This window comes from Tasmannia lanceolata, unplaced genomic scaffold, assembly GCF_043159265.1.
Source record: "Tasmannia lanceolata isolate RefF3 unplaced genomic scaffold, GAP_Taslan_0.1 ptg000007l, whole genome shotgun sequence".
Taxonomy (NCBI): domain Eukaryota; kingdom Viridiplantae; phylum Streptophyta; class Magnoliopsida; order Canellales; family Winteraceae; genus Tasmannia; species Tasmannia lanceolata.
In genome coordinates, this window is record NW_027518684.1 from 5,577,194 (window position 1) to 5,708,051 (window position 130,858).

General features: G+C 37.6%; 6 protein-coding genes across 24 annotated transcripts; 2 read left to right on the top strand and 4 right to left on the bottom strand.

Moving 5' to 3' along the window:
- The first annotated feature begins 4,100 nt into the window (after nucleotides 1–4,100).
- Nucleotides 4,101–18,087, top strand: LOC143881584 (protein STRUBBELIG-RECEPTOR FAMILY 6-like). 2 transcript variants are annotated; one of them, XM_077384744.1, is made up of 16 exons: nucleotides 4,101–4,330; nucleotides 5,107–5,239; nucleotides 5,333–5,404; nucleotides 5,503–5,568; nucleotides 5,642–5,713; nucleotides 5,800–5,871; nucleotides 10,995–11,066; nucleotides 11,154–11,219; nucleotides 11,357–11,422; nucleotides 11,494–11,792; nucleotides 13,210–13,490; nucleotides 13,634–13,905; nucleotides 14,564–14,699; nucleotides 15,646–15,782; nucleotides 16,446–16,641; nucleotides 17,656–18,087. In XM_077384744.1, the coding sequence occupies exons 1-16, from the start codon at nucleotides 4,249–4,251 to the stop codon at nucleotides 17,800–17,802; spliced, it is 2,169 nt and encodes a 722-aa protein (XP_077240859.1). In that variant the 5' UTR covers nucleotides 4,101–4,248; the 3' UTR covers nucleotides 17,803–18,087. The 2 variants fall into 2 exon arrangements, with proteins under 2 accessions (XP_077240859.1, XP_077240860.1); XM_077384745.1 differs by lacking the exon at nucleotides 4,101–4,330 and having other exon boundaries at nucleotides 16,485–16,641.
- A 1,480-nt stretch (nucleotides 18,088–19,567) lies between these two features.
- On the bottom strand, nucleotides 19,568–43,493 carry LOC143881585 (RNA helicase family protein). Of its 5 annotated transcripts, none has more exons than XM_077384749.1 (13): nucleotides 42,991–43,493; nucleotides 42,759–42,798; nucleotides 41,235–41,305; nucleotides 38,448–38,664; nucleotides 37,100–37,514; nucleotides 36,452–36,655; nucleotides 33,330–33,490; nucleotides 29,788–29,973; nucleotides 28,939–29,170; nucleotides 28,015–28,217; nucleotides 26,626–26,760; nucleotides 25,046–25,261; nucleotides 19,568–20,279 (listed from the first exon to the last, which is right to left on the bottom strand). In XM_077384749.1, exons 1-12 carry the CDS (start codon nucleotides 43,013–43,015, stop codon nucleotides 25,078–25,080), a joined length of 2,073 nt encoding a protein of 690 aa, XP_077240864.1. In that variant the 5' UTR covers nucleotides 43,016–43,493; the 3' UTR covers nucleotides 19,568–20,279; nucleotides 25,046–25,077. The 5 variants fall into 5 exon arrangements, with proteins under 5 accessions (XP_077240864.1, XP_077240865.1, XP_077240861.1 ...); XM_077384750.1 differs by having other exon boundaries at nucleotides 41,235–41,315; nucleotides 42,991–43,490; XM_077384746.1 differs by having other exon boundaries at nucleotides 41,235–41,315; nucleotides 42,759–42,805; nucleotides 42,991–43,487.
- A 7,269-nt stretch (nucleotides 43,494–50,762) lies between these two features.
- LOC143880852 (RING-H2 finger protein ATL3-like) lies at nucleotides 50,763–52,336 on the top strand. The gene has a single exon (XM_077383827.1). The coding sequence runs from the start codon at nucleotides 51,051–51,053 to the stop codon at nucleotides 51,903–51,905; it is 855 nt and encodes a 284-aa protein (XP_077239942.1). The 5' UTR covers nucleotides 50,763–51,050; the 3' UTR covers nucleotides 51,906–52,336.
- A 3,629-nt stretch (nucleotides 52,337–55,965) lies between these two features.
- Nucleotides 55,966–59,547, bottom strand: LOC143880853 (uncharacterized). The gene is made up of 3 exons (XM_077383828.1): nucleotides 59,436–59,547; nucleotides 58,208–58,297; nucleotides 55,966–56,412 (listed from the first exon to the last, which is right to left on the bottom strand). The coding sequence occupies exons 1-3, from the start codon at nucleotides 59,529–59,531 to the stop codon at nucleotides 55,990–55,992; spliced, it is 609 nt and encodes a 202-aa protein (XP_077239943.1). The 5' UTR covers nucleotides 59,532–59,547; the 3' UTR covers nucleotides 55,966–55,989.
- A 1,564-nt stretch (nucleotides 59,548–61,111) lies between these two features.
- On the bottom strand, nucleotides 61,112–98,877 carry LOC143881587 (lysine-ketoglutarate reductase/saccharopine dehydrogenase bifunctional enzyme). Of its 12 annotated transcripts, none has more exons than XM_077384752.1 (27): nucleotides 95,080–95,237; nucleotides 94,557–94,713; nucleotides 94,355–94,459; nucleotides 93,091–93,351; nucleotides 92,892–92,978; nucleotides 92,662–92,791; nucleotides 91,972–92,145; nucleotides 87,298–87,380; nucleotides 85,512–85,631; nucleotides 84,894–84,969; nucleotides 82,654–82,825; nucleotides 79,437–79,533; nucleotides 79,160–79,326; nucleotides 77,304–77,361; nucleotides 76,959–77,099; nucleotides 75,190–75,540; nucleotides 74,822–74,902; nucleotides 73,465–73,530; nucleotides 72,658–72,775; nucleotides 71,553–71,682; nucleotides 65,201–65,280; nucleotides 62,955–63,113; nucleotides 62,611–62,872; nucleotides 61,924–62,032; nucleotides 61,634–61,795; nucleotides 61,477–61,546; nucleotides 61,112–61,380 (listed from the first exon to the last, which is right to left on the bottom strand). In XM_077384752.1, exons 1-27 carry the CDS (start codon nucleotides 95,220–95,222, stop codon nucleotides 61,322–61,324), a joined length of 3,618 nt encoding a protein of 1,205 aa, XP_077240867.1. In that variant the 5' UTR covers nucleotides 95,223–95,237; the 3' UTR covers nucleotides 61,112–61,321. The 12 variants fall into 12 exon arrangements, with proteins under 12 accessions (XP_077240867.1, XP_077240869.1, XP_077240868.1 ...); XM_077384754.1 differs by lacking the exon at nucleotides 95,080–95,237 and adding an exon at nucleotides 94,898–95,068; XM_077384753.1 differs by lacking the exon at nucleotides 95,080–95,237 and adding an exon at nucleotides 94,895–95,068.
- On the bottom strand, nucleotides 98,447–116,015 carry LOC143881590 (ubiquitin-conjugating enzyme E2 34-like). 3 transcript variants are annotated; one of them, XM_077384766.1, is made up of 11 exons: nucleotides 115,724–116,015; nucleotides 114,915–115,024; nucleotides 111,933–111,987; nucleotides 101,149–101,187; nucleotides 100,432–100,495; nucleotides 100,244–100,305; nucleotides 100,119–100,158; nucleotides 99,979–100,006; nucleotides 99,352–99,443; nucleotides 98,759–99,079; nucleotides 98,447–98,666 (listed from the first exon to the last, which is right to left on the bottom strand). In XM_077384766.1, the coding sequence occupies exons 2-10, from the start codon at nucleotides 114,969–114,971 to the stop codon at nucleotides 98,794–98,796; spliced, it is 723 nt and encodes a 240-aa protein (XP_077240881.1). In that variant the 5' UTR covers nucleotides 114,972–115,024; nucleotides 115,724–116,015; the 3' UTR covers nucleotides 98,447–98,666; nucleotides 98,759–98,793. The 3 variants fall into 3 exon arrangements, with proteins under 3 accessions (XP_077240881.1, XP_077240879.1, XP_077240880.1); XM_077384764.1 differs by having other exon boundaries at nucleotides 98,447–99,079; nucleotides 115,724–116,014; XM_077384765.1 differs by having other exon boundaries at nucleotides 98,447–99,079; nucleotides 114,915–115,056; nucleotides 115,724–116,014.
- Between the last annotated feature and the right edge of the window lie 14,843 nt (nucleotides 116,016–130,858).

The following is a 130,858-nucleotide window of genomic DNA, read 5'->3' on the forward strand; positions in this document are numbered from 1 at the left end:
ATCAGATCCATAGGATCATCCCAACCCTACGATTTGTGGAGGTAAAATGGATGTCTTTAAACCTTCACAAATTAATCCATTTTTTGCCTCCACAGTTCGAATGGTTAGGATGATCCTATGGATCTGATTTTTTGTAAACACCCTATCTATGTGAGGGCTTTAAAAATGAATGGTTTGGATCACCCAAATAATGTGGCCCCCACTATATTTTAAGCTAGTGTGTAGATAACTTATCTACATATATGTGTAGGAACCGTTTTCTCTCTCTCTCTCTCTCTCTCTCTCTCTATATATATATATATATATATATATATATATATATATATATATATATATATATACATGTGTAGATAAGTTATCTACACACTAGCTTAAAATACAGTGGGGGCCACATTATTTGGGTGATCCAAACCATTCATTTTTAAGGCCCTCACATAGATAGGGTGTCCACAAAAAATCAGATCCATAGGATCATCCTAACCATTCGAACTGTGGAGGCAAAAAATAGACTACTTTGTGAAGGTTTAAAGACATCCCTTTTACCTCCACAAATCGTAGGGTTGGGATGATCCTATGGATCTGATTTTTTGTAGACACCCTATCTATGTGAGGGCCTTTAAAATGGATGGCTTGGATCACCCAAACAATATGGGCCCCCACTGTATTTTAAGCTAGTGTGTAGAGAACTCTCTACACATATGTGTAGGAACCGTTCTCTATATATATACTCACATAGATAGGGTGTCTACAAAAAATCAGATCCATAGGATCATCCCAACCCTACAATTTGTGGAGGTAAAATGGATGTCTTTAAACCTTCACAAATTAGTCCATTTTTTGCCTCCACAGTTCGAATGGTTAGAATGATCCTACGGATCTGATTTTTTGTGGACACCCTATCTATGTGAGGGCCTTAAAAATGAATGGTTTGGATCACTCAAATAATATGGCCCCTACTGTATTTTAAGCTAGTGTGTAGATAACTTATCTACACATGTGTGTAGGAACCGTTTTCTCTCTCTCTCTCTCTCTCTCTATATATATATATATATATATATATATATATATATATATATATATATATATATAGAGGAAACTGTTGGTGAGCTTAAGCTCACCAAACTTATGGTGAGCTAGCTTGCCCAATCACATGGGGGCCCACTTTGTTAGGATGATCCAAACCATTCATTTGAAAGTCCCTTACATAGATGGGGGGTGTACCAAAAATCAGCTCCATAGGATCATCCTAACCCCTCCATTTGTGGAGGACAAAAATGGACAGACACAAATTTGCCCCATTTTTGTCCTCCACAAATGGAGGGGTTAGGATGATCCTATGGAGCTGATTTTTGGTACACCCCCTATCTATGATAAGGCCTTGCAAATGAATGGTTTGGATCACTCCCCAAAATGTGGGACCCATGTGATTGGGCAAGCTAGCTCACCATAAGTTTGGTGAGCTTAAGCTCACCAACAGTTTCCTCATATATATATATTCAGTAAAATAGGAACAACACCGACATGGCGACATGGAGAGGTTTGATATGCTTAACAGCCTGTAAGTGAAAGGTGGCACGCTCTACCCACCACCCACTCGCTTTCTATATGTGCTTGGATTCACGTTTATTGTATTGCCTGACAGTGGTTATAGATAAGCTCTTTCATTTATTCTTATATATTATTCTTTATGTCTCTCTCTTACTTTTAAATTAATAAATAGGAAAAATGGTTACTTGACGGCGAGGTTTTAAATTTCAACCGAAATCCGAAATTTCTGGTTTCGGTCGATACCGAAATCGAAGTTGGGTATACTCGAAACATTACTTTATTTCGACTGAAGTTTCTTGCGAAATTTAATTTCAGTCCGAAATTTTAGGGAAGATCACGTTAAATCTGACCTTTATGTAAAGATCTGTGGAATTGCAAAACGAACATGGCTTTCTTGATGTTTCTTTAGTTCCTCTATCGATTTTATTTTACTTATTAATTATTGTGTATTTTGGGAGTAGCAGAATTTGGGTGTTCAGCAAGTGTATAGGCAATGAGTTTGGGACCAGATACAAGTTTGTCTTGTAATTTTTTTTTGGTTCTCTCATGTAATTTTTTTGCTTGTATTTTATTTCCTTGCTCATTTCCTCTCTCTGTTTTTATCTAGATTGTGCTTGTGTTTAAGGAGCTCTCTCTCTCTCTCTCATGTCACCAGCAGATTCTATGTGGTTGAACTTTGCCATGTTTTTACGGGATTAGGGTTTTGAGTTTTGCTATTTTCGCCCCTAAAAGGGGGGAAAAGAGAAGAGATAGGTGACTGGGTAACTTATTAAGTGGGTTTTCCTCTCTTTTAATCTAAGCCGTAGAAATAATCTCACGGTTCTAGAATAAGCGAAGAAGCAAACGACCTCATCTTTTATTCATTATTTAATATTTTCCTGAAATTTCGGCCGTCCAAAATTTTAGGCTGGATAAAATATTGCTTTTCTTGATTTCGAAACCGAAGTTTAAAACCTTGCTTGACTGTAATAAACGGCAAATGTGAATAAACAATTATGGGGGCGAGGGATGCAGTGAAGTGAGGGGATACGTGTCCTAAATCAAGAAGGTCATTATGGTCATTTTCTTTGTTTAAATGCTTCAGGAATTTTGAAGTGGTAGGCCGATTTGAGGAGAAGATGAGAGAACACCGCTTGAGATGGTTTTGGCATATCCAACGTAGGCCTCCATTGAGAAAAAGTGACTCGTGCCAAGTAGATGAAGTAAAAAGAGGTAGGGGTAGACTGAATACAACTTGGGTAGAAACAATAAGGAAATACTTGAGGACTAACAACATAACAAAGAACATAACCTTAGACAGGAGAGAAAAGAAGAAAATGATTCATGTAGAGGAACTCAACTAGTGTCAAGAACAAACTTAGTCAATTTGAGCCAGGTAGATCCTTTTACGCTCTTCATGAAAATTTTCTAAAGTATTGATCAGCTGACCTCAACTAGTTTGGGACAAATGCTTAGTTGAGTTGAGGTCTTGAAAGCCGATGTTTCAGCAAATCTGTCTTACTCCAAAACTAGTAGAAATTCCGCCGAAAATTGGATTTGGAAAAACCCAATTTTGTGACAGGATAACTGATATTTTAAGCCAAGATATATTGAGTTCAAGGTAAAATACTGTGGAATCTGAGCCGAAAAATGGATTTTACTACAAGCTTTTTGTGTTTTTTGTTTGAAATTGTAGACTTCAAGTAAAAAACGTCATATCTTGCTAAGAGTGCTAGCTGGATACCAAAAACCATAAAAAATTACGTGTGGGGACCTCATACATAAAAGTAGACCTGGCAAAAAGTGACCCGTACCCGCGAGCCCGCTCCATAATTTGCGGGTGCGGGTCACAGATTAATGACCGTTGTTTTTCCTGACCCGGCCCGCACGGGTCATAGAAAACCCGACCCTTCCGGGTCGAGCCGCGGGTACCCACGGTTGCCGTAATAACAGGGAAATGATATTTTCCCCTCCTTAATGGTTAAAATTCCCCGTTCACTGAATATTCTTAAGTTTTTTAACGTTAAAGGGAGTGATTTTATCCTCAAGCAGTTGAAATATCTCATGAAAAACGTGAAATATCACTCCCCGAACATATAATATAATGGTTGAAAATGAACAATGAAAAAGGCAAAAATAATAATTTTAAAAGTTTTTTAAAAAAAAAAAAATTAAATATAACTTTGCCGAGTTACCCGCGTGTTTACCCAACCCGCCCGGGTGGGGTCCGGGTACACTAAAAAGATACCCCAGGTCATACCCGTACCCGGCACGGGTTACCCGTTTGCCGGGTCTACATAAAAGGTGAGATTTCCACAAGATGGAGAGGGGATTTCATACCAAATCCGTGAAATCTTAGCCCCAAAACAAAGGTAAGCTGAAACAGAGATTAAATGAGATATCCGATCGGGTACGAGTAGGACAAATAACCAGTAAAGAATAGCCCAGATTTCACCACCTGTAGGATTATGCGCCCACTCTTAACTTTTCAAGGACCGATCCAAAACTACAGTCGCTTAAAAAGTTTTAAAATTTGGTCATAAATAACGTAAAAACCGCGTTGTTTGTTTTTATTATTTAATACTAATTATTTTGTAGTCATACGCTGGTTTTGGGTTCTTCTCGAATTGCGTGTCAATTTTTCTTTTTCTTTTTCTTTTCCTTTTAAATTAGCCTGGAAATAACCCTTGGATTCCCTCTCGGATGAACTTTTGAGAGAGAATGCTGCAGATTTTAGTTCTCCTCCTCTGCATTTTGGTTTGGAATTTTAATCCTGTCAATGGCTCTACAAATCAAGCTGATGGTAAACATTTTTGCATCTTTTTGCTGTGTTTGGAATTTTCCTCCCACCCCTTTTGGCATTCGGTCTTCAATCGATGCAAAAAAAAAAAAGAAGCTTTTTTTCTTCTTTTTTTCATAACCTTTGAAACATCTACATTTATGTTTTTTTTTTTCTGTGTGCGGGCAACATGAACATTTCTTACTAATTGAATTTGTTTTGGTTGGAGATTTTCTGTGTTGATTTTTTTTTTTTTTGCAGGGTTTGTTCCATTTTATGTATTTTTATGATTTTGGGTGACTATATTGTAAGAGTATGAAAATGGATTTTAGCTTTTGGAGTATTTTGTTGTAGATTGATCTTAGACTTCTTTGATCAGATAAAATTTTCCCAAGCTAAGCTTCTTTTCTTTTTCTTTTTTTATGAGTTACTTTTACTGTATGTTCCTGCTCCTTTTTGGTCACTTGAATTTGTTTTTGGTTGAGGATTTTTTTAAGATAGCTGTAGTTTCTCCAGGGTTGTGGAGTATTTTGTTGCAATTTTTGCACTTCACTGGTTTTGGCAAGTGTTCTACAGGTTGCATGTTTTTTTTATGAAGTGTTATTTTGTTTTATTGTGATCTTTTAAGTGCCTTCATTTTGTTTTCGTCCCGGATCTGGGAACGGATTTGAATAAATCTGATAGCCTAGTTATCAGTCAATCCAAGAAACACCCATCTGATCATGTTGATGAAAAATTTGGCTTTGAACTTTTTCATTATTGGTTATATTGACCCTGTTTTTTCTCTGTTGTTCAAACAGCATCTGCTCTCAGGGTCATGTACAGCAGCCTGAATTCACCGTCTCAGCTTACTGGTTGGAGCTCAACCGGTGATGATCCATGTGGACAGTCTTGGAAAGGTGTAACATGCTCCGGTTCGGCAGTTACAGAAATGTGAGTCTATTTCTGTCCCACTCATCGTTGGTATGCTTAAGCATACATGTGGCTTTTCTGATTCACATTGTGCTTTTTCTGATATTTGCTCAGCAAGTTATCGGGTATGGGACTTACGGGATCTCTGGGTTACCAGCTATCAAGTCTGACTTCGTTAACGAGCCTGTGAGTCCTTTGTTGTTTTCTCAATGAAGTGAGTATTATATCTTCACTGAGTACTGAGTTAGGTCTGACTTCTTTATGTTCTGTTGAAATTCTTACAGGGATGTTAGCAATAATAATCTCGGAAACCAAATACCTTACCAACTTCCTCCGAATGTACAGCAAATGTAAATTAGGAAAATGCTACTCTTTTATTTCATTTCAACATTTGGTGGCAATAGTCTGATATATAATCTGCAGGAATCTAGCTGGGAATTCTTTCAACAGAGGCGTCCCTTACTCAATTTCTCAAATGAGCTCTCTTAGATACCTGTGAGTCAGACACCTCTTTTGTGTATTCTTGTGCTCTATTTTGTCTAGAAAGAGTGAACTTATGATGGTTTTGTTGACCAATGTAGAAACGTGAGTCACAATCAACTTCAGGACCAATTGCAGGACATGTTTGGACAACTTTCTAGTCTCACCTCATTGTGAGATAATCCTTTCTCACTTCTCTTCTTATGAAGACAGTCATGATTACCACACATAGTTGCATATATTCTATAGTATCATTTAAAACTCTTATTATGGTTTTAACTTTTTCAATGACACAATTTGCTTGTATTTTCCATTATATACTTGTGATTTGTTATTTTCTTCTTTTACTTATCAAGTGAATAACATCCATATAAAACATATGAAGCATACATTGCAAACAAAAACATCCTGATGCAGTTGCAATAGAGGTAACGCGGATGACTTATAGTGAGGTAGAGAAGAACTTCAAAATTGCCAATAGTACAGTGATTTCAATGATGTGCTAAAATTCATTTTGGACCAAATTTCATTTTTCAATTTTCATGTTTCAATTAATGATTGTGTTGCCCCAGACAAGGTCTGTTCTGTCTTTTATTCACTAAATAACTGAAACAACTTTTACCATAGTAGTAGTTGCTTGCCGTTTTTCAATAGTTAGTCCTTTGGCTTCATCCAGCTTGATTCCTTCACTTGACACTTCATAGCCTAAGAATATAACCTTTTTAAGCTGCCAAGATGTACTTCTTAAGGTTGGCCATTAGCCTTTCCATCCCCAATGTCTTCATAATTTTTCATAGATGTTGGAGATGTGTAGCCATATGTGAACTATGAATGAGTACGCTTTCAAAGTAAACCACGACTAACCTACTAATGAAGGTTCTCAACACCTCAATCATCACCTGTATAAATATGCTCGGATCATTTTTTATTTTTTTTTGAAATGTGATTTTTTTCACTGGAATCCATGTAACATATAACTGTAAAATTCTATGGACACTGATCGTAAAAGGCATTCAAGGAATACACTGGAAGTATGTTGTCAAAGTAGACCACGGCTAACCTACTAATGAAGGTTCTCAACACCTCAATCATCACCTGTACAAATATGCTCGGCTCATATTTTTATTTTTTTTGAAATGTAATTTTTTTCACTGGAATCCATGTAACATATAACTATAAAATTCTATGGACACTGATCGTAAAAGGCATTCAAGGAATACACTGGAATCCCCTTACAATTGTATAACTATAGACATGTGAAGGAGTTCTTACTATACAACAGGCACAATTCTCTCGCTCTTTCTTCCATCTCCATCAGTTTAACAGCAATCCACACTGAAAATCTGATTTAATTTGTTTGTCCCCATATTTAGACAGATGGAGAACTGATTTTGTTGCTAGGTTTTCAAGAAAATGAAAGTCATTTTCCATTCATCCCCAGGCCGATATTGAATTTGTCGATAACCACTATTAAGATATCTTAGAGGAGAACGCCGATGCTCTGCTAACTTGATCCAACATATCGTCCAATCTAGGAATAGGAAAACGATATCTGATTGCAGTCTTTAGTTCTGTCATTGTTACACATGTTTTTCTTTGAAACTATGAGGGTTGAAACCGCAAATGGACTAGTTAGCCCAAATGCATAGCCATCCACTCATGCCTAGAAAGACATGCTATCCTCTAACCTTTTTCGTAATTTCAATCGCCTCGGAAGGCATCAAGGTGAACTTCTCACCATTCATGTAGAAAGTGTAGGTGTTCTTTCTACCATCATATATGACACTCCTATTGCCATGAAAGAAAAAAAAAAAACACCCCTATCAAATTGCCAAGGTTTCTTAAGCAAATTGTGACATGCATCCATAGTTACTATAGCACAGCACACAGGCACATACTATCTTTATGTTTATGATTCATGACAGGGGGAGAGAAAGAGGATAAGAGAAGAAGAGAACAAGAAGAATAAGAGAAGAAGAAGAAGAAGAGAGGAAGAAAAGGAAAGAGGGAAGAAGAAGAATGAAGAGAGAAAAAAGAAGTCCTATTGGGCAAATATGCCACTTATTGGGCCTCATGTGCCTACGATCCTCGTCAGCTTGTCTCCTATAGAAACTGGAATCAAGCATTGTTGAGAGATACTTACGTCATTAGAGCTATTCAACCATGCTAACTTGTATGGTTGAGGGTGTGCTTCTATCGTCAATTTGAATTTATTCACCGCTTTTTGGTTAATCACTTTTTTGCAACTAGACTTAATGATGAGTTTGACTCTTTATGATTGTTAGACTGCCACAACAAGATCTTCATCTTTCTCTCTTTCCTTGTAAGTCAAAAACTAACCCAAAAGCGTCGTTTCACCCCTCTTCCCTCTAAGACAGGGATTGACACTTTCCTTCGTTCCACTCATCCAGATTAGAGACATTGACTATATTTATAAGTAGTACTAACAGCTTAACCAAAAGACTGAAATCCCCCTAACCCAGGCTTCTTTACAGCCCCCTATGCCGCCCTTATTAGTATCTTTTCTAGCCCTATTGGGAAAGGCGCAAGCATCGGGCATTCTTTTGAAGTTGGGTGGAGATTTGATCTCTTTTTATTATTCACATTCTTGCAAGTAGACTTAATGATGAGTTTGACTCTATGTCCTTTAATACAACACATGATAGAAATTATATTATGTCTCAACCAATGTCCTTCTTGCTTAGGAGTATAGAAAAATCTCATACGTACCAAGCAAGGGCATAAGAGTCTTCATAAAGAATATTACCCTCTTCTTCCATAACATCTCCACTTTTTTCATCAAATTATTCCTGATAGCCTTTTTCTCCCATGTCTTTCTCTGTTTCTTCTTGTACTTGGAGTTGTTGTCGAGCTAGGGACATTCAGATTAAATGTGTCCTATCTTTCCACACCGAAACCACTTCACATTGGCTCTATTAACGATTGTTTTGGATGAAGTTGCTTGTGAAGCAATGGAAGTGTTAGTGTAGGATTTAGAGGCCTGAAACTTACCTTGATTCAGACCTTGTTAGCTCATATTTGAGTCTGGCAAGAAAAGTCTATTGCTTCTCGAAAATGGAAAAGGTCTAAATGACACCCTCTTTTGGATTTCTTCGATAGCTTGAGCCTTTACTTGAGGCTCGGAAATAGTTCCAAACTTGTGGATGCAAAAAGCGTAATGGGTGGACGGGTTCTACCTGTCAAGGACCTTGTTCACATTGGCTCTATTAAGGATTGTTTTGGATGAAGTTGCTTGTGAAGCAATGGAAGTGTTAGTGTAGGATTTAGAGGCCTGAAACTTACCTTGATTCAGACCTTGTTAGCTCATATTTGACGCCGCAAGAAAGGTCTATTGCTTCCCGAAAATGGAAAAGGTCTAAATGACACCCTGTTTTGGATTTCTTCGATAGCTTGAGCCTTTAATTGAGTCTTGGAAATAGTTCCAAACTTGTGGATGCAAAAAGCGTCATGGATGGATGGGTTCTACCTTCTAAGGACCTTGTGATTAGTTGCTCTTGGGTGTCTCCCAGTCCAACCGATTTCTACAAGTAACTTGTAGAACTCTTTCGTGTATTGAGCAACCATTTTGGTACCTTGAGTAAGTTTATAGATTAATTCCTATAATGTTTGCCAATAACTAAAAGGTTCGAACTTATCTCCCATCAATCTTTTCATCTCATCCCAAGTAGTAATTGCCTATTGGAACAATTGAGCTTTTTGAATTCTCACTAATTACCAAAGTATAGCTCGTTGGTTGTAGCAATTATGCCAAAAAGCATTTTCGAATAGATCACTTCCTTTCTTTGGGCCTTGGAAAAGGCTTGAGTTTGCCTAAACTCGCAACTCTCTCTCTCTCTCTCTCTCTCTCTCTCTCTCTCTTTCTCTCTCCTCAATATTCTTGTTTTCTTGTATATCTTCACTAGAATTAGGACTAGAAGCCTTATCAGGAGGCATCTTAGCTCTGTTACCAATTTATGATGCAATTTTGGCAAGATAATGTCTAAACGTTAATGGGTAGCTTTTGGATACAAATTTCATACAATATAGTCAAATATGAAGTTATTTCAAAATAAATTACTGCTAAGATTACAACGACTTACCTTTACTTAAGTACTAATCCAAAACAAATTGTGATTGAAGCCAAAAGGATCAGATCAGGTTGATTACAACCATAGATCAATGCTCTAGAGAACCTTGCAGAAATTTGCAGCAAAGCCTCTCAAAGTGGGAATCTTTCTTCAAGAAAGAAAATCCACAAACAGAAAAAAAGAAAGAAAGAAAAAAAAACCATGCAGAAATTTTCTGCGAGCAGAAAATAACCTGCAGAAATTTTCTGCGCAAAAATAAACTCTGTCCAACCCAGAAAATGGACACACATATTCTCACATATGTATATAACTATATATCCCTACATACTCGTGCGTGTGTGTCAGTGTGTGTGTGTGTAAGCCCTTAAAGTAGTCTACATAAAATCCAAATTGGATTAGACGTACTAAAAGAAAGATCCACTGACATTAAAGAAAAACCGAAGACTTTCTAAACTAACTAAGCATAAAAGCAGAAAAAAAAAATATAGAACTCATATCTGCGTCACATTGAAATGGGTCTCATCTGCATCCGACGGTCATGTAGAGAAGTGGGCTCTATCTACATTAGAACTAAGGCTCACAAACATATTCTACTCATCTTTCGCTGGTGCCTTTGCTCCTATTCTGGGTCACAAACAATTTCAGTATTTCCACACCTTGCTTTGGTATTTACAATCTTTGGGTGTACTAAACTACTAATCGTTGTACGTGCTGTTCCACTTCGTCTTCAACCTTGTTAACTTACCAACTTCTCCAAAAGCTTAAGCTGTTGGAGAAAGGCGTTATTTATCTTTTATAGTTTAACACTCCCCCGCACGTGTGGCCCACTTGGCAAACACGTGGCACATGTGGTCCCACTTTGGGCCGACCATCGCATGTGAATTTTTGCTATCCAGGAGGTTTGAACTCGGGACCTTTGGCTCTGATACCATGTTAACTTACCAATTTCTCCAAAAGCTTAAGCTGTTGGAGAAAGGCGTTATTTATCTTTTATAGTTTAACAAACCTCAACATGGGGTTGTACTACATCAATGACTCTCTCATTTATCAAATGTTAAAAACTTATTATTGGACTAATATACTGTGCTTTTTAATAGAGGATTACTTTTCTTGTTGAGCTAATGTACTGATTTTCATGTACTTCCTCTCTTCAGGCTTTGTAGTTATGGTTTCTGAGGTTTTAAATATTTTTTCCGTTGTTGCTCCAGGGATCTCTCCTTCAATGTGCTGCCGGGTGACCTTCCTGAGAGTTTTAGCTCACTTTCAAGTGTGATCACCATGTAAGGAAAATGAGAGATTGACGATTGATTTGTTACTATTTGATCCAAATATCTGTTCCTTTCGTCATCTTATTTATAATGCTGCAGGAATTTGCAAAACAACCAATTTACAGGCCACATTGATGTTCTTGCCAGTCTCCCCCTTCAAAATTTGTGAGCAATATGAATGTGATTTGGAAAGCATAATTCTAAATTGTTTTTTATACTGAAACATCTTTTTAATACCATATAATAATTCATTTTTATCAAATAGAATACCATGTAATAATTCTTACCTGCCATGCTATCAGAAATGTTGCGAATAACCATTTCAGTGGTTGGATTCCTCTGCAGCTGAAAAGCATAAATAATCTCCAGTGAGTATTGTATGGCTCTGTGAATGAAACCTTCTTCCACAAATCTCGGTTATCTGAATTTGTTTTTACAGGACTGAAGGTAACTCGTGGACCTCAGGGCCTGCACCTCCGCCACCACCATTTACACCTCCTCCTAGCAGAAAGCCCATCCCAGGTTCAAGATCTGGTAATAGCCCGTCTGATACTGGTGGAGGTGGGAAGAAATCAGGTATAGGTGGCGGAGGCATAGCTGGAATAGTACTATCAATTTTGGTTGTTGGCGCAATACTGGCATTCTTCTTGGTAAAGAGGAAATCCAAAAGTACCTTAAAGAGGGAAAAGATTGGCCTTGATCGGCCTTTCACTCCTCTTGTTTCAATTGAAGTTAAAGGTAATTTCATTTCCCATGCTAAAAAATTTCATTTATCTATATTTCCAGTTTTCCAGTTTTACATATGGTGTCAAATTAGCTTTTGCTGCATCTTGAGCTTGGTTCCAATGAATTTATTATTTATTTTTGTGTTTCTAAAAAAAGTTAGGAACGCCGTTAGGCAGGGTACTCATGTCAGTCGTAGTTGTAAAAGAGTAAAAGAAACTCGAATAAGACAAAGTGACACAGTGGAAAATGCCTAAATTTATACATACATGTGTATACATTTAGATACAGGACATTCCATCATCAGGCAGCTCTCATGGTGCTGCATGATGTTGCTCTTTTTACCTTTATTCTTTATAACTGAATAAATGTCAAGAAGCACTGGAGTTTTTTGTATCTTGCCATTCATTCAGAATAACGATTTTCTTTTTGTAATTTTTTCCTTTTTGTGTGAACGATGAATTCTGTGTGATGGTTGCAGTTTCAACTATAATAACGATTTTATTTCTGTAATTTTTTCCTTTTTGTCTGTGCGGTGAATTCAGAATAATGATGGTCGAACTCTGTGTGATGGTTGCGGTTTCAACTATTCCTTCCTGATTACAGGATGTCAATTGAAAGGGACTTAAGGGATTCAGTAGAGATATGTCTTTTGTTGCAATTTTGATTATTTTCTACTCACCCTAGCCAAAATATGATTTAATGCAGTCATAAAAAAGAACAGCTGTGAATTTTTCTAGGTATTGGTGAAATGCCTTGTGATGCCCTTCCAGCTCAAATCGGTGCATCTAATTACATGATTTAAACCCATGCCTTATTTATTTGGATACGTGTTTTTATGCATCTATTAGGCTATATTGTATTAGATTATGTTTCCGACCACCAGGTGGATCAGAAATATTGGGTGCAAACTGTATTTAAAATAGTATACTCAAACTCTCCTCTTTGTAGAGGATCCTGTTACAATTCCAGCTCAAACCGGTGCATCTCACTGAAGATAAATTACTGCTTTAGACCCAGCCCTTATTTGTTTGGATATCTCTACTTGGACATGTTTTTATGTATCTATTACGCTATATTGTATTAGATTATGTTTGCGACCACCAAGTGGATCAGAAATATTGGGCAGGCTGTATCTAACATAGTATGCTCAAACTTTGCTCTTTGTCAAGGATACTGTTACAAACTGTGTATTTCTTTATGACATTTAAGTGACAGAAGAAACTCATCGTGAATCTGTATTCTCAAAGTTAACTCTTTGGAGCCGATCTAAATGCAAACTATGTATTTCATGGTTCATAGTCAAGCATGACAGTTTTGTTGCTATTGGAGAATGGTACCAAGTGCTCCATTGCCACTATCTTTGCAATTTGAGATATTTTGATTCATATTTGAGTGGATAGTTTGCTTATTATTGCTTTCTTTACTGCAGAAATGAAGTCTATCCAAACTTCATCTTCAATTAACCCAATGACACTGCAAACATCTGCTTCAATGAATCTTAAACCACCTCCTGTTGATCGGCACAAATCATTTGATGAAGATGATTTTTCATACAAGGCTCCTTCCAAAAAAACTAGTACAGCTCCCATAAGTGCTACTGTGTATTCAATAGCAGACTTGCAGATGGCTACAGGAAGCTTTAGTGTAGACAACCTTATTGGTGAGGGGTCCATCGGACGTGTTTATAGGGCACAATTTGATGATGGGAAGGTATGTTCTCTCCTTTGATTGATGTATCTTTTCATCCTTCCAATGGTTCAGATGGTTTTTCAGTTTTGGGCTGAAATTTTAAATTTCAATTGGTAATTCAACTTTTGGAATATCAAATTAATTTTCTGATGGTACTTAAATAGGTTATGGCCGTGAAGAAAATATATTTGTCTGCCATACCCAATCAAGAACAAGAATCTTTCTTGGAAGTGGTTTCGAGCATCTCTATTTTACATCATCCAAATGTCACTGAGCTGGTGGGTTACTGTTCAGAGCATGGGCAGCACTTATTGGTTTATGAGTTTCTCAGGAATGGCTCGCTTCATGACTTCCTTCACCACTCAGATGAATACAGCAAACCGTTGACATGGAGCACACGTGTCAAGATTGCTATGGGCACGGCACGAGCACTAGAGTAAGTTGTGCTTGTGTTAATGGAAAATACTTATTTTATTATCTTTTGGTAGAACCTGGTCAGGATTGGTCAGGTATAAATAGTATTGCTATGGCTTTAGCGTCACTGTGTTCCAATCAGTTCTGGAAGAATTGAATAATATTAGTGGCATCCATATGTTTATTAAGAAGGCGTATGCTTCTTACGGTTTTAGTGAGTAGACCTTAAGTTCAATAAACTACCAAGATGTATACTTATTTCAAAAATGATAACACCATACTTCGACCAGCAATGCTAAAAATAGAAAGATTTATAGTATGCTCGTAAAAGGATATTCTTGTCTTTTGGAATTTTATAGTAATCAAACTTATGGGGTATGTCTATTACATTAAACCAAAAACCAATGGTCCTTATTTTGAGGGAGGTGTCATCCAGTGTTTAGATCAGTTAAGTTGGTTGGTCCTTTGTCTTCCATGTTCGGTTAGGCCTGGTCAATGAAAACTTGTTGTTTTATGAAATTGAAGCTTCGGCATGGTATGTCATATCTGACCACCTGACTAACCCATGTTCGAAGTCCATCAAACAAGTTTTTTAGCATTTACGTTGCCCATTGGTACAAAAACATGAGTTAATAATTTGTCCAGGTAATCTGTTTCTTACAAATGGGTTTTATTTTCAGGTATTTGCATGAAGTTTGCTCACCTTCTGTAATTCATAAGAATTTCAAGTCTGCCAATATTTTGCTTGACATGGAGCTCAATCCTCACCTCTCGGATTGTGGGTTGTCTCTCTTTGTTCCAAATGCAGAGAATCAGGTAATTTCTTAGCACCACAAATTTCTATTGCAAGTGCACTACAGAGAGTCAGTATAAGAAGAAATGTGAATCATCAGTGGATCAAATATGGTGAAAGAACCTTAGACTATTATTTATCATTAATCTTTTTCTTCCTCAACCCTAAAATAGTATCTACACATTACGAAAGTCCAGCCCATTGAGTCATTTTGTTTAAATTCTAGGTGATTTGGGGCTAGCCTTCAAAATATTTATCATTGATCTTCTTCTTCCTCAACCAAAAATAGTATCTACGTATTACCAAAGTCCAGCCCATTGAGTCATTTTGTTGAAATTCTAGTTGATTTGGGGTTAGCCTTCAAAATATTTGTCACTTCTTCCTCAACCCAAAAATAGTATCTACGTATTACCAAAGTCCAGCCCATTGAGTATTTTTGTTGACATTCTAGAAAATTTGGAGTCAGCCTTCATAACTTGATCCATTACCTCTGTCTATTACTATGTCTTTTGTTTCTGTACCAATTGTAGAAACCTTATTATGCTGGACCAAATGATAAAGCAACCCAAATAGAGGAGTTCACATGAACAAAATACCCTTAGATGGGTGTTAAGATGTACTTATTTTGGTAAAGTTCAATGCCTTTTTTGTCATTCCATGGCATCCCTGTAACTTAAGTGGCTATTATCAGTTCCATGTAATGCGGAGGTTGAGATTGGGTTACATGTATACGTCACGACACCAGAAGATGGGGATCATCTAAGCTATTGGACAGGACAGATCATTGCTATGATTTATGACAGAACTTTCTGGCTCCTTGTTCCAAATCTTGATGCGGTTTTTCCTTAGCCTAATTTAGATCAATGGTGCAGTAAAACTATTATTTTTTTTATTTTTTTTTGAAAGATAACTATTGAAAATTTTATTTATTCAATGAAGTGAGAAACTGTCCTGAGTTGTCATTTGCAGGCCTTAAATCATAACATGGCATATGGATACAGTGCTCCTGAGGTTGCAATGTCTGGTCAGTATACTCTGAAAAGCGATGTGTACAGCTTTGGAGTGGTCATGTTGGAGCTTCTAACTGGTCGGAAACCATTTGACAGGTAAGTTAGAAACATCTTAATGTACCAAAACTCATAGTTGTTGCCTTGGAATTTCAAAATTAAACTTCGCCAATTTAATAAGAGCGTAGAGAATCTGCTCTTTTGGAGCCTGATCAAACAGAGTCAACTTGTTTTGGCTCCAAGTTTATGGCAGGGGGATCATCGACCCGGCTGTAAAAGTTTAATATCATCGACCCTGCCAACCCAGAGTCCACTTGTTTGAGTTCCAAGTCGATAGCAAGCTCTTGAACAGTCATTAGTTTGATACTTTGTCATAGCTACCCTGTTTTCCTCCTGCCCATGAATTTAAAAAAAAAAAAAAAAAACCTACCTTGCATCAGAAAGGTCATTATATCACTAACAAGTAATATTAAAAACTCCATTCTCAAGAAATTCATCTCTGGGACTGAGCGGTATGTGACAGATCAAGTATTAATCCAGAGTTGCCACCGAACATTGCCGGTTCTGTTTCTTGATTGTGGAATTGGGGAAGTGTCCTACCAACCAAGATCTTTCTTTTTCTTTTTTAATATGCAGACACGGACTTTTTAATATTGTTTTGGATTAGTATGTAAGATTATAAGTGTAAAATAAATACAAATAGTTCATTCAATTAATCTTGTTTAGGACTGTAATTTTCTGAAACATATTATTGCTTTCCAGGCTCTCTGCTCTTTCTAATCCCAACATTGATCTTGACAGCTCAAGACCGAGATCTGATCAATCCTTAGTTCGATGGGCGACCCCTCAACTCCATGACATTGATGCACTGGCTAAGATGGTCGATCCAGCACTCAAAGGACTATATCCTCCCAAATCTCTTTCACGATTTGCTGATGTGGTTGCTCTCTGTGTCCAGGTAAATGTAATGTTGGAAAATTACAATGTATAGGATATTTGGAAGGAATCCAAACCTCGTACTTAATGCAGTCATTCAAATACATAGAACTTTAGTGTTGGACAGACATTACAAGACATATCAACATCTATGATACTCAGATATGGGGCATGACTTGGCATTTTCCTAAATGTAGTAGGACACGGATATGGTGCAGGTATCCCATATCATGTAATATGACACAAGACATATATGAATAAAATACGATAAAGCTTCACTAGATTTAATTTAGAAGATGAAATCAATAATAAAAAGTTAAATAGAATCCATAAGACTTGCATACTTACAATTTAATTGCAAATATGTGATTCTAACAAGAAAACAATTGTGAAATATGTTTGAACATGATAGTTATTTTGACCAATAGAAGTATCTATGAAGTATCCCATACAAGTATCGATACTATATTGTCGGACACTGTACGTCTGCGTCCAAAGTATACATGTATCATAGATCAACATGCCTATTAGGATGAAGCCCTGCTATATCATATTTTTTATTCTAGTGGAACGATCATGTTCAACATGTTTGCACCCTGTAATAATATCTGTGCAACTACAATATATAGACTATTTGGTCATCAATTTGATCTGGTATTTTCCAATTTGATGGCAACAATGCAAAAATTGCATTGACTGATAGATCATAGTCATTCAAGGCCTGCAAGCGAACAGTTAAAACATAATGGCATTTTCCATTTTAGCCTTCTGTTTGCACGCCATAGATTTTGGTGTTTGGCATCATGCATTGAGTAAGATACTTGTATTTATTGGGATGCGTGTTTAGATTATATAGTTGAGTTTATCCTTCAATTGGACCAACTGTATGTACCTATCGCTGTATTGGATTTTCCAGGGTCACTGTGCCCAGATCTAAGCTCTCATGTTCAAGGTTAAAGAGTAAAGGTTGATGTTATTAGCTTTTATCCTATTATCTGACGTTTCCTATGTTTGTTAAATTGTGATATTTATGCAGTCAGAGCCAGAATTCCGACCACCAATGTCAGAGGTGGTCCAAGCACTGGTCCGATTAGTGCAGCGGGCAGGCATGAGCAAGAGAACAACTGGAGATGAAGCTTCTAGGCGAGCTGATGACCCAGACATACAAGAGTACATGTTCTGATACCAACTATTATTCTTCTTGATGGTGTTGAATTTTTCCTTTGGCAACCATAGAATGTAATATAATTTGGTTTGTGTGGATATAGAGAAAGAGGAGTTCTTGTTTTTCATTTCAAATTTGTGGCGGTGACATATTTATGTTAAGAACAGCCTGGAGGGAATAGTGTTTTTTTTTTTTTTTTGGGTTCTTCTAATCCAGAAAAGAAGTCCTGTGTTTGCACTTCTGATACATGGAAAATAATGAAATATAATATGTGTTGCTTCAAATTAAGAAGCTAGAGCTGAAGTTGAAAATTTGCCTTAGTAGTGATGCCCTTAAGGCTGAAGCTTGTAGTTTCTAAATTCAGGGTCTCTCTCCGCCCTCCCAAGGTGATCAACCAGAGAAAATCAGCCTGCCTTATTTTTCTCTTATTTTTCTCAGAGGTTCTTCACAAATCTTCTCTATAAATTCATCCTATTTTTATATTTTCCCTTCAATTTTATAGCATTTGCTTCCAAATATTTGTTCATATCATCCAAGAACAATCTCAAACAATTTTTGTGTTGTAATTTGATAAAGGCACCCAGCTATTTCGATAATGACATGTGGGTGCAACTTGGGTTGGGTCGGGTTGAGCTTTTGCTAAAATATGAATTGGAATCAACCTGGACCGGCCCAATTTTAAGGTAATGGATCAACCCGAATTGCACCCCTCACCCAGCTGTTTTGAAAATTGAGGCCATGGGTCTGATACCAGCTTTGCCCATCGAACGAGATGAAGAAATATTAGAATTGTTGTACTAATTTTGATCGTGATAGTGAGAGCATTTCACTACACAAAATTACCAGGAAACAAGATGTCTAATGTAATAGGTGAACATGTGGGTCGAATGGGTCTTTAAATGCATTACATGCATTTGAATGCACAAATGCTTTTACAAGCTTGAAAACGCATTTAGACAGGGTTGTCTTCCTACTAGATTTAACATTGGAAAACACTTCAAAACAGAATTTCGTTCGGAAAGTAAAGATGCAAGTTAATTTGACCAACAATTTAGTCATTTCCAGTGCTTTTTTCCTCTTGCATTTCATGAGGATTCGAGCTCACTTGTCTTATTGCGCATGTCACAACTCACAACATAGAGTTTCAGTCTTATATTTTACAAAGAAATCAGGTTTTGCTTCTTTTTTTAATGGCAGAAATCAAGTTTTGGTAGCAGCCCTCTTTACCATATCTTAGCAATAACAGTAATATTACTTCTGAAAAATCAGCCTCGGACTACACAATGGCAGAAAAAAGAAAACAAGAGTGAGCTGTCTCGTATCAGATGCACAAACATTCCATTCCTTGCTCAGGAACTTTGGTCTCCACTGGGACTCGGATGAAAGAAGTTGGATCACTTACGAATTCAATTGAGAATGATTCTTATCTAGTTTATAACCTAATAAGAAGGCACACTGGTGGGATCTTCACGGACAGAAAAATAAAAACTGATTGCAGTCAGATTGATAATGATCGAGTGACATTGTTTCTTAGTAAAGAGAAATGTGATATTCGTCATTAATATGGTTGCTCGTAAAAATTGTGGCTTCTCGGAGAATCAACTACTGCATCACAACTGGGCACTCTCCGATGGTTGGAGAATGACAATATAAGTGCATGTGTTTGGAAGACTCCAATGAAAGGGAATTTTTATCATAAATTAAAAATTAACAACATGAAGAGTTGTTACCACTCTCCAGCAAACAAAGCAGGTTGCCACAAGGCACACGATGGCAAACCTCAAAGGGTGAAACATCCAAGTCTTCCTCTGCCTTGATTCCTATAGTATTCTACACTACAATGTAAGGATTCATCATAAATCATTTAAGGAAAAAGATTGCTCTACATTGTTTATTCTCCATAAATACCTCTGTATCTATCTGGATTCCCTCAGAATCAGACTACGATTCCTTCTTAAACTCGACAGGCCCCATTTTCAGATCACTGATTGAACGCCCAAGATTGTCCAATTCGTGTGTTATAGGGATAATGGGAATCCATAGTGGGGCCATTTTAGTCAAAAAAATGGCAAACATGAGGTGCCTTCTAAAGCCCAAGCCCATATTCAGTTTTTAATGCTCTCATAACTGGCTGCGACAGGCTCAACAGAGGGGGGCCACAAAGGGAAACCCGCATGTTTGCCATATTATGGGCCACATCTAGCTGAAAATGAACTGTAGCTTTCAGAAAACATGTTGAACTACCCAGCCCCCATTCATAGTTCCTGCATATATAATCTGAAATCCCCTCCCTTCAGAAACCACTGCTCCAGGACTGACTTTGCTGCTGCCACCAATGCAGAGAGAGGAGAATGTGGGATTGAACTTGAGCTATGGGCAATGAATTGGGAAAAGCAACCTTAACCTCCAACTTATCATACAGCATACACAATGACACATTCCACAGCTTCCCCAAGATGTGGCGCCGGATCATGAGCAAACTTGCTTCTCGTCCACTATCACAAGGCACGAAAAATGGCATTTTCAGACAGATGTATTCTATGTATGACCTTAGGCAACATAACAAAATTTATTTTTGAAGAAATAATATCAAGTCTCAACTCTTAAAACTATAGAGAAAACAGCAATTACTCAATACCCAATCTACTAGCTACTTTGGTCAAATACGAGTCATTTTCTTCATTTTTTGAGTCATCAGTCAAGACTCTTGGGGTTTCAATCAGAGTTTCCTATGCATCCTTAAAGACAGAATATTTTTTTTGACTCTTAATAGTATCGAATTGACTCTTTTAACTTCTTGGACTACTGATCAAGTCTTTAAGCAATTAGATGAAAAAGATTCGCAGCTCATAAGGTTGTTCCAGTCTATTTGTCAAAGGGGTAATTTCGTAAGCTCTACCACACAAAAATACAGCCCTTACTCTCTGCTCAGAAACTTCAAAGCCATGAAACAAGGCCACTGATTTTGCAAAAAAATCATTGTGCACATGTAGTTACGGCCATTTATCAAAAGCCTAAGGTCATTTTTCTCTGTTTCTTTACAGTTAAGTTTTATTATAAGTAATTCAGACAACCTCTCAAAAAATGTCATCCAGTTTTAACATTTAAGTTGTAACGCACTTCAATTACGCTAATACTTTTTCTTACATGCAACGATTTAATGAACTAATACCTCCAATATATTATGCTTCAATATTATCAAACAACCATACAAGCCCATCAACTTATCACGTTTTTCCAGGGCCACTGTCTGAGAAACTGAATTCATGCCTAATTACATAGCTTAGTAAAAATCAAAGCATTTTAAGTACTCAAATATCTAGTACAGCAGGTTCAAATTTTGCATGACCTGGTTGTACTTACAAGAACTTTTTTTTTTTTTTGAAAGATAACAGTGCTATTTATATTCTATAACTACACTTCATCAACGGGGACAAGGCGTCCCCTGATGCCACCACGCTTGCATTTTCCCATGGACTGTGAAAGGCATTTACATGGAAGACCCAACCCAACAGACCCAACACTTGATTTCGGGCGTCGAAAGCCACTTCTCACTCTTCTCCCGAATATGATTGTGGAGCTGAAGACTCTGCTTTCGCATTCAGAAGAAGATCAAGCCCTGACGTATTTAGTCAGCTACCCTTGATGCTGCAGTAGCTTCCCTCAATCAATTGATGAAAAGGTTGGCTCAACACTTGAGCTTCATTTTCCTTTTCTCCAAGCAGGGTGAAGAACCATTGAATGTTTGCCCAAAAGACTCAGATCAGATGGAGGAAAACTTAGGAGAAGCCATGACAACTTTGAGGCCCTGCCCTGCTAATTTATCAGGGGCAGAGCAGCAGACCAACTTTTAGACAGGGAATCTGAAGTTCACTTCCACTTTAGGGCAAATACCTTGCATTCAATCTCGTCCTGCAACCACAAGAAAGCAATTAACCCCACAATTGACATGATCACTACAAGGATCACAGTGCTGTCCAAAATCCTGATACACATGTAGACAACTCCACTGAGGCAGTGCCAAGGTGAACCCATTTATCTCCTGTCAGCCCTGGAATAACTTCTGTCTTACCCCTCGGAGCCAGTTTCCGAGCAATGGATTAACTGGTTTTGATACTCCCTGCAACTTAACAGAGTCATGACATAATGCCTTCCTCGTATTAGATCTCTGTAACCCTTCACTCTTCCTGTTGAATGACAGTACGAAGCTAATAATCTCCAACCCCTCCTTTTCCGCCCCGTCTTTCGCCAAATTGTCAGCTTCCGCATTCACTGATCTTCTCTTATGAATTAATTGATGCCCAATTTCTCACACCAGGTGCCTAATTTCCTCTCAAGTAAAATTTTCTTGTCTGTTTGAAGAGAAAACGGCTTCGAATCATTGCCCTTCTTCTTTTGCTTCCTTCAAAATCTGCAAGAAATCACGAACAGGTAGAAGCGGTTCTTGTTTTTCTCTTCAAACGGGCATGATTGTTGTCCTCTCTTTTTTTGCTTCCTTACTTCTTTCTCGTCTTCCTCTCGATTCTCTCTTCTAGATCTTGCTTCACAGCTGATTCTTCTTCTTTCTAAAATTTCAATCCTTCTTTGACAACTCAGTTAAGAACCATATGAACAAGCCACTCTCTCTCTCTCTCTCTCTCTCTCTCTCTCTCTCTCTCTCTCTCTCTCTCTCTCTCTCACACACACACACACACACACACACACACACACATTAACCCATATTTATCTTTTAGGCCACCTACATGATGATTATTGAGAAATTCCTTGGCTGTAGTGTGTGGTCTTATGGCTACCAAAGTTGATGACCTACCCTACATCCCTCCATACAGGATCTTTTCTTATTAGATGATCCTGACTCTAAAAAGTCCCTGCTGAAGCCTGTGTAAATCGAGAGTCCTAAGTGCCCATGCATTCAAAGTCAAAATCCCTAAACAGTCAATTGATACTACACAGGAGTCCACGTGGCATTCAGAATCCCATACGACTAAACCCCCTTAGTGACTATTTGGTGAGGGGGAGAAATGGGACTAGGATCAAGGACATTAGGCTTAGGCGTAACCTAAAGGATAACGAGACCGTTAGCTTTTCACAGTACTTGACATTTTGTACTCATTATTTTTCTCATCATCAACCTGATAGTAGATTGTGGATTCCTGACCCTCACAGAGCTTTTTCAGTTAAATTATTCTTTTACAGGTTGTGTACTTTGAATAGAAGAACAACGAGCCGTACTAAAATTTGGAAATCTGCTGCCCCTAAAAGAGTAGCGGCTTTTGTGTGGACATTGCCGAGCGGGAAGATCAATACATGCAATCGCCTCGAAAGAAGAAAAAATCACATGGCAAGTTGGTGCATATTTTGCAAGGAAAATGAGGAATCGCTGGATCATCTGTTGGTGCAATGTCCGTTTATTTATAGGCCATGGCAAGCAGCCATGAAGAGCTTTGGCCTACTGTAGGTACGTCAAAGATCTATTAAGAATGTCCTGCAAAGTTGGAGAGTGGTGGGCAGTTCGGAGGATCGGGGCGGGCTACGTGGAGGATGGCTCCTTATGCCTTAGTGTCACACATTTGGAAGGAAAGGAACAACCACATTTTCAAAGGAAAAAAAACTGCAAAAAAAATCCCCGTGGATGTAAAAAAAATTGTGGTCTTATAGAATAACTTATATTAGTGTAAAAATATAACTTAAATAATACATTATAATGAGAAGTGCATGTTGGATATACTAGGGTCACCACATCTAACACGACGGCATCATGCCTATTGTTCATGGTTACAACTACAATGCACAGCCTAGGCATTATCTAACTTAGACCCAAGCACAACTGCCAAACACACTGTCAGACAATGACCCTCACAAACCTGGTATTCTGACTTATCGCTACATTTGACCCAAAAGATATAGTACAATATAAGTATTGATTCATGTCTTAGCACTAAATAATATATTTGGCTGCTGAGAGCTTTTTTGGAATTGTAAAAGCTTTTGACAACTGGTTAAAAAGGAGTTAAACAAGCAGATTCGTCCCAGTATCTAAACATGGTCATGCAGATGTCAGTCACACACACATTATAAACACATAAATAATTATAATTATGCAAAAAGTAAATTACTAATAAAGAAACATTACAATTACATCAATAATATATTAGTACCAGGTTATTTGGCTTTCAACACATTGGTCAACGAACATTTATGCCCCTAAGTGTTAGTTTAATTGTGCATTCATGAAATGGTCTTTCGATATCGGCAAGTCTTCTAGTTAGGCATCATAAGGTGGTCTTGTGATATCTGCAAGTCTTGCAGGTCAAAAACAATGATCCCAGATCTGTAATTAACAGATTCAATCAGGCAAGTTTCATGTCTGGAATTTGTTAGCCAGAATTGTTGGCGGTTAGATTTCACAGCCAAAGTAAGCAAAAGAAAGTCCCTGGTTATGTTTTTATCCTTTTGGGAGCCAATCGGGAGGACCGACTCAAACGAAGTGCAAGTGTGTGCACTCCTAATGGGATTATCTACCAAAAAATGTTAGAATGAAAAACTCATGGTCGAGGGAACTTGGCAAACGTCATTGTGTGGGTGAAAAAGGACAGCCGTGGTCCATGCATATTGACAAGTTGCACTGATAAAATTGTGGACAGAAGCTGAACTAGGGACGCTTCTATTGGGCATATTCCTAGGAATGTAAATGATTTTGTGGATGGTCTCGCAAAAAGCAAAGTTTGTAGATATGTTTTATACATTGGGCAACCTCTGCTCGGTAATACGCTGCCATAATTTTTTCTGTTTTTTAATAAATCTGTTATTTTCTTTTAAAAAAAGCGCCATGTCTTCTTTTCCATCTAAATGCCCTGAAAGAATAGAAAATTGCATTACAAAACCAAAGGGAATGAATTTCTGCAACATGGTAAAAGAAACAATTCCCATAGTTACATCAGAGAAACAAGTGTAGTTGAAATTTTATTCTAATAAGTATCGTTGTCTCTGGTGCCCAAATGAAGTCAACACATTCTATGGCTCAGTAATAGTTGAGCACAGAACAGGCCATTAAGTTTTCAGATATGGCGCAACAGGTCAAAGCTTGTTCACCCCAATTGTACGAGCAACACCACGACAAGAGGGAGACTAGTGAAATTCCAAAAGTTCCAAGAATAATACTAAGAAGCAGCATTCAAAAGAAGATCCTAGTATATAAAAACTGATACCTTTCTTTTAATAATAACAAAATTGTATTAAGAAATAAGAGATCAATTCTTACCTGTTAGGGTTTGAAAATTGTATACTAGACTCTTAATTTTGCGCCGCATAGTATTGAGGAGCCAACTCAGTTAACCACAACGGGTCGATCCTTGTTATGTTACGGACATAAGTATGATTTGTTCGAACCAACTCATTGAAAATGATGCAATCTGGCTTTGTCCGGAATAACACTGAAGAAGGATGGATCTGTACTATCTGACTGCTTGCCATAGCCCTGTTGGGCAATAACACCAAAATTTAAGAATAAGAAGATGAATTGATTTCACAATTCAAGTTTATACTCTTATTTAGTCAATGTGGAGGAAACACAAAAAAATCTACAATGCACCATGCACGCACTTAGTTCATAGAAGCAAAAAGCAGCATCAAAAGTAAGGGAAAAGCTAATTTGTTACCAGCATACAGCAACAAAGGGAAAACGAGAAAGCTTCACTATTCTGTTTTCTTCTTACTTATTTTAAATGGCTCTTTAAGAAAGGAAACTTATTTCTACTTCCCTTCAAACCCTTCAACCCCTAGTCCTTTCAAAGTTAAAGCTTCTTTTCTTATCTTCCCAACCTTTTGCATTTCAAAGATAAAATATACTATGTCAATTCTTCTTGTACAACCATTTTCAACCCCATTTTGCGGGAACCAAGCTGTATCAAACCTACAGTTCCAAGTTCCTGCTGAAGTGTCCATACTCCATAGTCCATACTGTTTTTTGAATTTTCATGCAAGGGCCTGGATATAGGAGAGACAAATGAATAATATTAGGTAATCTTTTTCAACACTCACCGATCACATCAATAATAGGATCAGACTTTAGTAGGGGTATGAATTTTATTGTTTCAAATATTCCTCAATTGCTAATAAGATCGCACATGTTTGACAAAAGTGTTGTCCGCGGAGAGGTTCCTTTGTGGGGCTCAATCTCTGCCCCTTATGTAACTTTCCTTTTTTGCTTAACAAAATTTCAGTTACTGCTTCAAAAAATAACGTCCTGTCTGACACTACCCCCCTCAAGCTGGAAGATGCACTTTAATCATTTCCAGCTTGAACATAAGAAAATAAAAACGATATATTTCAGTCCTATTGATATGATAACAACTCTAAATGATTCATTAAATATGACTTCAAATTGGATGATGACGCTATTGTAAAATAGCAATTGTTAAAGCCATAGATGAATTTTCTTTTTCTTGTGGTGAGAATTCATCTAATTCATCTAACATCTGAACCAGAACAGCAATAAAGACCATAGCAATTGAAAATTAAATCTCCCTAAAAAGATGAGTAGTTAAATCAAATGCTCCCTAAAGGCCTAAACAGATGAGGGTAGTTAAATGAAATTCCTTCATTCAAGCCCAAAAATAATAGGAAAGACTGAAGACACCCCCCAACTTTTAATAAAGCAATATCAGTAAAAAAAAAAAAACAGATCTTACTTTAACTGATATGACTAACTTTTACCTTATGGTGCCTGAAATAAAAATATTCACATCTACTGAGCTTTGAATAACAACACAACCCATCAATACAATGAGGCAAGAAATAAATATTTTTATTTTATTTTTTCATTATTGTACAGTTCCACACCTGTACGATCCATCAGGCTGTTTCAAGGCTGCATTCAGAAAGAAAGAAGCAGTCAGGCATCTACGAAACTGGAGCATGTCATCCCCACATGAAGAAACATGAAGACCCATTTGTTGGACGTGACCATGAATTTGCCTGCAAGAGAACACATAAATGAATAAGAATATATAATGCCCATGATATGGACACATATTTCTGCCAGGCAGATACAAAATGTCAGTTATGGGAACGGTAGAAACCATGACACGCTTACACATCTATATAATAAAAAGGACGGCCCAGTGCACGAGGCTCCCGCCATTGCAGGGTCTGAGGAGGGCTAGATGTACGCAGCCCTCTAAATATTAGCCGATATATATGGAAAAAGGTACTAAAATACAAATATTAGCCAATAAAAGCTCCAAGCAAAGAAAAATGAATCTTGCAAAATAAAACAAAAACATATTACTCTCTTTGTTTTTAGATGAAATTTCTTTTCACCCAGATTATGAGGTATCATCTCTGCTACCTTTTGAAAAAATCATACCCCCCTGCATGTCACATCTCCCCTCATAATAGTTACTTACATTGACCAAATAACCCTTATTATGTCCCCTCACCAATGCAGAAGCGAAAACCGAGTGGAGAATATCTGGAAACCAGTCCAATTTGGTTGACACTAGCTGTCCGAACTCCGAAATGCTCCTCCACTTCCCATGCCATTCAACAGCTTGCCACGCAATCTATGGAACTCAGCTGTTTGATTCCATGCCCAGTAATTGAAGGAACCCCATTTCCTGGATACAACACGTTTGATTGCCAATGCATTTTCAGGCAGGAGTCTCTGGTGTACAACAATCATGGATTTCTCGATTGGGGACAAGGGCAAAGGATTGATTTTAGCAGTGTGTCCCTAAGAATAAGACGAGGAGGAGGGGCAGGTTTGAGGAGTTTCTGGGCAATGGAATTGGATTTCCATTTGATGAGCATTCATGTAACTTAGACATGAACGCATAACGTCAACCACAAGGACCTTTGAAAATCTAACAGTTGACAATGGCTTCAAATCATATTACAGAAAAACTGGTTCAAAAATGCATATTACATAGATACACAAAAACAATATAAAACCACATAAATAGTAAATAAATAACATCACAAAACAAAACAAAAATACGAATTAGAGTTCTTTCCCTAATAGCCATATCAACATTTGTCCATCTTGACAAATTTTTATGGGTACTGAGTGCTATTGTTACATAGGTAATAATAATAACAAAAATGCATAAAAAGATTACATACCATTGGATCTTCATAAGGGATCTTTATTTAAGCACACACAAATGGCATTAAGGTATATAATGAAGAAATGAGCGTTTGAAGTTTTCGGTTAAATTACGCTGTACTAACCTGTGAATATCTCGGGCATGCCTCAGGGAACGGTTATTGATGAAATTTTCCTTGCACCATTTGCTGAGGCTTCTTTCAGTTGTTTTCGCTTTGCTGTTTGCCAATCTGCTTTTCTCCAAGCACTCAACAGAAGCCCGATACACATTAACCAAGGTGATATGGTCTCCCTCCAGGCTAGAAAAGCACTTTCTTGCAGCTCTTGCCTGATCCCAAGGGGGAAAAAATCATGGCTAATTACAAGATCATTGATAGGGAAAAAGAACAGTCATATCGGTGAATTTAGACAAACAAGCATTTCTAGCTCAAGCTAGGATGCAATAATGGGGAAACAGATAAGTGAACTTGCCAAACACAAATACTACAAAGCAAAATGTAATGCATATGGAGCAAACTGAAAGAATACAGAAGTTAAGCCGTTGTTTGGGTGTGAAGCCCTCAAGCGTGTCGCATTGAGGTCAAGGGTTCACACACCACCCTTAACAAAACAAAAAAAAAAACCGAGTGAATCCATCAAATGATTGGAGAATATGCTGTCTTTCTGAAGCAACCAATAAAAAGTAAGCGAAAGGAAAAAAAAAAATCAGAGATTATTCATCAATTACTAAACTGACAAGTCGCACTCAATTTTAATCGCACACGTAACGTGAACATTTATACATAGTGCCTATTCTGCATGAGAGCCTGAGGCAATCATAGATATTTGTGTTGTGTCCTCTAAATGCTATTAATCATACGAATTTCCAACTCATATTTGCGGCTAGCTTTCCACAATTTATTTTGCATGGAAATTACAACAAGTGTGTCTATGTTGAAATCACATCATTTTGCATGAGAATACTATATATGTATAGATAGACGGACGGATACATAGATAGATGATGCCTATATGCATGTATGTATGGCTGCAAAAATCTAGCAACATACCTCTTCCAATTTTTCCCGAGGGGCATAAAAAATAGATTCCACTGAAAGCATTGCAACAATTATCAACATTTCTTCCAAGCAGTTGAATTCACTAGCTAAGATAAGAGCTTTTGAATAAATAGGGTCCAATGGCAATCGGGCCATTTGTTGCCCAACTGGATCCGACAGTTTGTAATCTTCAGTGAGAGCACCCAATACAAATAATTGCTCCAAAGATTTCACAATAGCCATCCTGTTCGCATAGATCAAAGACTTAGATATAGCAAGAAGTGATAGAGGACCAGACACTACATCCCAACTCTTGATAAACTATTTTCTCTGAGCTAGTGAAAAGCAAACTTTATCAGTAAAGCCGTAAAGGATAAAAAAGGTTTTTTTTTTTTTTTTTTTGTCTTTTTATTTTAATTTGTGTGGAGTGGTGGTGGTGTGTGAAGTACCAGAAAAGCTGAAATACCTTCTGAATTCAAATTTCAAAGGCTAACGATATCTGAATGCCCATGTTTTGATAATGGGAAGACTCACTTTGTTTTACACTTCTCTAATTGGCTATGAGAGAATTTTGGGAAGTGTAATAGCCTTTAACATCTGATTAAACAATGTAAAACAAGGTGAGTTTGTCCCACCTTCAAAACATGGTCGCGCGGATATCAGTCCCATTTTCAAATACACTGACCCATTTTGATATTTTGTTAAAAAATGGCTGTGATTACCATCTAAAGAATCATCAGAGGGGTTAGCCATAAATTCAGGGTCGTATAAGAATATCATGAGTGATTACATTATTCCCTTTTATAAACGAGAAGGCCCGTGCATGGAAACTGCCATCAGAATCCAAGATCTTGTTATCACCTTGATGGCTTTTCCATGAAGTCAAAACCGATAATATCATCAACACCCATAGCCTTGAGCTGGAGTACAACATTTGATAGGTTGCACCTCTTTATCTCTGGGACTGTGGAATCTATAAGTTTGCCAAACTCACTCTCCGGATATAAACGAAAGCACTTCCCAGGCCCTTCACGTCCTGCACGACCACTGCATCGAACATAAATAAATATTCTGTTGACCGAACTGGATAGAAAAATCATATAACATGTATAATAGATATGGACTGCCCTAAAGAAACATAATTAATCACAACTGAGAAACATCAGTACAGCTGGTGGTGTCCTGGTTGGGAGATCTAAATTTCAAAGTAACGCATCTGATCATAACCATAGCTGAACAAACAAGTACAATCCATCTAATAAATACAGAAAAAAAAAGTTCCAAACAACTTTTCTCCCAAGAGAGAGAAGGGAAGAGAGAAAGAAAACAATACAAAATCTGAATCTCTTTCCCGCATCTCCTCCTGGTTAAGGAGCTTTGTTTGCAGAAAGCTTTCCAGGTAGAGTCGCGTCGAATCGGTTGCATTTTCTCTTCCTTTTCCTCTTTCAGGGCTTGTGGACTGAGTTGACAGACAGACGGTTACGAGACTCGCTGCTGCTATTGTGGGTAAGGCAATCTTGCAACTGAAAGCTTTAAACCAGGAAAGCTGGATGACCGGGAGGATGTTTCAAAACATCAATTCACTTGAGCCACTTCCTTATAATACAATAAAAGAAGGATGACCAGGATGACTGGAATCCTTAAAACTCACTCTTTTCTTCAGTTTGGCCTTCAGCTTCATTCTTTCTGCATTGATTCAGTGTTGCTGCTTAGGGCGATAGCGGCCCTCTCCTTCTACCTGCCTGCTGCTATGGTGATAGCTAGTGCCACACCAAACATGGCATGCAACTTCATGTGAGGCCTTTATTTGCATAGCAATGGGAACCAGCACGCCCATCAAGGCTGTCAGCATCATTCCCTCCTTAGGAAAAATCAAGGGCTTACAAGCCTTCACATAGAACAGGACCTTGGATAGGATAGAATGGAAGAAAATGATCCACGTAGAAGAACCCAACTAGAACTAGGAATAGAGCCGGGTAGATTCCTTTTACTTTCTTCATGAATTTTTTCTAAAGGATTCCTTTAGCCGACCCCAACTAGTTTGGGACAAAGGCTTTGTTGAGTTGAGTTGAGTTGAGTTGAGTTGACAAGCCTTCACATGCAAGAGTTCCTGGCAAATTTATTAAACTTATTTAATATATTACTTTCTACTTTTAGTATTAAATACTTCTATTTTTTATTTCTCTTATATGAGCAAAAAAGGAAAAGGGGGTAAACAGGTTTGGGATTTCAAATGAATATTTAATGGTTGGTGTTACAAAAATCTTTTTCTGTTATGCAAATAGGAAAATAGCACGCGCTATGGACGAACATTATTCATGGGAAAATGCATGCCTTTACGAATAAATCTTTATCAGCTAAAATAGAGTTGGAGCTTTAAAATGTAAGGTATTTAATAGCTATAAAAAAAAAGGTACATCTATAAGGTATTCAATAGCTATAAAAAAAAAGGTACATCTATAAGGTATTCAATAGCTATAGGGAAATAGAAGGTTTTAAATAATTTTGGGCAACACATGTTTTCACATTATATAAGTATTATTCATGCAACCATTAAAAAAAACAGTATTATCAAGCAAAATAAAAGTGCTTTTATGATTAAATTTTTGTGAGGTAGAAATAGCTAGAACTTAAAAATGTAAGGTATTTAATAACTATAAAGAAAAGGCAATGGTAAATTCGCACCCCCTGTAGGATAATTCGCACCCCTTTCACGTTAAATATGTGGCAGACTTTAAGGCTTTTTAACGTGAAAGGGGTGTGAATTATCCTACAGGGGGTGCAAATTTATAATCGCCCTAAAGAAATTTACATCAGTAAGGTACAAGGTATTTAATAGAGATAGAGAAAGATATTTGACAGCTTTATAAAAAATTTACATTTATAAGGTATTTAATGGTTTAAGTAAACTTTGCCTTTATTTCAAATTTTCTTTTTTGAATGGCAACGATTCTATTAAGAGGAAAAGGAGACCGAGATAGTTAGAAGCAAGCTAAACAAAAAAGGAAAAAGCACAATAAAATACAGTCAAGGGGGAAGAGATTATAAAATCTCCAATGTTGTCCTGTACTCCTGTCCACCGCAGCTCTTTCTAGCTAGTCTGCCCCACTATTAGCTGCTCTCCAAACTTCCACCCCGGCTCTTGCTAGCTAGTCTGCCTCACTATTAGGTGATCTCCAAACACAATGAATACCGACCGCATGACCTCCAATACGGTCCAAAATCTCTTCTATTGGGTCCGCTCATCCTCATGATAAAATTAAATTCTTCCTTAGCTGACCCAACAAATCACATTTAGCGAGTTTCACTCTACAATGAGACGGTCCGTCTCCACTAAACATAAACCGATCAAGAGAGCTTGCACTTCCGCATTAGTCGAATCGGATCGTCCCCTAAGGACCTGAATAGGCCCATTTGGTATCACTGTCAGACTCCCGGAGAAGTTCCCCAACTTCAGACTCCCCTGGATTCACCAAACCCGACCCAACAAAGTTGAGCTTGACAAATCCCGAGGGAGGAGAGTCCACCTGGGGGTCACCTTATTCTGAGGGATTTTGCTAGAGCAAGTAATGTCTCATGATCTTCTGCGAATCTAACTGTCCATACCTCTGAACTTCGGGAGGACAATGGGCAAACGAATAATCAGAGCGAAAACTTGATGGCGCAATCTATGATAGTTTTTGGCTACCATTTTGAAGATTTGGTTATTTTGTTCCTTCCAGATAACCCACATGATTGCAAGCAAAGATAGACTCCAAAGTTTCCAGCCCGTTCTGGAACAAGGACCGAAAGCCCATCCCTCAAATAAATAAATGACGTGAGCAGGGAAAACTCAGGAAAATAACCTTGGGGACCAGTCAATTTTTCCCATAAATGATAGTATAGATATCTTGATAATGTGGTCATTCAAAAATAAAAAAGATATTTTGATAACGTATAAAACATAATTTTTGGATATATAACATCAAAAGAAAACGAAAGAAGATGAAGTGCCTTATTTCTGTGAATAAGGTCATTTACTTCACAACACATGTGAACCATATAAAACGCCAAACCTAACAAGCAAATATAAGTTTTAACATCAGAAGCACCAGCACATAAACCAAAAGCAAATACAAAGTGCGACCAGATTTTAGGTAACAATCCTGTCACAAGTCTATACATGAATAAATCTTTCAATATCTAGGTTTAAAAACCAGATTGACTATGAAAAACACACCTATCAAAGTCAGATCGATCAAGACTTGGTCAATTATATTGAATTTTATGAGAATAGAAAAAACTCAGTGAAGGACTCAAAAATCAATGCATGGGCGAGTTTTGAACAGACATGTGCTTGGGCCATTGTCAAGCATGTGTCAAGTTTTGAATTAAATGCTCACTGCATACAAGAGTACGCCTACCTTCTTTGGAGAGCCTGTGCTTTTGAAGTGGGAATGATAATCAGTGATTCCATTCCTGTAAGTGGATTGTAAGAACGAGCTTTCACCAGTCCAGGATCTATAACATACTTGATTCCAGGTATTGTTACTGATGTCTCAGCAATGTTTGTTGCCAATATGACCTACACAATCCATGGAACGTGTTAGTTGTTAAAAAACAAAATTGAAATATGTCATCTAAACTAATAAGGATGCACGACTTTTTGAAGGGCATAAAACTTGGGCACATGTGTCAGAAAAGAGATTGATGAGGCTAAAACGAAAACCCCCTTTATTTGTTTTTCCTAGTTTCTGCTTTCTATCATCTATACAATATTTAGTGTAAATGTACTCCTAATTATCTGAACACATTTGCTACATCTTAGCTGTTATAAAGCAGTTTGTACAATAATATATCGCTTGATATTATCTATTACTGTATGTGTGCAAACATGTCAGGTTTTTCAACTTCTACTCATGAACATACCTGACACTGATACGTGCCCATATAAACTGATTAGCATATTGTTTATGAACAGTGTTGTGAAAAACCCCAAATAGCAATATGTGATTTCAATTGCAAAGTAAAACAAAAGAATAAACACAAGCAATCACACAAAGACACAAAGATTTACGTGGTTCGGCAAAAGCCTACTCCAAGCGGATAAACGGGCCTAATCCGGGTCGCACACAATATTTCGGACCCTAAACGGGTTTGAATTCAAGACACCCAACTCAACATACAGCTTCTTCAAAATTTGACTTGACAACAAACGCAACACACCAACAACCAGATGAAAATGGTATCATCAGCAATACAAGTGAGAACAGAACATTTAACAATAAAAGACCATACACTGAACTATTTCTGCTGAGGAATGGATGTTCGTTGCAAGTAGTAAGTTATGCATTTTGTTGACAAAACACTAAAACAGGATATAAACCAGATGTGCGTGTGTGTTCATTTATATATATATATATATATATATATATATATATAGAGAGAGAGAGAGAGAGAGAGAGAAAAGGGTTTCTGCGCTCGAGCGCAGATAAGCTTATCTGCACTCGAGCACAGAAACAGGGTGTGTGTGGGGGGGGGAGCGCGGCAGGTGCACATTTTTTGGTGGGATCCAAAGCATTCATTTGATGGGCCCTTTCATGGATAGGGTGCCCACCAAAAATCAGCTCCATTGGATCACCTTAGGGTGTCTATTTGCAGGCCCAAAAAATGGGTAGATAGTGGACAAACAGTATCTGTCCATTTCTGGCCCCACAAATGGACACCCTATGGTGATCCAATGGAGCTGATTTTTGGTAGGCACCCCATCCATGATGGAGCCTTCCAAATGAATGCTTAGGATCACCCCCCTAATGCCCCCCCCCCCCCCCCTGGTTTCTGTGCTCGAGTGCAGAAACCCTTTTCTCATATGTGTGTGTGTGTGTACGGCTTAAAATACAGTGGGCCCCACATTGTTTGGGTGATGCAAACCATTCATTTGATGGGCCCTCACATAGATAGGGTGTGCCCAAAAAATCAGCTCCATAGGATCATCCCAACCCTACGATTTGTGGAGGCAAAAATGGACGTGTAAAAACCTTCACAAATCTGTCCATTTTTGCCTCCACAGTTTGAAGGGTTGGGATCATCCAATGGAGCTGATTTTTTGGGCACACCCTATCAATGTGAGGGCCTATCAAATGAATGGTTTGGATCACCCAAATAATGTGGGCCCACTGTATTTTAAGCCGTCGGTGTAGCTAAGTTAGATACACCTGTGTAGCTTCACTTAACTCTCTCTCTCTCTCTCTCTCTCTCTCTCTCTCTCTCTCTATATATATATATATATATATATATATATATATATATATATATATATATATATATATATATATATGAGAAAACGGTTCCTACACACTAGCTTAAAATACAGCGGGGGCCACATTATTTGGGTGATCCAAACCATTCATTTTTAAGGTCCTCACATAGATAGGGTGTCCACAAAATATCAGATCCATAGGATCATCCTAACCATTCGAACTGTGGAGGCAAAAAATGGACTAATTTATAAAGGTTTAAAGACATCCATTTTACCTCCACAAATCGTAGGGTTGGGATGATCCTATGGATCTGATTTTTTGTCGACACCCTATCTATGTGAGGGCCTTTAAAATAGATGGCTTGGATCACCCAAACAATGTGGGCCCCCACTGTATTTTAAGCTAGTGTGTAGGAACCGCTTTCTCTCTCTCTCTCTCTCTCTCTCTCTCTCTCTCTCTATATATATATATATATATATATATATATATATGTATAGGAACCGTTTTCTCTCTCTATATATATATGTGTAGGAACCGTTTTCTCTCTCTCTCTCTCTCTCTCTCTCTCTCTCTATATATATATATATATACATATATATATATATATATGTATAGGAACCGTTTTCTCTCTCTATATATATATGTGTAGGAACCGTTTTCTCTCTCTCTCTCTCTCTCTCTCTATATATATATATATATGTGTAGGAACCGTTTTCTCTCTCTCTCTCTCTCTCTCTCTCTCTCTCTCTATATATATATATATATATATATATATATATATATATAGAGAGAGAGAGAGAGAGAGAGAGAGAACTGTTGGTGAGCTTAAGCGCACCATTTTTTTGGTGCGCATAAGTTGTTATAACGCCTCCCATTGGTGCGCTTAAGCGGGACCCAGCGGGACGCAAACATTTAAACGAATGAGAGGCGTTATAACAACTTAAGCGCACCAAAAAAATGGTGAGCTTAAGCGCACCAACAGTTTTCTCATATATATATATATATATATATATATATATATATATATATATATATATATAGAGAGAGAGAGAGAGAGAGAGAGACACACAAAAAATAGAACGTAAATACATAAAAAAGGATTACTAAAACTTGGATTCTAAAAGATTTTTTATTTATGGTCATAATAGAGCTAACACACTTAAAAAAAAATTATTGTTGAACATTCCATTAATACATAGATCAGGCTAACAATCTACTACTTCTCGATAGTCTAGCTCCCAAATCAGATGCTGCATAAGCATGTTAACATACACCAGCAAAGTTACCTTGCGAAACCCAAGAGGGGCTGGCCTAAATACTTGCATTTGTTGCTCTGAAGGAAGAGATGCGTATATAGGAACGATTAAAATCTTTTGACTGCCTTCAGGCAATTGCTGAACTCTCTCTTGGATAAGTCTTTCTACAGATTCAATCTCTTCTTGCCCAGTCAAAAATACTAGTATATCACCAGGACCCTCCTCCAAATGAATCTAGCACGGAAAGAAAAAAAGCATGTTCCCAATTGTAACCACTGTACACAATGAGCATACATAGCCATTAAACTGCCAACAAAAAGCTTTAAAAATTCACTGGAGCACTGAAAAACTAACAAAAATCAATGGTGCAACTTGGTTTTCGAGTAACAGTGAAAATTCAATCCGGTACCCAAAAAATCTTAAAAAATCAGACTACTTTAAAAGGCATTTAGAAAAAACTAAATAAAATAAAATGTAGAACTTAACCAAGTCTCAAGTTTGACTCCCCCTCTAGTTTCAGTTTTTTAAACCTTGCTAAGAAATATAGGTACCAACACCGCCAGAATGGTGGAACATAGAGAATAGAACAATTACAGAAGGTGGTTATGAATAATAACAGAGGGTCATAACCTCAGGTAGTGTGAATTATAACAGAAATCCATAACCTCACGTGACTACCTGAAAAATAGTAATCAAGGCTGCATCCAGATAGTCTGGCTCAGCATGATAAGTATAAAGTATATCCACGGGATATTGCCTTCCTTGAATGTGGACAGCTCTTGCACCACTGAAGTACTCCGAGAAACCTCTTGCATCCAAGCTAGCGGACATTATTATCAACTTTAAAGGAGTAACTTTGGCACTCTGACATGCCTTGAGATGACTAAGAGATCGAGCATTATTTTCTTTATCAGATATTCTACCATTAGCAGTCATCTTGCTAGAAGTATTGTTTTGAATTGTAAATCGTGCTCTTGCATTCTGTACACTTTTCAACAACCCTAACAGCACATCAGTGTGGACTGTTCTTTCATGAGCTTCATCAACAATAATGACTGAATACTTGGACAGATAAGGATCCAATAATGCTTCCCTGTAAAATATATGAAGCCATAAATTTTCGAGCTATCACATGAAAACCATCATATTAACATTTTAACATTTAAAAAAAAAAAAAAGAATTAAAACCTTACTCATCATGACTATCCCTTCAAATTTCAATATTTAAAAGATAATATAGATATGCCATTACAGCCACAATAAGTGAATAATAACGAAAAATAGAGAGAATACCTCAACACAGCATAATACTAATCACAAAAATCAGCTATATAAGACAATGTTTGAAAGGAAAGCATATGGCCTAGAAACTTGACCAAGTGATTCGTGTTAGCCAAGAGTTACAAGTCAGATCGTAACTATTGACGAACTAATGGGGAAAATGAAAAAAAAAAAAAATCACATAAGCAATGAGCAACAGTCTTTTATAATCTCCCAGACTCAAACACATGCATTGAGTTTACAAACGGCTGAAACCAAAAATCAAATTGTCATTTTGTGCCATTCTCTATAATTTTGTTGGGTTGTGGGAGGGTGGTTTATAAACATTAAAAACTAATGTACCTCCTCAACCACAAAATCCCTCTGCCCAAAAACAGTCGATTTATCACGGTATAAGTAAAAAGATCCCTGTAATGATCAATGCCATTCGGCACCACTATACGGGTAACACGACATAGAAAAGGCCCTCTTTATCCCTATGTTTTCTCTTGCTCGTCATTTAAATGGTTCAACTCAGTTGATTCCGACATAAAATCGGCCAAATCAAGTCATCCAGGCCTTTGATTGGTCAATTTCCAAGTCAAAGGCAAGTTTCTCTTTTTTTGGAAGATAAATAGCAGGCCAACAGCAAGTTTCTCAACATTGACACAAATTCTGAGAGTTCAATCAAGAAGAAACATAACATGGAGCTTAAAAGTAAAAAATTTATATCATATATAAGGGAATCAATTCAAACAAATTTTACCTCAATAGTAATCCATCCGTCATGTACTTAATCCTTGTTGAGCTGGAAGTTACATCCTCAAATCGAATTGAATAACCAACCTTCTGGCCCAAGTCAACCCCACATTCTTCTGCTACACGTTTTGCAACAGTAACAGCAGCAACCCGCCGAGGTTGAGTGATCCCAATAACTTTTCCATCGCAACATAAACCCCCATTAAATAAAAATTGTGGCAATTCTGCAGGAAATATTGTTGAAGTAAGCAACACTGAAAAAGTATATATAACCAATTCTATTATTACAATACTTAACAAAAAGTATATATAACCAACTCTATTATAACAATACTTAACTCCACAAAAGAAAAGGACTAAAAAACTAATGAAGTACCATGCAAAAAAAGAAACTAATTAAGTGAACTTGAAAAGGAATGCCGGTGGATGGGCTAAACTTTTCACATGTCCGTTCGTCACTTCATCTATATATTTCTGTTATTGAAATCGATCAAAGGTATGTCAAAGCATGAAAGGAGAAAACAGGGAAAAAGACCAAAGATCATGTCAACAATTTCATATGATGTTTCTTGAAGATTGAATTACGTACTAAGTTTCTGGCAGCAATTAAAATGTGATTTTAAACATGGCTAGGTAGTCGGTGTAGATATTAGAAGACAGGTGGTACTAATGTGGAACCTTGTCCAATACAGATGTCTTCATGTTACTCAGTTTGCAAAGGGAAGCATCTCTTGAGAGGGGGTTAACATGAAGGTCAGCTCAACATCATGATGTGTATTAAAAAAAAATAACATTAGATGTGGGCAGATAAAGAGTTGGAATGCTCTTCCACAAAATTAAATCCAAGGAATAAAATTTTCATAAATATTAAATAATCAACAGATAGCGTTAAGGTGAACCTACCACTCAAGGATCAAGAAGCAAACCATTGTTTTAAAAAAATTAGAAAGTTTGGAAACCAATTCAGAGTCAGTCAAGTGACCTGGACTCAAGTAAGCCATGAGTTAATCCAATTGGATCCTACTGCTGCTCTTACGCGAACATTATCCCATAGGTCTGAAAAATTCAAGCCCAAGACCAAGGTTCTAAATTTCGGTTTCAGTTTCGGCTGCCACAGAAATGGAATCGTTTCAGTTGAAAATTTCGGTGGAAATCCTATAAAATAACAGAAACGTATGCATGCAAATAATAGAATTTTTTTAATGGTAAATGATACCCGATCAGTTCCCCATCGATTCTCATATCATTTTCTTCCAAAACATGAATGACATACAAAGAATAAGTTTGATGGCTGATGCGGTCATTAACAGCAAAGTGCATGACTTAGTGCAGGATGTATAAAGTAGGTGCTTCCCACTTTCCCCACATTCTCCGCAGATACTATTGGAGAGATCATATCTTCAGGAGGATGGATTCAGGATTTATATGAGAAGTCAAACAAGAAAATAAAGGGTCTTATACCCATAGAAGAAGTGAAGAAGACTGTCAGATTTTCAGAGAAAGAGTGTCGATTTTCAGACAGAGTAATGGATTTCCTGACAGAACTTTCAAGTAGAACAAAACCACATATCTTATTTAAGCAGTGGTGGAGCTTCTTTACTACAACATGTCCCTTGGCTTTAATTGCCTCTTTGTGCCCCTCGTCCTAAGGTTATGATTCTTATAAATGTTGCACACAAAAAAAAGCTGAAAAGAATGCAGAGTTGCAGGTTCATGCAGAGAGCATCAAATGCCTACTTTTAGAAAGTTTCAATAATTCATAAGACACTAGAGCACAACCATTAAACATTGTGAAGAACGTTCTTTATAAGGGATAATAGAGGATCTACTTTTCCGTTTGAGTGCAATTTTTCAATTGATTTGCTTGTAAAAATGAAAACTTACATCGAAATTGTTATAGTCTACCTGCTTGCTTAAGGAAAAGATTAAAAATAGGAAAAATGGCTCCATAAGCTTAGTCCATAACATTTCCATGTATGTTTCGTTGCGACATTATTCTCCAATGGTTAATTGCACCATTTCATTCAAACATAAACAGTTCATATTTTTACATTTCAAATCGATAGGCTTTGTAGAGGCTGTATCCCTATAGACAAAATTAGAAGATGCAGAGGGCATTCTCCCTAGCAGATGGTTGAAGCTAAAATTTGATAGAAAAAGTAATTTGGGGTTAGGAGGATCCAACTGATGCCTCTAAATTTGGATGGTCCACATGCCTCTAAATTTGGATGGTCCACATGGCATTTGATTATCCAACTGATGCCTATGATCATATTTCATATGTATCTGATTTTTGTAGCTTCATGGATCAGGTGATCTACTTTCCGGCTACCAGATAAATGATTTGAATCGAGGTAATTCCTTGACTATAATCAGGTGGCCGAATGGGATTCCGCCCCCGCTCTAGAATTTATAGGAGGAAGTGAAGCAAATCCTCTACACCATCACCATATGGTAATTCTCCAATCTCTATACCACGGTGAGGGCTAATAATCAGACAGACAGGCTCACTAATTTTGGGGTTGATTGTATTTTGGTTGATGACATGGGATAGATGTACATTGTGTAATTGAAGTAAAATAATTGTCAAAATTCAACAAATTGCATTATAATGGCGGTCAAGGATTGGAATTGTGAAGCATGGGTGAATTTTATGCATCTAGGCATTATCTCATTGCATATGTTTATATACAAAAAGTGAATGTATACTTATAAAAAGTAAATTCCAAACATTATATTTTTGGGTTAACAAAATGATTGCATGGCATTAGAACGCATAGAGTAGAAAGCTTACGTGTTGTTTTCCCACTGCCGGTTTCACCAACTATTATTAGTGTGTCATTCTTCTGCACTTCCTCCACAATTCTTTTCACAGCTAAAACAAGAAACAACTCAGATAATGAAACGAAAATAGAATAAAATGAGAAGACAATTGAATTACCAAACTCGAATGGCACAATTTCAATGCTAAACAAATACATAAAAGATAAAACTTTACTATAGGCCTATAGCTTTGCTGACTGGAATTTAAAAACTGGATCTCGTGGGCGTCGACAAGTTGATAGTAGAAGGTGACTCGCTTAATATCATCAGATGGACGAACCTTAGGGCTTTTATCCGTGGAGATTCACTGATACGATAGAAGAAATCTTGGAAAGAATTGAGGGGAACCCAGTGACTTTTCAGCATGTTAGATGATCGGCCAATATGCCAACATGGAGGCTGACCAGATCGCTCGCAATGGCGTGGGCAGGTTAAATTTAGAGTTTTTTTTTTTAATTTTCTGCCTCCTTGACGTCTCTCTCTTTTCTTTTCTTTTCTTTTCTTTTTTCCTTCTTTCTTTCTTTCTTTTTTTTTTTTTATGGGGTGGGTGGGGGGCTCTTTCTTTCTTTCTTTTTTCTTTTTTTTATGATCTGGATCTCTCGAGCTTAACCTTGTTTTTCACAGCCTGTCCCATGCCAGGATAAAGGAGGAGGGTTGGCGTCAGGTTAGCAGCCGGCCATAAATTTTGCCACTCTTCTATGAAATGACCTATAGAAAATCATGAAATTTTTGTAAAGGATTCATTAGCCGACCCCAACTAGTTTGGGAGAAAGGCTTAGTTGAGTTGAGTTGAGTATTCAAGGAAAAGGGTGAAATTTTACTCGTTGGCCCATATATATCAGATTTTTCTTAGAGGAATCTATCATGAATATAGTTAGCATAGCAAAACCACACTCCATTGGTGATTAATTCTATTACTTGCTAGGAGGAAATTATAAGCCTTGTAAAGTAAAAAAAAAAAAAACCGATATTTCCACACAGATATCTCAATGAATTTTTCAACCAACAGCGTAGGAGTTGAGAAATGGCAAGAGTTTTCTGTCATTTTGTGAATGAAAAATAGACGGCTAGTCAATTCAGAAAATTTTGGAATAAAAGAAAAGACAAAGGTGGGAGGACTCAATTAATTACAGACATGCAGTGTAAGAGAAAAAGTGGTTTTCTTAGTTTTCGTGGTGGGTGATCTGCTAAGATGATTTTCTTAGTTTTTGTGGTGTTTTTTTTTTTTTTTTAATGGTAGTTTTTGTGGTGGGTTATTTGCTAATTTGCAGAAAGCTACAATGTAATGCTGAAAATGGTTTTCTTAGTTTTTGTGGCAGGTTATCTGCTAATTTGCAGAAACCACGAGAGTAAGATTTTGGAATTATCAAAGACCCTCATTTATTCAAAAAAGAAACCATCAATCAATCAACATAGGTAAAAATTAAAAGCAGGTTTTGAATTAAGTATGCTCAATAAAGCATACAATATGTGGGCTTAAACAAAAGAAAGATACCTGAAGCAATAGGTAGTGATTTCCTCTGTTGCGCAATCATCTGCTTCCTAAAACAGAAAATTTTAAAAAAAAAATGGATATAAAAACAAAGGGAACAGATTCAAAAACTACAAAAAGCAGGAGAATAAAATTAACAGCAAACTACATTTCAAACAATTAAAAACAAAGAAGAAGAAGACAACAACAGAAACCTAGAAAATCAAGGGATATCATGGTGAAATTGAGGATTTACCTCCTGAAAGGTTCGCTCGGAACATCTTTTTGAAATATTCTTCCGTTAAATTGATTATTCCTACTGGAATTTTTGCTAGGAAATAATTCTGAAGAAGCCATGAAAAGCATGTTAGCCTAAATAAAATCCGTTGCCGGTTCGTGCTCCTTAATTTAAAGGAGTACCCTAAACAATTCTTGCCGCGTATTTAGAGGAACCCTAGACCTTCTCTTAGACTGATTTCTAGAAATACCCGATTTCTCTCCTTTGTGATGGTCTAAAAACCTATATGTTGGAACACCGCATCTTCTCCTTCCCAAAACCTAAATTACTGAAACAACATGTAAGCTCTTAAACTCTCAAATACTCCTTCAACCCTATTTCTGTAACGAATAAAAAAAAGCCCTAAACACCTCAAGCTCTAAAAACCCTAAACCCTAAAATCCCACGAACTTTGATCGGGAGGGAAAGGGATGACGTCGTCTCTTTCCCGGATAAGAAAAGTCACTTTTACGCTCACTTCTGCCTTTTCATCATTGTACGTACGATCTCTTTCTAAACAGAGACGATGATGAATTCGCACCCACTGCAGGATAATTCGCACCCCTCTAACGTGAAAAAACGTTTACTTACAAAAATTTTTTTTTTTGTTGAAGTGTATTCTTAGGGCAGTTGAATTATTTTTTGACAAATCCTCCTCTTAAAACAAACATAAAATATATTGAGTGGGTACATGAAAATTATGTGGTTATGTCGTGAAAGTGGAATAATACGAAGCTATTGGCCAACGTGGCAACCTACGAGGGGTGTGAATTGGGTGTTTAAAAACTTTTGTTTTTATAAAAAGATTTGACAATTAAGATGACGAATAAATTAAGGGAGATGATATTTTCACCCCCTCTGCAGTACGCATTCACCCCCTTTATAATGTGAACAGTGGGCAACTTTAATGCTTTTTTAAGCCAAATCACGTTAAAATGGGGGCAAATGTCTGCAGGGGTGAAAATATCATCACCCTAAATTGAAAGATAAATAACTAGGAAGATAAAAAGCAATGCATTGAAGATAAAAATGATGAGAAATAGAGTTGGAAAATGTGCACCGATTTTATAGCGGGTCGGCCCAGTCCTGGCCTACATCAACTCTCACGAGATGTCCCCTCTTGTGGCTTCACTATCTCGGTCTTCTTACAAGTGAAGGCCAAACCGGTTACAAGCTTTAGCACTCGAAGAATTGATTTTGTGCCCTTCCACCAATGCTAAGCTCTATCTCCCAACATAACCTTCAAGTGTTGATGAGGTGTCCTCTACCGCTCACTACAATTCTCCTAAGGAAAGATTTACAAGTGAAATCTTACACTTAATCCCTCGAGTAATATACAAATGAAGGCACAATTGGTGTTTTTCATATGAATATAAGTCAAAGAAAGTCTCAAATGTGTTTCATGTATGATTAAGGGCCTTATGACCTTTTATATGGGGTGAGAACACAAAACTAGCTGTTATAGAGTGTTTAACAATTAACTCGAATGATCTTCAGTCGATCGAGCAAGTGACAGTTGTTGGAGTTTCTTGTTCGGTCGACCAAGTACTTCTTCGATCAAAACTAAGCACCTCTTCGGTTTACCAACCACACCTTTAGTTGACCGAAGCAACAGTTATGGAATTTTTTGTTTTGCACATTTAACTTAAAAAATTCACATCTCCCTTGTTTCTTATCGGATTTCAATATTCTTTTACATTCCGAAAAGCTTAAAAAGTCTATTTTCTGTTAAAAATAAGTTAAAAATATTTTGAAGTCTCTTTAGTGCTAATATCTGCCTGTTTACATTGAGGGATTAGAATTATACTCTAGACTCGACAAAAACTTCTTCGTTGCTTCACTTTAAATCTTGAGATCTCATCTTCTTCTCCATGGATCATCTTCTAGCTTCAAAGACTTCTCACATAGCTCCATTCTCCGTGGATTTGAGTTTCATGCCTTCAAGCTTACATCTTCAATTTGGTCATTGCCTTTGTCCAAGCTTCTTGACTTTTATGTTTGGTATGATCTTCAACTAGCTTGCTCAAGCACACTTAAACACATTCTACACATTAGTATAAACAATTAGTATAATGTGTCAAATAGTGTTTGGAATAATCAAATACATAGCATGGAAGATTGCCGAGGTTGAACCCTTGGACTTACAATCTGCCTCTTTTTTTACGATGACAAACACAAGGTAAGTATTCCATTTAGCTCCCCTTAAATAATTGTTTTAGCAAATAAAATTTCCACTTAATAAATAATTTTCTTTAAAAACAGTTCTTTCAAATTTCTCTCCCCCTTTGTCATCAATAAAATGGGGAGCGGGGGGAGGGGGGTTGGTGTTAAGAGTTTTTCGAAATACTACGAGTCTTTAAGAATGGGGTTCAATATTACAAAATTTAAGAGCTCCCCCCTTTGATACACTCTGAACTAATCATCAAATTTTTTTAAAGCTTCCATTTGTTGAAGTTTAAAACAATGTCAAACTCCCCCTTTTTAATTCAAATAGATAGTTTATGAGGGGTTTTATAATCAAATGAGATGGTCCAAATTTAAAGCTCTCCTAAATCAAAATTTGAAGTAAAATCTAACTCTCCCTTTTTGTTTCAAAAAGATAACGTTATAAGAGATTCAAATTTGTCCACAATTTCCAATAATTTTTTAATTATTTCCCTTAATTAATGTTGAATCATTGGGCTATTTTAGTTTTTCTTGAATGATTTTATATTTCCATTTCATTTTAAGAATATTTAACCCATTTAGTTTTGACTCCTAAATCTAGATGGCTATATTAGCAATGTTTATGCTAGGATCTTTGGAACCCATGTTTTCTTGGGTCCGTCTTCAAAGAGATTTTCTTCTTAATCCACGTAACTCTAACATCATGCATTTTTCTAGATTTGCAATTAAATTGACAATGCCCCAATTCTCCACAATAATGACTTCTAATTGATGTGGAAGGGGTTGCATGAGCACAAGATGCATTTTGAAAATGTCTTCATTTGTTATTTGAGAATCTTTAACTTTTAAAGATTATGCCAATCATTTGATCTTCATTTATGAACTTGTCAAGACATAATCTTAAATCAATATTTTTGGAAATTAGGTTTTGATTTTCTCTCCTTAAGTCTTGAGTTTGTTTGATAAACTCGTTGTTTTCATTTTCCAAGACTTTATATACTTTTGTTAAGTCATCCAATTTAGTATGAAATGCTTTGTTTTTGTTTTTCAATTCATTTACTAATTCTTCACTTTCATCTTTCAATGCTTACATTTGTCGAATAAGGTCAAATTTCATCCCATTATTTTCTTCTTTCAAAGTCCTGATTTCCTTTTTCAAAACTTCATTTTATTGACCAATCGAATCATCATTTTTGGGAATTGTTAAATCACTTTTTTTTTCAAATCCTCCAGCTCTTTTGAAAATTTTGAAGGAGATTTTTTCAAAGCTTTGTTTTTTTTTTAATTAGTTTATTTAAAGCATCAACTAATTTGTCATAAGATATATCACTATCACCATCCGGTACCCCATCTTCGTGGATGACTCACACGAAGCAGATGTTGGTGTCTTCTTCTTCAGTTGACCTTCATGGAAGTACATCACTTGCTTCTAATTGATCCTACATTTTTTTTTGAAATGGCTAATAGATCCTACATTGCGAACATTACTTTCTTCTTCTTGTCATTCCTCCTCCCTTTGTCTTTTGAGAACGTGGCTTTGTTGAGGGGCCAATTTGGCTTTATATAGGCTCGTTTCTTGCATTTGTATTACCAGACTTCTTTTTCTTCACTCACTTTCTTCTTTCCTTCTTATCTTTTCTTCTTCATAATTTCTTGAATTCTCTAAGAAGTTCTTCCTTCTCACTCTCTTCTTCACTTGATAAAGATGCTTTGAATGCTATACTTCTTCTTCTTATTATCTCTCTCTCTCTCTCTCTCTCTTCAACATCTCGGTTGTCAATGATCATCTCATGAGTGATGAGTGATCCTATAAGTTCTTCTAATGTGAGCTTTGAGGGATCTTTTGCTTCTTGAATAGCCGTCACATTTGCATCCCAACTTATCGTCAATGACCTAAGGACTTTGTTCACTAATTCCACCCACGAATAACTTCTTCCAAGTGGTTTCAATACGTTAGTGATGCTAGTAGATCTAGTAAATATCTCAATTTTTTTAATATGGTTCCATTTAGAATAATTCATATTTGTGAACCAACAAGTTTATTTTGAATTCCTTGACTTGATTGGTCCCCTCACGGGTCACTTCAAGGAGATCCCAAATAGCCTCTGCGACTTCACTCGTTGAGGTGACATGCATCCTCATGAATCTACAGTGAAGCTCCTCAAACCTTGGTTCACTCCTCGCTAAGCAAGCTTCGGCAATAGGCACTACTTTTCACATGCATACGAGCAGGACCTAGATCTTAAATATAACAATGTGATGGGAGAAGAGACTCCCATTACGTCCCATTACATCTCTCTCTCTCTCTCTCTCTCTCTCTCTCTCTCTCTCTCTCTCTCTCTCTCATCCCCTTCCCCACAATGATTCTTCAAGGTGATAAACACCTTAATTAGTTGTTAAACTCCTCTCTCTAATCCCCTTCCCCACAACGATTCTTCAAGGTGATAAACACCTTAATTAGTTGTTAAACTCCTCATGGACTAATAGTCGATTGGACTTGGCCCACCTAGGATGCATGAGTTAGATCTCGCCAAGGCTACCAATATGATAAGAATTATCCTAGCAAGAAGAAGAAGAAGAAGAAGAATGGGGGGAAGGGGGCGAGCGATGGTTGCTCTATTACAAAAATAAGAACTATGATATTTTTTAACCATTTTTTGCCTCTAAAAGGTAGGAGGGAAAATAAAAACTTAGTTTCTTCTATGTTTATTGCCTCTATAAAGTAGGAGGCCTCACTTTATATATAGTATGGAAAGTACAAAATATTCACAGAAAAAAGCTTTTTCTAGTATGAGTTTAGGTGTCCAATTGGATCAATTGACTGGCTTGACCCATTGGCAATCCTAATTGGACTAACCATAGTTTTAAAACTTTCCTGCACCATCGTTGACTCCTCCGACTCCTCCAATCCGACAACTCCCCGAGTCGACTCCCTTCTTGCCTTGGTTGCGTTATTGTCTGACTCCATATTTTGCCTTACAAAGTCATTAATCAAAACTCCTTTTGACTCTCTTAATATACGCCCGCCTCAACCGGGTACTCAGCTGCATCAATTCAGTCCTCGACTATGTCATACCGAGTTGACTAGGATTTTCTTTTGCTGCGTTTTGACTCGCGTCCACGTTTTAAAACACTGGGATTGACCTAAATGGGTTGGTTGCAATGTAATTGGAGCTGTCCTTCACGGGAATAGAAATCCTAGGATAAGTGGTTCTAGTGATTTGCTTGGACAAATTTATAATGTTCTCAATAGTTCACCGATTTTGTTCTACAAATCTAATCTAATTATATATAAGTAGAGCTGAATGTCGCACAACGTGGTGCTGCCACGTGTCACCCCCTCATATACACACAATTTCTGTGTATAGCTCCTTTTAAGAGAAAGAATAATATACACAGAACTTCTGTGTATAGAAAGGATTATTAATAATTAAAAATGTTAACTCTCTCTCTCTCTCTCTCTCTCTCTCTCAAGTATTCCTATTAATTAGGCTTTATTATAGTTTCGAACCTCATCATGCATCTCAATAGAAAAATATGTACTAATTAGGCTTTATTTCATCTAACAAATCGGTTTTCCCATACTAATACGGTTCCTAATTTCAGGCTCAGATTTTGTCTTTTTAATTTTAGTCATATGTGGCGTTAATTAAAAAAATGGAAATTGAAGCTTCAATGACAAACCGAGATACAACGGTAAATCCAAATGGCTTCCCATATTCCACCCACGTTTCTTGCTACCACACAATGCCTCTCAAATAAAAACGACAAAATCTAGACTCCTTCCAAATCGGTTTATTTGGAGTCTTCCTAAAACGTTTCCTTAGACTCCTTTAGAAAAGGTATACTTCTTACTCTCTCTCTCTCTCCAAAACGCCTACCCCCGGTATCCAAACATTCTCTGCTGAAGATCTTTCGTGCATAAGGATCCATTAATGGTGAGACTAAAAATTTCTTCATTATCATCTTTTAATTTGTTTATATATCTGATTTTGATTATCATGCGGTCGTCAGTGGACTCTAGGATAGTAAGATCTTTAAGTCTCTACATGGTTGATATTTGTTTCTTTAATAGGGTTTTTGCAATCCATGACATTACAATAAATTTCCCTTATGGTGGTGGTTCTCATTTTCTTCAGTGAAGTGTTAATGCAATAGAAAAAGAAAAAGAAAAAAAATCGTGCCGGGTCTGCAACTAGTATTCTATAAAAAAAAAGAAAGGTTATTATGAATAGAAGATAACAAGTCTACCCGAGGATAAAATAATCCCGCACGGCCTTAGCAAGGGTTTGGATCATGAAACATGTGAACCTCACCTGTACTTTTTAGCCATATTGTAACCTGACAATACCAGAGCTGTTGATCTAATCTCTACAATGTGGATTTGCTGTTGTGCCCACCATCATATGACGCATTGCCTAATAAAAGGGTTTCCTTGTGCCAACCATCATTTGAAGATCTGATTGAGCAGGTAGGATTACATGGTTGACACCATACCAACAAACCCCACTAGGGTTGTTCTCCCTCGGGATATGAAACCTGGATTTTATCCTTGTATAAGCTTGCAATCATTCCTGGGTTTTATCCAAGATATAATATCCAAGTAGGATAGCCAATCCCAGGAACAGATTTTCCCATTATAGAGAAATCAATGGCCTCCTAAGCAAGATATACAGACACGGATTAACTTGTTGAAATTACGGCGTAGGATTTAAGAAGGGCAGTGAGAAATTCACCCCCCCTTGAAAGAATAATACACCCCCTTTCTGGTCTTCAATTTCTGTTACAATGGGGGTGTATTATTCTTTCAATGGGGCGGATTTATATCACTGCTCTTTAGGAAAACTCATTTAACTTTACCTCTATCAAATATGGGATTTGCTAGGGACCTTCCCAGGAAGCATTTCATGGGCAGGCTGTTGCATGAGAGAGCAGCCACATAGGCTTACTTTTAACAGATTTTGTCTTATTGAATTAATCCATCCAAGGTGGCTGCTCTCTCATGCAACAGCCTACCCGCAAAATGCCTTATGGGATGGTACCTAACAAATCCCACCAAAAATATATGTCACTTTTTCAATCTAGAAAAGTTTTAAGAGTCAAAGAGGCTTACCTTTCAACAGATTTTGTCTTACTGAATTAATCCATCTAAGGTGGCTGCTCTCTCATGCAACAGCCTACCCGCGAAATGCCTTATCGTATGGTCCCTAGCAAATCCCATCAAATATATGTGAGTTTTTCAAGCTAGAAAAGTTTTTTAGGGTCAAAGATTCTAGTCATTGCTTTGTTGTGCAGGCGAGCCGGTTTACACGAAGATGAAAAGTCATTGCATAAATCATTCATTTTGCTCGTGTTTGACTCTGACTTTGATCTTTTTAAATCCAACCAATTGACTCTTAATTTAGTTTGGAAGTTTCGAAACATAGTCATTCAAACGTACACGGAATTTATCACCCACATCTCACCTCATTAGGATCCACCAAATCAACGGTCTTGATCACGCAAATTGATCATTAAGAACATAACAATGGTCACAGAGTAGTAAACTCAAAGTTAAGCCTCGGTTAATCAACATCTCTGTTCATGAGTGCATTAGACGTGTGAAAGGGGAGAAACGTTCAAACCCCAGCAGGAGCCAAGAAGCCCCCCAATTGAAGACGGGTTTGAAGTCATAGTAGAACGTTCATAGCCGCCCTAAACTGATCACCCCTCTCAATCTTCCTCTTTTAAAACCTCCTCCACCTCCTACCTTTAACAAACACACCCACTTCCTCCTAAGAAACAGAAAACTTATACTGGGTTCTTCTGAAATTTGGTTTCCAGGCAATTCTGACAAAGATCAGTTCTGGGTGTTGCTGAAATTTGGGTTTGTCATGTCTGGTTACAATGGAGATGGTCCCCTGGCAAACCAAGATGCTATAGCCATAACAAGTAAGGTTATGGTGGCTGCAATCATTGTTCTCTTCTTTACTGTTGTCTTTGTAATCTTCCTCCATCTATACGCCAAGTGGTTTTGGCATCGTCGCAACGCAGACGGCAGCCGCTCTCGTAGCCGTAGACGCTTTAACTTCGCAGCTGACCAGGCTCTGGCCCCGCGTCACGGGCTCGAGCCTTCTGTCATCAGATCCCTCCCTGTTGTAATGTTCCAGTCCAAAGAATTCAAGGACGGTTTAGAATGTGCGGTCTGCCTCTGCGAATTGTCTGACGGAGAGAAAGCCCGATTGCTCCCTAAATGCAATCATGGATTCCATTTGGATTGCATAGACATGTGGTTTCAATCCCATTCCACTTGCCCACTCTGTAGAAGTCCAGTTGCTCCCCCATCCTCCAATCCTGATGAAATTCAGGTTCCGGAGGCAACAAATCAAGTAGATGGAGTGCGGAATTTCCCGACGAATGTTCTGTTTTGGGGTAGTCAAGATCAGGTCAGTGCTGGGCGTTCGGCCTCGGAAGAAGGGGCTTCGTCTTCCATTAAGCCAGGTGGAAATGGAATGTTGGTGATTGAGATACCTAGACGGGTAGCTGAGAGCTTTTCTTCATCATCATCGCCATCTGTTCGATTGACAGAAGATGAATTCAAGTCTCCGACCCCAACGCGGTTGAGGTCGCTCAAGAGGCTATTAAGTAGGGAGAAAAGGGTTGCTCCTTCTAGTCCTACTGTTGGTGATATTGAGCAGGGTGTAGGAGGGAGTGTTCTTCAGAGTACAAAAATGCCTATGGATTCATAACATCATATGCCAAATTGATACTGATATTGAGACTCATCAGTTGGAAGAGATTGAGATTCGCAGTCAATGTCGCGAATGAATGCTTTTTTGGAAAAAAAATGGGCTTCAGTTTTAGACTGGAGGGTCGAGAATTGCAGGTATTCAGGTTTCTTCTGAGATGGGGTTGGATTATCCGACTGTCAGAAATATACTATGTTCTTTCCCTGAATTGGGAATTTGTTCTTTCCTTTTTCTTCTTTTTGTCAATGTTCTTTGATTCATCTACAGTGATGAAAATCATCATTTAGAGCATTTCTAGATGTTTATGATTCTCTTAAGTTTGTATGATACTTCTCGCAATGTGGCTGCGCTACAGCGGCACTTGGAAATCACTACTGTACAGAGAGTTGTTTTCTCTACTGAATGAAAAATACACCACCTCCTTCAGTATATGTTGTCTTGATTCTTGTGTGGATTTTTGTTCTATCTCAAATGCTGAAACTCTAGAGGCATATGTTGTATGTGTGGGTTTATAAATTACTTCTTTTTTTGGCTAGAAGTTGTTCTGGTAGATTGAGTATGTAAACTTCAAAATTAGCAGTTCATCTTTAAGATTGCTTAGCTAATGCGAATATGCGAGATTTTATCTAATTTATAGTACCATGAGGTTGTTCATCACTTTCATGCAATCTTACTTCTTACTGTCATTTTTCAAGTGCCTTCATGTAATATCGGCCCTCTCTGGGTACCACCAAAATCAGTTCTTATATGCCAACGAAGATTATTTTAAGTTGCTCTTGATTGCAAATGCGACAATAAGGGAGCTTTGGAAGCCATTAACTAAGATATAAAGCATTATAAACATTATTTGCGTATAATATTATATTCAAATATCCCACTAAAAAAAGATTATATTCAAATAAGACTGCATATAAGATCATATGCAAATGACTTTCAGGGTAACCAAAGAGGCCCATACATGCTGTCACCGTATCAGTTTGTATAATGGGACATGACCTGAAGCTCTTGGCTTTTCTATATTTTGTGATAACCCAATCTTGGAATGTACTATGTTGATTGAATACTCGAAACACTTGACTGAGTACGATTTTACTGGATAGAAAAGCCTTTGTTAGAGAGGGAGATACAGTTAGAGTAGAAGTACCAAAAAAAAGAGCCAAGAAGGGGTTAAACAAATCCGACTTGATTTATATCTCAGCAAGATTTCAGCAGAGAGAGGCCCGACTATTGCCAATTGAGGGGACTGATGAGCAAAACGATGCCTTGTGTTGTTTCTTTTTTGTCTCAGTTCCCACTCAATTTTGTGGGGTCCTATCGTTATTGCCTCCTTGTTGGACTAGGAGTGAGTTTGTTTTCAGAAATTATATATATAAACACTTTATACAGCCATGAGAGAGGAGAAAAAATGGATGAGTTCTATTAAGCATGATAGAGCGTGAGGGATCAAAGTTCCATTTCTATGGAATCTATGATGTGATTTAGCCGACCATTGAATGTATTAAAAGTCAGGATCAAAGTTCTACTCTTCAACTACGAAAACTTGTCCCCTTGGGGCAAGACTGGCTCTGTTACTCCACACCAACTTGTGACCAAAGTTCATAATCGACAAAAAGGAGAACATCACCTAGCATTATGGATCATATTATAGATTCCCCAAATCAGGTTTTTGAATCCATCGTCTCCCCTATAAATCCTTGTTCGTATATGAATGAGAACTGGAGGTGAAATCTGTTTTTAGTTTTTACAAACAGACCTGCTGTTTGAGCAGGAAAAGCAACTGGATACCTATCAGAGCTGGTTTAAGGTTAGGATCACTTGTAGTTTATGCATGCTTCGTAGTTCCTCTCGCCGGAGACATTACTCGTCAGGATTGGTTACCTTCCTACCTTTTTCTCTATAGATTTTTGAACTTTTCAGAAGTATGATCATTGTTTTCATTTTTGGAAAAGTTGGAGAATGTAAGCGTTTGTTATGGATGTATCTCAGGGTACAAATGTAAGGAATGACAATACACAATGTACCGTCACTGAGATTGAAGAATATGATTTCTTGAGGCTATTAGATAGGACCATAACACTGACTATAGAGCGACAGAGATCCTGTGATGAAAGGTCCCTTGGTGAGCTATCTATTGGTTTATCTCGTCACTATTCTTCTAGCAAGGCTGAAAATATTTGAATTACGGACCACCTTGAAAATATATCCTCTCCCAGTAGAAGGTCCGGTATGAATACACCTATTTCACAGAATCTATTTGGCACACATCCCAAGTGCCTTGGTCTGGTTTAGGTTCTATGGAAAGATTCTTTGGTTCCTCATCCCTTTCGTGGTTATGTCGGAGATTTGGCTAGAAAGAAATTTTCCAATTTTTTCTTAAACCTCAACGGTTGAGGTTTCGAGGATTGGTGTTGGCAGACCCAAACAAAAGAAATGCTCAATTTTTTTTAGAATAAGTGTCTCCCTCGCCCCTTGCCAATCAAAAAAGAAAGAAAGAAAGAAAGAAGTGTGCCCCCCTACCTTCTAGCTTGGAAGATCAAGTTCAATGTGGCTACATGGGCTAGTCGTCGCCAAGATTTTGGGGGTTATTCCTTTGCGTGCATTATTAGGAATTGGAAGATGATCTCGTCTGGCACTGCTGCGAAGAAGAAATCAGCTTGTTGGAAACCTCCCTCCCCCAATACTCTTAAACTCAATGTTGACGGTTGCTCCCTTGGCAACCCCGGCAAAGCAGGAATTGGGGTGTGTTTAGAGATAAAAATGACATCATCGTTCATGTGTTTTCAGGTCAGATTGGCTTAACAGACTCCACAGAGGCTGACGTTCAGGCTATCTACCTCGGCATGAACATATTTAGGGAGCAGGAGGAAGGTGATTCGTCTAATGTTATTTCTTGGGTTCAAGGTAAGAGTGTGGGTCCTTGGAGATTAGCTAGTGTTTTTTTTTAATGAAATTTCTACAATGTGTGATGTTAGATTTATTTCTTTTGTCCATATTCCTAGGAGTGCCAACGATCTTGCAGATCAATTGGTCAAATAAGGAGCCTTGTGGGATTCCTTCTATGTTGAGCAATCTTCGCCCGTTGACTTGCACCTGTAATCTTTTCTCTTTTAGTGTAGTTATATTTTGTACAAATACAAACTTGAAACCAAGGACGAAGACAACCTTATGGTACCCGTTTCAAATGAAGTGCATAGTTTGCACCCGTTTTCTTGTGTGCTATGTCTAATCAGAACTTCCTGGGTCGTATGTCCTCTTACCAATCATTTAGGATATCTGATCTGTATTTGTATTGTTCCATTGAGGAAACAGGACAGGTGAAATTAAGTTTTTATACAATTTTCAGGTTCAAAACACTCCTATGCCGGGATTCGGCATGCTTTTGTATTTCTCAATTACTGCTTTTATTCTCTCTAATTTGATTTCCTACTCCTTGCCCATTGAGAACCCTTCAAACCAAAAAAAAATTCATTCATTCTTCATAGTTCATACCTTCCATTGGTTTGCTGATCAAAGTTTGATGAAGATGGTTCAACGAACGTTGTCTTCTTCAATGGGCGATATAAATGCCATCCACAAGGATGTCTTCTGCAAATTTGTGATGTGATAGGAATGCTTCAGTAAGGTACGTTCAATGAATGTATAGAGCGACCCACCTTTGATTGATCAGAAGCTATACAAGCAATGGTTCATATGTAATCTTTTTGTTTTTTGCCATGGACCTGTTATATATTGCCAAGCACCATTTTCTTCTCTTCAACTTTCGTATGTTTCTAAAATTTCTAAAATCGGCAGGGTTAGGACTTCAGAGTTCTTCATTAAAAAAAAGAAAAAAGAAAAAAGAAAAAAAAGAGACACAATTTCAAAGAGCCAATCTTTATTAACATGTATAACTAAACTTTTTAATCCTTATAATAAACCTCTCTCTCTCTCTCTCTCTCTCTCTCTCTCTCTCTCTCACACACACACACACACACACACACACACGCGCGCGCGCGCGCGCTCGCACGCACGAGCGAGTCTTTAGAGCAGTATTCTCATGATTTTAGAAAGTGACCGACTAAAACAACCTCATGCATCATGTTTGTTATTTCACCAAGTAAATGGGACCAAATGACTGAACATGAGTTGGGTTGTTAAGCTGGTCTAGGGACATGTAGGGTGTTTCAAAATCTCCCCTTCTCGGAGTAAGAAAACCAGCAAGAGGACCAGAAGTCGGTCGACCACCCCGGCGAGTGGGACCTGCTTGTTCATCGCTCCCATATATCGGACCTGAGACAGCACGACGCGTGAGATTAGGAACATGAGTGCCACTCTGTGGTTCTGTAGTGCGTACGTCATCCTGAGGCTTGATTCTTTTCTTGGATTTGGACCAGAAAAACAAGGAACTCTTCCATGATTTCTTGCTCTTCTTTTCATCCAGCGATGCATTTTTTAATGCCTGGTTTGAGAATGGTGCTAAGGCTTTAAGTTCCGTTTGGCTCGCATGCTTTCTCGCTTCTTCCAAGAACTGATAGACATTAAAAAGATTAGATTAGTGGAAAGAATTTCTCTATAGTTACATAGAAATTGAATTGAAGGGAATTCAATCCTTTTATCATCTAAATTTATATCTCACTTATGCTAAAATAGCAGAGAGCATGAGCCTAAATAGTGATAATTCAAGAATGTAGTTAGAACTGCATCCTCCTCTTATGCAAAGATTCTTTCTCCAGTTTTTTCATGGTCTAAAATCCTCCCTAGTTTCAGTCTGTACTCTGACTTCAGTCATCAGAAGATGCTGGAAGGAGATCTGCTTTTGCAGAGAGTGTGAGGAGGTTGTGGCACCTAGGTGGAAACCTCCTGATACTAATTGGTTTAAGTTAACCTTCGCCAGCTCCAGTCTTGGCAATCCAGGGCCGGCGGGCATTGAAGGCCTTCTTAGAAATGAGCATGGATCCACCAAATGGGCCTTCTTTGGCCCGGTTGGTTCTAAGGACTCTAAGGAGGCAGAAGTTAGAGCGATATTACAGGGGATAAGAATGGTGGTGGCCAGAGACATGGACAACCTTAGAGTGAAGGGCGATTCCCTCAATGTCATCCGATGGTTGGGTGAGATATCCCCTCACCCTTGGAGATTTTCAGAGATATTGACGAGATCATCGATCGAGTGGGGGGACGCTTAGTCCATTTTCACCACGTCAAGAGATCAGCTAATGGTGAGGCAGATAGACTAGCTCGGTTGGGTGTGTCTAGATCTACTCTAGAGATTTTTTATTTTCTTCCTCCTTGAGGTTTGTTTTTTTTTTTTTTTTGGCTCTTTCTTTCTATTTCTATATACTTCTTCTTGCCTCGACTGCCTCAGTCGTGTGCATGAAATCTTATCATTAAAAAAAGAAAAAGAAAAGAAGTCAGACCAGTGCAAAAACCACATGATTTCAGGCTGAACCAGTTCTTTCAGCCGAGCACTCTGGTTAGTAAGTGGCACAAAGCTAAAATCACTCTTTCAAACATTTACAACCATTTTGATCATTAAACTTGATGTGAACCATTGTGCATCTTTTTCTTAGTCGTCCATCTGCAAGCCACTGATCAAATTGCTGGGATCAACCTATGGGATTAATTTTTACTTGTGTCATATACACAGTACTAGGGACAGCCTATCAAATGAAGGGTCTGAATCACATTGATGTTATGTGGGTGTGCCTGGGTCCGACTTCTCATGTGCTTCTCAATATAAGGCTTCTCATAGTATAATTTCCTTTTGAAGTTTTTAGGTGGCTAGAAGGCTAATTAAGAACAACCAAAATAGGCCATACTATACTAATTTCATTAAATGCAGAAGCATGTTGGAATGCTATGGTCGTAAGTGGGGACCTACTTAGCTATGGGACTAGGTGGGACCCGACCTGGTATGGGATAGGTTTAAAGGACTTGGCCTAATGCGCTCCATCAGTCCCCTGTAAAGTGGCAGTTTGGATACATGGATTTTATAATTTAGATCTGTAAAATCCTGGAATTTACAAGCTAAAACCTGGATTTTATAAGCTAAAACTGTGTTTTACAAGATTGAATGGCAACCCACCTTATTTTCGCATTTAAAATCTAGGTTTTAGCTTGTAAAATCCATGATTATAAAATCAATGTGTCCAAATGGAGGCTAATTGTTTATGCAAAAAAATCAAAATGGTGGGTTCGAGTTGTTTCGATGCGTAAGATTTTTAATACGTGTCCATCTTTTTGTAGGGAACAGATGAATGGAAATATGGAATATTACACTACACGCATAAGTCAAGATAAATTGAAATAGAATTTAGATATTGTACCACTGAAAAATCCATACGAGCATCAAATCCATCGGCATGGCAATAACCACTCTCTGATTTTGGGAATATTGGAGTTCTCTTCATCTTTCTCTGAAAACAAGTAAAATGGTACATTATTATGAAGTAAAATCACAGAGAAAAGAGAAGCAAATAAATTTAAAACCTTACAAGTTCCAAAAACAGAAACAAGAAAGAAACTCAAGGGTGGTTTGGATGTCAGTTTTCAAAAAACAAATTGCAACCACAATTGAAATAGATTGCACACTAATACTAGCCTCAGAGCTATCCCAAATAGAAACCCAAAAATTATAGAATTTCACATCAAAATAAAACTCAAAATAAAAAAAACTCACAAAAGGAGACAAAGAGAAGCAAAATCCCAATGGACAAAGGTCTTATAAACCAGAAGACCAAAGAAACTCAGAGCTTTTCTAACCAGTTATTTTTAACTTTCTTTTTAAGTCAAGAAAATCCAAGCCATAATAACATCCAAAAATCAAAATCCAAATGGAAAATTAAAAAAAAAACAAATCACAAAAGATAAAGAAGAAAAGGAAAGACACAATAGAAGAAGGCCCAAAAAACAATAACAAGAAACAAAAAGCTTGGTTTTTCTAAACTTTGTATTCTCTTCCTTTGACTGTAAGGCTCTCATACTGCCCAATCAAGAAGAGAAAAGTCTTTCTCAATGGGGTAAAGGGACAAAACTTAGCCACGAAAAGTTAAAGAAATCCCAGAAAGGAAAATAAAATCTAAAACTGGAGCATATGAATTAGACTTTCTTCTTCAAAGCAGACCCCATATAGGGAAAAAGGAAAAACAGAACACATACAAAAGAAAAAGCAATTATATTTTGCTTTACCTAGAAGAAACTAAGAAACCCTTAAAACCCTGAAAGTCCTTTTTTTTCTGAATTTGCAGATTGCTCAAGAAGAGATTGAGAAAGACTAGTAGACACAGAGATCAAAAGGTAGTGTTTTTAGAGATGAAAGCATGAGAAAAAATATTCTTTCTTTAAAGGAAAAAAGGGAAAAATGATTTCCTGGCTGTTGATTGTTTTTTTAGAAGGAATTTGGAATCAATGGCAACGACCGTTATGCCGCATTCCCCGGAAGCATTTGATTTCTGAGAGGGAAATGGTGGTAGAGAACGGCTAGTAAGTATATGTTGCGCCTGGGAGACAGAGAGCTTAACCTACGCGAACAGATGTGAAAAGACTCATTCATACCTTAGCTTTTAAAATCCGTAAGGGCAAATCGGTCTTTAACTTCATCATGATGATGAAATACAAAATCATGTACCTTGAAAAATGCTGGTAGAACATGCATGGAACATGGTATGTATATCTATCATTAATGGGTTTTGTTAAGGGCACTCGATAAGGTGTTATAAAAGGTAATTTTACACCTGTTTTGGAGAATTTTACAAATATGGAATTACACCTGTTTCTCAAAACAGGTGAAACAGGTGTAAAATTACCTTTTGTAGCGAGATGCCAAGAAGATCTGGATTTGGATTTCTCACAGTTGCAGCCCTTTATGAGCTGTGATTTGGATCTAGATCAAATCCTTTGATTTCCAAATCAGTGACTGAGAGTGAAAAAATCAGATTTCCAAATATGCTTTGGAAATAAGTAATTGAAAATCCACAGATCTCGCAGTTTCCTTCACCCTCTTTGCTCCTCAACCTTTCCCCTCCACAAGGAAATACCCCCTTCCTTCTCTCTCTCTCCCTCAACATGAGCCGGCATATCTATTCATTTTGTATTCAATACTCAATTCCAAATTCAAATACAATATATGAGGTATCCAAACGGCCCTAATTTAATTCACCCTATTTTACTCGAGTCAAAATGAGTATATTCATTTCTTAATTGTGTGTGTATGTGTATGTGTATTTTTTTATTTTTTTTTGAGCTTCAGTAGTTGGGAATTTTTCTAGATAAGAGCTTGGCATCTAATCAGTGTAGATTAAGGGCCTCGTTGAGTCTGAACTAAATTTTATTGGAGATTTTATATGATAGGTGGGTTGGCCTAAAAAAACACAGCCGGACCCACAGGAATGGATGACCTAACCCATTCATTTATTTGTTCACTATGCCAATAGGATGTGGCCCCAAAACGGGCCCAATAGGATGATTCTAACCCTCCGATTTGTGGATATTTCTATCCTTTGCTGTCCATTTTAAACCTTAACATGTTAAATGGTTAGGATCGTCCTATGGGGCCCATTTTTGGCACATATTAATATATTACCTACGGTGAGACCAATAAATGAATGGTTTAGATCATCAATTCATTTGGGCCCCACTGTACATTTTAATAATTATATGAAAATTTACATATGGAAGCTAAAGTTTACATTTAGAAGGTGAGGTTTACATTTAAACGAATGAGATGGTGGTTTTAGGATTTTGTTAGGAGGGTGAGAAGTGAGAAGGTCGGTAAGTGCCCAACTTTTCAAAGATGCCCTTAGTTGGTCAACTTTTCATTCATTATAAAAGCCCATCGTGGGCTTCTGCAATTGGGCCTTACTAACTCTTACAGTATCCGAATGCAGGATATAATTGAAAAATAACAAGAACATGGATTTGTCATAACATTGATGTAACACCTCTTTGGATGCCAACTAAATTGGATCCTAATATGCAAATAAGAATATTTTAAATTAATCTTATTTTCTAATTTCACTGGAAAGGAGTCATTAATTTGGAAGGGATTTTGTGTTTTATAGGGTGGCAATGGGCCAGATATGGGCATTGATTTTAACTTTTATCAGGATATAAATGGGGTTGAGCATGGTCCCTCGCGGTTATAAGGTAAATTTTGGATCCGAATAACAAATGACACAAGGTGCTGGACCTTCTTCCTTGAAAACCAGCAACACTGCCATGCAATCTGGAAGTGATGGAAAGGATGCTAAAACAACCTTCATTTATGATGATAGATACACCCTCACTGTTGTTTTTGGTAATAATAACCCTCTCTTTATTGGAAGCTCTTTCCCCGAGTCTGAACAGCATATATACAATATATACAAGTAATAGATCTTTCACCCTGGTAGCCTTTTGAAATGTGGTTTGTAGGAAAACAATTAACAGCTCTGGTATTCTGCTTAATCATTTTCCATCTTCTCCAATATCTTGAAACCATAAGCTTCTAACATATCCAGTGCTGCCAATGAAGGAAAACAATCCAACAATAAAAAAATGAGAGATGGTTTTAGCAACAAGGAGTTCCCTATATGGAAAACAAGCGAATTAGACTTACCTGGCATGTAGACTTCGGGTTCCAAAGGCCTTAAGACACCTCTTGTTTTGATCTTATCCTGAAGTAAGAGCTGCAAAATCAAGAACAATACTATAGAGATGAGTCCTCAAACTGGTTGGATTAAGATGTGATAGAAAGGTATTGAAATGCCATGTACCAAAGCTCCAATAGCTGCTGGAATTCCGACTGTGAGAGCCATGGCCGTGGTCGTTTTCCCGTTCTCTGTCCTCCCAAATTCTAGGAGAGTAGCACAGTGATGCTCTCTCGGACGGCCATCTGGGAAATTAACTTCCACTTCGTGGTGTAGTAGCACCATATCCTGTGCAGTGGAAGCCGATAAATTAAAAAAAAGAAGTAGCTAAGATCCATTTGTAGAACTTATTGACAAGGACCCCTGTCGAGGACATGTCAACACAACAGTTGTTTGGGGAAAAAGAAAACTTGTACCTGTTCATCACTGGTGTAGGCTAATCTCTCTTCCATGAGTAAACAAGTGACATCAAATGCACTCTGACAGGCTGCGGGGATTTCCACATTCTCATGAAGTCCCAAAAATCTATTCCATCACAGAAGAATAGTTTTATCAAGAAAATTCCAGATGGCTAGGGCATTCCAATTCTAAAATATATGTCTTGAAAACTAAACTGGATCACATTAGAAAAATCTACTGATACAATTACAGAAACGATATCAGTACTCTTTGCTTTGATAATTGCACCCCTTCATCTGTTAAACACTTTTTTGAGTGCCTGTTGATGGATTTTTGGGAATTGTAATAACCTTCAACACGTAACTAGAATAAAAATGGTGCTATTATTAAAACATGCAAGTGCGGATATCATTCGTTGACACTTATATATGGTAACTTTAGACAGCATCCAGAGTTCTGGACCAATCAAACATGGGCAACAAGTCTTAGTAAGTTACCTTCAGTTCCATTTCACCAGCATAAAAAACCATAACTAATAACAATCGTTAAACCAGGTGCCACACCATTTATGAGGGCATTGTATGAGACACGTATGATTTGTATTAAACAGGATTCGAGTTGGATGGTGAAATAGTATTCGTAGGACTCAAATCAAATTGTAAGATTTGAATAATAAACAGAAAATACAGGTATCAGTCACTTACTTGATAAATTTCGCCGTATTCATTGGAGTAGCTCTTTCTTTGCAGAGCCCAAGCATAACCAACCTTCTTACGATTTCATTCTCTTCTCTCACAGTTCCTTCTGCATTCTCACTACCAACTGAATTCTCACTTGTCTTAATCTTTAAAAGTTCTTCCAAAAAAGTACTGAATGTAGTCTTTTTGTTGCCTTCTTTCAGCATAGGATGCACATCCGTGTCGAAGAACCCAATCTTTGCCAGACATCCCATTATTTCGCTAAATCCTAAATGAAAATGACGTAAGTTAAGAACTTGAAAACAAAAGCAGCCACAATGAAAAAATAAATCCAAAACTCAGCATCATGCCTTCGTAGCGGAGGGTTGCCCGGAAGATAGTTGATGCTTCACCACTGATCCCATACAAATCACCGTAAACCAAAGAGTTACGATTTGGTAGACACTCCAAAGCAAAAGCTGGAAGATCAGCTATCCGACATCTCACAGCAGAATCATAAAGGTCATTCCCTGCAAGTTTAAATCGTAAAGTTGTGCAATTCTCATTTGAGTGCTTATCAAAGGAAAATGAATATTTTTATCTCTTTGAGAGAGAACATTCAAAGTTTCCAGATGCAGACATATGGAAATGAACATTTTCTCCATGATTATCATGTGATTGATGTAGAGAACTTTTAAAGTGTAACTACATCGGAGAAGTAGAAGTTGCTCTCTTGTGAAGTTTAAAGGTTTATCATAAAAGTAGAGTGGATAACGCTTTATACTTCTGACAAAGCACTTATTTCTACTAAAGTCCTCCTTCAAAATTAATATCAACGTCGAAAAACACTGTTCAACTAGAAAGCTGATGCAAACGTAGGCTCGCAAGTGAACTTCTAGGAATATAGGAGCATAAAATGAGTTCTAATCTCAGTAAAACAGCAATTATGCATTCCAAAATCAGATTAAACAGGTCATGATAGTCAGCAAAGGTTTTTGTAGAAATTCTCATCATTGGATTTCATTCATCAAATAGAAATTAAACAACCTAGGCATGTTTCACACCATAAGTCCAAAAGAGAAATAACCAATGGGAAATAAAATAAAATCTCAACTAAAAATCTATCATAACAATCTGATCTATAAAAGTCTACTTAGCTATGACCCAAGTGATATCCAACATAGGTGAGAAAATAAAGGGTGATAATATGATCTGGGTGGGTTATTAAAGGTGACAAGGTAGGGCTGAATAGAGAAAATAAAGGTGCAAGTCCGATGGGAAAGGTTTAGAAGGCATGTGATACGGGGGCAGACTACTAAAATGAATAGAATACGAACCGTACCTAGGAATGATGTCTCGAGCTTCGTGCCTTTGATCGTCCGCCGCAGGTTATGGCTGAGAGGAGAAAGAGCGAAAACTAGAGTGACGGAAAGAAGGGCTGATCTCAACCAAGAATATAAGAGGAGAAGGAATGGAGGGTCAAGATCAAGAAAAATAAGATCGGAGAGATCAAGATCAAGAAGGAAAAGGAAGACCATGATCTAGAAAAGATCAAAATCCAATAATGATCAAGATCAAGAAAAGAAAAGGAGATCAAGATCCAGGAAAGATTAAGATCAATAAAAGGGAGAAAGAGGATCACGGGGAAGAAAAATAAGGGCTAAAAGAGGAACAATTTATAAGCCCAACCGGAAAGGGTGAAGAGGAAAGAAGGGATATGAATGCAAGAATTAAGAAGGAAAAAGAGGGGAAAATGAGTAGCAGATGAGGAGAGGCGAAAGGGAGAGAAGAAAAGGGGGAAGAAGTTGACCTTCAAGAAAGAGAGGGAGGGGTGAAGAGAAGATAAAGGAGGGGAGGGATGGGATGGAGTTTCTTCATGTTTTTCAAAGTTGACACTTTTTTAGGTGGTATTTATAGGAAGGGATTGAGTTATTTAAGTGTTGGGACGCTATACTGACAAATAGGTTAAAAGAAAACGCATTAAAAGGGCTTTAAGTCGGGTTTCAGGGGCTTAGCTAATAGGAAATAGAAATAAGTGGGACCTGGCTAAAAGGATATAAAATATAGGTTTTAACGAATAAATGGACCATGGAAAAGGGGTAAGGTGGGCCACAGACTGATGTGGAGATCTCTCACATCTAGGCTAAATAAAAATGCTAATAAATCAAATAAAATAATACATAAAAGGAAAATAATACACGTACAAGTACAATAGAAAAAAAAAAACTAAATCAAATGGCTAAGATGATGGCTGGATCAGATCAAAAGTTCACTTACTCAACTAATTCTTTTTTTTTTTTGAATGGTAACTTACTCAACTAATTCTAATGGGTAAGATAGTGGCTGGATTACATCAAAAGTCCACCAAGTCAACTCAGTTTGTTTGGGTACAAAGAACCAACTCCCAACTCTACATGTTAAAGATTCAACCATTCAATTAACTAATTTGGCTGATCTATTATAAAATTGATGACATTTTCATAGAGCCAAATTTGGGAATTGAAAAACCAGTTTGAATCAAATTTAATTTTTTGATATATTTTCCATCTCTTAGATAAAAATGATAATACCTAATATTTCCTCGTATCCATTTTAACCTTCAGGTTGCATATCTTACCATCAACATGTACAATTTCTCCTAAAGACCTATAAGTAGCTGAATTTCGCCCTGCTCCAATAGCTCCTGCTGGGTTCCAACTGAGAGGCAAAATAATTTTAAGTTAATATCATAAATAACTCCCATCAAAATTCCATAGAAGTAAACAGAAGCTCCAAAGGCCACATCACATGCATCATCCAGAAAATGATCAAATAACCCAATCAGATGTCTTCATAATGCGAATGTCTGATAGAGACCAGAGTGCCAGCCATTATTCTTGTTGAAAGCCATCAGTGAATATCGATTCACATTATTTACATGGGGCTGTGTTAGTATTAACCACATTAGAAATCAAAATCCTTATAAAAGGTTACATTTAAAAAATAAAGTGTTGCATTGTGAAGGCTTTCATGAGCTACGTATGATATTCTAAAGTATTTAATGTTTGGTCAAAGGCTAAGTTCATGAGAGAGAATTTAATTACAATTAGATATAAAGGCTGTGGAACACACTGCATACTCTTTCAATAGAAGAAAGTGGCCACAACTACTGAGGACTGCATCTATTGACCGACATATTTTTCATCCGGCATCAACTTGGACGTGACTTCTATGGATAAAGTCAACTAAACTCCAACAGTTGGGACTACTGACCAGCTTCAAAAGACAACTCAAAGATAAGAAGGTTATTTCCATGACTTTGTCTAGAAAGAGGAGCTAGAGTACGATGTTTGCGAAGGCGATAGATGCTACAAGATAACTTTAAATTTTTCATCTCTCATATTTATATTCTCTTCGCAAAACAATGAAAACAGAAGAAATAAACTTCTTACTTCCAGGCAGATCCCCTTATCTTCAATCCTTTCCTGATTCTGAAAATGTTATCACAACTTCAAACAAAATCTTGCAAGCCCACTTCAGAGGTTATTTTTATCTACCTTCTCTTTTATGGTTTCTATGCTTTTACATTTCATCCAAATTTTACCCTTAATCCACAAGGCATATTACTTTTGGTTCAGGTAGTAAATTAGCTTCCCCTATCAGCAATGGAAGAGAAGCACTTTTTTGGTTTAACAAAGGGGAACAAGATACATAGTATTCTCTCAACAATTTTCAAACACAAGCACTCTTTTCAAGACACACTTTAAATGTGTGGCCAAACTATAAAACAGGAACATCTAGTAACCGGCTCAAAAACAAACGTTTGGGGGGTCTAAAGCAAGGAGATCATTTTTCCCTTTTGTCTTTACGATAGTGTCTGAGGCTATACGAGGATGGTGGATAAGGCTAGCAGAGGTGGCCTTACAGAGGAGTTTAAAGTTGAGAACTGAGATCTTACCATTACTCACCAATTGTATACCAATGATACCTTGCTACTCTATGGCGCATAGGTAGGTGGAGCAAGCATGGAACCTAAAAACAATTTTGAGATGCCATACGTGGTTCAAATAACTAGCATTTTCATTTCAAGAATTTTGAGAAATATTTTATTTAGTCGAAAGAAGTAAAGAGAACCAAATTTTATTATTGGGTGGAAAGTAAAGCTTGAAGGAAAATTCAAGATCTACAACTCCCTAGCTAAGTTCAATCAACATCATCACTTTCTAAAGATGATGGATTACTATAACTGGATGGTCAAATATGGAAGGTTGCCCATTGGAAACTTTAGTTTTCAGAAGAGGACTTGTGAAAGTGAGACCTGATACAATTGTTGGAACTTAACGTTACAGACTCGGGCAGGGGCGGAACCACGTATAGCGTGAGGGGGGCCGTGGCCCCCCCAATGATTTGCAAAATCTTTAAGTTTAAAATCCTTCAAAAACCCGTTATTTTCCAATTTATCTTTGGATTTTAAAAAATCATGATTTTATCGCAAATTTATCCCGATAAAATAGGGATTTTCTTAAACCGTCTCCTCTTTTTTCCAAGTGATTTCGCATAGAACTTTTAGTGGGGCATGGATATTTTTTTTTTGGGAACTCTTCATCTCCCCTTTTTCCCGCGCAAAAAGTGTTATACGAAAAAAGCTTGCTTGCTTGATTGCTTCCATCTCGGTTGCCGAAGAAGAAGAAGAAGAGGAAGGACAAAATGTTAATTCTTTTCTTTACCTTTTTTTTTTCTTTTTCCCTGCATTTCTAGGGTTTCTGGTTCTCCTCTTTTCTTTTTATTTCATTTTTTCCTATTGTTTATGCTTCTGTGTTTTTGTTGGACTCAAAATTTTACAACAAGGGTAAAATAGTAAAAATCCCTCATTAAAGGTGTAATCATACATTATGCTATTCCTAAAAGTAAAAGGGATAAACGTAAAAGTTAAAGTACTTTAAAAAGAAATCCCTAAATTTAAGGGAACAAAATAATTCTCGCGAAAAGGAAAATGAGTCACTCATATTTCAAAAGGAGAGGTTATGTAACTCCCCACAAAAGGGGAACCAATCATGGAATCCCGGATAAGAGATGAGGTGGCACCCACAACGGCTTTAAAAAGAAAGAGTGGAGATCGTGAAGCTGAGAGAAAAGGGGATAAAAGAGATAAATATAAAAAGGTTAAATCCCAAAACTTTAGCAAATAAAAATGACTCGCAAAAGGAGAAAGGAGTCACCCACTTTTCAAAAAAGGGTTACGTAACTCCCACGAAAAGGGAAGTGGAGATCATGAAGTTGAGAAAAAAAAGGGGTGATGCAGCAGTTGCCAACAACTTCAAGAGAAATCTATAAATAAAGAGAAGATCCTTCAGTAAAGGGATCGGATCTTTGCGAAAGAAGAGCGACGTGCAGAAAAGAAGACGGAGAAGAAAGAATGGTGAGAAAAGGTTACTGGCTAACAATATTTTCCTTTTTTTTTTTCTCTTTGCAGGCTTCTCCCAAAAAGTTCCAGAAAGGAGACCAAGAAGATCTTTCTCCTTCGGGAGAAAGAAGAAAATCCTTTTAGAGAATCTCTCTCTAAAAGTCTCTTTAGGATCTCTTTCCAGAGACTCCTTAAAGGGAGAAGACCTTTCTCTTTCGAGAGAAAGATAATAAAGATGGCGGTTCCCCCAACAGAAAGAAGAAAATCCCTTTAGAGAATCTCTCTCTAAAGGTCTCTTTAGGATCTCTTCCCAGAGACTCCCTAAAGGGAGAAGACCTTTCTCTTTCGGGAGAAAGATGATAAAGACGACGGTTTTCCCCCCAAAAGATGAAGATGGGGTTCCACCAGAAGAAAGAAGACCTTTCTCCTTCGGAAAAAAGAAGAAAATCTCTTTAGAGAATCTCTCTCTACAGGTCTCTTTAGGATCTCTTTCCAGAGACTCCCTAAAGGGAGAATACCTTTCTCTTCCGGGAGAAAAATGATAAAGACGGCGGTTCCCCCAGAAGAAAGAAGATCTTTTTCCTTCGGGAGAAAGAAGAAAATCCCTTTAGAGAAAGAGACTTTCTGAAGGTCCCTTTAGGATCTCTTTCTAGAGACTCCCTAAAGGGAGAAGACCTTTCTCCTCCAAGAGAATGATGATAAAGATGACGGATCCCCAAAAGGAAAGACGAAGAAATTTTGGGGAATTGAAGAAAGTTACCAGGACAAAGAAATTCCACTAGGAAGGATCTGTTAACAAAAAAATCAAATCTTTCTAGTGGATAATTAACAAAAGTTGTATTTAAATAGGGAACCTCTTGATGGATAATTAGAGGTGTTTTCTTCTTCAAGAAATGTAATTAACGGCCAATAGAGCCGGAAGCGTACGATCCCAACCAAAATTAATAAAACCTCTTTTCACAATAGGGAACTTTGATCCCAATTTATTTTATGTGTGTAATTTTCCTTTTCATGCATGTGAAATTTGTTGCGAACAGTTTTCTGGGGTTCTTTTCTCTTCATTTCGTTTTTTAGAGGGAGAAGGAGAGATTTTAGAGGGCCAATTGAGATGAGGGTGATAGGCTGATAGCAGCAAAAAATCAGGAAAAAGTCATCGGATTTTGAGTAGAATTTTTTGTTTCCTGATTTTTTCAACTTCTCACCACTCGATGACACTAGTTTCCTGATTTTTTTTTAAAAATTCACTCGCCCAACCCCTCTCTCACCAGTTGCCTACCCATTTCCTCTGAAGTATTACCTGCTTAGTTAAGTTTATTTTTCATTCTCTTTGATATTGGCTTTATTGCTTTTGAATATAGACTAAGCTGCATTTTTTAGGTCAAATGTATTACTCAATACTCATTTAAGATTATCTTAAATTCTCAGTTTCTTCTTTTTATTGAGCCTGAGTTGTTTCTTGAAGTGAAGCTCAGTTTTTCTTCATTATTGCATTTTTGAGGAAGCTTTGTTTTGGCCCTTTTGGGCTTTATTTTTATATTGGTTAATTTCATTACTGATGTCCAATTCATTTATGGGGTTTGGATGAAGTTTTATTGTTTTGTTTTGCTCTTCTTACTTTGATGCATTCTGCTGTGATTCTGTGAAGATTTTCCTTCATCATCGAGTCTATTTTTCTACATCTATATTCCTGCATTTCTATTTCAACAGTGAAGCTTGCTTGGTTTTTGGAGGAAGCAGAACTCTGGTCTTTCTTCTTTTCATGTTTGACTACTTAAAAATTTAATTTTGGGTGTGTTTTGATCTGCGAAAATTCTCCCTTTTTAAGTGTTGCATTTGCTATTTTTGTGCAGCTGTATTTTATTTTGGGCACATTTTGAAAGCTAGACGCTACTCTCAATGAGATTATGTCTAGTGATATGGATTTGTGATTTGGGTTCTTCATTATCTGTTGTCATTTGTGGTGACTCACACCACTCGGAGTTGGAGGCGCCAGTTTATCATTAAAAAAAAAAAAACCATCGTAGGCTAGTAGCCAAACGTGCCCTAAAGGCCTTGTTTGGATTGCAAAATTTTTTTGGAAAAAGTTTGGAAAGGAAGAAGTATTTCTAAAATTCCCTACTTATTTAAGGCATGAAAAAGATAACTTGAGCGACCTTCAGTTTATGATAAGATCCCTTTAAATAAATCATAATCAGTAATCATATTGTTTCCCTCTAAATCATGGAAAGGAAAAAACTTCCCAAGAAAAATTAGTCCGGCCCCCCCAAGTGTAAATTCCTGGCTCCGCCCCTGGACTCGGAATGAGTATCCTCTAACAAAGGGAAATTGAGGTAGGTGGAGCAAGCATGGAACCTAAAAACAATTTTGAGATGCCATAAGTGGTTCAAATAACTTGCATTTTCATTTCAAGAATTTTGAGAAATATTTTATTTAGATGAAAGAAGTAAAGAAAATCAAATTTTATTATTGGGTGGAAAGTAAAGCTTGAAGGAAAATTCAAGATCCACAACTCCCTAGCTAAGTTCAATCAACATCATCACTTTCTAAAGATGATTGATTACTATAACTGGATGGTGAAATATGGAAGGTTGCCCATTGGAAACTTTAGTTTTCAGAAGAGGACTTTGAAAGTGAGACCTGATACGATTGTTGGAACTTAACGTTACAGACTCAGGGATGAGTATCCTGTAACAAAGGGAAATTGATACAAGCAAATTTCATGAACATCGGCAAAGATGATTTGAAAGAAGAAGCAGGTTGATCAAGACCAAAAAGTAGCCCCTAAGGGGACTGAATGCCATGCTAATGTCAAAAATGAAATCAACAGGGATGGGTTCGTTTATCAAGAAAGTTGGTCTTCATTATTATGATTTATAAAGATTTTTAGTGATTTTATTTAATTTTTGGATAAAATTTGAAGTAGATTTTGGCGGGTCTTATGAAAGAAAACGTGAGTAAACGCGGAACCTATATCAAATTTGACAGTGTTTCTAAGATCTAAAATCGATGTCTTTGGGTTTTACTTGGTAACTTTACATGGGCTTAGAGTATAGGAAATTTTAGAAAGATAAAGTAGAGAACTGTTAATAGTTTTCAAAAGTTTCAAATCAGTGAAAATTAGGGGAATAAGTTTTTCGGAAGCAACATGCAATGCACTTTTTTATTTTCTTTTGAGATGCTCGAAAATAGAAATTAGGCTTTATTTAAGCTGATATAAGGACGAAATTGATCATAATCCAATGGTTAGGATTGGACTAGAGTTTTGAGGTGATTTGGGCGCACGCGTGCGCACACATATGAAGTTTTCATGTACTTTGGGGGAGGTTAATGAATAGTTGAATTTCCCTATTGGGTTATGAATTTTACCTCTGATCAAAAGTAGTGCCAGAAATGATTTCTGTTGGATTATTTGTGTGATCTTTCAATTCTCATGCAAGTGAAATTGCCAGAAATGATTTCTGTTCGATTATTTGTGTGATCTTTCAATCTCACGCAAGTTTTCTACTTGTGGTGGATTTCTGATAGTTTACTTCCATTAAAGAGAAACATCAACAAGCATGTCCATACATGGAGTTTCATCTCATACCTGAACTTATAGGCCAGTGGGTTGTTTGCAGCAGCTGGCGATGGAAGGCCCCCACAGTAAGAGGTGAAGGATATTATTTTCCCTTTCTTGACATGTGCTTGGTTGATCATTTTCATCGCCATCATATGGTCTAAAGCATGAAAAATGGTGTCTTGATCAAAAGTATTGCCAGAAACGATTCATACACAACCTCTTCATCATCACATTTTACTGAATTGCATCAAATAATTGTCACTGAAATTAAAATGTTCACCAAAATAAATTGCTCTGTTCACTTTCACATATTAATACTAAATGACTTTTTCACAATGATTAAAAGATAAAAAATCTTTTTAGACTGTGAAAGTAAGGTGTAAGTTTGGCTGGAAAACAAGTAAGCATCAATACAGCTGAACTGAACTTCTTTTCCCTTCAACATGGTATATTACCTCAAAAAAATTTAAAAAGTAAGTTCACAAAACATGATTTTGTACAGAAAACGCAAAACCCTCTCTCAAGTCTGTGAGATTAGAACTCTGAAGCAACACACTACAAGTGAATCATACAGGAAAGCTTCCTTACCTTACAATTACTCAAATAAGCACTTATCGTATTTTGTTCTCACGCCAAAAAGAATAAATAACAAAGGCGCAGCCTTTATGCATATCTCCTATTCTTAAGAAACCTCAGGGTCCACAAAACTGAGATAAGAGCAACTTTAGAAGTCACAGAGCTCAACTCAACTAAGCCTTTCTCCCAAACTAGTTGGGGTCAGCTACATTAGAGTAACTTTAGAAGTCACAGAAACATAACCAAATTGGACCAGTAGCGATTCTTTCTTCCCATTTCTCCAAAACTAAATTTATTCATATATAGTTTAATATCCCAAAAATTTCATATGTAAGCCCATCAGAATGTCCAGCAATGTATACACTTCATATGAAGTGCCTTGATTTTGTATGGAGAAAAGTTCTTCAGAAAGCTTAATTGAGGAGCCGCCAATTCCTCATATTAAAAACGCCAATAAAATTCAATAAGGTCATAATGAAATCAATCGTTCAAATTCAACTATATCTTAGAAATACTTGACCCTTTAAATGAAATAAAAATTTCGAGATGAAATTACCTATGCCAGGATCCAGGCCCATTTCACAAAGAATCGTAACACCGGCAGTTTTGGCTTTTTCATCTAAGCTAGCCATTGAATTGTCAACATAACTAGCAGTGACAAGATGCTTATTGAGCTGCAGAGGGAAACATAATTGTTATATAATTACTGATATTCAGTGGATCCATACTCAAGTTCATAGAGGCTCCTCAGAAAGAAAGCATAGTTATCAGCTCCGTAGGTTTGGGATGATTGATACATGTATTTCATATAGCACAAAAAATTGAAAATGATATACATCATAAGACGTGTGAGAAGCTGTCGTCTCTGTTTTTCCAAAAAAGTAAAAGACTAAAAGCTGACACACCTTGTTTTGATTGTAGGTAGCTACTTGAAATTATTTTGACTTTGCAATTCTAAAATGAGTATATGCTAAAACCATTGAGATACAGATGATAGAGAGCTATTCCTCATTTGGGAGAGCAGAGGTAGAGGGTTTAATGGAAAGCCCAGAGAGGATGTGGACCATGCTCAGTATCCAGACCCATATTAAACAGTTATGTTCTTCTACTCAACTCAACTTAACTAAGCCTTTGTCCCAAACTAGTTGGGGTCGGCTAATAAATCCTTTAGAAAACAGCTAAGTTCTTAATGAAGAAAAATATGACAACAATCTGACTTGTTTTCTTATATGCACTAACACAAGAAAGAATTAGGAGATGCAAGTATACTCAGAAATAATACCAGCCGTAACACCCACTCAGACTATTTTAGGGGTTATGGAACTGAACAACAATATGAACTAGAATAATATGTAGTGAGTACCTCAATACATGCATTCGCTATGACAGAGTGACAGCTAGGCGGCAATAGACTGATTACAACTTCAACCTGCATAATGCTGAACATTAGGCGAAGAAAACAAATTTCATACAAATGTAGTATTACCACTATAAATGCAATTGTGAAACTTAAACTCATCAGCACAGATCAAAGAATTCATGACCAGTACGCAAATGGTTGTAAGATAATTAAAGAAATTTAATTGTGAAAATTTCATTAAGTAATTAATACCAATAAGAACACGGAAATGTAAAGATTTAAGCGAAACGAATGTCGTCACTTGAAAGTGACTATAGTCGATCAAAAAAGAACCAGGTAGAGCACCTGGTTAGTGATTTGTTTTCTCATAACACATTTTTTAGTTTGCATTGTAGCACTCATATGTTTTTTTAGATAGTAAAGATACGGGAGGAAGCCTACAAACACCTTGTAAGAGGTTGGATTTGATATGCACATATTTAATTAAAAGGAAATGGTTGGATCTTCTAACACTTTGGAGTAGTACCTGGTTCACACATGCAACAATGCCCCAGTCATACGAAGGTTGGAAAAGTCGGGACAGGGACTCAAGTGAGTCAAGGACTAGGACATGAACCGAGAAAGTCAATGCAGTGACTTGGGTGAGTCAAAATATTTTTTGTAAGAAAAGGGCGAGTCAAGATTTTTCAAAATAAACAATTAATAAATAGGAAAAAGTACTAAAAATATTATATATACTAAATTTTGTAAAAATGTTTATTAATAAAAAATGATCTCATAAATTTGATTAGTGCACAAGAATATCAACTCATTATTTGATTCCCTGTTTACCCGTGGAACAAAGAATAAACTTTTTTGCATAAAAAATAAAAAAGAATTTGTTGAAGACAGACTCCTTATAATAATGCAGGGAAAAAGACAACAAAAGGGACAATGGAAATTTCAGAAAAAACAAATAGTTTATACTACGCACACATTAAAAACCTTCTGGATGAAATAGAGAGAATACACATAATGGTAGAATAAGAACAAGAGCACAAAAAGAAACAAAGACAGAGCAAAGCATCAATTTCGGAGGAATAAGAAGATGAAAAAGAGAAAAAGACAGAGGAACAGCATCATGTGACGAAAGAAGGGAAACTTTAATGTATATAATTGCAGAAGAATAATCAAGCATGGTAAAAATAATAAAAATTCTGTAAATACAAGTAGCCAGCCAACAATAAAGGGACAAAGAAGGAAATTGAAGCCTATGGAACAACATCTTTCAAATGAACCAATAATTAAAACGATTCTAACATATTAGAGAACTATGAATGGCTGCTCTAAGAACCAAATAGTACAGTGGGAAAGACTCTACCTGTGCAATATACTTACAAAGGCTTCCATAATCCATTACATCAAGCTGAATTGCCGTTGAATTTGGAATACCTTCAACAATCTAAATTAGAACATTAAATTCAGAATTTTAATATTTAAAATCCGAATTGAACTTATCAAATAAATAAACTTAATAAATCCCTCAACGACATAATAGATTAAGAATAGGCTACTGATATTGGCACTAACATGTTTTGATAATGGGCCGAACTCACCATATCATATCTTTTTTAATTGGCTACTGAGAGTTTTTTGGGAATTGTAATAGATTTTGATAGGTGGTTAAAGCATTGTAGTGCCAATATCAATAGCCTTAAGAATATTGTTTGGGAAATTCCACATTCATACCTCTTCTGCATCCTTGAGGTACAAAGACGCAACAATGACTTTAACATCTTTAGGTTCTTCAGAGTCAGCATCCATACATGTTTTAAACCAATGACGAGATGAAATGCTTCCCTTTGATGCTAAAAACTCAGCAGCTGGTTGGCAGACTCGGCCTGCACCCAGAATTAGAACCGCTGGTGTTTTCTTCAACTCATCTTCATTCTCCACAATGCATTCATTGACCTTGCCAACCTTCAGAAAAAACTTATTTGTTTCTTTGTTTAAAACCCGGCCATGGTCACCACTTGGATTGGCAATAGAAGTTAGAGAATCTTTGATTTGATCTAGAATGGTCCTGTCATCAGCACCAACCTGTAAGAAAACCAACCAGATATATGTCATGACTAGAAGGACCAGAGTAACAAAACATACACTAGTCTACTTCTCCAGAATCAAAGAACATAAAACCATACACCAAAGATCAAATATATGACAGTTCACCCTGCAAGCATTTCTAAATCTACTTAATATACACCGCAAACACCAGATATGATAATTAAAAATGTTTAGCAACTGACATGAGAACACAAACTCTTCCTAGGCGGTGAACAGATATACATTGTTAAAGTATAAAAGACAAATAACGCCTTTCTCCAACAGCTTTAGCTTTTGGAGAAGTTGGTAAGTTAACATGGTATCAGAGCCAGAGGTCTCGAGTTCAAACCTCCCCGATAGCAAACAATCCACATGCGATGGTCGGCCCAAATAGAATATTAAGGTGCATGAGGAGCAATGTATAGAATCACCTCAGAAGCTGAGGTAAACCAAAAGAAATTTAAAGGAATGGAAAAAAGTTCCTTTGGAAAGATTGATTTCATAATGCTTTAAATCAGAACCGAAATGGATCAACTTCAATCTCAACTTTCTAAGGCTCCAATGGATGCTATTCTTATTGAAAAATACAAATATCTCCATTCTTAATATTTCAAATATGCTTCTATAGAAGAAACTATTGCAAACAAGAAAAAGAAAAAAAGATTAGTTAATCTAAGAGACTCAAACTCTAGATTTTTCCATGCCTTAAATCTACAGCTGCATTTTTAAGGCTCCATTCAGCTTATTTTTTAATAGAATTTATTCTAGTTACTGTTCAGTGATTTAAGGTTTTTGACATTTTTCCTTCCATGGGTTTTATTCTCTTTATCTTTTTTTTCCTCTTAATAAGAGTTCTTGTTTTTCCATTTCAAAAAAAAAAAAGAGTTCTTGTCTTGAGGTCACTTGATAAGAGTTCTTGATACTATAAAAATGTATTGATAATCACACTAATGTTAAGGAGTGTAACTAAACTTCGATGTAAACTAGTTTTTCACCCATGTGGAAATTCAGAGTTAGGAAAACGACAGATACCTACTATACAAAACACTGACACTTCATAAAGGTTATCACAGACACCTACTATACAAAAACACTTCATAAAGGTTATCTATCAAATATCAAAACATTAACACTTCATAAAGGTTATCTATCAAGTATCAACTCAAACATATAGAAACAGGGATGAAATTTATGAGAACTTCAATGTAAACCACTTTCACACCCAAGTGGAAATTTTGTGTTTGTAAAACCACCGATAACTACTATACAAAACATTAACACTTCATAAAGGTCATTTATCAACTCAACGCATAGAAACAGGGATGGCGGAAAAAATGGCTCATAATGTATAGCTACGTATGTTTTAGTTGCATCTACTGGGGAAACACAATAAAATGTTTCAACAAGTAACTTACTTCAAGTTCTGAATATGATATAGCATTTGAATTCTGACCCAAGTCACACCTAACAAAGTGAAAAGAACCACCAGCAGCTTCAATAATATCCAAGGCCTCATTTATCAGGAATTGATCAAACAAATGGCCACTAAGTGATACCTGTCAATTTTTAATAAAAATATTACCATTCCGAGGGCCATAATTTCACAACTATTGAAAAATAAAATGAACAATAATTCAAGAACCCATGTCATAGGCGTTATGGCCTAACATTATATGATCCACAAACAAAATGGATTGAAATCATAAGTTTTGTATGGAAAAAGGAACCAATGAGATGCAGACAAATTTTAAAAATATTACCAATGTGGTGTATTTCTTTTTGTTAGACAGACCAGTCCCATCATTTGTTGACAGAGTTCTGCAGATGATGGAAAAGAGACGTTGATAGTTTAGTACATCGCGTAAACATGAAAACTGCAAATTAATCGTAATACACATCAAGAGAAACAAGCAACGTGAAATCATTGTATTCAGAATTCCAACGAATTCAAGCACTACGAGTTTTTCAAATCCAACATTTGGATTTTACATGAAAACTAGGATCTAATATTCCAACTAATCAGTTCCATAGATTAATATAGAAATCAAAGTCATATATTGCAGAAAATTGGGTCCATGCATCGATGGGTAGAGTAAAATTTGATATTGCAATGATGAAAAATATTGAATTTGAAGGCAAGAGTTTGGTGTAATTCCTCCAGGAGGAATATAAGAGTTTTATTTTGACAGTTGTGTCATGTTCATTCCCATGACGATAATTTTATGGTTAAAAAATCAATCAAGAGTTCAAAATATGGAAACTAATGCCTGTTGGACCATGCAAAACTTATTGCCTTACCTACAGGAGGAAGGAAAAAATCACTTGGCTGTTTTTTTTTGGTCGACAATGGGAACCTAAGAATATTCAACCGTTACCCGGCAGGGTAAAACCAACAGCGCAGACTCCGTGTAATTCCTCCAGGTGGATAATAAGAGCTTTATTTTGACAGTTGCGTCATGTTCATTCCCATGAGGAGAATTTTATTGTTAAAAAATCAATCAAGAGTTTAAAATATGGAATATATGATTATAAATGCAATAACCATTTTCCTACATGTAAGGAAATGGATTTTAAATATTCAATCATGGTATTCCACCTGTAGACTGTAGTGTGTCCATGCATGGGATTAGAGCAGAAAGGCATAATGGCCACAAGTTTCCAAAATTAACTCATATGCAGGCCAAATACAACTCACAGATGGCCCAAAATTTTCACAATAAAAATATATACAAGTTAATTTTTGAAATAGTAAACCAAGTCAGAGGTCATTGACTTGCGGCCAAATAGGCCAAGTCCTAAATGGATCAAACCTGAGTCGACCAAGAGACTGAGCTGATATTAAAATTCGTCAGATTTTTGACAGAATTTGGAGTCGAATAAAGTAGATTTGAACGAGATTAGAGCCTGCTTGATGAGTGTTTGAGCACTATTATTTGATCAAGGTGCCACCACATTTATCATTGTTTTATACTTGAGTCATGGCATGCCATGTTAAGGAAAAATTAATGCTGAATTCTGCGCAACTTATAAACTGCACCAATTGGAATTAATTATATGATATAACATTTACCTAACATTCAACTCGAAGAAAAGCCTGCATAAAAAAACTGGAACTGGAATTCTCTTGTTTTCTGTATCCCATGTGGCTGCTATGCTACAGCCAGATGGATATGAACGATGCACGTGCCAAGATAGAGGGTCTTTTGGCACTGCAAAGCAGGTTCATAAGCTAAAAGATAAAGTTAGAGCCATTCACCATTAAAAAAAATGGCGGCAGTAGCCAGCTGATCAAGCCCATAAAAAATAACCAAACAAACTTTGTGATTTGTTTATAGTTTAAATATATAATGAAAATGATCAAGGAATGTGGATAAGAGATCACTAGAAAATAATGAGCGGATGAATATAAAAATTGACTATAACCTACAATATAAAAGTTCAGCATACTAATATTGATCTGGATAAAAAATCCCAAGCTCTCTATGACTAAGATCAAATGAAATCTTTAACACACAAAAAACAATAAACAGAAACAACAGTACTTAATGATCATTCAAAAAAAAAAAAAAAAACAGTACTTAATAGAAGAAGAAAGGTATGGGATTCAGAAGCTTACTCTGAAGCAGAATTTCTCATACGGGGGATATATTCGTACAGGGGAGTCAGTATTCCTTCATGAGCTATGCAAGCTCTTTTTAAGTGGGGAGGCAAATCTGAGATGTTTTTTGTAGAAGCCAAGCTACCAATAAATTGCGACAGGATATCTCCGAAATGTTGGGAAGCCTTCCCATAGACAACAAAGAATTCAGATGTAGAACTTGAAAATTAAACAATAACGCAATATCCTAATGATATCCTACTAGTCAAGCACACAAAAGTATGAAATACCTTACCTCTCTTGCAAACTCAGTTGGAAGAATGTCGATAGACAGACAGATCACACCATCACCCTCCATGTCATGATGGTAGGTATTGGAGAAATGGTTGTATCTGAAAATCCAGAATCAACCATTTAATATATTAAACAAAGGAAAATAATAATAACAGCTCAAGAAATTGTGCAATATGTCTTAAAAACCAAGGCCAATCAAAATAAAATTGCATCAAAGGACACAGTGAGTCATCAGGCCAAAATTAAGCACAAAAATCAGGTTACATGTCTAAATTAAGATATGGCTATAACAAGACTTGGAAATAAGTCCAGTCCTTCAGTAACTCACCATACTTCACTTCATACTTCAACTTCCTCTCATACAATACCCAGATGCTTCTCATGCATGAAGATTTGGGGTGTTGTAAAGTAGTATATGGATACAATAACAATCACATATAAGTCCAACTGTCTATATTCAGAAACTAGCAATACTTACAACTTCATCTCAAGCAATCACCAGATGCTTTCTATGGGTGCATATTTGGGGTCACTACTTTTCCATTCCGTTTCCAACCAAGAACAATTTAGCTGGATTATTTAGTTTTTAGGAAATAAATTTAAAAGGTGCTAGATTTTTGTCCATTAACTTACTCAAACAAGCAACTTATTTTGTTATGCTTGAAGATTAATGATCATTTTCCATATAATAAACTCAACTCAACTCAACACAACAAAGCCTTTGTCCCAAACTAGTTGGGGTCGGCTAAATGAATCCTTTAGAAAAATTTCATGAAGAAGGAATCTACCCGGCCCTAATCCTGGCTCTAGTTGGGTTCTTCTACGTGGATCATTTTCTTCCATTCTATCCTATCCAAGGTCAAGTTCTCTGTTATGTTCCTAGCTATCAAGTCTTTCCTCACTATTTCTACCCAACTTGTTTTCGGTCTGCCCCTACCTCTTTTTACTCCATCAATTTGGCACGAGTCGCCTCTTCTCACCGTAGCATCCAAAGGCCTACGTTGGATATGTCCAAACCATCTTAAGCGGTGCTCTCTCATCTTCTCCTCAATTGGTGCCACCCCCACCTTTTACGAATGTCTTCTTTTTTAATTCTATCTAACCTTGTGTGGCCGCACATCCATCTAAGCATTCGCATCTCCGCTACACTCACCTTATGCACATGCTGCTTCTTGGTGGCCCAACATTCTGAGCCGTACAGCATGGCTGGTCTCACATCTGTCTTATAAAGCTTTCCCTTCAACTTGGTAGGGATTTTACGGTCGCACATAACTCCTGAGGCAAGCTTCAACTTCAACCAACCTGCTCATATTCTATGGTTAACATCCTCTTCAATCCCTCCTTCCTGATGTAGAATTGAACCAAGATAGCGAAATATATCCCTCTTAGGTACCTCCTGTCCAATCATATTTACTACATCCTCGCCCCGCCTCCTTACATTCCTAAAGTTGCATTCCATATATTTTGTCTCAGTCTGACTCAGTCTAAAACCTTTGGATTCCAAAGCAGTTCTCCGTAACTCTAACTTAGCATTTACTTCAGCTCTCCATAACTCATAGCCAGTCCCAAGCCAGGATAAAGGAGGAGGGTTGGCGTCAGGTTGGCAGCCGGCCATAAACTTTGCCACTCTTATATGAAATGAATCATTTTCCATATAGACATAAAATAATTAGAAAAGTTATGATTAACTTACTTTGTAGGAAGTAAATTAGAAAATTCTAGTTCTTCCCAATATGTTACTCAACATAGGACCTCATCAAAATTTTCCAACCACTTTACAAGCATATTAAAATTCATTTGTCACATGTTCCGCATGAGGCTCCTTATTGAAACATCAACAGAGTATGTTGTTTTCTTTGACCAACCAACCTCGTATATCAAGTTCTACAACAAACTAAAATGGACTTAAAAGGGTTGATAAAAAAAAAGCAAGGCATTTTTTAGTATATTTAAGCCTCTCTAGAAAGGACATAAGAGTGTAATGCTACCACTTTCTTTGAGGTCAACATGAGTCTTTTCATTTCTTTATTTTGCATAACCAGTGAGAGATCCAACGCATATAAGCTTCAAGTATACAACAATATTCATGAGAATTATGTTAATTATGATTGATTTCCTGTCTTCAACGCACCGAAATATCATAACCTAACCTACAATGAGATACATGCCAACTTTCAATTGACCTTCAAGGAGAATGTATTTGTCAACAGAACAAGATCATAGTTGTCAGAGTGGGAAGTGATCGAGAGAAGCGATGCAGGAAGTGGAAGCAAGAAGTGAGGGCTATAAGAAAGAGTAGATGCGAGAAATGGGAAGAACTAACGAAGTGATGGGAAACACAATGAGGAAGTGTGTGGAAAGCACCATGGAAGTGAGCATAAACTGTATAGGAACACAAGCAATGGAAGTGAACAAAAATTGTATAGGAAGCGATAGGATCACAATAGTTTGAGGAAGTACACATGTAGGTTAGGATTACAAGTTAAAACGGACTTCATGGATGATCACGTTTAGAAGTTTTAGGGTCGGGCTTTCTAGTTATTTATTGATGTTAGATTCTATACCAAAATCACCTTTAAGGGTTAGGATTAGTTTTTGAGAAACTTTTATATAAATTCCATATGAAACTTAACATGAGTTTTTTTTAGCTTCAAATACACTCCTTGGGCATTACAGGGTTAAGTTCTAGGGATTTATAGTTTTACTGTGTGGGCTTTCTAGTCATTTATTGATGTTAGATTCTATCCCAGAATCACTCTCAAGAGTTAGGATCATAGTAACCGGAAAAGCTCCCCAGAAGTGCTGGAAGCCCGTTTTGGAAGCTAAATTCTTCTTGCTTCCCAAATTTAGTGGAAACGCACTTCCAACTCACTTCCTATCTAGGTGATTTTTTTTTAAGGAGTGTCTTTATCATTTTGATAATTCCAAAGGAGTGTATTTGAAACTCAAAAATTTCAAGTTTTAAACGGAACTTATATAAAAATATTCTCAGATACTTGTGAATCATCCATCCCAAACACGAATTACTGAAGTATTTCCAAAATAATAAGTAAACCTCGTGAATCAAAATTTTAAAATGATGAAATATTTCATGTAACCGGGCATCAATACAACAAACTGATAAAAACAACAATAACATTAACAAAGAGCACCTTCATCATGCATGGTCATGCTTTAATAAGATGAATTTGTTAAAATAAGAAACATTAAGATAATACCTGAAGAAAGGCTTCTCCAGTGTAGTCGTTTGGTTGATAAACTCCATTGAACCTCCAATATCACAAGTTATATCAGAAATTCCAACTAGTGGACTTCCTTTTCCCTTCAGTTCATGCAACTGCTTAGTGCTAAGCAATCGTGGAAATCTTTTCTCCCAATACATGCAATTAACTACAACATAACAAATTTTTTTTACACATGTCAGTAAAAGTTACATAAAAGAATCACATATTTCAGTCAGGGAGGTTCATATATGGTTCTAGAAATACTTTACAAGCATAATATCCTACCGAACATGAACTAGATAAGTAACTCGATGGAAACAGACAAACTTGCAAAAAAAATATAAAAAAATCCAGTAACATATCTTCAACATACACCTATCATCCACGAAAATCTCCAAGAAAACGATAGATCCCAGGTCAGATAATGATGAAAAACCAAGATCAAAGCTAGATCTCTAGATAAGATATAAGGGAACAAGGAGGAGAGAGATTCTTAGAGTTTGGACACCAATCATGGGAGAGAAACTTAGATGGATACTTATAAAGTGCATCTACCATTCCCTATTCTAACCAACGTTGGAATTATAAAGCAACCTTTCTTATTCTAATTTAATTAGAATTATCAATGATTTTAATCATACCCCTAAAATCTCTACACATAGAAATCAATAAAGTAACCTTTCCAAGTAATTACAATTTCACAGTAATGAATAAAGAAGCACCATATTCTATTTATTTATAGGATTGTTATTATTCCATTAATACATTGATTACCCCCCCCCCCCCCAACACACACAAATTGGTTCATCAAATAACACTAAATCAACTCCAAGATTTCTCCCATCTAACATTCTAGATTCAATCTCGCCTATAGAGACACAAGAGGGACACCTAAGCGATCAAATTGCTTTCTCAATACCAAGAGCACTGTATCAAAATTCCATCACACTAACGCGGAAGCATCCCGAGTTCACATAGCTTGTACTCGACCTGTAGGAAATACATCTAAGTGAATTAGCTCCAATATCATGCAAGGTTGTAGCTTAGAGACATTCATCGTAGCCTGCAGTTATCAACTTATGGAGTAAATAGATATTTCACAAACTCTGTTTTTCTATAAATAAGTATATTTAATAATGGGGCGGGGACTTTAGCTCGATTAGTTGAAGCTTTGTATCTCAAAATTGAGGTCATAGGTTCAATCCCAACTTACCTACAAAAAAGTATATTTAACTATCTAAATACATTTTAAAAAGGGATATGATATCAGCACAACTATATTTTGTTAAAGATGCTCATGTATCTTGTCTTTTAGTATTTAAAGAGCTTGTAAGTGCTTTTTGGGAAATGTAATGAGCTTTTGACAGCTCTTTAAATACTAAAATACAAGATACATGAGCGTCTATAACAAAACCTAGTTGTGCTGATATCATTTCCCTTTAAAAATATTTTGCTAATCTTTTGATCAATTAATCAATAACACGTCCTGATGGATAACGATTAAGGAAGCATGAAAATCCTATCTCCATGAATCATTGTGCAATATCACGAGATCTTTCCCGAACACAGTTGTTCTCCAACATTTTAAAGTTCCCTAAAAATTCTCAAAATGACCATATCAATCATAGCCATAGAGTTAAACATGCCATAGTAGCAACTACTGAATTTCAACCTCGTAACAATGTGAAGGGTTGCTAAGAGCATAAGGATCACCTACGAAACTAACTTTTGTGGACGGTAACGAAAATAGCGATCAATCGTATACATCTAGGCTATAGGCAATAGTCTTTAGCACATGTGGAAAGATACATGTCGTGGAATAATTTTGAAAAGCTTAAAGAAATCCTCAATTAGGTGAATTGTCGCCTTACACAAGGCAGGTAACTCCTCGTCAATTTGGGTCATCTATCTCAAATCAAATATCCTATCCGTGCACATAAAATCATAAATTGACATCCATATTGAATATCCACGTAAAATGACTGAAACCCCCCAGCAATGTCTACGTATGCATTAAATTCCAGCACATATGTATGCACGGAGAGGACATGTGAAGATATTCTTAAATTCCCTGTCATTGCAACTCAAGCCATTGTGAAAATATTCCTAAGTATACTACCAATTATAGTCTCAATTAACTCGTCTACTAATTACAACAAAGAAATACTAAACATGACACTACATATATTTGTAGAGTGGAAAGATATCCACAACAAAATCACATTATCACATACCAATTACAGATGCATATGGTGCTATTCTTTCATGGAAAATAGGGCTGTAGTGTTCTGGATGTGCATAATAATCAGCCTGCAAAAGAATAGATAAACATAAATTTTATTAGAGTTAGTTTACCATGCATGTGGAGAATGCATAGATTCTTAGCAAGTGTGAATGCCAATTAATAACCTCAATACTAGGGTTAAGAGTGGGAGGCATAACAATCCTCAACATTACAGCCAATAATATAATGGAAAATGACTTACGCTACCCCTGTAATATGTGATGTTGGAGAATACATGTATTAACACCTTCCACAAACTGAAGCATGCAAACCAAGCTTTGAAAGATAACAAAGAAAAAATATTCACAATCACAAACCCTAAATTGTGCTCAAATCACAATTCAGGTGTACACTCGGTGCATCCTAAACAAATCCATATGATGCATTTTGAAAGATGCTATAAGGCAATGCAAGATAGAATATCATTTGTCTTGTTCAAAACAGCAACTAAACAATGAACACTTTTTTCCAATTAGAATACAATTTTAGCATCGAGATTGAATAGTGATAGTCAACTAAATCAATTTAATGAAAATACAAGCCAACATAGAAAAAATAGATGAAATACTTTATCAAAACTTCTTGTAGGATCATCCTTAGGAGCAACCATGTCTTGACAAGTCACAACACAACCATATACTTGGAAGACTCTTTTCGATGCCCGTGAATGTTGAGCAAGATCCCCAACCTACAATGAAAATAAATCATTGGATGAAATTTTCATATTACAATTAGAAAAAGTTTTAGAAAACTATGTTGTTAGAAACACAAATAGCTGAACACTGACATATGAAGGACAAAGAATACACCTCTGTTAAAATAGTCAAGTCAATTAAGGAAACAAGAAAATACAGCAACCAAAACCATTAAAAAAATACAGCAACAAATAAATGTGATGGAAATATAATTTCATAGCAATGAAAGACAAAAACAAATTTATTACAAGCTTCTATTACTCAAAAATAAAAAGTTATTCAGATAGTATTTGACACTATAAACAAAATCATCTGCTTTATTTAAAAATGATCAAAAGAATCCCAAGAGGAAAGCCTGATCATATTTTCAAGAAATTTTTTACAAAGGAAGGAAATTTACAAACATGGTATTTACCCATTAGACATGGCATTGTCAAGAAGTCAATAAGAGAAGTTGCACCATGAATGACAATGTACTCTACACTGACAGGTTGGAGAGATGTTAGATCTGGAATGCAATCAATTAGATCTGTAACACCCTCAATCCGAACGCCAGGTAATAATCAAAATGAGATTAACACAAATCAAAAGAAAGAGAACAGCAAGGAGTTAATCCCCTAGGGTTTGCAAAACCCTAGAACACTATTGGGCAAGTTGTGCCCCCAAAGAAAAACACCAATTTTCAATATAAAAAATCTATTATAAATCCATTTAAAAAAGACAAATTAAATACTAATTTCCTCAACATGTGAAATGGATTTATAATGGATTTCATGACGGGACTTCAGTTTGCCCTTCAGATTGCTCCTCTACTCCTACTCGTGTGGCTGCTCACACAGTTGCCATTGAGTCATCCTCTGTTGCATCCGCTGCATCATTTGACTCGCTTAGCTCCTTGAAGGCTGAGATGAAGGAGATTATTTGTGCTAAGTTGCACTCTTATACTCATATCATCGATCCAATGGGACCCTCCTCTACATTTGTTGAGCTTCTAGACACTTAGTCCTCATCTACCTTTGCTTCAACTTCCTCTTCCCTCCTTCTCATTAAGTCATTGACTCAGGGATGACAGCTCTCATGATCAGTGAGTCTCTGAGTTTCTGTGTTCTTCACCTTCCACATCTGCTTGGGTTTGCTTAGTTGATGGTTCCTCCACTCTTATCATGGGAGTGGGAATCATCCCAGTATCTTCTTTTTCGCTTTCTAGTGTTTTGAATGTTTCTTATCTCCCCTCCAATCTTCTTTTTGTCAGCCGTCTTGCAAAACAATTGAATTTTCATGTGATATTTTACCCATCTCATTATGTTTTTCATGAAATTACTACGAGGAGGATTGTTGGTAAGAGTTGAGAGAGGTGGCTGTAATGCTGTTGCTGAAACTACCACAGATCTTCCTATTTTTTTCTAGTTATGATTTTCCTATTGTAGCCAGTGATGAGACTTTATTTTTGTGGCATAATGTCAAGTTGAGCATGTAGGATTTTAGTCCCTAGGCACCATGATTCATCCTTTTAAGACCTTTGGTATAACTATAAAGTTTCAATGTGACACAAATGTTCGCTTTATAAACCTTTTGATGGCTGCATCATGAAATGGCATACCACTAAATAGGCATTACTTATAAATAAAAGAAATGATATGAAAGAAAATTAATAATTACCATTCCAAAAAGTTCTGGAAGTTTGGAAGGCTGCACAAAGCTATGAGGCAATAGCTTAAATATCTCTTGAGCGCCCTCAGAAACTGTAAGATAAACGAATAAAAGATATTATATATTGAAGAGACATATGATTGAAACCGTGTCAAAAGTTGTGGACCTAATGCCTAGTTATAAACTCGGCAAACGAAGGAAATAAACATGAGAAGAAACGATTGTCCAGAGTCCAGACGCATGGAATATAGTTTGAGTTTCATTGGTTAAATTTTTAACAGCACAAAGCCAAAACCAAGATATAGGAAAATTGCTATTCTTTTAGAAACAATTCCAATTGATCCCCAGAATAGGAGTTCTCTCATAAGTATAAACAATTCAACATGAAAATTTATAAGGTTAAATCAGATCAAGACAACATATTCACACGGATAAACTAAATTCAACATCGACAATACATCCATGGTGTTAACAGTTAATTGAATAATCAACTGTAATGTTATCATATTATGGCCCAAGCATACCGTGGAGGGTTTAAAATTATCATGATTAGTATATTCGAGATTAAACTGTACTTCAGTTATTAAATAAGCATGACCTGAATAAGTAGATTCTGAGGACACAACTGATCAAATAATATGTTAACTGCAATCATGAGATGTTAATGGAAATGGGTTTCTTTATGCCTGGTGTCAGTTGTGTGCAAATCCATAACATAGATATTGTTAGAATGTGGACAAGGAAAGAAGAAGGAAGAAGAAGAACAAGAGTGAATGGAGAAGGTGGTGAGTCTCCACTAATGAGCTCCCCTCATGAATATGATGCACATATAGAGCCCAAAGTAGGATTACATGGTACAAAGACTATAATACCCCTCAACAATATATAATGACCAAAATACTCTTCAACACCGCCCCTCAAGATGGAGTGTATATACCATACAACTCCACACTCAAATTTGTTACAAAGAAAACTACAATACCCTTGAATAACAAACACTATAATACCCATACAACAACAAAAAACAATAATCCCATCATAGACACGCCAGCTTGGTACTAACATTCCCCCTCAAGCTGGTGTAGAGAATACATAATGAAAAACATAACAAAAAAAGGACAATGGCCACAATGAGTACAATGGCGTGATCAACAGCCAGAAGAACAACATCTCCAAAAAACGACTCCCCCCCTCCATCAACAATACCGCGATAGTGATCACCACAAAGTCTCCCCCTGAATCAGAGCAACGGCCAACTAATCTGCATATCAACAATGATCGAGGAGGCGTCCGAGCACGGAAACAGAAACGATCCATGGACAAAGTAAGACACCAAAGGTGCGCACAACAAACAATGGCAAAGCAACACGGGAAGAGATCAACCGAATAGCACATCGCCAATAGAAGAAGAACTACAACCACTAGAAAGGTGATCGAAGCCAACAACCAACGAACAAGGCGCTCAACAAAGGAGCGCACGACAACCAACCGACGACGACAGACAGCGCATCGCCTGGAGAGACAACCAACCAATGACTGTGGACGGCACGTCGCCTAGGGAGAGACAAGGTTGAGAGCAATGCTAACGACAGGGCATATAGCCTCAGACAATGACAAGGTGGATTGCAACGCAAACCACAATGAATGCGTAAAACTATGCAAGGCAACTACACAAGTGTAGAAGAACCAACAAACAGGACTCGTAAAGCAAGTCCACCAACATCACCAAGTGGAAGAAAACAACTAACAATGCAAAGAAGCAACCGACCGACCAACAAACTACCAATTAGAGGGCGATACTACATCAGCCCGGAGACGACAACAACACAACACTCCAACCATGGGACTACATGAGGCCTAAGGCCTTCAACTTACAGCAGAAACGAGACCGTCAAGGTAGAACACCTCTCACAGACATTTCATCAAACATTCCGTGTGCACCTTTGATATCAACCTGAACGCCATAAAACGCAATGAACATATATATATATATATAGAGAGAGAGAGAGAGAGAAAAAAGATTAGGATGGAGTGGAAGGGGAGGGGGTTTCAAAGCATAAAGAATGGGAGGATATAACCCATAAAGGGGGTAGGAAACAAGAAAGAACTCAACAAGGGACTAAGGTTTAGAAAAGAAAGGGATTTAAGGATTTAGAACAAAAAAAGAACAAGAAAGGGAGTGATGGATGGATAAAAGAAGGAAAAGAATATATAAAAGGGGATCTTTTTGTTGTTTTTGTTGTTTTTTTCTTTGGATGGATGGATGGATTTACAAAAGGGTTGGGGTTTAGGGACTCACAAGACGGGGTTAGGGTTTGGGATAAAGGATTTGGGGTTTGGGATGGAGATTTAGGGTTTGGGTATCAAAAGGGATTTGGGAAGAAGGTTTCTTCCTCCAATGGGATGGTGACGAGAAAGTATGGAGGAATAGGTGGAGGATGGGAGGATAAAGAATTATGGAAATTTGGATGGATGGAGATAGGGTATACGGCAAAGCTATATGGATTTAGGAGGGGGGCGTGTAATAGGTAAGGAGACGAGAGGGGTTTTACGGCAATGAGAAGGGCCAGATGGGGTTCTACGGCAATGCGTGTGTGTGTGTGTGTGTGTTGGAAAGGGGGGGGGGGGGGGTGGGGGGTGTTACGGCAAAGCCGTATGGGATGAGAGAAAATAGGGTTTGGGGGAGGATGAGAGAAATCCCCAGGGAGGGGTATACGCAATGAGTTGAGAGATTTACGGCATGGGAGGGTTGCCGTAATGGGGTTTGACGGAAGAGAGAAATAGGAGAGAGAGGGATAGAGTGAAAGAGAGAGATAAACGATGGACTGAGACAGATTGTAAGGATCTGGAGTGCGAGATAGATGGAGAGAAATGAAGGTTAGGGTTTTGGGTCTACGGAAACCCAAAAGAGAGTTGGAATGGAGGGTGGCGTGAATGAGACTCTTCCTTTCTTCCTTCCTCAGGATCTTTGCTCTGATACCATGTTGGAATGTGGATAAGGAAAGAAGAATAAAGAAGAAGAAAAGTGAATGGAGAAGGTGGTGAGTCTCCACTAGGGAGCTCCCCTCATGAATATGATGTATATACAGAGCCCAAAGTAGGGTTACATGGTACAAAGACTATAATACCACTCTGGTTTTTCAAACCAAGGCAATTACATCTTCTTGTTCTATGCTTCGACCATTTATAAATATAATGAAGACAGAAAAATTACGGGACAAAGATAAAATCATAAGATCGACTAATGCTAATAGGGAACAAATTATAACATACAACAAGAATAAGAAGAGAGGACAGAATAGTCAATCCCAAGCATTTGATTAGAGTTCAATACTAAGATGGGACCCATATAGTCGTTAGCCCTTGAGAAGTGTCAGTAATGTGGCCCACATGGTATATGATTTGTTTGATTGCTAGTCTTATTAAGGTTGCTAGAAGTTAGGGCTTTTTATAGAAGTGTTTTAAGTTATTTAGGAGTCCAAGTCTAGGAGTTGTCATGGAGAAGTATGTATACATACATACATACATAGGGAAATGATAAAGTCATGACTATGTTTTGATAATAGGCACGACTCAACTTGTCCCATATGCTTTAACCAGCTATCAAAGGCTGCTGGGATTGGGCCTGTAGCTCAACGGTTGAGGCTTTGTTTATCAAACTTGAGGTCGCAGGTTCGATCCCAGCATACATACCAAAAAAAAGGCTACCGACAGCCTTCTGAGAATTGTAACAGCTGGTTAAGCATATAGGACAAGGTGAGTTCACATGGGACAAGTTGAGGCCCATTAAAAAAATAGACTTTGTGAATGAAGAAAAATTTACAACCCTTTGCAAAATCATGTGTGTGGAGCCTTCTACTCCAAGATGTTAGGCTTTGATCTGCTGGTGTGATACCTAGGGTTTTGTTAGTGTGATGCTAGCATACTATCCCCTTATTTCACTTGGTCTCAAGTATTTAGATCTATTCTTTCTCTTTAGCTTTGTGCTTTTCAACTATTGATCTCTCTCTCTCTCTCTCTCTCTCTCTCTCTCTCTCTCTCTCTCTCTCTCTCTCTCTTCCCTATTCACTATTCATCTTCTAGTTAACCAATATTCTCATCCTTTCCCAATCTTTCATTCATTAAGGGGGGATTGGTAAATGATAAACAATTTAAGTAGAGGGGGGATTGGTAACCCGTATTTAGGCCATGGAAGGACCTAAATATACTCAAACTTTGAAATGAACTCCATAGTGCACACAGTCTAAAAACCAACTCCACATGACTGGATTTTCATGGGAGGAATTCCATTACATATATGCATAACTGCACCGGATGCAGTCGCACATCATAAAAGGAATTTTTCAAGTCATTGCGGAGCCATGCACCCCGCCACCAAACCCCCCCCCCCCCCCAAATGGTAAATTCCTGGCTCCGCCCCTGCTTATAAGTGTTTTCTGCGAGCAAAATACTATTAGATTATCCATGCCAATAATGGACTCCACATAAATAGGGATAGCTCAAAAGTTTAGAAGAAAAAAATAAAAAATCAGAAGTGAAAAAGCAATTTCTGCATTATGACGAAGAACTTAGTCATTTGTAACAGAACTTCAATAAATGCATGATAGAACTCAACCTTCTTGGGACTAGAATAAAAAACAGAATGATTAAAATGCTTTAACAGTTTCAACAGGATTGTGATACCGTTCCCGGAACCAGTGAATACAAAGACTAGAGGAGAAATTCCGGCTGGCAGTCCCAATGTAGCTATTTCTTCACCCACGGCAATAACTGCAGCCTTTGCAGCCGCCAAAGAAGTGTACATATAAGATGCCCCCAATGAGAGGAAAGGTGTTGAATATCCAAGATTCAAATATCCTGAAATTTAGAGAAAAGATAGTCAAACAACAATCTCACATGCTACCATGCTTTGCACATCCAACAAAAAGGGGTTGCCAGATTTCAGGAGAAGGCTGAGACTAGTGAAATAGATTGATCACATTTACTCTATCAAATTTTACATAAGATGGTACTAAAAGACGAGAGACTCCTGGTCAATTTTCTTAAACAACAGGTTGTTCTCCAATAAAATAAAATAAAAACAGTCAAATTCAACCTGTAACCGGAGAGAATGATATTACTGAAATGGTTGCATTACATGTTATACCGTTTGTGACTGGAAAAGAGAACAGAACGCTTCAATGGTTATAAATAAAATATTCCTTAAGATTCAGCAATTCTAATAAAATCATGACGATAGTCACATCCAACTATATAAAGAAAGTTTTGTACATGGAGAGCCATCAAATAAACAAATGTTTCACCATGCAAGACTGACAAAAGCAGTAAAACAATAATCCATAGATAACAAATTGGAGTATCTGAGACTTGTACGTTTTCCTAGACCGCGTAAGAAGTCTATTAGTCCAGCTCTACCAGCATATTTTCCAAATGCAAGCAATCTCTTCCCATCCTCACGGACAATAAGCTCATAGTCATATAAAGACACCCTTTCAGCAAGGATCTGCATATTGAAGAAAATCATAAAACCACATTTATAATTACAATGACCATCATTCAGAGCCTGCATAAGAAAGGATATGAGTAAATTGCTAAGGGAGAACCTTATCTAACAATGGCATGTTTTCTCTCTGTGCCTTGTGGGTATGGGAGAAAAAGGAATAAGCCCTATCAGGGAGAATCATTTCAAACTGCATGCACAACAATAAGCTATCTCAAAGTCCCCAAGTATTGCAGGTTTTGTGAAAAAGAATTAGATGCAAATTATAATGTATTAACATTCCAAGGAACAGATCTTAGCACCTTGGGTTGTTTAATCCCCAAGATGAGACCACATTGGGAAAGATCATCTGATATTTCGCAACCAACATCCTCATACTCAGCATCATGATGAATACGCTTTGTGGATGGCTGTACAATTATGCGCTCCACTCCACTTTTACCCTTCCCGCTGTGTAGAAGACGAGCACAATGTGACGGGGTCAGAGGAGCTCTCCTTTCCCACAAGTTAGAAGATTCTGAAAGGATACCAACAACTCCATTTCCCAGCATGGTGGTGAGACCCTGCCAGTGAATACTATGCGGCTTAGAATATGATCAAATACATGCTAGCTTCTGGACATAACATAATAGCATGAAGTGAGAGTAGGACTGCAATTGAGGAAATGGCAATTAAGAAGATTCAGAAAGAGGGAATCCCTAGAAAGCAACTACATACAAATTGAATTTGTCGAAATATACAAGGGAGCAAACATTTTTTTTACTAGCTATTTGCTATGTTTTCTTGGGGAGTAAAAAGAGGTAGGGGCAGACCGAAAACAACTTGGGTAGAAACAGTGAGGAAAGACTTGATAGCTAGGAACATAACAGAGAACATGACCTTGGATAGGATAAAATGGAAGAAAATGATCCATGTAGAAGAACCCAACTAGAGCCATGATTAGAGCCGAGTAGATTCCTTTCACATTCTTCATGAAATTTTTCAAAAGGATTCATTTCGCCGACCCCAACTAGTTTGGGACAAAGGCTTTGTTGAGTTGAGTTGAGAATTTGTTATGTTTCCTTGCAGAGTTGAACAAAACTCAGTACTCAGAACAAAGAAGAGTCTCAAACTAAATCTGATAATTGGTTCTAGTTTTTACTCTCCACCGCTCGAGGGAAATTGATTCATAGTTACAGCATGGTAGAAATAGAAACTTTGACGTTATGAATCAGTTTACATGTTTTATCGCCTCATGCATTAATCGATGCATTCAAATAAAATTCCACTCATAAATCTCATATTTTCTAATATAGAAATGATGAGTTTGAGTTCAACCTACAAAAAAAAATGCAGAAACAGCTTTTGGATGTAACGGAACCAATTCGGAGCAATAAAATCTTATGTTACAAGACTCGAATTTCTGATATTAGAAATGATACCTTAAATTTTAATCATTCAGAAAATTTATCCATACGTCGAAAAAAAAAACCCCTTATGAAAGTATGGTACAAACACCTGCACCTGATCAAAATCTCAAAATTATAACTTGAAGAATAATCCATACGTCAAAAAAAAAAAACCTACAAGCATCTTTTCTTCTGAAATCGACTGTTTCTCCATTGTAGCTTGGGAGTTTGTACCGCGGATCGGTTGCCGTATGATCGTAGATAGAGATCGAGATCGAGAGATCTGGTCATAGATAACGATCGAATATCATAGATTAAGGTTATTGGATCGAATAAGAAGAAGTAGACGGATATAGAAAGAAGATAGAGAGGGAGATTGCCTTTTCGGAGCGAAATTGAGAGGAACAGGTACGGTAAAAAGGGGTTGTACGAACGTTTCGGCGAGAAAATATCGAGAAATCGGTCGGAAAATGTGTCGGAGAGGTGATGACACGCGCCATTAAAGCAAGGAGACGAGAAAGGAAATGATCCTCAGACCTAATTCCAACATTCCCTAGGAAATTAAACTTGAAACGAATAAAAAAAAAATCCTACAACTTGAACAACTATAAAACATCAAACAATGTGAATATGAAGTGAATCAAAATGAGAAAAACAGGCGACGAAACAATCGTAGGCTCAAACATTCAGATACTAAAAGCGAGATATGTAAACCTACAACCGTAATTATGGAATTTCTGAAATTTTTAGAGAAGAAGTCGCCCTCTTGAACAATCCGAATGGCAAAATCTCCTATACAATCAAAACCATGAATTGAGAGAGAGGGGGTGGGAGTTAGGACTTAAGAGCCTGAAATATTATTAATAAAGACTTGGAAAGAAGGGGAATAAAGAATCCTCGTACTTATCTATCCCACACCCTTTCTCTGATCTTCCTATCGGGACCTTTTCAATTCTCTGTAACGATGATAATGACGCGTCTTTAAATATACAGAGGCCGGACGTCAACGTAAAAAAAGCACAAAGCGACGGGTGCCCCTCAATCATAGGTTATAAAATATGAAAAAATGCGACAAAAAACATGAGAGAGTGAAAGAGGTGAGTGATGACCTTGTTTTTGCGATTACTTTGCGTTCCTAACCTTCATTAAAAATAGAAAAACTAGATCAAAACGAATCTACGAGAAAGATTAGCAAAAACTCACTATCAACCTTTTCTTTATTTTTAGCCACTTTCACACCCCATCTCAATACTGCCCTCCCAAATCTCTCTAACAAACATGGCCAATTGAATTCATTTTCTTTCTTTTTTTAAAGGTGAGCTAGGATCGAACATGAGACCTCAAGTTGACATAAGAAGCCTCAAATAATTGAGCTACAGGTTCAACCCCTTTGAATTCATTTTCCTCTCATCATACCCATGGTTAGCAAAACTACTTTTTTTCTTTTTTTTCTTTTTAAAAAAAAAACAAGTTTTATTGGTGCGCCGTTTATAACTTTTACAACGAATAAAACTTCGTTTATTTAGGCAAACATTTTGCATTTTAAACATGTTTTTTTTTTGCCAAATTTACAATTTTACTACCAATTTTTTTTGTAATTGACAAAATTCTAAACTCATTTTCTTGTGTTTCCGTTTTTTTACTACGTTTTTTTGAATCAATACTGTATTAAACTCAAACTTTTGACGTCCCGTTTTTTTTTTGGCCGAATCACTAGGGGTGTTCGTTCGGGTTATAACCGAACCGAATAGATAGAAATTTGATAGCCGAAATAATTTCGGTTATCAAATTTCAATAACTGAAACTGAACCGAAATTTCTAAAAACTGAACCGAAACCGAACTGATTAAAAATAACCGAAACCAAATAGTGGGAGAAAAGAGGGAAAAAAGCAAAATCTCGGTTTAGATCAAAGAGCTAGGATCATCCTAACGAAATGATTTTTTGAGCACAACCTAATTAAATTGTGATCAATCAAATGGACGGTTTCGATCATCCTATGGAGTGTTCATATAGCACTTTTTTTTGAAAAAATAATGGTTTTTATCATAATTTTGGTTATTCGGTTAACCAATTTTTTTTTTGTGATAACCGAAACCGAACCGACCAAACCAATTATGTTCGGTTATTCGGTTATAACCGAATAATGAACACCCCTACGAATCACATTTTGCTAACTACGATCATACCCCATAGATTCTCCTCTCTCTCTCTCTCTTAATTGAATACATCATCAAAGTGTCTCTCTCTCTTAATTGAATACATCATCAAAGTGTCTCTCTCTATTAATTGAATACATCATCAAAGTGGCTCTTTCTCTAATTGAATCCATTTACCTCCTACCTTCCCCATAAGATTCTCCTCTTTTGTTTGGTAAGTCTCTCTCAATTGAACGCATAATTAAAAAAAAGTACCTTTCTCTCAATTGAATACATCACATCTCTCTCGTCATACAAACAAAACAAAACAAATCAAATCAAATCAAATCAAATCAAATCAAATCTCTCTCTCTCTCTCCATGTCCTATTAAGCTAATAAATCCCCGTTTGCTATTCCTATCCCTAAAGTCCCATTACGACCAATAACGCAGATTCACTGCTCACATGTGACATCACAACCCAGTATTTAGTGGCCACAACCATGCGGCACTACTGATTTGTAAGTGCAATAAACAAGGCAACCCATTTATTCGGTAAGGCTATACTCTTATTCACAATACTCCGTACGTATGCCTCTGGATGTAGGGGTGGCAACGGGCGGGTCGGGGCCGGATGTTGGGGTCCCCTTCCCCTTCCCCTCTGCGGGGATGGTGGGGAATCCCCCTCCCCTCCCCCGCGGGGAATATCTAATCCCCTTCCCCTTCCCCTCCCCGCATCCTTTGGGGACAAAATCCCCGCTCCGCCCCCTCTTTGGAACCCAACCAAACCAGCAAACAGAGCTTCTTTCTTCTACGTCCATTACAGACAATATTGTGATGAATGCTATGATTCTATTCATGTGATCAACAAACAAATGGACAAAATCAGAAATGCATGGATGAGACAACAAACATAAATAACAACAGGACCTCATCTTTCAGCAATTTTCTGCATAAATTATGGAATGATAAATAGGAAATGAGCACCAGAATTACCTTCATTAACAGGCAGCCAATGTGCAAAAAGTAACTATTTCAGTAGTCACAATGAATTTTAAAAGTCCATAAGTGGGCGCTCACACACGCAAAATAATGTTCATTAGTTCATTCTGTATAGCATGTTAACCCCCAGATGAGCATGAGAAATGAGAATGGAGAAGAGAACAAAATCAACAAATGACTTATTTCTTTAACTGCAATTCAGTCTAGTGCTGACATGAAACAAATTTCTAATAGCTAAATTTTTCTTGTTGAAAATTAAAACCTGCAATCCAACCCTAAAATTCTGTTGGCACTACGATTTTTTGATAATTGCATACACTCAGCGTCTCAGGCTCTCAGCTTGTCTTTATTATTTCAACATCTGTGAAAAGGTTATTATAGTTCCCAAAATGCTCTCAGAAGCTAATTAAAAGGAAAAGACAAGCTAAGTTTATGTTTGGGGGAATCTTGTAGCCGATCCACAGAGTTTCTAGTAGTTTTCCTTAAAAAAAACACTTAAAAATTTACAAAAAAATGGCATTGATTAGCGGGGCGTAGCGGGGGCGGGGCGGGGACAACTCCATCCCCTTCCCCTTCCCCTCCCCGCACCGGGGAATTTTTATATTCCCCTTCCCCTTCCCCTTCCCCTTTCAAATCGGGGAATCCCCTCCCCAAACGAGGCGGAGCGGGGCAGATCCCCACCCTTTCGGGTGAAATTGCCAGCCCTATCTGGATGGGACCAGAAGTATTGTACAAATCAACAAGTCAGATGTCCAGCCACACTGTCCAGAAGAGAGTGGACGATAATTTGGATAGGTACTTTATCCAAAAGTTTTTCTCTACATATTACCACTATATATACAGGGAAATAATGATATCCCTACCCCCTTTTCTCCACCATTTCCACGCCTTTCATTTGACCTTTACTGGAAAGGACTCCATAATCAGGAAAGACAAACAATGGGGTTGAAACTGCTGGAAAAGGATGTGAAAACACCATTTCCCTTGCATCTAGGCAATAAACCACTTTATAGCAATAGAACAACATGTATGCTGCCCATAGACTCTTTTTAAGTCTCATTTTTCAGCATTTATCTCTGCTTATTTTCCCACATTCCAAACGAAGACACGCATAAAAGAAAAACCGAAATAATGGCGCCAATAAACTAGGGTGTAACTTACCATTGCCACATTACTGGTTCAGCCAAACAATGTTTGAAAGTTTGATAAAGTAAATATAAGTGGCGGATTCCCAGATCAAAATCAAGAGACGAGTTCATCGATAAGAAATCAAGAAATCAACCGATACTTCCAAGACGATAGGGGAGATTGCAGTCAAAACTCAACTGCTCTCTGTCTTATGCTTGGACCTCCTATACAAGTTAGTGTTAGCTGCACGATACGAAAACACATAGATACGCTTCTTACGAATTCAACCGATTGGTAGGCAACCTGGTAAACTGACCTTACACACTTGCAGAAATGAGCTTGTGCTTGCAATCAAGATTGGAGCAGGGGCAAGGCCATCACAAAGCCAAAGACGGATGTCAGCAAAAGCAGAAGCCAAAACGGGAACTTCTTTGTCTGCCTCCTGTTTCTCCCAGCAATTCCCACCTCTTCTTTGTCTTGTCCGCCTTCTCGTTTAATGGCATTTCCAGTCTTTGTTGTGGGCGCAGATTTGGAATCTTCCTGTTGCAATGATGATCGATCTTTGGACAACTGCTCTGCAGCTTGTTGTTGCTTGTACTTCTCTACGTACTCTGGGAAGATCTTTTTGAAGTTCGAGCTGTAGTTTGAGGGAGAAAAAAAATGAATTATGGAAGAAGAGCATTTGATAGATTATCCAGGGTTGCTTTGAAAAAAAAAATGAGGAAAATGCATATAAAAGCTTTTCATAAGTTGGAAAATTCAAGATTCAAAATAACTTAAAAATTGTCAGACATTGTCAACCACCTTTAGAAACAAAACGCATGAAATTTTGTATCTTGGTTTGCGTTCAAATGACTCACTTCTCTCTTTTTTTATGAATAGCAAAACATTAAAAGAAAAATGACTCACTTCTCACAATTAAATGCAAGTGAAGCATGTGCCAGCCTTTGCTTCTCAGCGGGAGTACTTGAAACGCTACCAGTGGTTGGGCTGTTATCCATCTGCCCAACAAGGAAAGTATGCCAAATCAAGATATATTCTAAGACTCGAGATTGTCATACACATAATAAAGCTTCAAATCAAGGTGTAGAAAGCTTCTGGTTCAAAAAAAAAGAAAAGAGGTGTACAAGCTTGAAACTTGACTCCCACTAAAAATCCACCTGATCACTCTTTCAGGACTGTTTGAGTTACAGACGTATGTGCAATAGTCAGTTGTTCTCAGTTCTTTGGAGTACTCACATGAGTTCTCTTTTTTTTTTTCACTTCTTAAATTTTTACCCAATTCAAGATACCCTATTAACTCTACCCAAGTTTTGACCAAGTCATATAAAAAACAGAGTTAATCAAACAACCAGATCAAAGAAAACCGAGTTAAATATCCCAGTACGGAGTCTATATGAAGGTTTTTAAATATTCAGATTAACTACTTTTCCATTTAAATCATGTTCGCAAGCAAGAATCACAAGATGGACACAGGATTTTAAGATGAACCACAGAAAACAGAACAAATACAGATAAAATAATCAGTGAACTCACCATGAACGACAGAAGTCCTGTAAGTATGCTGCAAACAACTTAGAAACAGGTCAGATTGAGAAGAGATAAAAAAGTTGTAATGGGTAAACCACATTCAGAACTATAAACATAATTATGGAAAAACATTGGTTCGGCCTTACCTTTCCACAGACCACATTGGATTCCAAGTCTCTGGATGAACTGAAAGAAGAAGCAAATTATATTGAAAACAAAATGAAGCAATTGGAAATCATGCTCTACAACAATGACAGAATCCAGGACTTACAATCACTCATAGATAGGCAGATTTTTTTGTGTGTGGCGAACCGTCCACTGGGAGTGATCATGCTATCTCAGAAAGAACAGATTGTTAGAAACAGTAACTGGGTAAGTTTCTTCAGCAATAGAATATTGCAATTCAAACCGTCACACCAATCAACGAATGCAAAAGACAAAAGGAAAGGGCCCAAATACCTGATACTTGGTGGTTTGTATGGATAGTCCGGCGGGAACTTGATTTTTCCATAGTAATAACCACCTTCACAATATATGATAGAGACAGAAAATTCAGGCAGAAGAAGCCAATGTTTAAAAACTCATAACGTGACTGGGACTCGACATTCAAAACTCAGTCTGGTAGTTGACCAAGTTCCTATGGTGCTCAGAAATAACAGATGAGAGAGAAAAATAACATGCAGGCAGAAGAAGCCAATGTTTAAAAACTCATAACATGACTAGGACAGACACACAAAACTCAGTCAGGTGCTTGATCATGTTCTTCCAGTTTACAATGCTCTTGTGGTAGTTTTTGAGTAATTGATCAAGTTCCTCTACTGCTTAGTTTAAGTCTTATTGGAATTTAAGAGGGCCCCCAGCTCTGCCTAAGTCTTGATCAAGTCAAATAAAGTTGGTGAGCTTTTCAAATACTGAATCTAGGTATGCAAATGCTGAACAAGCAAAAGAAAGTATACCAAAATGAGAAGAGACACATGGATTTTTTTTTAAATGGTAGCGAGAGATGCATGGATTTTTAGCACAGGTCAACTGAAGGATGACCAAAAACTAATGAGCAATGCAAAAAACCCAGCTAACATATCATGGTAGAAGTCCAATAACTGGAAGGGGGAAATGACCGATGCATAACTTCATCATACAAGGCACCAAATGAGAAATGTTTCAAACTTGACATACCGGCAAAAGGTGTTCCTTCGCTTCCCTCCAACACATAATCTGAAAGAAAAAAGTACATACAGTGGTCATTGCCATAGATCTCAGCTATATGAACAGCTTTTAGGAACACAAAAGCCAAGTCATAACTTGATGGCAAATCTAATTGGCTTGGGCCTAAAGTAGATATCAAGTTCAAATTCCCCATTGTAGAAGAATAGACAAACTCAATGAGAGAAAATTCACAAATGAAAAAGAAAGCTGCATATAAAATCTGTAAAAGAACTAAAATCAAGAAAATTTTAAAATATTTCTCTTATGATTCTGTGACGACAATAAACAAAATTTAATTTACATCCATCAAAGCATTGCCTTTAAAGTGTGTGATTAGAATGTTTAATATATATATATTAACCCGGAAGAGAAGCGCCCCCGGGGCAGACTGGCAATTTTATATAAACTGATTAGAATGTTTAATATGTAACAAAACAAGTTGCATGAGAAAAGTTTCCCATCCAGAATTCCAGATATCAGCTACTTAAACCCTTAATCAGGGGGACCACATGCATTACTTCTCCGACACAAGATGAACCATTTTTCATTACGAAGTAAATCCACTTCCCACTTATTTATAACTAGCCAAAGGATACAAATCTCTAGCTCTTCAACCTTCTTTGCCTATTTCAGACTCATAGACGATTCATACAATGCCCTAAGGAAAAGAGAAATCACATCATAGAAAACTATCTTCATTACATTAGCTGCACACACCTATAAATAAGGATTATGATAGTTTGATTCCATGGCATATTGTGAAAGCATGAAGAATTAAACCTAAAGTAACCAGCATATGATTGTTGTCACCAGGGATGAAGCTTAACTTGTTCGCATATTAAGCATGAATTGCTAAACCTAGAAAAACTAGCAATCGATTGTAGTTGAAGGGATGGAACTGAATTTACTTGTTGGTTCATCCTTTCTTAAGGGGTTGTTTAAATGAAAGTAAATAGATTCCTCACTGAAATAGATTTCCACCAAAAAAAAAAGGTTCACGCGGTTTGCATGTGCTGATTTCCACAGAAACTGGTTTCGCCCGATAAAGAGTTTTACGCAATTTTCACTTAAAACAATTTCTGCCTGAAACCGTCTGAATTCAATTTCAGCAGAAATCAAATTCGGCACTTATTGGGCCCAAAACCCCACCCCCCCCCCCACCCCTCGCTCCACGCTCTATCATTTTTCAACTCCCTCTCCCATACAAGGGCTTCCGACAATGAACATTGGCAGCTAATCCAGCATGATGACAAAGAAGGAATCACTGAACAAAATTCACATAAATAATGTGGACATCTTCTTTAAACTCACCGTGGCCATAAGCCAGATCACTGTCTTTGCTATTGCGCCCCCGCCCCCCCCAATGGCGTCAATATCGCCTCCAATTCCTTTCAGGCATCTGCAAAGGCGTGTGCCTTCCTCCGTGATAATGAATCCATCAAGGTGTCATGCTCCACCCTCGATATCTCTGCAAAGTGAGTTGATATGCTCCAGAAGCTCAACCTGTCTTTTTGCTTTTCTTGTCCTCCATAGCAATCGAACATTACCTTACTGTAAGCAAATTATCATTACTGGCTACTAGTATGCCCTTCTGGTGGATCATCTCACACAGCGATCTCACTTGAATTACTTGGTCCAACCTGTGGATCATCTCTAATTTTAAGACAACTTTGGTTACTTGGGCTTGATTTGTTATCGCAGTTTTTGTTCAATCATTCGTGATAATTGAGTAATGTGATACTACGTATTGATATTTTGGTTCAAGCTTATGCTGCTTTGGGTGGCATATAAATTGGTCAGTTGAACCACCCCTAAATTGAGCCACTCGTAAAGAACAGAGAAGAAAATAATGTTATCATAAAAAAAAGGGACGGGGCTAGGAATTTGCCCATGGGAGGCAAACAATGGTTGTTATACAAGAATCAATAACTTTTTTATTTTTGTAGGTAAGCTAGGATTGATCTAACTTTTTTATTTTTGTAGGTAAGCTAGGATTGAACCTCCAACCTCTAGATTAAAGAACAAGGCCTTGACAATTGAGCTGGAAGCTCAATAACTTTGTACCCTGTAAAAAAAATAAGTTCAGACAAATTGCAATTCAAATTGCTTTCAATTTTAAACAAAAATATCATTAACATTTTTTTTTGGGCAGTGATATCCCCCCACCCCCTGACGTTTTCTGTTAAATTTCAAAGGTAAAGGAAAACGTTAAAAGTGGTGAATTTATCCTCGGGCAGTGAACCACTCTCACGAAAAACATTAAAGGGGGGGATTTTATCCATTTAGGGGGGGTAATATCACTGGCCTTATTTTTTACGTCAACAATTTTCGGTGACTGGTGATCCTAGACAATTTCATACTTATGTCGGCCCAAATCAACCAAAGATTGGGTCATTACGTGCTATGCCTTGCTGCATTACATGAGGTCGCATCCCACTTTGGATGATCTGAACCGTCCATTGTATGTCTTGTTTTGAATCACATATAACTCAAAAAATGCAATCATGCAACGCTAACTTTTTCTAACTTTGCAGTTAAGTGATTCTATCATCACCTTGTGACTAGTCCCACTCCTCCAGGGTAGCTAGAGTATGGAATATCCAGGCCCCTCTCCTAGGGTTTGCACTTTTGGATGGGCGGAGCTTAAGGAAGAATTCAGCCAGTGGATTTCCTCAGAAAGAGGGCAATGATTATTACTGATCATTGTGCATTATGCTTGACATCGGGGGAATCGGTTAATTACATTTTCATTCATTGCAAGTTCGCTAGAGACATTTGGAGTAAGTTGTTAGTTAGGTTCGGCATCTCCTGGGTTTTTCCAGCATCCCTCATAGACCTTTTTCCAGGATGGTCGGCCAATCCTTGGAAGGAGAGAGGTAAAGTTTTGTGGATAGTGTCCCTCCTTGCAATATTTTGGGTGATATGGAAGGAGAGAAATGCTAGGGTATTCAAAGGCAAATCCAAGAGCTGTATCAAAGTGATTGCTTTAGTGATTTCATGGGTAAAGCCGATGACACTATTTAAATTTGTGTTTGCCTATGACTTGTGGGAAAGGTGGAAGGACTGCCCATGCTATCTGGGCTGAAGCGCTTCCCTTGCCCCGGGCTCACACAGGAAAATTCATAATGTTGGTTTTGATTGCCTAGACATTGGGAAGGGATGCGGACAGGAGAAAAAGATGAGAATAGGGGCGAGAACAAAGGCAAGCGTTGAAAGCAGACAAAAAACTGTGCAAGTATGGGAGCCTCCTCCAGATTTTGTAAAGCTAAACTTTGATGGCTCAAGTTTGGGGAATCCAGGTCCTGCAGGAGTTGGGGGTGCTCTAAAGAATGATGATGGAGAGACTCTATGGGCCTTGGTGGGGCCTATCAAGGTGGCGGACGCAACAGAAGCGGAGGTGAGAGACTGAGAGCCGTATATCTAGGTTTGGAGCTTGTTGTGAAAGAAAAACATAATAACATCGTGGTGGAAGGTGATTCACTGAATGTAATCAGATGGCTCAAAGGTCCCCGGAAACCGCCTTGGAGATTTGATAGGTGGTTTGATGAAATGCAGGATTGGGTGAGGACCATAGAGATTGAATATCAGCATGTTAGGCGCTCGGCTAATCAGGTAGCAGATGGTTTAGCTAGAGAGGGAGTATCGAAGCAATCTCTAGCTCTCTTTGACTCTCCCCTGCCTTAATCATATAGTTTTGTAGATTGAGAGTCCTATAGTATTTTCCTTTCTGTTTTGTATCTTGACCATCTCGGACTTCTTTTTAATATATTGAGAGTCCTATAGTATTTTCCTTTTTGTTTTATATCTTGACCATCTCGGACTTCTTTTTAATATAATCGGCTACCATTTTCAAAAAAATAAATAAAATACTAACTTTTAAAAACTACAGCTACTTGAAACTAGCACATTTGTCTCTATTCTGCTCTGGAATATCTTCCTCCTACAATTAGGAGCTAAGGGAATTGATATCAACACTCTTATTTTAATGACACTAAAGTCTTTACATTTTTTTTTTACTTCCCTAGCTTTCTTTTTTCAAAGTTCATTATAAATTATAGTTGCCAAGGTGCTCTCAATAACAAACCAGAAAAGTGGTAATTAAGTATTAAACTGTGGAGTGCCGTATAAAAGCTATTATCATATATTCCTCCTACAGTTAACATAAGGAAATGATTTTTGAATTCCTTTCCTCAATTTACACTTTGTATAATTAACTATTAAAGAGGCATTCCCACAAAGATACCTACGACAAATGTCGCTATGCTCCATCCTAGAATAGAGTTATACGGCCTCACTTTTGGCTCGTGCATGGGATCAAATCCGTTGATCCAAACAAGAATGATAACTCCGGCCAGATGCAATTAAGAACACTTGATCGAATGATCCTAAGACCTTGATCCACTAAACCTTGTTTAGGGTTATGCCAAGAACAACTAAACCATTGATTTTTATTTTTAGTCATTTATCTTATTATGCATGGGATGGGACCAAGACCATGTGAGTCATCTCATGATATTCTACAAGGTTTACGGTCTTGATTTCACTTAAATGTCTTGCAAAGGGACTGAAAAATTGTTTTACCAAAGACAGTAATGTTGCCTTTTTTTAAGAAAATGAAGAGTACTAATATCAAAACTAGGGAATGCTGCAGAAGGGTTTTGCTTGCCAATCCATCTCTAGAAGGTCATTTTTGTGATTTTGGAGGTATCTTTTCAAGAAGGGCATTTTTGTTATTTCGTAGGTATTTTTGTCTATTTGCATAGGAGAAGGGTTTTTTCTCTCGTGATGGGCTAACTACATCTTTTGTTAAAAAAACATAGACAAAGCCTTTCTGGAATTTTGACAATTTTCAAGAACGGAGAGAGAGAGAGAGAGAGAGAGAGAGAGAGAGAGTCCCCACCCCTGGCGTGCGTGCGTTCTTATCAGAGGCTAGTCTCACAATACCAGTTCTCATTCATTAAGAAATAGGATAGAATGAAATGCATGATTTTTGAGACTCTTTCACTTTCTGCTAAAAGCCTATCATATTAGAATCAACTGAGAGTGATGGAAAAAGTGTAACCCCAATAAGGAAAATGGAAACTGTGGATAACAGGTAAGCAACGAAAGCACCATCTCAGAGCTGGCCACGCCTAGGCATCCTCAATCAGATTACTAGCGATATAGGACAAGTCACACATTAACTAATCCTACAGCTTTTAACACTTAGGACAGATGTCTATTAATAATAAAACTTTGGGCAAGTGTCGAAGACTGTATCTTATAGTTTAAGGCTCTTAAAGGAAATGTCTAACGAGTGTAGAAATGATAATCATACACAAATAACATGCCAGGACCATAGCATTTATCAAACAAGCAATTGATCGTTACCAAACAACTACAAAAAATTAACACCTACAATTGGCACCTGAAGAACACCAAAGGAGGATCCAATAGAAATGGATTGGGGCCTTCATTGTTGTTCTAAAAGTGTTGTCCCTTTAAATAGTAAATCCGGATTAGGCTTGCTCTCCAGAACCTCAAATGAGGTGCACCCATAGTTGTCAACCCGTGACTCGACTCGTGACTCGATTTCTTAATTTTATGACTCGTGACTCGTAAGAGTTTTTGACAAAAACAGAAATTTAGTTGAAAAAAATATCATTATATCTCAAAAGACGAAGCATGTAAAAAATATAACCCAATTGCACATAGATAAAGCACTAAGCCAAAAATATGTATGTATCTATCTATCTATAATATTTACTAACCACGCAACAATCCAAATGTCATTCGCCTTTTTCGGGAAAAGTTTTTTCCCCGACCCCATGTTTTGAACTTTTGATGGGGTGGGGCCCATATTCTATACCCAAGAATAGCATGGGTAGGGTCTACTATTTTACACTTGATCCGGTGAGCACACCAACTCTATCCAAGCCCATTCATTTATCGTGGGACCAACTGTTTTACACCTCATAGTGGGGCCCAATATTTAACATCCATGCCTAGGATGAATGGGGCCCACCATCTCTACCCATACCAATGCAGAAGGTGGGGCCCACCATTTTAACCCTAATGTTATTGACGAGGTGGTGTCCATCACCCCTAAGCAAACCTATGCATTTGACTGGAGCCCACCATTTTACATCTCATGTTTTCATGGTGTGGGGCCCACCATTTTACACCCACACATAGCATAGCATTGAATAATAGTAAATAACTATATGCGTGTAGCTTGAATGCACAAAAATAATTAAGTTCTAAGTTCCAAATTCCAAGTTTTCAACCATCAAATCAAGAAAGCCTAGGCCCAGCGACTTGATTTGACTCGTAAGAGTCTTAATTTTTCGACTCGACTTGCAGTGACTCGTAAGAGTCTTCAACTGAGGTGACTCGCATGGGCGACTCGCCTCGGAATCCCAGTGACTCAACTCGACTCGAGAGTTGACTCGTACAACTCGTAAGAGTTTGACAACTATGGGTGCACCATTCCAAAAAAAACAAAAACAAAAACTCAAATGAGGTGCAAATAACACCTCAATGGAGGATTTGACCTTTCAAGGGAACAAGTTAAAATTTGGAGATTTTATGCTCTGTTTGATTGCCAGGTTTTTTTTGTTCCTGAGAGTTTTGTGGGAGAGTAAGTTAAATTTTGGTCCCATCCCATGTTTGGTTGCCTTTTAACACTAGGTTTATTTTAATCCCACTCTTGTAATGATTACTTGTGGGGTGAATTTTTTAATCCCACTTTTGTAATGATTGCCTTTTCATCCCATCCCAAGATAACCCCAGGAACAAAAATAAACTCAAGAACCAAAAATAAGCTTGAGAAGAATTTTTTTCTACCCAACAGTTCAAGCAACCAAACAAAGGTCTTTTTTTTCCCACCATATCTCCCAGGATATTTTTTTCTCCCACATAACCAAACATGGGATTTTTATTTTACCGGATACTTCTAGGACTTTTTTTTTTCCCACCTATCTCCCAGGGTATTTTTTTCTCCCACCTAACTCCCAGGAACAAAAAAAACCCGGCAACCATACAGAGCATTAGGGATTTATACTTTAATGCAATCAATTAAAAGTAGCAGTAGGCTTTAGAACGGCTAAAAAACAATCCGAAATTTAGTTTTGAAATATAGTTTCAATTTAGGATCAATTTGACAAATTGGGGCAGAAGGGTATTTTAGTCTTTTACTTTTTAAAAAAAGTAGTCTGGGAAGATTATAAAAAAAGATTCAAGGCTGTGGGAATGGATTTTGATCAAGTTGTGAGCTTCAGATCAGAAATTCAAGAAAGATAAGGCAGATTGATAGAGAAGAGAAGAGATTGAGAAATATGTTGCTTCATGCAAAAATACTTGATCCCACACCAAAGAATCTGCAAAGAGGCACACTCTGCACGAAGGTGATAGGCTCATCCAAAATTCTATATTCATTCCCTCCTTCAAAATGTACAATGCTTTCTCTTTCCAGAAATGAGAAGTTTTGGTAGTTAAATAACTACTTGACTCTTTTTAAAAGAAATAATGACACGGACCAATGGGTGGTTATGGTAGGAGATAACTACTTAGGTAATTACTTAGGAGTCGGTTTTAAAAGTGAGAATGATACACGACAATGGTAGTTTTTGTAGGACATAACTAGGGCAACTACTTCAGGAATCTCTATAAAAGAGAGAATGACACATAGTAATGGTAGTTTTTGCAGGACATAACTACTTAAGAATCTCACTTTAAAAGAGAGAATAAAACATGGCAATAAGAAGTTTTGTAGGACATAATTACTTGAGGCTCTCTCCTTAAAAGAGAGACTGACACATGGCACTCCATAATTTTCTCAATACAACATTACAAATCTACAACATAAATTAATATGTAAGACACGTAAAAAATGTTACACCTAATGATGTCCTACTAGGAGCCTAGCACAAAATAAATACTAGTCTAGTGGTCAATGAAACTATGGACAATATGTGCTCTGGTGTTTGGAATTGGATTCATCTCGATAAAGTTTGGAAATCCATCATTCAAAAAAAAGGTTGGAAATCCATCACCAAACCAAATGGGGGTAATGGTTGGCTGCTAGCACCTCCGTCTATGCTGGTATACTCAAAATCCTAGTTGGATTGTCCTCATTAAGTAGTTTCCACCTCTTGAAGCTTGGCAGTCTCAGCAGTAAGTATGGTTGTAACAAATGAAGCAGCAAGGACTGCATAAAGCTTTAAGCCTTTAACCTTCCAAATAATGGGAGACATGGTTGCAATGCCAAGTGAAGGACCCTCAACACATCTTCATACCTTCAACCTTCTTCTTTGTCAAATTTACCCCTTCTTGCTCAAGCATAGTATGAGATAGTCATACCTTCAACCTTCTTCTTTGTCAAATTTACCCCTTCTTGCTCAAGCATACTATGAGATAGTCACACGGTGTGGATCCTATTAAAGCTGACCAATTATTCATCAAATGAATGGTACGAATGCATCAGATTTATTTTCAATCAGAAGTAGTGTGCAAAATCTTTGATTGTACCATTAACTCCGTTATGATGACAAATACAGCTGTAGAGATGCTCAATCAACAATCATCATCAAAGAAGAAGGATCATAAGTCCATAAAGGAAGCTAAAACCTGAGTTCCAAAGGACGTTAAAAAATCAGAAGTTTTAGATGGGGCCCACCATGTCCATAGGTAGGACCATAAAGTGGTGGAGTTTTACTTGTAATCTTATTTATCTAATGTTAGGAACTTTTGGGCAGTTCTAGGATTCATAACTCATAACTCATGTTTTAAGTGAGTTTAGTAGGCCCTCCTTAATGCTTACAGGCAAAGAATTCAAGAAGATAGAATCTTAGCTGTCAATACCAATCCGTTCTAGATGGGATTTCAAAAAAAAACGGTACCGAGGGAGGGATCCACAATATAAATCTCCACAAAATGTTGGGTTGGAATTCCGAAATATCAGTAAATTAAGACCATAACAGAGTGTTCCAAAATTTTAATCTGAACAGTGTTCCATCAGAAGAGAACAAAAACACAATGAAAGTTATTGTCACAGCATTTTTGTCCAGATTTTGTCGTTTTTAATTAGATTTTTCAAAGAGATTTGTCCACTCCCAATCAAATGGGAGGGTCAAAATCCAGCAAATCCACCTTATTTTGGTCACAATTAGGGTTTCTTTTTTCTTTCCAAACCCTAAACCGAGGTTGAAGCTTTTTTGGCAACTTTTTGTTGTTTCCACACAAAATTTCTATGATCCGTAGGCACTCCAATTTTTTAGCATTAACCCCCGTCGACACGAACACGTGTGTCGATATGTGTCAACATGGCGTTAGACACATCTAGCAATGCCAGAATAGAGAACTTTAAAAATAAAAAAAAAATAAAAAACACTTTCTGCAATGTTTATGTGTTATCCGACAGCTTTTAACGGTATATGTACACTTTTAGGCTGTTGCAGTCTTTTTTAGCTTTTTATATGAGTTGTCAGAGGTTTATTAATTGTTTTATGTCATTTAACATTAACTTTTTAAATGTGCAACAGCCATCTGGCCCATCTGCAAGCTTTTTTACTATTGCAGATGACAATTTTACAGTCTTTTTTTAAGCTTTTTATGAGTTGAACGAGGTTTATTAATTTTGCAGGTCCCATTGGGGAGGCGGATGCGTCGAAAGCTGAGGTGTGTGCTGTTTATTAAGGTCTAAAATTATTGACAAGAGATAGAGATCGTATGCTTTTTATCCAGAACGAAATACGCTCTCTCGAGAACACGAAGAGGGCGCTAAATTGATACCATCAGCTATTTGAGAGTGGTCAATGTGGTAGTTGAGGGGGACTCTCTGAATGTTATTAAGTGGCTTCAAGGTTCTCAAAGTCACCCTTGGACATTTGATACGTTCTTTGATGAGATGTTTGATCGGATGGGTCCCTATCCTTTTGTGTTTAAGCACATGAGCCATTCAGCCAACAAGGTGGCAAATAGTCTTGCTAGAGAAGGGGCTTACAAAGAATCTTTGGCTATGTTTGACTCTCTTCCACCATGATCCCTTTTTGTTGTATTCGCCTTTAGATTGTATTTTCTATTCTCTTTTTCTCTTTAACTGTGACCATCTTGGTCCTTTTGGCAATAAAATTTGCAATCATTCAAAAAAAAATAAAAAATAGGCCACAACTACGCTAACCAAAAGATGAATGCTCTAACTCATCTGTTTGCTAATAACTCTAAAAGTTGACATAGACCCAAAGCTGGCGTCCTCACTCCTAGTAGGCCCAAGTATTCTGCTCTAATTTTTGTTTAGTCTTCCCTAAATTAAAGAAAGGAATCTTCTAATAGTTTCGCCAGTTGTTCATCTGGTTAACTTATAACCTAAAGGCGATCATATGAATTCTGATTTTATTCCAGTTTAGTGATAATAATTAAATTGATATTTCGAGCACCCGATACTAAAAAACCAAGAATTCAGTGTTCGCTGCCGTTTCTTGAAGTAGACCTAACACAGATACTAACATAGATTTGTTTCTCATCAACTGAATTTGATCTTCCAAAAACAATAAATTTTCTTTAAATCACTGCCTCTATTGATCACCATATTCATCGATATCCATAATAAATAGCATGTTGTGAAGTAAAGAGGTTAACCAAAGCAGAAACACAACTAAAGTATATATATATGACAAGTTTAGGTTGTCTAGCTATAATTGATTAAAATAATATGCCAAATTCATACTTTCACATTAGTATCAACCAAAACAGGTTTGGAGAAACGAGTTACTCACGCCAATCTAGGATATCACTCGGTGATGGACGTGCCAAAACATGGGAAACTGGCTCCTGCAAGTTCTCATGAATGAGCCAAAATTACCATCAGACAATTATAATAATAATAAATGGAATACATGAAAGAGAGAGAAGGGGGAAAAAATAACAGTATAGCATTATGGAAAGTTGGGAAATTGAAGATAAATTCACAATAAAGGCACAATGCATGGCAACATCTTGGCAAGAATTCCAGGCTACCAAGCTAGAAAGGAGGTTAAAACATCTTTCCCTTCGTAGGTAGCATGATATTTCAAAATTATATCGGGACGCTGGATATGCCAACATTAAATAAGCGGGTCAAAACTTAATCCATCCAAACTATCCATATGGTGAGGCCCACTTGGGACTTTCCAAGGATTAAAAACTGCTTTGAACGAATGATGCTATATGGTCACTCAAGAAGCTAAAGAGTAGGGCCGTATATAGCAGCAACTTTAGGAAATTCAACACAAAGTGATGTCCCATCCCACTTCCAGTTTACTTACTACAGTACTAGAGATGGTGCCTGGTATGGCCGTTGCCTACTTGCATATTTTAGGAGCTTTAGGTTACTTAGGGCTTCTGATTTCTGGAGTTTGGTTTTATTGAATCTCACTAGTTTAGTTCCAATGATAAGGTGTGTTCGGTGTGTTGGGTCAACACCCAATTTGCAAATTGAATGTACATTCAATCACAACCTAAGTGTTAGGGGGGGGGGGGGGGGGGGGAGATGAGTTGGTAGAAAATAGGAAATAGATTTCACGTATTTATTAGGTATTCAAACCAGAGGTACTGAACTTATTAAATAGTGGTCCAGTTTGTAGAATACTGCCCCTCAAAAAATCGTTGAGGTATCAGTAACACCCCGTTTTATTTAGTTTTAAAAACATATGTTCACAATATTAACATACCCTAGAAAAAGATTTGGTTAAATTATAGACATTGAGTTTATCCAGTTTATAAGTGTACTAGATGTAATGATGTGATTATCAGAAATTGCTGTTGATGTGTTCTGATGGTAACGATAGATATTGATACCATGCTTGTGTTACAACCATGATTTTAAATTTCAGCTGAAATCCGAAATTTCAGACCTAAATTTCGGATTACGGCTGAGACTGAATTTTCGGGCTTTACCAAATTTTGGCCAAAATTTCATGAAATTGAATTTTATTTAAAAAAATATATAGAATTATTCCGAAATTTCGGCCGAAATTTGTCAAATAATTAGATAATAATTTTTTAATTACCAGATTTTGGATGAAATTTCAGTTTCGGTCAAGAACAAAATTATAACCAAAACCGGGGTTCCACAACTTACAACACAGCATGTGCATTATATATATATATATATATATATATATATATATATATATATATATATATATATAGAGAGAGAGAGAGAGAGAGAGAGAGAAAAAAGCATTGTGCGCTTGAGCGCACCTAAGCTTAGGTGCGCTTGAGTGCCAAATCACATGGGTCCCACATTTTTTGTGCATGATCCAAACCATTCATTTGCAAGGCCCCATCATAGATAGGGTGTGTACCAAAAATCAGGTCCATTGAATTATCCTAACCCCTCCAAAAGTGGAGGGCAAAAATGGGCAGATTTGTGGACAATCATGAGCCTGTCCATTTTGACCTCGACAAATGGATGGGTTAGGATGATCCTATGGAGCTAATTTTTGGTACATACCTCATCTATGTAAGGGCATTTCAAATGAATGCTTTGGATTATCCTAACAAAGTGGGCCCACATGAGTTTGAGGCACTCGAGCGCACCTAAGCTTGGTGCGCTCGAGTGCACCTAAGCTTGGTGCGCTCGAGTGCACAATCCTTTTCCTCGTATATATATATATATATATATATATATATATATATATATATATATAGAGAGAGAGAGAGAGAGAGAGAGAGAATAGAGTTCCTAAGGTGTCACCTCATATAGCTTATATGAGGTGGCGCTTAAAAACATAAGGGGCCCACTTTGTTTGGATGATCCAAAGCATTCATTTGATAGGCCCTCATATAGATAGGGTGTGCCCAAAAAATTAACTTCACAGGATTATCCTAACCCTTCCATTTGTGAAGGTTGAAATGGATGGGTATAAACCTCCATAAATCTGCCCATTTTTAACCTCCATAAATGGAAGGGTTAGGATGATCCTATGGACCTGATTTTTTGTAGGCACCATATCCATCTAAGGACCTTTCAAATGAGTGGTTTGGATCACCCCAAAAATGTGGGCCCCTTATGTTTTGTGAGCGCCACCTCATATAAGCTATATGAGGTGACACCTTAGGAACTCTATTCTCATATATATATATATATATATATATATATATATATATATATATATATATAGAGAGAGAGAGAGAGAGAGAGAGAGAGAGAGACGGAATATGCCCTGGAAATTTGAACAATGGAACCAGGATTCTAGGAATTGTGGGCATAAATCATTCGGTACACCTCTCAGATGTGATAAAACAGGGTGTGTTTGCATCCCTTTAATAACCGTTATTTCCATTAAAAAAACAGTTATTTACAATCTTAATATCTTGGTTGTAGAGAAATGAGGATTCAATTTTATGCTACAGCAGAAACATGGGTAGTAAAATCTGAGAACAGCGCTAGGCTTACGTTGCTTTTTAAATGAGAACGGATCTCATATGTTTGTTATAGATTGCAGAGCAGTGAGGATAATATGAAAACGTCACATTTTTGGAAGCAAATTGATGGTCATATGATTCTCATATCAGCAGCAGTTTTTTACTGCCAGCACCAACTATGAACAATACCACAGACAGGGAAACATTAGCTTTTGCAGTCCAACATCTTTTCGAAGAAACATAATAATAATTTTTTTTAAAAAAAAACTAAAGATGGGTGGAAGAAATGGACACTTTAAATATGCTAGGCGACGGCAAAGTGATTAGAAACATGTAGTTAGGCCGCGTACCTTGCATAGTGATCTATATTCCTTTTGAAGGCGCCTGATGCAAGGCCTATCCGCCATCAAACTGCTCCACAATAGTACTCTAAAAAAGCAAAAACTTTTCCTTTGTTTCACTGACCAGAAAATCACCAGGATCTGTCAAATTCTGGGTAGAGATGTAGGAAAAGAAGAACAAACCCAACGTAGATCAAGTACACCACAAAAAATACAAAAAATAAAAAATAAAAATAAAAGAAACATCAAACACGAGGGTATCCTTTAAAAAGAAAAATATTCTCGTAAACACAAGAGAATCTTTTAAGACTTGATAAGTACAAACTCAAGCCGTTCATATCACCATCTCAGTCAATGAAAAACTCACCAGTTTCAGAAAAAAGATCTAGGTCAGTTCTTTAATTAATCAGTAGTCGGATCCTAACCAAACGAACCTGACACACCCTAGTTCCAACTCAATCAGCGAGTTTTCCAATACTGCTTTAATTTTTGTTCAATAAATGTTTACTAAATAACTAACAATTTTCATAAAATCCAACAAAAAACATATTCCATCATCAGCAAATAAATTTTAGCAAGAAACCCTAGGTCATCACCAGATGCACCCAAAATCAACAATTAAAATATCAAAGTCGTCCATTGACACAGATTCTCCATAAAAGTCTTTTGAATTTCAACCCTAAATTGCTGTAATACAATTTGATTAATATTTTCCATGATTAGACAAACCGGGTTAGGGTTTCTCAAGAACATAAACTCCGTTAAAGATTCAGCAAAAACAATGAAAGAAAAGGGATTAAGAACGAGAAAAATATTACCCCTGTTTGGTTCTCCTCCGGAATCAGTGATTTTCCGATCTGGTTGAGATGGAATCGAAGGATCAGATGATGAGAACCACGCGGTTGCAAAAAGCCGTGATGGATTTCAGATTGAGATCTTCGATTTTAGCCCTTCGCTCGATTTTTCGGTGGCGTTAGGGTTGGAACTTGGAATGGGTGGGTTAAGGTTTTTGATGGCGTTGAATTCACAAAAAGGGGTTTTCTTTTTCTCTTCGCGTTAATTTTCAGTCCAAGCGTTTGGTTTTCTACGGTGTTTAATTCGCACCCACTGTAGGATAATTCGCTCCATTTTAAATGTTATAAAAGGTTAAAGTCTGCCACATCACATGCCCTCTTTTACAGGTGCGAATTATCCTACACGTGGTGCGAATTTATCATCGCGCAAAGTCAAGCAACCAGGTCCAGTGTTTGCCCAACACTTGGACCTGGACCATATAACCTGTACCCGTAAATCATCTCCATAGGATAATCTTAACCCCGATCTATAGAGGATTGGAAGATTAGGAGCATCCTATGAATTGATTTAAGGGTGCAGAGGCAAAACAAATGAACGGTTGGATCATCTTATCTTATAAAGTGAGCCAATTGTACTTTATGAAAAATAATGACTTTACGCCTACACACCCTACCATATAAGTGGCCCCGTCTTATTCCCCAACCGGCCGACCCTCCTTGAAATTGCCAAACCCCACATTACCCACTTTACTTTCCATTTTTCTCTATATTTAAAGCAAAGTCAAACAAAGGCTTGCATTTGGAAAATTTATAGCCCATAATCATGTGAGATAGGAACCAAGCCATATTAGGAAAGGAAAATACAACCTTTTACTAAGATTTTCTTAGTTTGGTGCAACCAAACGAACCTTAATGCCTCACATTAAATGCCTGAACCAGACTATAGTCCCTCTTCAAAGTAAAATCATCTGCCCCTTATGGAGGGTAGTCATTGGATTTGAGAGAACTCTCAAGCAGGGGCCGGACTAATTTACACTTGGATGCATTGGTCATGGGGGGGGGAGGGGATGGATGGCCACTAAACTAACTAAAGCATGCATGTACATCCATGCAGTATAGAAGGAATTTTGCAAGTCATGGGGGGCCATGGCCCCCTCATGCTATATGTGCCTCCGCTCCTGCTCTGGAGGACTCGAGGAGGTCCTGGGATGGTCCTAGACCTTTCGATGATTGCCGAGTGTCGAGATGAGGACATTTGGTGCAGGAAGAAGCCTATGAATAGGTGAGACCTCCCCATTTGCAAATCACCTCTGAAATTGTTAGCATTCTTACTTAGAACAATACGTGACCTTCCACTGACTTTGTTTGCTTCCTTTGTGTCCAAGTATCCTTCTTAGCTTTGGTTGTTGATGACGGCAAAATTTGTACCTGAGAATTGGATGAGCGTTGTAGACGGATTCGGCTATTCGAGTCGGTAGAGCTTCGATCAGTGTGTGCCTGCGCTCACAGAAAACAACGTTAGAAGGGCCCCGAAGGGGGACTCCGGGGACACCCTCCGACGCTCAAGTGAGAAATCGGTGTCAACAGACATCTAAGCAAAAATACCAATTCATGGAGAAAGAGAGCGTTTTGGGGGTAGAGGAAGATTATCTCCTTTGAGCGTGGGGGTGCCTTTTTATAGGTGGGGAGGCCCATTATGCCCACTCGTCAATCATGCCTTTGATTTAGCCTACGTGGGGCGTGATTAGTGGAGGATAAGATCGTGGAGATATGATTTCCTAGAATTATGGGCGGAGATCATGGGAAGTGGCCTTGGCGGGATGTTTTGAATTTGAATGAAGCGCCTTATGCGTAACGGTTGCCCGGATTGATAGCTTAACGGCGGGATTCCTGCAATCGTGTCTGGTTCCTCTTGAGGGTCGGTGCCGATAGTTCTTTATGTGAGTTTGGTCTGAGGGTCGGTACCTGGCATACCGATTTTACCTCCAATAGGTTTGGTCTGAGGGTCGGTTCTTGGCATACCGATTTTCCCCCAACAGTTGCTAATCATGGCATCAGGGGTCTTGATAAAACAGTACATGATGAGTGTGACTCCTAGGTCAAGTAAGGGCAAGTCCCAAGTGTCAGAGAGAGATCAATGGACTTGGTGCAATTAGAGGAGCATATGAGCAAGTTGGAGCTTGCCAGAGAGCACCTAGGCATCAGGATTGATTCTATGGATAATGACGTGTAGGAACTTGGAAAGAACAATGGAGACCTTGGGGTATCTTCCAAGATGAGATGAGGAAGGCCATGGAGACACTCATGGGCAACACCTCGAGTGCACTGGGCATACTCAATGAAGAAATATCAATCTCTTCAGAGGAGGTCAACCTCTTACATGTGCGGGTGGTTTGAGGCCATAAAAAGCCGTATGCAATGAGGTGTGGGGTTCAATATTGGTAGATTGAGAACATCAAAAGTACCACTACTATGTACCTTACTAATACTAAAAAAAAGTATTTTTATCTGGGTGGACAAATACCGGTGGTCAATACATCGTGGGGTGGTCAGTATACGGTGGGTTTGTAATCAATAGTGACCGTCGGTACAACCTTTGGAATGCACCGTGAATTCAATTTCCTTTATGTTCTTCTGTTACCTATTCCGGATTTGTTACATAGCCTTAAGGTTCAAAACCTATCCCAAGCGCAAAAAGGCGAGTGTATTGTACTTCTTTTCCTTGGCTTTCTTCGTTTTTTTATAGATAATGTTGTTGGCACCATTGAAGATGGGATTAAATCCATTTGTTCCTCCACTCTAGATGCAAGCCAATTGTACAGAAACCTCATCATTTCTTTAATTTAGCAACAAAATCTCAGATAATGTGTTCTTTTGTTTTTTCTCACTACAGTTGCATATCTAAGCATGCCATGCTTCGTTGGAGCAGGCGTCATGATGATGTAGCGAGGGGCCTTTTCGCCATCGGAACATGGTAAAATCTTAAGGAGCTGGGGGGTCAATTCTTTCCTTAGGATGTAGAATACCTAGCATTGAAGGAACTTGTCCACCTGAAGCACATGTGATAATATAGTGATGAATTTGTGAAGTAGTTCACATTGCTCATGCTTGAACTTTTGGACATGGCAGAGAAGGATCAACTCTTCTTCATGACCAGACTACAACCATCGTTGCTCAAGAACTTCGGCGATGTAGAGGACAAGAGTTTACTATGGTCCTGGCTGCAACAACGAGGAGATCGATCTTTCAGAAAGAAAGGAATCTCCCGATAAACTCCAGACCCATGAGGAGAAAGGTGCTGGAGACAAGAGGTCTAATTATAAGTTTGATGAAAGGAGAAAGCCCAAGTCTTATGAGAAGACACCAAGTTGCTTGGTAGAGGTCATTGGACAAGTGACTACCCAAATGAGGTTTTCGACATGAATATAGTTGATTGCAAGGAGAATGATGCACCTAGTGAGAATGACAAGAAGGAACGCTGGTGACGTGCAACTCATGAGTGCAATCAAGGGCCAAGCTATGATCGCTAAACCCTTCTAGAGAGTTTATGCACATGGATGTATACATCAACATGAAGTCTTGGGCACGGAATGTTTATCCCGTTGATGATGTTGAGAATTAGGTTTTGTACCTAAAGTATTATAGTGGAGATTTAGGTGGACTCCGAGAAAGGTCCCGTGGTTTTTATCCTTCACGTTGAAGGAGTTTTCCACGTAAAAATTCTCTTGTGTTGATTGTGGTTGTTTGTTGATATTTTTTGTGGTTAGTATATTTCCATTGTTTGTGTTCAATCGTTTTCTCACAGGTTCGATCATAGCGGGAAAGGGTTTTTTCCCAACATAGTGGTATCAGAGCATTCGGGTTGTTTGCACACAAGGTGTTTGTGATATTGTTTGAGAAAAGCAAGGTTGTTATTGACTTCGATTGAACGATGAAAACGAATTTGAATAGAATGATCAACTTGAATGGAAGAAATTATCATGTTTGGAGGGGTAAAATGGAAGACCTTCTATATATTAAGCGTTGGCATCTACCGGTGTTCGGCGATACAAAACCTGACAACATGACCGATGCCGATTGGACTCTTGAGCATAAAGTTGTGTGCGGGTTCATTCGACAATATGTGGATGATAATGTTTTGAATCACATCAGTAAAGAATCACATGCCAGGACTCTGTGGAGCAAGCTTGAATCGTTGTATGCGCGAAAGACCGGCAACAACAAGATGTACTTGATAAAACAATTTATGGGGTTGAAATATAGAGATGGACAATCTATATCCAATCACTTGAATGAGTTTCAAGGAGTGATAGATCAACTTTCAGTCATGAATATTAAATTTGAAGATGAGGTACAAGGGCTTTGGTTGCTTGGTACTCTACCAGACTCGTGGGAGAGATTTCGTACGTCGTTGAGTAATTCTGCTCCTGATGGTATTGTCACCATGGACTTTGTTAAGAGTGGTATTCTAAATGAGGAAATGAGAAGAAAAACTCAAGGTTCTTCGTCCCACTCTGAAGCTTTGGTTGCCGAAAACCGAGGGAGAAGTCAAAGTAGAGGTCCAAAAGGTAAACACAAGAGCTGAAGTAAGTCACGTTCATGGAAAAAGGATGTTGAGTGCTATGAGTGTGGCAAGAAGGACCATATTAGGAAAAATTGCTTCCAGCTGAAAAGAGAGAAGAAAAATGGTAGTGACAATAATGAGAAGAAGGATCACAATGACAATGATCGGGTCGCCACCGTCACTGAGGAACTTGTCATTGTATGTTATGATGATAATGTTAATTTTGCATGCAATGAGACGAGTTGGGTTATTGATAGTGGAGCTTCGCACATTGGGTCATTCAAATCACATCAAAGAAGGAGTTCTTTACTTCTTATATGCCAGGGAACTTTGGCACATTGAAGATGGGCAATGATGGCTTGGCCAAAGTTGTAGGTGTGGGAGATGTGTGTTTGGAGGCAAATAATGGAACAAAGTTGGTTCTCAGAGATGTCAGACATGTACCAGATATTCATTTGAATTTGATTTCAACTGGGAAACTTGATGAAGAAGGGTTTTGCAATACCTTTAATAATGGACAGTGGAAACTCACCGGAGGCTCATTAGTTGTGGCTAGAGGAAAGAAGGAGTCTTCTTTATATTTGTTGCAGGCCAAGATTTCCAAGGGTATATGTAATGTTGTGGAAGAGGGAATGCAACTGAGTTGTGGCACAAGTGACTGAGTCATATGAGTGGGAAATGTATGGGCATATTAGCTAAGAAGAATTTACTCTCTGGAGTGAAGAGTGCAATGCTTGAGAAATGTGCACATTGCTTGGCTGGGAAACAAAGAAGAGTTTCATTTCAAAGTCACCCTCCTTAGAGAAAAGCAGATTTATTAGAATTAGTACATTCAGATGTTTGTGGTCCAATAAAACCTTTAACACTTGGTGGTACTGCTTACTTTGTTACCTTCATTGATGACCATTTCAGGAAACTTTGGGTTTATGCCTTAAAGACGAAGGACCAAGTGTTGGATGTATTCAAGCAGTTTCAGACTTCAGTAGAGAGACAGACAGGAAAGAAGTTGAAATGCATCCGGTCAGACAATGGTGGTGAGTACATCGGACCATTTGATGAGTACTGCAGACAGCAGGGTATTCGACATCAGAAGACACCTCTTAAAACACCTCAGTTGAATGGTATAGCAGAAAGAATGAACATAACATTGGTTGAGAGAGTCAGATGCTTGATTTCAAATTGTAAATTGCCAAAATTCTTTTGGGGTGAGGCTTTAAGTACAGTGGCACATGTTATTAATTTATCCTCCACTGTTGCTTTAGATGGTGATGTGCCTGACAGAGTTTGGTTTGGCAAGGATGTCTCTTATAACCATCTAAGAGTATTTGGTTGCAAAACATTTGTCCATGTTCTGAGGGATGAGAGGTCCAAGTTGGACGTCAAGACGCGACAATGCATCTTTCTTGGTTATGGTTCTGATGAATTCGGCTACAGACTTTACGATCCAGTTGAGAAGAAAATTGTGAGGAGTCGAGATGTTGTTTTTGTTGAGAATCAGACCATAATGGACATTGAGAAGACGGAGAAGATAGTATCCAGAGATTCTGATATGTGGGTTGATGTTGACTCAGCCCCATCCATCGAGTTGCAGACGCAGTTGCAAGGTCAGAATGACGTTGATACTCAGTATGATGTTCAGGATCACATTCCATATCAGGTTCAAGATCAAACTCAGAATGACCAGCAGAGTGCAGATGACAGTAATGCTCAGGCAGATGGTGTTGTTGATGTTCAGCAGCATGCACCTACAGTTCCACCAGCTACTGCTTTGAGGAGGTCTACCAGAGACCGCCATCCATCCATTAGATACTCTCCTGAGGAGTATGTGCTACTAACAGATGCAGGTGAGCCTGAAAGGTTTGAAGAAGCAATCTAGGATGCGAACAAGAAAGACTGGGTTGATGCGATGCAAGATGAGTTGAAATCGTTGCATGACAATCGCACCTTTGAGTTGGTGACAGTGCCTAAGGGCAAGAGAGCTTTGAAGAATCGATGGATTTATAGGTTGAAGGATGATGGGAATTCTTCACATCCTCAATACAAAGCTAGGCTGGTCGTTAAGGGTTTCAGTCAGAAAAAGGGAATTGACTATGATGAGATATTCTCGCCTGTTGTGAAAATGTCTTCAATCCGGGTTGTCTTGGGTTTGGCAGCTAGTCTTGATTTTGAGGTTGAGCAAATGGATGTGAAGACCGCTTTCCTTTATGGTGATTTGGAGGAAGATATATACATGGAGCAGCCAGAGGGTTTCAAAGTGAAAGGTACAGAGAACTATGTTTGCAAGCTAAAGAAGAGCTTATATGGGTTGAAGCAAGCGCCGAGACAATGGTACAAAAAGTTTGAGTCTTTTATGGGGGAGCAAGCCTATAAGAAGACAACTTACGATCATTTTGTCTTTGTGAAGAAGTTCTCAGATAATGACTTCATCATTTTACTGCTCTATGTGGATGGCATGCTTATAGTTGGCCAGAATGCTTCAAGGATTGAAAAGTTGAAGCGAGATTTGAGTAAGTCGTTTTCAATGAAAGACTTGGGGCCGGCTAAGCAAATTCTTGGTATGAGGATCAGTCGTGACAGAAAGGCCAAGAGGTTGTGGTTGTCTCAAGAGAAGTACATAGAGAAACTGCTTTAAGGGTTTAACAGGGATAAAGCTAAAGTGGTGAGCACGCCTCTTGCTACACACTTTAAGCTTAGTAGGAAACATTGTCCATCGAGTGAAAAAGAGGTGAAAGACATGGAAAGAGTTCCTTATGCATCCGCCGTGGGTAGTTTGATGTATGCAATGGTTTGCACAAGGCCAGACATAGCTCATGCGGTTGGAGTAGTTAGTCGGTTTACTTCAAATCCAGGAAGAGAGCATTGGAATGCAGTAAAGTGGATCCTACGATATCTCCGAGGCACTTCTAGTTTGAAACTTTCATTTGGAAGTGAGCAGCCGATTGTTGTTGGGTATACTGATTCAGACATGGCAGGGGATGTTGACACCAGAAAATCTACTTCAGGCTATTTGGTCAATTTTGCAGGGGGAGCTGTGGCTTGGCAGTCAAGATTGCAGAAATGTATTGCCTTGTCTACAATAGAGGTAGAATTCATCGTAGCAACTGAAGCTTGCAAGGAGTTGCTTTGGATGAAAGGGCTTACAGAGGAACTTGGTCTCACTCAAGAAAGGTATGTGCCACTTTGTGATAGTCAAAGTGCTATCCACCTCGCAAAAAATTCCACTTTTCATGCGAGGTCGAAACATATTGATGTAAGGTATCATTGGATACGAGACATCTTAGAGTCCAAAGAGTTGGAACTACAGAAAGTACATACCGAAGCTAATGGTTCAGATATGATGACAAAGGCACTTCCGAGAGAGAAGTTTGATTTTTGCCGACATCTGGCCGGCATGGATTTCACTTGAGGAGTCGGTGTTGGAATCTCCCTCATTGGGCTGGAGGGGGAGATTTGTTGGGTTTAAGTCCAGCCCAATAAGGGCTTATTTGGAATTTGTTTTAACTAGAGGGATAATATGGTATTTCTATACCTAAAGCATATATCTAAATGTAGCCCTAATCTTTAGTAACAAGAGAGAACAACACAAAAATAGAAGAAAAAAGAAGGGAAATTCGCAGGAAAAGGGGTTTCTGTGCAGCAGTGATCAAACCGACGATCGGAGGTCGATCCGTGGTCCTATTGAGCTGATTTTTGGACAGCAGGTTCGTGACATCTTGATCTACATTCTTAACGGTTGGATTGTGATTTGGAGTTCTCTAAATCAGGTTTCTGAGTCATTTACAGACAGCAGATTTTGGGTGAGATCTTCACCATTTTCTTCAACTTTTTTCTTCTTGTTTGGAGTTGATATTGTTACTCTATCTTCACTCATATTTGTGGATTCCATTGTTGTTGGAATGGGGGATGTTTATCCCGTTGATGATGTTGAGAATTAGGTTTTGTACCTAAAGTATTATAGTGGAGATTTGGGTGGACTCCGAGAAAGGTCCCGTGGTTTTTATCCTTCACGTTGAAGGAGTTTTCCACGTAAAAACTCTCTTGTGTTGATTGTGGTTGTTTGTTGATATTTTTTGTGGTTAGTATATTTCCATTGTTTGTGTTTAATCGTTTTCTCACAGGTTCGATCAAGGCGGGAAAGGGTTTTTTCCCAACACGGAATTCCTTCGGGCAGCAAAGGTAATTCCCATGCCTCGTCTTTAGAGCAATAAGCATCATGGTCAAGAGATTCCCATGCATGATCACTCTCGTGCACTTGGAGAAGGAAAGCTAGGAGGGTCTCATCCTTAAAGTTGATTAATTGTCCTATAAAGAGCATTTTGAGCTACAAAGATTGGTTGCTTGGAGTGTCCATGTGAACCAAAGACTCAATGGAAGAATTGGTGAAGGATTCATTGAAGAAACCCATACAATGAAGGCATTGCGAGGACAGCCGCAAAATTAGGTGATGGGAGGATTGTCACCATGAGGTGACAATTGGGCTCACTGGCCCCCTTCTGTAGGCTTAAATGAGGCTCAGGACTGCCTCAAATGAGTACAAAACATTTAAAACTCTAGAGCTATGTAGAGGGCTCTTGGAAATATCTAGAAGTGCGTGAGCACTTGTAGATATTTGTAGGAATTCTAGAGTATTCTTGTAGTCTCTTTGTAGGGACAAGTATGGAGAATTCGAGAATTTGGAGAAGGTTCAAGGTTGCAGGATGGTACTAGACCATTGGATGATTGTCAAGTGGCAAGATAAAAAACCTCTGGTGTAGGAGGGGGAAGCCTATAAAAAGGTGAGGCCTCCCCATTTGCAAATCACCTTTGAAACCTTATAAATTGTAAGGGGTCCTACTTGGGAGCAATACAAGTCCTTCCATTCACTTTTGAGTGCTTCCAAATGTGATTCTAAGTGTCTTTCCTGCCTTTATGTCAATGCTAGGTCACTTGGGTTAGGCTGACTCGGGCTAATGTCAGGGTGTTGCACAAATGCCACATGTGTGCTATGCTAAGGATTAGCAGTTCCATGACATGTAGCTGAGATTATCTGCTTCACGAGCTTGTAGAACTATGATATGCTCATGTACACAAGCATATGAGAAAACCGTACATAAGTAGTCTTGGGTATCAAGAAGTGATGACGCATGATAAGGCTCGTTCCCGTGAATTTTTATGATTACCTGATCTTTTGTGAATTTGCAATTTCAGGACCTGATAATTTAGTTGTTTGCTAACTGATTTTAATAGTAAAGTTATTTGTATTTTTCAAATTTCCTTGTTTTGCTTCTTATTAACTTTCATTTATTAGGAAGTGCCACCATTTGTAGATTTCTATAGATAGTTGTGCCCCACACTTGGAAGACATTTTGATGCTTAAGACTCGAGCTACATGTAGTTGTTCAGTTAAAGTTGATATTACCAACAATGAAGTCTGCAATAGTTTCAAATCTGAATTTCTTGCCAGCACTAATTTAAAACTTAAGATAGCTTCATCTTTACATTTAATTTTTGTTATTCTACCCATCATGGGCAGACACAGTAGACTCAACTGAGTTCTGAGTTATAAATGAATTTCTAATACATTAAGGCCACGTTTGGATACCCACAAGATTAAGATTTGGATTTAGTTCATATTTTGAACTGGATCAGATCCTTTAGATTTCCAAATCAGCTACGACAGTGCAAAAAATTCCGATTTTGAAATCTTTTCTGCAAGACATTATTTGGAAATCAATATTTGTGGCAACTTCCTTCACCGTCGCTGCTCCTCGACGATGCTCCAGCAGCAGCGAGACATCCTTCCCTCCCTCCCTCCCTCTCTCTCTTTCTCTCTCTCTTAAAACATGATCATGAAGATGATTGATGTAGTTTGTACCTAAAACTCAAATCCAAATTAAAATACAAATGCATGAGGTATCCAAATGGGCCCAAGGGAAATGATATCTGCGCCAAGGTGTTTCGATAAACAAGCGCTCCACTTGTTTTGTCGTGTAGTATTTAAAGGGATTTCAGAGGATATTACGGTTCTCAAAAAGCTCTTTAAACCCTTTAAATACTACACGGCAAACAAGTGGAGCGCTTGTTTATCGTAACACCTTGGCGCATATATCATTTCCCTACATTAATTTTAATTGCATACCTCCCTGCTCCTGTCTAGAAGTGAATGCATGTATGTTCAATTATTTTTTTTGCAATTTGGATAGCTTTTATGCATGTTTTCATTTCTCATATGGAACTATATATACAAAATGAATTTTGGAGTATCTAATTTGTCTTCCTTTTTTTGTTTCTCTGAAGACTTTGAGGCCCTTTTGGAGAGATTTCAATGCATCCTTCTAGTTCATTTACAGTTGAAAAGGGACTATAGCATCCGAGTTGTTTGCTGTGCAATCTTAGCTCTCCAAGACAAAACATGGGCCCTTTCTGTTAAAGAAGCTAGATGTTGATGGGTATGCAAAATGTCAATGTGTTCCTGTGCTTTCATGTAGTTGGCGTTTCTCTAGTCTTTAGAAAACATTCACATCATGGATTATAGCTGAGACGGAGAGTAACATAGTTTCAAGCATCAAGCAGCTATTAAAAGCTCTAGTTAAGTAAAATCCTCAGTCCATCGCAACTCATTCAAGTTTCATTATGATTTATGAAGTATTATGGGTGTGTTGGGCAATGCTCAAAAAGGCTTTTTTTTTTTTTTTTTCGCTTTTCCCATTTTTTCCGCTCACGCAGGGAAATGAAGCGGTAGAATTGTGTTTGGCGATCCCAACTTGCTCGGCCTGATTCTCTATTTTCCTCTTTCCACATGACAAAAAAGGGTCAAATTGGTGGAGGAAAGCAGAGTTGCTTCAGCAATTCTGTTCTTCCAACTCAAAAGATTGGAGAATGGAGACTGTTGCCAAACACACCCTTTTTTTCCTTTTCAACTATCAAAAACTTTCAAAAGGAAAAAAAACCCTCAATTGAGTGCTGAAAAGAGTTGAACAACTTGACCTGCCTCTCTAGAAGTCCAAAAGAAGACAACAGAAAGCTTTTTTAACTCTAAAAGCTTTAGTCCTCAAAACAAAAACTTGGTTCGAGCAGTAATGGTATAAGGCCAGAAGTCATCATGCCCTTATTGATTGCATTGTAAATTTGTAATGGACCAGAAATTATCAAAACCATCCTCCTTTCATTATCAGTTAGGAGAATTATTTCTTCTGGTTGATTGACCATAAATAGTCCTTCCTTTCTTTCCTCCTACATTTTCTATTTTCCAACTCCACATGTAAACTTCTAGTGACTGGTGCAAAACAAAAACGATAATCCACTGCTATTTCCTTTTGTCTGAATGTACTGAATTGGAGTTTGGACATGGTCCCTAAAAACTCAGCCAAACTATGTTGATTCGGTTGAGTTTCCGAACGTGAGCAGAGGCCAATGCAATTAGCTTATGTTATTACTTGACCCGACTCTGAAGTTGGACGTACAAATTCCATGGTAGGCTACACTGAGTCAGTGAACAACTCTTGATGTTGATCATTGTCTTGGGGCCAATTCCTTACAAAAAAAACATACGTTGAATTTTACTTGGTACCTAAATGGAGTTCTAGTTTGATTGTCTTCTGAACACTGGTTATAGAGTTGAATGTTTTGGATTCATTTCTTTCACTACCTAAATGGAGTTCTAGTTTGATTGTCTTCTGAACACTGGTTATAGAGTTGAATGTTTGGATTCATTTCTTTCACTTTCCTTACATTTATGTTTGGTCTACCACAGATTTTTTATGTGTCCTGATAGTTGGAAGTCGAGACAAGCATCAAAACAATATGCGTATAGAGAATTTGTTGCAACATTTGGGTCTGAAGCAAAATCCCAAAATGACACCTTCTCTAAAGAAGCAGAAGAGGTATGAATGTATGTTCATTCCCCTCTTTTGTGTATTGTTCAGCTTTTCACAGGTCAGAATCAATCAATTTATACAAGAGAAATGACGTTTAGCATAGGAGTTAGCAGAGACAAATTTGCTTGTCTGTAAACAAGCCATGAGATCTCTCTTGTGATTCACTGACTCTTGGGACCTTTGAATGCGAAATGCTGTTCCCATTGGGGAGGGTACCTTCTCATGTTTGGTTGGGGGTACCATTTGTTCCATCGATTCACGTAGGCCAACTTGGCCGTTCGGATCAAAACCCATTTGCTGATACACGCACTTTTGGTTGCATACAGTGTTACATGAACATGCACAACTTATGACCCTCTTTTCAGAGTGAAACAGGGAAAGGATTCTATGGATTTCTGTTGGTGAACCTTAGCCATTAATTCAAATTCATTTTGCAAAAGATAAAAACTTATTGAACGTTCATCGTTTTTAGTCAAGGATAATAGTCATCGTCCCTAAGGACCTACTGTCATGTGTACGTGTACACTGATTGGGTCCATGAGAGAGTATTAAATATCATATAAAACATAATTTACTTTATTTTATATACCATTGTATGTTATAATGAAGTTTACATATATACAAGTAGTCCACAAATGGCAACAGAATCCACAAAAAGAAGAAAACTCAGCTATACAAAAAGGGAATTGACTATGAGGAACCGGTGGTCACATGTTCGAGTAATGGAAACAGCCTCTCTGCAGAGCAGGGGTAAGGCTGCGTACAACTAGTCTTCCCCAGACCCTCTCACTTCAAATGGGCGTGACATTTGTTTTACGCCCACTTTATAATGGGCTCTGTTTGGGGGCCTATAGTTGGGCCGTAGTACAGATGAGACCCTGCGAATATAATGGTGAAAAAAAGGTTTCAAAAACCTTCTTTTTGAATGAAGTTAGTTCGTATATTCATGAAAGAACCAAATCAATAGTCCCAAAACTGAGTCGATCCACACACGCACTTTGATGGCACGTAGAGAGGGCTGTGAACAAAAGAAAACAATCATGGCTACACTGGAGTGAGTAGGCCTAACAAGTGGTGTCAATGGACCCATATACGGTCGGACGGATCCTCACGATTCAATCTGATTAGAATGAATGCGGGCACTATTTCAAATTTGACGGATCCTTTTGGATCATATTTCAAGATCCATTTAGAATAAACAATTTCATATCTATATTCAGAACCCATGAACATATCTGAAAATTTGATTAGTAGCCGGCGAATTACAAAAAAAATCCTTATATTTTTTGTATGGTTTGGTATAAATTATAATGTTACTTTAGTTATTTTTATAATGTATTTACAGAGGGAGATGATCTTTTCGCCCCTGTGGGATAATACACCCCGCTTTTAACATGATTTGACGTCAAAAAGCATATTATCCTACAAGGGGGGCGGAAAAATGAACTCCCATCCCATTTATAAATTATAAAGATATTTTAGTGACTTTTTCTAACAAGGGATTTGCTAGCGTCCATTGCAGAAGGCATTTCGCGGATGGTCTGTTGCATCTAACAACAGCCATCTCGTGAATGAAGACAAAATCTGCTGAAAAGTGAGCCTCTGTGGCTGGTGTCAGATGCAATAGACCATTTGCGAAATGACTTCTGCAATTGATGCTAGCAAATCCCTTTTAACAAATATGTAAATATTCAGCAGTTGAAGGAAAAAAAAAAAATTATTCTATTGTTGGATCATGAATGCTCCAAATCAGATTATAGTTGGATTTGAATACTTGAGGGTAGAATTTGAGGAATTATCTCATAAGGATTCGATCCCCGTGGTCGGTCCAAACTGAATCCTGTCCGTTGAAACCCCGTGGCCTAACATTTATCTACACATCCATATATTTGAAGAAGATTAAATGAATACGCAACGAAAAATAGAGAGTGGGCCAAAATTGGCCATGGCCATGTGCATCTAAGATAAGGCTGCAAGATTGCCCGCCCCTAAAATATCGTACAAGAAAAAGGAAAAGAGAAAATTAGAAGGCGAAAAACGGACAAAATAACCTTGTAAAAGCTTGGGAAGAAGAACAGACAAAACAAAAATAAAAATAAAATGTGAAATAAAAATTAAAAAAGGGAAATGATTTCAGCCCTCAAGTGTATTGAAAAACATGGGCTTCACTTGTCTGTTGTGCAGTATTTAAAGGGATGTCAGAGGATACTACTGTTCTCAAAAGGCTCTATACAAGACAAACAAGTGAGCGCATGTATATCAAAATATTGGAGCGCTGAAATCATTTCCTATTAAAAAAAAAAATGAATACTATGGCAGCTTTGTTAGTTTCGCAAGTTGCTTAGTGCTTAGCGAATTTGTACTTCTTTTTTTTTTCTGTAGCGAGGAAAGCACATTATTCTTCAAGGTGATAAAAGTAAACAGAGAGTTGGTAGATTTCTTTTTAAAAAGAAGAAACTAGAGAGGGCCCATCATCAGTCTGGTTAATTTAAAAGGAAAAAAGGATAGAAAGAAAGAAAGAAAGAAAGAAAGAAAGAGAGAGGACAGTAGGCAAGAGACGTTGAGAGGCCACCGATGAGGGGGCCCACACCTGTCGTAGACAAGTTGTTCTCTTCCATGTGGGTTTGTGACTATTTGCTATTGGTCCACCCACTTATTCCCCCTTTTAAACTGTTCCGGGTTTTATAACATTTCGATTTCGTTGTCAACCGAAACCGAAATTGAAATTTCAAACCATGT

Excerpts from the sequence above, each read along its gene's own strand:
- LOC143881590 (XM_077384766.1), bottom strand. The coding sequence starts at position 114,971 with ATGGCGGATAGGCCTTGCATCAGGCGCCTTCAAAAGGAATATAGATCA. Across the intron at positions 99,444-99,978 it reads CAGGACTTCTGTCGTTCATG|ATGGATAACAGCCCAACCAC; the intron begins GTGAGTTCACTG and ends CTTGTTGGGCAG. Across the intron at positions 99,080-99,351 it reads CTTGCATTTAATTGTGAGAA|CTCGAACTTCAAAAAGATCT; the intron begins GTGAGTCATTTT and ends CTCAAACTACAG.
- LOC143880853 (XM_077383828.1), bottom strand. The coding sequence starts at position 59,531 with ATGTTCTACCAGCATTTTTCAAGGTACATGATTTTGTATTTCATCATC. Across the intron at positions 58,298-59,435 it reads TACGGATTTTAAAAGCTAAG|AGAAAGATGAAGAGAACTCC; the intron begins GTATGAATGAGT and ends ACTTGTTTTCAG. Across the intron at positions 56,413-58,207 it reads CTCGTATGGATTTTTCAGTG|TTCTTGGAAGAAGCGAGAAA; the intron begins GTACAATATCTA and ends AATGTCTATCAG.
- LOC143880852 (XM_077383827.1), top strand. The coding sequence starts at position 51,051 with ATGTCTGGTTACAATGGAGATGGTCCCCTGGCAAACCAAGATGCTATA.
- LOC143881585 (XM_077384746.1), bottom strand. The coding sequence starts at position 43,100 with ATGCTTTTCATGGCTTCTTCAGAATTATTTCCTAGCAAAAATTCCAGT. Across the intron at positions 37,515-38,447 it reads ACGGATGGATTACTATTGAG|GGAAGCATTATTGGATCCTT; the intron begins GTAAAATTTGTT and ends TATATTTTACAG. Across the intron at positions 36,656-37,099 it reads CCTTGATTACTATTTTTCAG|ATTCATTTGGAGGAGGGTCC; the intron begins GTAGTCACGTGA and ends TTTCCGTGCTAG.
- LOC143881587 (XM_077384752.1), bottom strand. The coding sequence starts at position 95,222 with ATGATTGAGGGGCACCCGTCGCTTTGTGCTTTTTTTACGTTGACGTCC. Across the intron at positions 77,100-77,303 it reads AAAAGAAATACACCACATTG|GTATCACTTAGTGGCCATTT; the intron begins GTAATATTTTTA and ends AAAAATTGACAG. Across the intron at positions 63,114-65,200 it reads AGAAATTGTACATGTTGATG|GGAATGACCTTTATGATTCT; the intron begins GTAAGATATGCA and ends TTAAACTTGCAG.
- LOC143881584 (XM_077384744.1), top strand. The coding sequence starts at position 4,249 with ATGCTGCAGATTTTAGTTCTCCTCCTCTGCATTTTGGTTTGGAATTTT. Across the intron at positions 11,793-13,209 it reads TGTTTCAATTGAAGTTAAAG|AAATGAAGTCTATCCAAACT; the intron begins GTAATTTCATTT and ends TCTTTACTGCAG. Across the intron at positions 14,700-15,645 it reads TTCCAAATGCAGAGAATCAG|GCCTTAAATCATAACATGGC; the intron begins GTAATTTCTTAG and ends TGTCATTTGCAG.